The sequence below is a fragment of the Equus przewalskii genome, chromosome 1, assembly GCF_037783145.1.
Source record: "Equus przewalskii isolate Varuska chromosome 1, EquPr2, whole genome shotgun sequence".
Lineage (NCBI taxonomy): Eukaryota > Metazoa > Chordata > Mammalia > Perissodactyla > Equidae > Equus > Equus przewalskii.
Window position 1 is genome coordinate 140,168,163 of NC_091831.1, and position 143,458 is coordinate 140,311,620.

At 39.7% G+C, this 143,458-nt stretch overlaps 3 protein-coding genes, 1 long non-coding RNA gene and 1 pseudogene across 15 annotated transcripts; 4 read left to right on the forward strand and 1 right to left on the reverse strand.

Annotated features, from left to right (window-relative positions):
* Positions 1-7,889: 7,889 nt before the first annotated feature.
* Positions 7,890-11,253, forward strand: LOC103546944 (52 kDa repressor of the inhibitor of the protein kinase). Its single transcript, XM_008513861.2, has one exon. The coding sequence runs from the start codon at positions 7,998-8,000 to the stop codon at positions 10,284-10,286; it is 2,289 nt and encodes a 762-aa protein (XP_008512083.2). The 5' UTR covers positions 7,890-7,997; the 3' UTR covers positions 10,287-11,253.
* Positions 11,254-21,410: 10,157 nt separating this feature from the next.
* Positions 21,411-21,891, forward strand: LOC139076669 (peptidyl-prolyl cis-trans isomerase A pseudogene; annotated as a pseudogene).
* Positions 21,892-29,624: 7,733 nt separating this feature from the next.
* Positions 29,625-34,234, reverse strand: LOC139076671 (uncharacterized). Its single transcript, XR_011528511.1, has 2 exons — positions 33,804-34,234; positions 29,625-33,552 (listed from the first exon to the last, which is right to left on the reverse strand). It is a non-coding gene; the product is annotated as an uncharacterized lncRNA (long non-coding RNA).
* An 11-nt stretch (positions 34,235-34,245) lies between these two features.
* GABPB1 (GA binding protein transcription factor subunit beta 1) lies at positions 34,246-97,888 on the forward strand. 12 transcript variants are annotated; one of them, XM_008513855.2, is made up of 9 exons: positions 34,246-34,713; positions 70,043-70,150; positions 74,586-74,753; positions 75,940-76,134; positions 77,195-77,306; positions 77,692-77,805; positions 86,925-87,107; positions 89,974-90,089; positions 96,389-97,888. In XM_008513855.2, exons 2-9 carry the CDS (start codon positions 70,043-70,045, stop codon positions 96,539-96,541), a joined length of 1,149 nt encoding a protein of 382 aa, XP_008512077.1. In that variant the 5' UTR covers positions 34,246-34,713; the 3' UTR covers positions 96,542-97,888. The 12 variants fall into 12 exon arrangements, with proteins under 12 accessions (XP_008512077.1, XP_008512073.1, XP_008512078.1 ...); XM_008513851.2 differs by having other exon boundaries at positions 34,275-34,713; positions 77,195-77,342; positions 86,922-87,107; XM_008513856.2 differs by having other exon boundaries at positions 34,283-34,713; positions 77,195-77,342; positions 86,922-87,107; positions 89,974-90,108.
* A 19,141-nt stretch (positions 97,889-117,029) lies between these two features.
* Positions 117,030-138,536, forward strand: HDC (histidine decarboxylase). Its single transcript, XM_008513858.2, has 12 exons — positions 117,030-117,444; positions 119,523-119,695; positions 123,285-123,398; positions 124,322-124,444; positions 126,764-126,898; positions 127,152-127,295; positions 127,746-127,812; positions 128,628-128,790; positions 128,881-128,971; positions 132,704-132,802; positions 137,235-137,336; positions 137,472-138,536. The coding sequence occupies exons 1-12, from the start codon at positions 117,414-117,416 to the stop codon at positions 138,216-138,218; spliced, it is 1,989 nt and encodes a 662-aa protein (XP_008512080.1). The 5' UTR covers positions 117,030-117,413; the 3' UTR covers positions 138,219-138,536.
* Positions 138,537-143,458: the final 4,922 nt, after the last annotated feature.

Below are 143,458 nucleotides of genomic sequence, written 5' to 3' on the forward strand. Positions count from 1 at the left end.
ACGATGGGAGATGCTCTCAGAGGAGTGGGGAGGGAATGGAACCCAGATTATATAGGCCTTGTAGGTCAATAAAACATGATTATCCCAGAATAATGCAAGAAGTGAATCACATGCTAATATTTTATGGAAAAATTTAGCTTTCATAATATATGATAAAATTTATGACATTATGTACAAATGTTCATCCCAACTGCTTTTTAGCCATAGCACAAGTATCCTGTGGTTCTTTTATTAATCACTTATTCTTTTCTTTTCATCTGTTCTTTATTTCCTCAAATCATAATGATTACCACATTGGCCCAGTTGCATGGCCCTGCAAACTTTTTTTTGCGTGTGAGGAAGATTGGCCCAGAGCTAACACCTGTGCGAATCTTCCTCTATTTTGTATGTGGGATGCTGCCACAGCATGGCTGATGAGCCAGGTGTAGGTCTGCAGTGGGGACCCTAACCCACGAAACCCAGGCATGCACACTTAACCACTCCCCACCAACCACGCCTCAGACATTTTATTTATTGGATAAATAAATACATTTTTTTTTTTGATGCATCACCAGACAAGTCTTGGTGGCAAGTCTTGGCTACTCTCCTGGATATCAACTTCAAAGGTTGGGCACTCACCATGCTTTGCACTTCACTAAGACTCCATCAGCCATTGGTTTATCTTAAGTTGTAAAAAATCTACTAAATCTCCACTTAGGGTGATCTGAGTTCTATTTTCTATGTGAAGTTATACTTCTATCTAATTGGCCTAAACTTACTTCAATAAAATTTTAGAGATGCACCATCATTCTACAATTTCAGGATTTAGTGAACAACTATGCATACCTTTTTCATCCCTGCATGATTTTAGAGACAGATCTTTTCTCCTTTCTGACTTTGTTTTTCTACCTAAACTGAAGAGTTCTAATCTGGTTATTAGATTCTTCTTCAGTGGTTCCCTATTCCAATTGTTACTTTACCTTCTTCTGCATCTTCCCTGCTTTCATTAAATTTTCCTCACAGATGTAATATTCAGAATACAATATTACAAATGGTGATGTACATGGTTTTATCCCAACAAGAGAATGTTTTTAGTTTGTTGACCCTATTACAAAATTTTCACATACTTGACAGAGGTCATCAAGGAGTTATACTTCTTAAGAATTGTCTCTGCAATTTTGTCATGCTAACATTAGCTGGCAAAAAGACAATCCCATTCAATAGTCATAGGAACTGTTGAGCTCTAAGCATATTGAATTGAGATCATAGAATCAACACACATGTTTAAGCCTTTTCTACATAGTTACAAAAAAACCCTATTAAGTTTTAGCTATAATGACATTTTAAGGAAGCATCTAATTTAAAGAAGATATTTCTGTAAGTTAAAATTCCAAAAAATCTTTCTGTAACTTATTGCCATTTATATAACTCAACTATCTAAAATAATATAATGTCATCTATGGGAGCAAGGGTGCGATTTTTGATGGGATATTTACTTCTTCTAAATCATAGGTAAATATATTAAATAATACATGCCAAGTGGTTTCAAACTTTGGTATTATCAAGCAGTAAGTGGCTTGAATAAACACAACAACACATAGTGCAGACCCAAAACAAACATTTACAGATTCAGGGCTAGCAGAATTCACGGGATCCCCCAGCTGCTTGCCAACCAAAACGGAGAGTTGTGCCCGGGCCTGACACAGCTGGATGTACCTTGGGAAAGGTTCCAGAAGAGGGATCCTGACTCTCGGCCAACTCACGTATTTATGGAGGACTGGGGAGGGAGCGGGGGTCACCCAGGCAATTTGGAAAACTTTGAACTTTTCCATTGGGGTTATAATCTTATTGGTTTAAAAAACAAGCTTTTTGACACCAGTCACCTGGGGAGTTTTCTTTCTCAACCCCGGTTTCTGCCTGAGGCCTTCCAGCCTCCCTGCTGAGCCAGCTTGTTGCTAGGCTGCAGGAGGAGAACCAGAGTCTGGGTTATCTGGCAGACAGACTAGTGTCTTTCCTCAAGTGTGCACAAGAACCTCAGGTTTACATTCAGTAGGTGAGGAAATGGAGCCAAGGATTTGCTTTTGAAGATGTCCGTGATGACTCTGATGCTGGTGGTCATGGACCCCACCTGAAGAGACTACTTCACCCAGTTATGGGAAAACCTTCTCTTCAGTCTGAATTTATTCTTTAAATAGCTGTCTGTGAGAAATCTTGTGGAAGGTTTTTTGAAATTTTAACTAGATGATGAGATTTTTTATACAGTTACTGGGGAGATTTATAATCTTATCTCTGAAATATTTTAAAATTCTAAATCCATCAGTGTGTAATTCTATAAACTGACAAGTGCAGAGGTACAATGCCCAACCCATTTTTAAAATTAAAAAATTTTTTTTCTTTTGCTTCTCCCCAAAGCGCCCCAGTACATAGTTGTATATTCTAGTTACAGATCCTTCTAGTTCTGCTATGTGGGACGCCACCTCAGCATGGCCTGATGTGCGGTGCCATGTCCACACCCAGGATCTGAACCGGGGAAACCCTGGTCCAGCGAAACTGAGCTCACAAACTTAACCACTCAGCCACGGGGCCAGCCCCTGCCTAAGCCATTTTTAATGGCCCTTTTCATGGCAGAGATGCGTGAAAATGCGCTGCTATTCTGGCTGATGTTTCTCCCATGTCAGCTATTCTGTTACAGTTTTATTACAGAGGGGTGAGTATATTACACAAACAGATATGTAGAAAAAGTATGAATGTGCATCCTCTTAGTGGGTTGTATTAGTCTGCGAACTGGGTAAGTACCTCAGTGATTATGCAGTACCTCTATAGAGAGGTGAGCATATTTCAGAATGTAATAGAGTGAGTGTCTCTGTGTCTGTCTTTGTATAGTATATTCATGAGTAAAAATGGGATGACTGGATGAGCCTATTTACTTGTGCATGTCTAGGAGTGTGATGATTTGGGATAAGGAAAAAAGCATAAGTAGATTTTTTTTCACTGCCTCATGATTGGACTACATGGAAAAGATCAAGTGATTTATATTTTTCTCCTATTTAGGATAAATGTGCATAATATCATTAGCAGATTATATAGATGATTTCCACTGTCCCAACTGATGCTTCAATGTGGATAAACACAAGACTTTCATACGATCTTGTATATGAAAAAAATCCCATATTTATGTTACAAAAGGATTTAACTAATGTCTGGCACATACTTGGTGTTCAATAAACATGTGACCAGACTGTACAGGTGGCTGGCACCCAGGAGGGAACATTAAGGTATGGTTTAACACCCTTCAATAATCTCCTTCAGCAGCTCCCCATCCCCTCATTCTTTAATGGAGTCAGTTAACATTTTTATCAATTTTTTTGTAAATTGCTATGTAAAAGCAACTCCAAGTCTGCCCTTTCAACCCGATTGGGCTCTAGCACCCTTCCTATAGAAAAAGTGTGAAATTACCAATGGCTCTCTAACTCATCGACATGTGTTGCCTTTGAAATAATCTTGCTTTCTTTCCACAATTTACTTGTTTTCCACAATTAATTTGTTCTTCTATAGAGTAGCAAGATGAGGCATTTTTACTCCCTATGTCTCCAAATCTTTTCCTCTGACTTACCATGGTATCTGAAATGCCACCGTTAAAGAGTCATTCCTTCCTATGAAAATGTCCCATCTCTGAGAAAACCTTCTATCCTCGCATAAAACTATTCTCCAATCAGGCAGCCTCCTACTAATGAGAGAAAATGAACCCAGGACAGGTACATTTTGATAGGACTTGGAAAGTGAAGATGGGAACCAAGATTTCATAAAGAGGGTTTGGGCAGCTGAGAGGAAGCACAAAGGGATTTAACATAACTCCTCCCACCAAAGGAGCACACAGGGCTGCACGAGGGAAGGTACATATGCTGAAGCCTCCCCATTTCTTGTTGTTTATAAACAATTTATTCAGTTCCTTGTAATGGGCAAGTTCCCAGCTAAATGCACAGATACAAGCGAGATATTCCTGGGTTAATGCAGGAGCCAGTGGGTTACAGGAGACTGAACGTCAAGGCCAAGGAAACAGCACCAAGGTTTCAGAGTCAGACCTGGCCGGAGACCCTGAGTTGAGGCTAGGCTAATGCCCGACACTGACAGCTGCTTTCTTCTCACAGCTAGGCATACTGCAAGGCATGATTTCAGCATCACGTCATTTCAAGTTGTCAGGGGAAGAGATATTAAAGAAATGGAACCCTTGTCCTGGTGCACCTCAGCTATTGCTGCTTTGTAAGTCACATACTAGCAAGTGAGCAAGAATTTTATAATATTCCAGGAACAATGGGCCACAGAGGGGAAAACCTCTGCATTTCTCTCTCCGTGCCTCCTTGCCTGTTTTCATTCCCAACTCCCGTCCTTAAGCCACACACCCTGATGTTGAAAGTCTCGTGTACACAACAAAAGTCTCTCAGATGACAACAGCTATTTCCAAAGCAGAATCTTGTGCAGAAAAGTTTATGACTTCTCTTTTGAAAAGTTTTGAAGACAGAAAATGTCTCTAGTTAGTTATCCTCTGTGAAAAAGAGTCATCCACCCCTGACCAATGCCTAATTAAAAGCAGAATTTAGAAGACACATTTAGGATGTGGAATATGGATAAAAATAGGAAATAAACTTCAAAAAGCTATAGTCTATGAGGACTGGGCCACATAATGATCAATTCACAGATGGTCTCACTTGAAGTTTAGAAAATTGTTGCTTATGCAATTATTAGAAACCCATGAATCCACAGCTGATAATCTGCAGATTGCTGGGTAAAACTCTTTGTTGTTAGGTATGAGATGGTCAGAGTCTAGCTCAAATCTTCTCTAAGCCCCAAGAAAAATGCCGAATTGGAAGGGGAGTTGCACCAGCTAAATCTCAAAGGCAAGAAAGGCCTATCAGGAGGTAGAAGATGTGCACACAATATTACAGTTTTGATTCTGTAGGGCACCTTGAGTTCCATTTGTTACTTTTCTGAATTTATCTGTCAGGAACAGACTTAAGGACATTTTACTGGGATTTAACTTTTTGTCAAAATAGAAATTTTGGTCATAGCCCTGGTTCTACAAAAATGTTTTAAAGGGGTTATTATTTCTGATTAAAATAATATTTTTAGCTAGTGATACATAACAATAACAAGAAAGTAAACATCTTTGAATCTAATGTAAGAGCAAAAACTCTACCAGCATCTTATTTTGAATATAGCGAAAGAGTCAGTACTGCTTACAAACAGTGGTGGGGTTCTGAAGAATAGTAAAATAAGGCATAGCCTATGGTCACAGATTTGTGTTAGGCAGTAGTGTTCTTTCTGGAAGGCACAAGTTGGAAATCTTACTACCCAAAGGCTTAAAATGTGGTTCTGAAGATAATGTCATATGAATAGGTAGACTATGAACTTCTCTGGGCCACAGCCATCTTATTTATAAAGTGGAGACATGAATGTGCTACCTGACCAAAGCTAAAGACATTTTGAAGTCTGTTCCCACTCTAGGATTTATTACTCTACTACACAGGACCCTGTTTTCCTCTGAGAAATGTTATCTATTACCACTCATCTCTCTTTTAGTCCTAGGTGACTTGTGTTCTAGACCTCATCGCCTCGTGCCTCCTCAGGGACCCTGCTTTGTCAATTTGTCCTTTTTTCTTTTTGTAACTTCTCTCTCTCTCTCTCTCATTGCCCTTTCTTCTCTGGACATGAACATGTTCTCCTATCTTAAAAAACCACACATACACACACACAACCCAAACTTGTTCCATCCCATATGCCCCTTTACCATCACTCTCTCACTCTTCTTTCTTTCACAGCCAAGTTTCCTAAAAGAATGCCTAAATTCAGGATCTCTCTTTCCTCTTCTCTCTCAGGAGTAACTCTTCTTGTTGAGGTCACCAGGGACCTCCTAAATGCAAGCTCCAATGGAGACATTTCAGTCCTTATCTCCCTTGGCTTTTCTCTAGCATCTGTTGTAACTCTTTCCTCTCTCGATTTCTGCAACTTCACACTCTCTTGGTACCTCTCCATCTTCATGGACAGTTTCTTCTCAGTCTCCTTCAAAGACATTCCTTTCTTCACACACTTCATCCCTAAGATGTTGATGTCTTCCATGGTCCACCCTCAGCACTCTGTCCATCTCACACTATTATTCTTTGTAGGAATTTGGTTCGTCTCATGACTTCAACTACCACTTATTCACTTGGTTCTCAGGTTACTCAGCCTGGTCCTCCTTCCAGACCTCTAGATACAAAAATTGCCCACTAGTCTTCCATGCCTATATCTTTCCCCATTGTGATGTTTAATTTTATGTGTTACCTTGGCTACACTATGGGTATTTTTCACATGTGATTAACATTTTTTTATTCTTATTTTTTGAACCACTTTACTGAAGTATGATTGATATACAAAAAGTGGTACATATTTAATATATACAACTTGATGAGTTTGAAGATAAGTACATGCCTACGAAACTATCACCACAATCTATGCCATAAACATACCCATCACTTCCAAAAGTTTCCTCTCACCCTGTTTATTTGTTATTAATTTCGTATGTGTGATAAAAATACTTATAAGACCTACCCTCTTAGCAAAGTTTTAAATATACAATATTGTTAACTGTAGGCTCTATGCTGTACAATAGGTCTCTGGGACTTGTTCATCTTGCATAACTGAAACCTTGTACTCTTTGATTAATACCTCCTTGCTTCCTCTCCTCCCAAGCCTCTGGCAACCACCATTCTACTCTCTGCTTCTATGAATTTGACTAATTGCAGACTCTTCATATAAGTGGTATCACGGAGTATTTGTCCAGATGCGATTAACATTTACAATCAGCTGACTTTAAGTAAAGCAGATTACCCACCATAATGTGGATGGGCCTCATTCAAACAGTTGAAGGCTTTAAATGCAAAAGACTGAGGTTTCTCAAAGAAATTCAAAGGATTTCTGCCTCCAGAATGGAACATAGAAATCCCGCTTGAGTTTCCAGGCTTTAGACCTAAGACTGCAACATCAGCTCTTACCTGAATCTCCAGCTTGATGGCTTGTCCTATGGATTTTGGACTTGCAAGCCCCTACAATGGCATTATTCAATTCCTTAATATCTATGTATCTATGTATCTATCTATCTAAATATCTACCTACCTACCTATCTCCTTTTGGTCCTGTTTCTCTGGAAAACCCTGACTAATACCCCCATCATCTACACATCATGTCCAAATCCCTTAGCACACCTACAAGGATCTTCATGATCTGGCTGTCGTCAACTTATTCAGCCTCACCTGCCATTTTTATACATCCATCCTCCCCTCCTTTCCTACTGACTCTTCGGTCATTCCCAGAGCTTGTCACATTCTTTTGCATCTCTGTGCCTTTGCACTATCTGTCCACCTAAAAAAAACCTCTGTCCTCAGAACACAGCTCAAGCTGCACCCCGGGTTCCGTGAAGGAGGTAGGCAGAAAAAGCAGTTTCTTCTTCTATGTTCGGATTGCACTTTGGACTCACCTACTTCCTTTAAGCACTAGTCATATTTATGGAATTATTCCATATAAATCTCTCCCCTCTTAAAAATCTTGTTTGAATTTCTAGCATCTAGTGTAGTGTCTGGCACATGGTAGGCAACTGGCCATCAAGAAAGATTTGAGGGACCGGCTCCGTGGCCGAGTGGTTAAGTTCGCGCATTCCGCTGCGGTGGCCCAGGGTTCGGATCCTGGGCGCGGACATGGCACCGCTGGTCAGGCCACGTTGAGGCGGCGTCCCACATCCCACAACTAGAAGGACCTGCAACTAAGATATACAACTATGTACCAGGGGGGTTTGGGAAATAAAGTAGAAAAAAAAAAAAAGATTGGCAACAGCTGTTAGTACAGGTGCCAATCCTTAAAAAAAAAGGAAGATTGGGCCTGCCGAGCCGGCCGGCCGGCCTGGCTCCCCTCCCCGGCCCCGACGGGCGGGCGGGCTGCCCTGAGGAGGCGGGGAGGGGAGGGCTGGGCCGGCCGGCGGGCGGGCGACGATGCCGAACTTCTGCGCTGCCCCCAACTGCACGCGGAAGAGCACTCAGTCGGACCTGGCCTTCTTCAGGTTCCCGCGGGACCCGGCCAGATGCCAGAAGTGGGTGGAGAATTGTAGGAGAGCAGATTTAGAAGATAAAACACCTGATCAACTAAATAAACATTATCGATTATGTGCCAAACACTTTGAGACCTCTATGATCTGTCGAACTAGTCCTTATAGGACAGTTCTTCGAGATAATGCAATACCAACAATATTTGATCTTACCAGCCATTTGAACAATCCACATAGTAGACACAGAAAACGAATAAAAGAATTGAGTGAAGATGAAATCAGGACACTGAAACAGAAAAAAATTGATGAAACGTCTGAGCAGGAACAGAAACATAAAGAAATAAACAACAGCAGTGCTCAGAAGCCCAGTGCAGAAGAGGGAGGTGAAGAACAGGATGAAGACATTTTACCTTTAACCCTTGAAGAGAAGGAAAACAAAGAATACTTAAAATCTTTATTTGAAATTTTGATTCTTATGGGAAAACAAAACATACCTCTGGATGGACATGAAGCTGATGAAATCCCGGAAGGTCTCTTTACTCCTGATAACTTTCAAGCCCTGCTGGAGTGCCGGATAAATTCTGGTGAGGAGGTTCTGAGAAAGCGCTTTGAGACAACAGCAGTTAACACGTTGTTCTGTTCGAAAACACAGCAGAAGCAGATGTTGGAGATCTGTGAGAGCTGCATCCGGGAAGAAACCCTCAGGGAGGTGAGAGACTCTCACTTCTTTTCCATTATCACTGACGATGTCGTGGACATAGCAGGGGAAGAGCACCTGCCTGTGTTGGTGAGGTTTGTTGATGAATCTCATAACCTGAGAGAGGAATTCGTGGGCTTCCTGCCTTATGAAGCTGATGCAGAAATTTTGGCTGTGAAATTTCACACTACAATAACTGAGAAGTGGGGATTAAACATGGAGTATTGCCGTGGTCAGGCTTACATTGTGTCCAGTGGATTTTCTTCCAAAATGAAAGTTGTTGCTTCTAGACTTTTAGAGAAATATCCCCAAGCCATCTACACACTCTGCTCTTCCTGTGCCTTAAATATGTGGTTGGCAAAATCTGTGCCTGTTATGGGAGTGTCTGTTGCATTAGGAACAATTGAGGAAGTTTGTTCCTTTTTCCATCGATCACCACAACTGCTTTTAGAACTTGACAATGTAATCACTGTCCTCTTTCAGAACAATGAAGAACGGGGTAAAGAACTGAAGGAGATTTGCCATTCTCATTGGACAGGCAGGCATGATGCTTTCGAGATTTTAGTGGACCTCCTCCAGGCACTTGTTTTATGTTTAGATGGTATAAATAGTGACACAAGTATTAGATGGAATAACTGTATAGCTGGCCGAGCATTTGTCCTCTGTAGTGCAGTAACAGATTTTGATTTCATCGTTACCATTGTTGTTCTTAAAAATGTTCTATCTTTTACAAGAGCCTTTGGGAAAAATCTCCAGGGGCAAACCTCTGATGTCTTCTTTGCAGCCAGTAGCTTGACTGCAGTGCTGCATTCACTAAATGAAGTGATGGAAAATATTGAAGTTTATCATGAATTTTGGTTTGAGGAAGCCACAAATTTGGCAACCAAACTTGATATTCAAATGAAGCTCCCTGGGAAATTCCGCAGAGCACAGCAAGGTAACCTGGAATCTCAGCTAACCTCTGAGGGTTACTATAAAGAAACTCTGAGTGTCCCAACAGTGGAACACATTATTCAGGAACTGAAAGATATATTCTCAGAACAGCACCTCAAAGCTCTTAAATGCTTATCTCTGGTCCCGTCTGTCATGGGACAGCTCAAGTTCAACACGTCAGAGGAGCATCATGCTGACATGTACAGAAGCGACTTACCCAATCCTGACACGCTCTCGGCCGAGCTGCACTGTTGGAGAATCAAGTGGAAACACAGAGGGAAAGATATAGAGCTTCCATCCACCATTTATGAAGCCCTCCATCTGCCAGACATCAAGTTTTTTCCTAATGTTTATGCACTGCTGAAGGTCCTTTGTATCCTTCCTGTGATGAAGGTTGAGAATGAACGCTATGAAAACGGGCGGAAGCGTCTCAAAGCATACCTGAGGAACACTTTGACAGACCAAAGGTCGAGTAACTTGGCTTTGCTTAACATAAATTTTGATATAAAACATGATCTGGATTTAATGGTGGACACATATATCAAACTCTATACAGCTAAGTCGGAGCTTCCTACAGAGAATTCAGAAACCATTGAGAATACCTAAGAGACTTTTGAAGTAGGCTTTCTCTTATATTTGATATTTGAAAAAATCTGTAAGAAATTTGAAAACATCTTACAGAAAATCTGTAAGGTATGTGTAGGCCACTTAATCACTGAATATCTTGACCTATAGGCCTCCCATTGAGTACATTAGCCATTGATAATCTGCCTATTTAGATGGCTCCTGTTTCAACTCTCGTGCTTTGGAGACCTAACTGTTCTTCCAGAAGATAGCGTTGAAAGTGCTGTGTTACAGTTCTGCGTGATCTCTGCTAATGGCACTTGGGAATTGTTTTAGTTAAGTCATTTTAGACATCACATTTATTATCACTGTGGATCCAATTGTCAGGTATTGAGTTATCAGTTTTTTGAAGAAATAAATTTTGAGGAGGTGTGGGAGGAAGGAATACATTTTTTAAAATGTTACAATGAAGCTTACAATTGACCTTTGAATAGTAGGAGTTTTACGTACGTTGTTAAAAATCTGTAATGGACAGTTAAGGGAATTACCAGACAGTGAGAAAAACATGTGAACTCACCAAACAAGGATTTCAGTGTAGATTTTCTCTCTCTTAAATGAACTTAAAAGAACAGATTACAGTTAAAGTTTGGATGGAAGAGCCTGCCATTGTTGTTCCACGTCTGGTTGTTGCTGTTTACATTCCCTCCAGCTCCATAAGCTTTTCAGCAGGTCTCTGTTGAACACCTCTGCTTCATGGTCAGCACAGGATCAGAGGCCATGGATACCGACAACCGATGTCTCCGTCTTCTCTCTTTTTCCATGACTATATCTACTGCCTCGTCTTGATTTATGAGCAACACCTGGAAAACCTACAAAAATACACATTTTGTGGTTTATCTAGGAATAATACAGAAAATATTGCTGTTATTTTTGGTGAAGAAAATCAATTTTGTATAGTTTATTTCAACCTAAATAAAATGTGAATTTTGTTTAAAAAAAAAAAAAAAAAGGAAGATTGGCAACAGTTGTTAGCCTAGGTGCCAATATTTGAAAAAAAAAATTTGATTAATTGACAGTAAAAATTCTCTGCTTAAGATATTAAACGGCTGCCCGTCACTTTCAAGATAAAGCCTCCTCGGTGCAGCAAATAGGGTCCCCATCTTCCCCCCTGCAGCCTCATGTCCCAACAGGCCTCCACAGCACCCACATTTCTAGTCATGCTGAATTAGCTGCAGTTCTCTCAACAAGCTTAGCTTCCTTGGACTTACTTCTGCACCCTTTGTTCACCTAATAACATTCTCTCTCCCCTCAAACCATTTGGCTATTTCCATTGTCCTTTTAATCTTCACCTCAAGCTTTATCTCTCCTGTGAACCCTATTCTCATCCCCTCCTTGCTCTTTCCTGTGTTCCCTTAGCATTGTGCACTTATTCTACTGAGTGTGATTGTGGGCTTCTTAGCCTACCAGCTGCAGGATATAAGTCACAGTCTATCTGCCCTTCCTCTTCTGCAGCCCCTTGAGGACTGTGCAGAGCCCCACTGCTGCCACTATGTTGCATTTGAATTCAACAGAGGGGTGTGGAAGGCGGAGCAAAGTGGAAGGCTTCTGCTGAAGACAATCCCTTGACTACAGAGTTTGTCCAATGCCTGCCTTGTAGGCCGTTCCTCTGAAGATGCGACACTTGCCTTAAGAAATACTCAGCAATTGTCATTTTAAAACAATGTTGATTACCTTGCAATGGTCCATCAAGGTCTGGCAAGTTTCAGCATTTCAGAAACAATTCTCTACTGTAATCTAAGTAATCATATATAGAAAGATTTAAAAACCATAGGACGTCTTTGAAAGATTATAATTTCAAACTTCACTTGGGGGGAGCAATGAAGGGACTGAAATCATTCCTATTCCCTTCTAACCACAAGTCTCTCTGCAGCTCCTTCCTCCCAACAGGCACTTCTGCTTTCATGCTCCACCCTGACCATCATTGCCAGCTGACCCACTCTACCTTCCTACTCTCTACCCCCAGGGGCTTTCCTCTTCACAGACCTTTTGGAATCCATACTCTCCATCAAAATGAATCTCTGTATCTCAGTCTATCAGCCAGCTGATGGTGATGATCTTTGCAAAATATTAATGGATGATCTTCTCCTGAAAATCTTTAAAAACACTGCCTTTGAACCAGATCCTTCTGTAATAATGTCCATGTTTGGCCCCAAAGTACATGTTTCCCCTGCTGAGATATAGAAGTGCTCATAGCATGTAGATCATAACAACTACAGGAGTGTCATAACATTTACTAAAAACTTTTCCTCTTTTTTCCCTTTCCTGTCCTCTTTCAACAAGTGTATTTCGAGGTCTACAGTGAAGATTTATGTGTCACACTACCCAGACATTACTAAAAGTATAAGAAAGCAATTATTAAGAAGCAGTGCATATCATATTTAAAGATATGTAAGTTTTTGATTTATTCACACTGAATATTTTGAGGGAGAAGACGTATATTATATTGAACCATGTAAAATCGCCAACCCGATGTGGTAGTGGTTCTCAAATTGTGGTGTGGAGATCCCAGGACGTTCCCAATTCCATTTTGGGGGTCCACAACACTATTTTCATAATAACACTAAGACGTCATTTGCACTTTCACTTTTTTTTCCCTCTTACAGATGTACAGTGGAATTTTCCAGAGGCTGTATGATTTGTAATATTCTAACAAATTGAATGCAGAAGCAGATGAGAATCCATCTGTCTTCTATTAAGCCAGACATTGAAGAGATTTGCAAAAACGTAAAGCAAATATCACTCTTTTCGCTAATTTTTTTTTTGTTTGGCAAAATACAGCTTTTTTTCATAGAAATGTATAATTTATGTTAACATGTAATGGATTTATTATTTCTAAATGATTTAATAAATATTTAATTTTTTGTTTTAATTTAGATTACAATGAATATCAATAAATATATCCTACATTAAAAAAGCTCTTTAGACTCTCAATTTTTAAGAGTGTAAAGGGGTCTTGAGTTGAAAAATTTGCTTTAAGGTATTTGAAAATAGTGGCCTTTTGTTTCAAAGACAGAGCAAGAGATGTGAAGTGCTTCCCTAGGAACTAAACAAGATTAATCATGGGAGTGGTTGTTAAGGGTTTCATCTGATCCCGGGTGTCAGAGGCACTTCTGGGTTCTTTCATAATTTATTTTTTGTGGTTGTGATAATATGGGGCTGTCTACAGCATGGAGCCCATGGCAAAGACCCCGTTTCCTGGGCCTAATGGTGGTACTGTAGAAGAGCAATAATAATGAGAAAATTAGCTGATTAGAGATGACATAGTAAGATTTTCACTTCAACAACAAAAATGGTAAAACACAGCTGTGTGTTCCTCTTCTTTGCTCCAGTCAAAATAAAAAAATAGATTTATCCGAGGCCATATGAATAGGAAAAGTCTGAATTGTACTAAGAGATGCACAATTTAAAGAGGAAAAAGGATCCACTTTCTGCCCACTTAGGCTCCTTTGGGAGCACAGAGTCCCAGGAATCTCAAGTCATCACTTGTGTTTACTTAGAAGTTAATTTACCTAATAAGAAAGGGGCAGGGCCTAAAGGAGAAATCCTTAAAACTCTACATAAAAGAACAGGAGAATAAATGGAAAGATACAACATATTTCTGGATTAGGAAACGGAACATTGTTGAAAATGTCATTTCTCTCCAAATCACATTTTGGGTGAAATGCAATACCAATCAAAATTTGCATAAATACTCTCTGAACCAGCAATGTATTATATTAAAAATCAGAAATCCATGATATCAAGCTTATTTTCACTCTTTAAAACTTAGTTCATGTTTCATTTTTTTTCCTCCACTACTCAGATGTCCACAGTGGAGGTATTTTTGTATAGTTGTCTCTCTGGAATGGTGAATAACTTATAAACATGGACGCTGCCCCAAACAAGGAATTCCTGACTTTAATCCCCCCTGCACTATCATTATTTCTTCTTGAACTTGATGTTAATGTCCAAACGTCCTCAAGGAGACCAGAAACTAGAATTTGGCAACAAGAGGCACTAAGGTACTGACCAAACTGAGGACGCCCATAGGTGTAGCAGTGCTGGACTTTCTTTACGGTTATACACTCCAAACCCAATGGATGTTATTATCCATCTGGTTAATTTGAGCAACTTCATTAGCATCACGGATTTTAAGGAAATACTGGGTGCTCTATAACAGAAAAGCGCAGACCATAAAGCACAAAACTTGGTGTAATATTCTTTTGTGTGGAAATCATTAAAGACTTTCAAGATGTGGAGAACTGAGCAGTCAGAGATTTGGGAGGTAGAAACTAATGGGGAGCATGGATAATTTTAATAAATAGGTGAATCAGAGGGAAAATGATAAATTACCATCTTGATCTTATCTTAATTTAAACCTATTATGAGAACAAGGTTGACAGACTTGAAACCACTGACTTAAAAAAAAAATCCTGAAGTATAACAAGCATACAGAAAAGTGCACAATCGTGAATGTACATCTCAATGAATTTTCACAAATTGAATACACCTGTGTAACTAGTGTCAGATCAAGAAAGCTAACATTACCCCAGAAATTGTCTTGCTTCCCCTTCCAGTTGCTTCATTGCTCCCCCATCAGACACATACCAAGGGTAACTATTACTCTCTTTTCTATCAGAATAGATTATCTTCGCTTGTTTTTGAACTCTATATAAATGGAATCATACAGTATGAATTCTTTTGTCTCTGACTTCTTTTGCTCATCATTATGCTGTAGGATTCATCCATATTGTTGTATGTAGTTGTGGTTCATTCATTCTCATTGTAGAGTAGTATTACATTGTATGAATATACCACATTCATTCTACTGTAGGACATTTGGATTGAATCTAGTGTTTCCGTTGGGCATATACCTAGGATTGGAATTGCTGGGTCACAGAATATGTATCTGTTCAGGTTTAGCAGATATGCCCAAACAGTTTTCCAAGGTGGTTGTACCAATTTATACTCCCACCAGCTGTGTATAAAAGCTCTGGTTGCTCCAAATCCTTGTCAACACTTGATATTTTCTGTTCTTTTCATTTTAGCCATTTTGATAGCTAAAATGATGTCTTATTATGGTTTCACTGTGCATTTCTTTGATGATTAAAGAAGTTGAATACCTTTTAAAATATTTATTGGTCCTTTGGATAGTCTCTTTTATGAAATGTCTGTTCAAATTATTTGTCCATTTTGTGATGGGGCCATCTTTTTCTTATTGATTTATAGAAACTCTTTATATATTCTGAGTATGCTTCTCTTTTATTTACATATTGAGACTATCTTCTTTCACTCTGTGTTATGTCTTTTTACTGTATTATTGATGTCATTTGGTGAACAAAAATTTATAACTTTTTTTGTCCCAATTTATCACATTTTTCCTCCTTCATGGTTAGTGTTTTTGTGTCCTGTTTGAGAAATATTTGCCCATTCTAAGGTCATAAAGCTATTCTCTTGTTTTCTTGTAGAGTTTTTATTGTTTTACTCTTGACTTTTAAAATGTCTGAGTCGGGAAAGGTATGAAACATCCATCCAAATTGAAGTTATTTTAAAGATCCGGTCACAGAACACTGTGATATCCAATCTGAAGAAGTTGAACAAGTAGCTCTCTAAAGCAAGAGCACTAGGGAAAGCAATTACACAACTCCCACTCTACTTGAGCCAAATGTCTCTAAGTAGGCCACGTTGCAAGCCACTCAAATTGGTTTAATTACCAAGGAACTGGGGAAAAAAAATAAAGCAGGGTGAGGTTTTCCACATAGGAAAAAAAATGTAGATCATCTGAAGTAGAATCTGAGTTTTTTTAATCTCTTATGCCTGGAACTTCTTCTCACAGAAGTAGTTTATATCTTTCCCTCCACTAATACTTCTGATACTATGGCCTTGCTCCATCATTTATCCTCTCCTCTTTCACCTTCAGTCTTTGGTTGGCTCCTCATTTTCCCTTTCAGCCTACAAATAAGCTCAGTCTCCCCAGTTCATCACTCAATGGAAACCCTCAACCTCTTTCCTCACACACTCCTTTCCTCCATTGCCAAAGTCCACCAAAAGGTAGTCAAATTTGCTGCCTCTACTTTCTCACATCCCATTTCTCCTTAACCACTTGCCCTATCTTGTCTATTGCTTTTACCAGTCTATGGAAATTGCTCTCTTGAAGATTCTCAAGAGTAGTGTGTCCAAATTGAATTTTTTCACTTCCCCCAAGCCTTATCTTTTATGTTTCTTATTTCTGTTAATAGTGTACCATTCTCTCAAACACTCAGGTTGCCAATAACCATACATCCATGTCTGCAACACTTCTTCCGTTTGGCCTTTCTCTTCCATTCCTCCTGCCAATTTCTACACGATCTCATTACCTCTTACCTAGCTATTTTAATGGTCTTCTACTTGCCTTCCTTGCTCCTAGTGTGCTCTTATCCAACCTATCCTGTACAAAACTAAAAGATTAATCTTCTTAATTCAAAGTTCTACCCTTATCATGTCGTAGTTTGAAGACCTTTAGTAGTTTTTCTTATTGTCTTTAATCCCACCACAAACTAGATCAAACTCACTGTTTTTACTCACCCATAGTACAGTAAGAACTATTTCACTTCATGCTTTCTCCTGATTTTCCTACTTCTGTTCATGCAGTTCTAGATTCTCCCCACTTCCGAATGTCTAAATTCTTCCTGTTTTTCAACATAAAGTTCAACCCCTTAATGACTACTCTTTCCCATCTTCTCTATCAGGTAAATTCCTCTTTATCCTTCAAGAACCAGCTCAAACATCATTTCTTTCTATACTCTCTGTAACCTGAGTTAATTACTTTTTTTTTTAATGGTATGCTTTTTGGTGAGGAAGATTGGCCCTGAGCTAACATCTGTTGTGAATCCTCCTCTTTTTTCTCCTCAAAGCCCCAGTACATAGTTGTATACCCTAGTTCTAAGTCATTCTAGTTCTTCTCTGTGGGATGCCGCTACAGCATGGCTTAAAGAGTGGTGTTTAGGTCTGCGCCCAGGATCTGAACCGGCAAACCGCAGGCTGCCAAAGCCGAGCACATGAACTTAATCATTTGGCCGTGGGGGCCCAGCCTCTGAGCTGATTGCTCTTGATCTCTGCTTCCAAAGCACATTGAACATACCACTATAAAAAAGTCCCTGCCACATAGTACTGCAGTTATTTTCTTGTGACTTTTTCCACTAGTAAGCTCTCTGCTTTGCAAAAGCAAGTATAATACAATTTAAATATTTGCATCCCCAGTGTCTAGCCTGATATCTTACACAAACACTCTATGATAAATCTCTATCGACGGAATGAGTGAATCCGTTTTTGATCTTCTCCAGCTGGAAGTGATTTCTCTTTATTAAACTGACATAGCAATTTCTCTATACATTTCATGTCATGTCACCTTCTATCATGTGTAATTGTTACTTATGTAAACATCTTATATTCTCTGATAGATTTTTATTACCTAAAGTCTAGAGACTCTGCCTTGTCATATCCGAGGATCTCACAGAGCCTAGTAAGAGGGACCCTTATGTATCAACATCACTGGCACAACCACACTTGGCCTTTGATTAGGACAGACTATGACACACCTAAAGAGCACAATATTCCAAAGCCAAAGGCCTAGAGACAGGCCAAGGCAAGCTACTAAGAAACCTGGTTCACCCCTGTCTTCAGAAACTTGTAGTACAAGTTTCTATAAATAAGATAAGTATTGCTGCTTAGGAAAGCTGTTCACTTTTTAAAATTCATTAATTTGTAAACGACTTTGTGGAAAAAAGGGGGATGTGCTTAGAGGAGTTACTACAAGCCAGGGATTTTCACATGCCTTATCTCTAAATCACTGTAACATTATGAGATGAGCATTATTATTCTAAATTTGCAAATAAGGAAAACAAGGCTCAGAGTGCTTTAGTGACTTACTCAGTATCACGGAGCTGGTGAGTGACAGACCAGGTTTTGAAAGCAGGCATGCGAGACTCTCAAGAGCAAGCTCTTTTCCTCCTCCTCATGCAATATACTCAGGAGGTTCCTGGAGAAATGACTGGAGAAACCCCTGAACCTAGAGGAGCATAACCTGCCAGGACCAAGGGTCAAACTTGTTTCAAATTTTGTATTGAGGGAATCCTTGAGGAACACAAATAAACTTGCCAAGCTAAAGTCTTTTTTTAATCTTCTTTTGTTTTTTGCTGGGAAAGATTTGCCCTGAGCTAACATCTGTTGTCAATCTTCCTCTTTTTTTTCTTCTCCCCAATGCCCGAGTACCTAGTTGTATATTCTAGTTGTAAGTCTTTCTATGTGAGCTGCTGCCACAACATGGCTACGGACAGATGAGCAGTGTGGTTCTGTGCCCGGGAACTGAACCCGGGCCGCTGAAGTGGAGTGTGCTGAACTTTAACCACTAGGGCATCAGGGCTGGCTTTCTAAGTTTTATCTTGAGCACCAGGTGCTTCCTAGTAGGCTTAGGGAACATTTCCAGAAGACATGGAGGAAAGACGGTAGTTGTAGGAAAACGGAATGGAGGCTACAGGATTTATAGCTCAGAATCAGAAACATCAGAACAGTTTGGGAACCAAGCAAACACATTCTAGTAGGAAACACACTGGAGAGGACACATTTCAATCTTAAGTATAGTGTGTGCATGGCCCTAGACATGTTTGGTTCAGTTCAACTAACATTTAAAGTGTGCTGGGCACTACAACAGGTGCTAGGAATACAAAGAAACAAATGCTTCCTGCCTTCAAGACACTGACAGTCTGGCATGGGGCAGACTGTTGATAGAAACAAGGGACAGGGTCTCAGGAGAGAGTCTTTTCTAGACGTTTCCTGAAAAAAGCGTGATCCCATCTTCAGAAGTTGGATAGAAGGGGAATCTATGGGTTATCAACAACAGGTAGGCCAAAGGTTCTCTGTTTACTCAACACTGGGCTTGATGATCAGTCGCCTTGATGTCTTGTCCACCTAACACTTATATATGAGCTGCAGCATATGTGTCGCCCACTGCTTAGGCTCTACCCCAAGAATAATTAAGTAAATTTAAACATGGCTTCACATAGGTAGGTGAATGAATTAGAGGCTTTATTGTCTTTATGTTCAATGCTTAGAATAAGGATTAAAACTTCTACCTCCACTTCCAGTATTCCAATTGACAGCTATGCATTCATGAAACCTAGCAGTGTGCCTGGGATTTAGAACATTCAGTAAATTGTTGAATAAATGAACAAAGCTGTTATGGGCCAAACACAGTGTGAAGTACTATAGAAAATACAAAGGAATACTTCTGATGATGTAAACATTTATGAGGAGAAATTAAGACCCATGAAATAATCAGCAAATGATCAGTCAGTTAGTAAAAAGGGAGATCAGCATGGACTGGAGTACACAACACCTGTCAAGAGACTGAAGAGAAAAGTACTTATCAAGAGACCTGTACTCCAGTTCTCTAAAACTAGCTATGCTACCTCATGCAGAACACTTCCCCCTTCTATTCCTTCATTTTCTCACTTTTAAAATGAGGAAACTGTCTTCAGGTGATCTCTGAAGGCCTTTCCAACTCTTAATTTTTATGTTTCTATTTATAGATGGGGAAAGCCTTTAAATATAAGAAAGGAAACACATTTAATTGATATGGTTTAAAAAACAAAACAGGGCTAACCCACTGGCATAGTGCTTAAATTCATATGCTCCGCTTCAATGGCTCACGGTTAGTGGGTTTGGATCCTGGGCGGGCACCTACACACTCTTCATCAAACCATGGTGTGGCAGCATCCCGCATATAAAATAGAGGAAGATTGGCAACAGATGTTAGCTCACGGCCAATCTTCCTCACCAAACAAAACAAAAAAACCGCCAACAGCAAACGGTGTACATTGAAAAGTCCTGCTCCCATGGGCTTACATTTATGGGTAACCACTTTTATTAGTGTCTTGGGGATTCTTTGAGGGCTTCTTTATATGAATACAAGCATATACAATCATATACATATCTTCTCCCTTTACTAAAGGTAGCACACTAGAGACACTTTCTGTACTTTCCTTTTTAAACTTAATCATAATTCTTTATATAAAGCTGGAGATGTTTCCCTACCAGTACTTATAGATTCCTCTTCTTTTCTACAGCCCCTATAATAAATATTTGGTGCTCTAAACTGAATGTCTGTGTCCTCCCCAAATTCCTATGTTGAAACCTAATCCCTGCTGTGCTGGTATTTGGAGAGGGGCGCCTTTGGGAGGTGTTTAGGTCATGAGGGTGGATTAGTGCCCTTGGGGCTTTATAATCTGACTAATATCTAGCAGATGCTAGTCTCCCCTTAGTGTTCTTTGGCAGGGTTTTCTGTCCATTTGTGCTTATTTATTTTTTCCATATGAGCTTTAGAATCCACTTGGCTAGCTCCCCTCCTCCCATTTCCATGGATCCCCAAAAAATCTTGTATTTTTGACATATATTAAATAAAGACATAATATTTTTATGATGTTAAATTTCTTAACCAAGAACAAGGTTTAATTTTCCATTTGTTCTTACTGTTGTGACTTTCAAGATTGTTTTAAAATTTGAAGGTAGAATTTGAATTTGTTTATGTTTGATAGATTTAGAGAGGCAGAAAATTGGAGTGAATATGTTTCTCAGAGGGAGAATAATTTCTGAGTCAGATATGAACTCAAAGACTTGGTAGTCTTTGGGGCAGTAAAGAAACTAACTTGATAAAAAGAGGAAAAAGAAGCTAACATTGCCTGCTATGTGCCAGGAACTATGCTAAGTGTTCTCACATACTATCATCCTTGACTGCAGGTCTGCCCAAACCCAGGGCTGGAAAGGTCCAGATCTAGGATGAGCCTAGATGTCCACATAGGTACCCTGTAGGGTAATGCTCAGCGGAGTCTCAAGCTGAAAGCAATATCTGACGAAGACAACAGTGGTAGGCAGGCAGGATGGTCTGGGGGCAGGAAGGGAAGGTTAAATTCAAAGAGAACAAGACTCAATAATCTGAAAGAAAAGTGATAAAGTCTTATTTAGGGTAAAGTCCTTGCTTGTGGAGATAAAGGTATAAATAAAATAGATTTCTCTTCAGGGAGGACAAGCAATTTGGATTAAAGAATGAAGAATGTTTGGCTTTGCAGACACTGCTGTCAGTGCCACCGAGCTATGGTCAACCCCACTGTGTTCTTCCGACATTGATGTCCATGGCGAGCCCTCAGGCCATCTCTTTTGAGCTGTTTGCAGACACAGTTCCAAAGGCAGCAGAAAACTTTCATGCTCTTGAGCAGTGGGGAGAAAGGATTTAGTTATAGTTTCCTGCTGTCACAGACTTATTCCAGGGTTTATGTTCCAGAGTGGTGACTTCACATGCCATAATGGCACCGGCAGCAAGTCCACCTGCAGGGAGAAACTTGATGATGAGAGTTTCATCCCGAAGCATGTGGTCCCAGTTTCTTGTTCATTGCAAACGCTGGACCCAACACAAATGGTTCCCAGAACTGTTTTCATCTGCAGTGCCAAGACTGAGTAGTTGGATGGCAAACGTGGTCTTTGGCAGGGCAGAAGAGGAAGCCATGGAGTGCTTTAGTCCAGGAATGGCAGGACCATCAAGAGGCTAACTGTTGCTGACTATGGACAACTCCAGTAAATTTGACACGTTTTATCTTAACCTCTAGCTCATTCCTTCTGCAGCTCAGGAGAGCATCTACCACCCTCATCTGCTCACTATATCCTATAATCTTTGTACTCTCACTGCAGCTCTTTGGGTTCCATGTTCTTATTCCCTTCCAAATCCAGGTGCACTGCAGAGCTAAGTTTATGATTATGAAGTAAAAACTAAACAAAAAATGAAGAGTTTTGAGCCTGTACTAATGGAGAAAGATGGTACCTTGGAAGAAGAAAGCAAAATGAGTTTCATTTGAAGAGTTTAATGGGAAGAGGGATACCTAAGTACCTTCTTCTAGGTGCTGCATGAATGTTTGTACAGATGGCAGAAGGGCAGACAAATCAATTTTTAGTACAAGTGAAAAATTAAAAATCTAAATTTACACCAAGACTTTGGGCTTCAATGTTTTACTAATACATTACCTTGCCTACTGTTTGCCTGTTGCAGGGAGTGGTGGGTTAGCTGGTCGGGAAAAGCAGCTCTCAGCTTCCCATCCTACTGAAAGCCTTCTCAGGAGGTTGGGGTGGGGCGTTTTGGAATTTATGCCCTTAAATAATCTGTAAGTGTTCTCTTTCTCTAACTTGAAACTCAATTTCTCATTTCCTAGTTTTCCATCTCTTTGGGCTTGAGTACCAAATCTTTTTTCAGAATCAAACATAGTATAGCTTCTTCAATGATTCTGTGCTTTTGCCTGGTCAAAGGACATCTCTGTGGATAAAAGTGGAGTTTGTGCTCTTTAACTCTGTCGGGTTAACTTTCTCTGGCCTGGAGATGCAGAAATCCAGGGGCAGGGAAAGTGTACCATGGAGCTGCAAGTCTGTCTCACATGACTCACTCTGTGGGCTAATAAGCAAGGGATAGTTTTAAGCATAGTTGAGTCTAGATTTGCCTAAGGATGGTGCTTTTTAATTGAGTGGATGGGTGGGTGAGGCGAAATAAAGGGAGTGTAAATACCCAGATCCCACTTAAGGCCTCAATGGATGGACCCTTTCTTGGATTCAAGTCTTGCTTTAACTCCAAGTGCTTGTAGAATCTGGTCTCTTCCCTCCACACATTTCAGGGTTGGTCTTTTGTTAAACGCTGCCATACTATATATAAGTATTCTTAAAGCTCCATTGTTAGAACCAGCTTGGGAGTAGACGGTTGTCCCAAGCTCCCTTATATTGCAAACTTGGCATGTCCTTGGGAAGAGAAAGGAGAAAGCAAGCTCAGTTTTAGTTGGGGGATGTTTCTACCTTGCACATACTCCATTTCCTGAGCTGCACAGGCATGGCTTCTAATTGAGGGGGATGTAACTCAACAGGGTGGAGTCCGGATGCAGGAAGGAGGAGGATGGAAGTCAGTATGTTATGACTGAGATGCTTCTCCCGCCTCAGCTTTACTGAGATATCATTGACATAACATTGTGTAAGTTTAAGGTATACAACATGATAATTTGATATACATATATATTGTGAAATGATTACTACAATAAGGTTAGTTAACACAACATTATCTCACATAGTTACTTTGGATTTTTTTTGTGGTGAGAACATTTAAGAACTACTCCCTTAGCAACGTTCAAGTATACAATACAGTATTGTTAACCACAGTCATTATACTGCACATTAGATCCCCAGAACTTATTCATCTTATAACTGGAAGTTTGTATCCTTTGACCATCTTTACCCATTCCACCCTCTCCATCACACTCCCCCTCACCAACCCCTGGCAACCACCAATCTACTGTTTCTATGAGTTTTGTTTTTTGAGATTCTACATAGAAGTGAGATCATACAGTATTTGTCTTTTTGTCTGACTTATTTCACTTAGCATAATGCCTTCAAGGGTGAGTTCTTAATCTATGTTCTGAAAGTGAGATAAGAATATCAGCTCAGTTATCTGGAACAGTAACTGACACAAATACGTGTAATAATGGTCAAATGACTTGTTGGAGAACCAGAGCTTGGTGAGTTAGGTCTGGAATTGTATTGGTTCACTGTTCTATGGTTTCCTTAAGGTGCAGTATAGCTTCAACACCTGCCTTGGGACTCTGGCTGCCTTAACAGAAAAGCAGAGGACAAGACCTCTGAAATCTTCCACATGTGAGTCTGTGTACCTGTTGTGCGTGGCTTTCACTCCTAAAAGGAAATCAGCATGGAAGAAAGGGCAGTCAGGGGCTGGCCCGGTGGTGCAGTGGTTAAGTTCGCAAGTTCCGCTTGGCGGCCCGGGGTTCACCGATGCGGATCCTGGGTGCGGATATGGCACCACTTGGCAAAAGCCATGCTATGGTAGGCGTCTCACGTATAAAGTAGAGGAAGATGGGCATGGCTGTTAGCTCAGGGCCAGTCTTCCTCAGCAAAAAGAGGAGGATTGGCAGTAGTTAGCTCAGGGCTAATCTTCTTCTTCTTCAAAAAAGAAAGGGCAGTCAGTCATGTCTAAGAAGCAGCATGGTATAGTAAAAACAAAACATGAATTTTTGGAGGCAGACCAAATGAGAAAAAACCCCCCTAATTTTTCTATTTTCTACCTGTGTATTACTTACCTAGGGTCTACATTTTCTCATTTATAAAATGGGGATAACATCTACCTTTGCAGAGATTAAATATGACGGCATGTAGTAGCTGCTAAAAAATGCATGGTAAGTGAAGCCCAATATGTACTAATGCCCAGCATTTTAATTTCCATGCTTGGTAAGACATTTAAGTTGAAGATTCTTTGTAATTTCAGCAGGTGTCATAATTACTCAGAATAACAAAAGACAATGAAAGCATAATTGTAGTCATTAGTTATACACACTCAAATTATTTAAACAATCTTTCTAGTATAGAAAATTTCAACATATACAGAAGTAGAGAGAACGTGAAGAAGCCCCAAGAATCCATCATTCAGCTTCTACAATTATCATCCTGACTTCTCTTATTTCCTAGATACTGCCACAATCTATACCATGTTGTGATTCCAAATAACTCTGAAACAAATCCCAGATATATCATTTCCTCTTAAATATTTCAATGGCTTTCTAAAAGATTCTTGTTTAAAAAGCTTAACCAGGAGCTGGCCCCATGGCCCAGTGGTTAAGTTCAGCATGCTCTACTTCAATGGCCTGGGTTCGGTTCCCAGGTGCAGACCTACATCACCTGCTGGCGGCCAAGCTTTGGTGGCGACCCACACACAAAATAGAGGAAGACTGGCACAGATGTTAGCTCAGGGCAAATCTTCCTCAGCAAAAAAAAAAAAAAAAAAAAAAGGAAAAAGCTGAATTGACATTATTAACATAACAAAACATAACAGTTCAACAAAAGTAATATGATTTCCTGGAGCATTAAATATCCAATCAGGGCCAGCCCCGGTAGCCTAATGTTTAAGTTCAGTGTGCTCTGCTTCAGCAGCCAGGTTTGGTTCCCTGGCTTGCTTCCTGGGCAGGGACCTACACCACTCGCCTGTCACTGGCCATGCTGTGGCAGCAGCTCACATACAAAATAGAGGAAGACTGGCCATAAATGCTAGCTCAGGGTGAATCTTCACCAGCAAAAAAAGCCAAGCCAAAACAAAAAAATCCAATCAATCACCGGTGTGTAACACTAATTTACAGCCCATTAAGTGAACGAGTTTACACCAGCACCAATATACCACTTATTTCAATTCAGGAGACAGAAGGATTCCAAACTCCAAGCCGCGCCTGAAGTGCAAATTAAAATTTGGGAGTATTAAACAATTGAAGGATTTCCCAATAGTCACCTGCCATTCCTAAAGAGTTCGTGGTTTCCAAATTGCACAGGAACTGCACAGACAAAACGTTGGTTGCAGTTAATCTGAAGAAAGACAGGACATTATTAACAGTTAGGATAATTTTGTTGGATGGATCTTTATGAATCTGTGGAAAACTAGAGACACCCTGTCTTAGTCAACTCAGGCTGCCATACCAAACTACCACAGACTGTGGTTTAAACAACAGAAATTTATTCCTCACAGCTCCAGAGGCGGGGAAGTCCAAGATCAAGGTGCTGGCCGATCTGGTTCCCAGTGAAAGCTCTTGTCCTGGCTTGCAGACAGACTCCTCACTGTGTCCTCACATGGCCTTTCCTCTGTGTTCCAGCTGAAAGACCTCTCTCTCTCATAAGGCCACTAATCACATCAGGAGGAACCCACTCTCATGACCTAACTTAACCCTAATTACTTCCCACAGGTCCCATCTCCAAATACCATCACATTAGGGGTTAGAGGTTATGGACCGTAGGGATTCACATTCAGTCCACAGCAAACTGACAAATTTACAAAATGATTAAAAAATTTGAAAAGTCAGTAAACTAGCATGCCATATCTAACTCTTTTCCTTTCCCTGAGTTAATCTGACTCCAAGTAACTAAGATCATCAATCCTAGAAATCTTTCTTCACACTCCAATACAACCCCCAGTGCAGGTGGAACCCGCAGCCTAATACCCCCACTTTCCCCTCCCTGTGCCACCTTAGCACCAAAGCAAAAGTAAACAAAAATCATTTTCAGCTCCTATCATATTAGGAGAATTTTTAAGAAATGAATAATTTCCTCCCTCTTACCAGGTTGATTCTCTGCAATTCAAACAAAGGCTGAAGGATTTTTTTAGATCCTGCTAGGCTTGCAAATTTGCCAAAAAAAAAAGAAGTGTAGGTGGAGCAGTTTGTAGTCATTCTTGGCCCCTTTCCAGTACTGCTAGCTGCTTCGACTGCATAAGCAACCATGTTTTCACTAGTTGTGGGTGTGTAGCTGCAGGAGCTGCAGCAAAGAATTCCTGTATCCTGAACAAATTCTGAAAACTGAACCTCATTTCCCCCAATTTACCCAAATGATTTTGTTATTGATTCTGAAAATATTAGAAAGGACTCAAAATAATCTGCCATTCAAAAACTGGTAGGGAAAAATCCAAGAATTTGGTAGCATTCTAGTCTACCAGCAATGCTGTGGAGAAACATTTGGTACATGGAGGGCAATATGGCAGTAGCTATCAAAATTAAAAATTCATACATGCCCTTTGGCAGAGCAATTCCACTCTTGGAAGTGAGATGAGGCGTACTTAAATATAGAAGAAAAGAAGATGTGTGTACAAAGACATTCATCCAAGCACTAAATAGAATACAAAAGATTAGAAACTCAATGTCCCTCAATTGGATACTGATTGGTTAAATAATCTGCAGGGGTAAGAAAAATGATACTTTATATGGAAAAGCCCAAGATGTCAAGTACAAAGTGCAGAAGAGTGTATATGGCATCGTTTCATAAAAATGGGGAAAAAGAAGAACATTTATTCTTTCTTACATGTATAGGCATGAAAAGAACTCTGGAAAAATACAAAAGAAAATAAGAGTAGAGGTTACCTTGGGGGTGGGAACTGCGTGGATGGAAGACAGTAGATGACGTTTGAAAAGTTTTTTGCACCAGTGGATAGACTATCTACTCAAATAATTAAAAAAAATCTGGCTGGAAGCCACAACCAACCAACAATTATTAAATGTCCACTGCCTTAAAATAGAGTAAGAAAATAAGGTTGCCCAAATGCCACCTTATCTCTGGGGTATAAAATATAAGATTGAGCGAAGTGGCCGTGCCTAATTAATTCCTGGAAATCAAAGTTCTTGGTGCCTCTGGGGAACTCTGAGATCAGTGACTTTGCCAAAGAATTTCACTTGCTTCTGGCTGTCTTCTCTTGATCTCAGAGAAGGGAGCAGACAAAGACAGAAGACATCATACTCCTGCAACCAATTTAAAATTCTTCAGTGTTCTGCCTGCCAAAAATGGACACATTATTCATCTGTAAATCTGAAAACATGCAGGAGGAAACCAGTAATTGTGTTGTGGTGGAACATTTTTCTTTTACTTTTCAAAACTTCATGTAAAAAGCTATTCAAGTAGTAAATAAATAAACTGTTTTAATAAACCTACTAGGGAAAAGTCTTCCTCATCGATTACAGTGGATAACTTTAAATTTTGAGGAGATACTGCTGCTTTCCAAAAGGTGTGTTCACTAACAAGCAGAAACTATCTTTCATTCTAAGTTTTAATGACCTTGGCTGGCAAAGCCACCTTGGTCTTTTCCCTTAGAATTTCAGGTGACTGAAGCTGCACTGTAAACAGTGACCATTATTACACAACTCTCCAGTGTTTCCCAACATGAAGGACCCACACCACTGGCGATACTCACGGCGGTTCCAGGCAGTACATGAAACAAGCGGCCAAGAACAGCAAGTCACTGTGAATCACAGAGAGTTACTCCCATCTCTCTCTCAAGCCTTCAGATCCAAAGCACTTGGCTGGCAAGAGTATTTAGCCGGGTTTTAATAACTGACTTTGTTTTCATTATACTAATTTTTACAGTTACCATCTCGACTTTTTTCTTACTGCCAGAGGTCTAGAACACCAACGTGTCTGGATTACCCACACTCACAAAAACACAACAGGAGAGTGCACGCACTGCTGCCCATGTTCCAGGAACCCCTTGGTCACAAAAATCCAATGGTCTTTTCTCAGGGCTTATCTTTCCTTGACTCACAGTCTCCCCCTGGGCTTCTGCAAGAGACACTTGGTTCTCCAGGAATGGAGTAGGGCACTGCATAAACTGGAGCCAAGCTGGTTTCAAACACTGGTTTTTTGTCTTGCTGTGAGTCTAGAGTCTGCTACACGAGGTCAGAACAGCCACCCTGGAATTTGAGGGGAATAAATGAGGTAACGAACGTAGAGCAGCTGGCACACAGTTTAACAGGGGCTCAGTAAATGTTGATTTCCTTTCCTTCTCCCTTTCCTTCTCTCCTTCTCTGTCCTCAGTACTCAGTTTTCCTATGTTCTCTCTCAACGATCTCATTCACTCTCCCGGCTTTAGTTATTACCCTTATGTGGGTAACTTCTAATTTCCTATCACCATTTCTGACCTTTTTTTTCAGAGCACCAAATCTTCAGTTCTGTGTCTGTTTCATAATTCCATCTTGATGTTCTGGCATGATCTTAAACTCAACATGTATAAAATAGAATGTCATATTTCTCCAAATCTGCTTCTCCTCTTGGTTTTTTCATTTCGTTCATGCTACCACCATTACCTTCTCCACTCTGGCTCAAAATCTCAATCATCCTTAACTCCTTCCCCATCACACTGAATCAGACATCAATATAAATTTTATATGGCATTTCAATAGCTTACAAAAGGTTACAAACGAAAGATTGTCAGTTTTATCAACCCCACCCTCCAGGTGAGAAAAATGAAATTAAGGTAAGTTAGGAGATAGGCCAGGTCATATGCTTAGAGAGTGACTAGAGCCTGGACTAAAAACCAGTTAAGTCTTGAACTTGGGGCTCCTCACTCCAACTGCCATGCTCCTTCACCTTCCCATACTGCCTCAGGTTCTGCAGTATTTTGTGCATCTGTCTCTCCTCTCCTTCACCATTGCCACTCCTAGAATTCAAGCCTACCTTATCTTTCACATTTGTAATGCATATATAGAAAGATGGGCTCAGTTAGCAAGTAGTAGTTGGTAGTGTATATCCAGCATTGCCCAGGGACATATTTTCTAACTTGTTAACTCCAGCAAATTTTTTTAAACCATTAGATATACAACACATACTGAAAAGTACACCCACCACAAAACCTACAGCTCATTGAATCACAAAGTGAACTCATGTAATTCCTACTCAAGAAACAGACATGGACAGCATGCCAGAAGTCCCCTTGTACCTGTCTAAGCATTACTCCCTCACCCAAAGCTAGCCATTTCCTTTCTTTTCTTTATAGTTTTTACTACCTAAACATTATGTTCCTAAATCTAGTTTGGTTTGCCTGTTTTTTGAACTTCAAATTTTCCAAAGTGGCTATACCAATCTACATTCCCACCAGCAATGCAGAGTTTCAGTTGTTTCAACTCCTGCCCAATATGTGGCATTTTCTGTTTTCCATTTTTGCCATTATTGTGCACGTACAGAAGTATCTCATTGTGGGTTTCTTTTTTTTCCTGAGGAAGATTAGCCCTGAGCTAACATCTGTGCCAATCCTCCTCTATTTTATATGTGGGTCACCACCACAGCATGGCTGATGTAGGTCCATATCTGAGATCCGAACCTGCGAACCCGGGCCTCTGAAGTGGTGTACACTGAACCACTACGCTACGGGGCCAGATCCTTTATTTTTTATTGATTTGTGATCTATAAAGTCTAGAGAGGAGCAAAGCAGACATAGTTCTATTGCAGAAATGAATGCATTTGACTCATGCTGTTAGAATACCACTAACTCCCCTTACTCTGGTCTCAAATTCACTAATGAACCTTCTGGAAGTAATGCAGTCAACTTCATGTATTCTCTCTTCCATTTTTATATGGAGGGAGAAACTGAGCAGAGTCCATTCTTCTCTTAGTCACTATAGTGCTAACTATAAAGTGAGAAAAGGCCTTTGGATTTAGGTAAGTCTTCTGAGAATGTGGTCCCTCTGACTGCCTTCACCTGAGTGCCTCTAGAACAGTGCTTCAAAAATTATCTGTGGTGAAAGATCATAGACAATTTTATAAAATATGAAAATAAATTACTAGGAAAGGGAAATTAAAAAAAACATATACAACAAATGAGACCAAAATTTTTCTTAGATCCACAGACATAAAATTAATGTTAAATTGCTATAAAACTCTTAAAATTCTTACTCTCAATTTCTGTAAATACCTTGCCATGGACCAATAACAAAGGGCATGCAGACTGGCACTGGCCTGTGGACCATACTTTTTGTGGCACTGCTCTAGAGCATTGACAAAAATCAGACTTCTGATTCTGAAGGGCTGAGGTCAGAGCCTAAAATGTGTGGACTCAACTGAAGGGTTGCTCTTGTTCCTGAGTCACCAGTTGGCCACCTAGTGGCCTTTTTCTAGCCTCAAGCACAAAGTTGTGTCACTTCCTGCTTCAAAAACCATCCTCTGCTTCCCTTGCCTCTAGGGTAAAATCCCAATCCTTTACAGCCTGGTTTCACACAACTTTTTAAATCTAATTTTCCAGTACTCTATTCCACTAGAGTGTACTGTCCAATATAGGAGCAACCAGTCACATGTGGCTATTGACCACTTGAAATATGGCTAATTTAGCAAATGAAATTTTAATCTTAACTTTAATTTAAAATTAAATAGGGGCTGGCCCTGTGGCCGAGTGGTTAAGTTTGCGCGCTCTGCTTCGGTGGCCCAGGGTTTCGCCTGTTTCACCAGCCTGGGTGCAGACATGGCACAGCTCATCAAGCCATGCTGAGGTGGCGTCCCACATGCCACAACTAGAAGGACCCACAACTAAAAATACACAACTATGTACTGGGGGGCAGGGGGTTTTGGGAGAAAAAGGAAAAATAACATCTTAAAAAAAAATTAAATTAAATTAAAAATCTGATACATAACTCAATTACTGGAAAAACTTTTAACTATGTTTGGAAAGACCTGAGTATGTGAAATCTACTTTTTAATTGTAAATTTTATGAAATCAAGTATTGAGATATGCTCTAAGTGTAAAATACACACATTTCAAACACTTACTTAGTAATGAGAAAAAGAATGTAAAACATTTAAAAATGTTTAATACTTTTCAATCTATATATATTTTTTTTCTGAGGAAGATTCGCCCTGAGCTAACATCTGTTGCCAATCTTCCTCTTTTTTTTCTGTAATGTGAGCCGCCACAGCACGGCCACTGACAGACAGTGCTGTAGGTCCATGCCTGGGAACTGAACCCAGCCCACTGAAGCGGAGCACACTGAACTTAACCATTGGGCCACCAGGGCTAGCCCAATACTTTTAAATATTCATCACATTTGAAATGATACTATTTTGGATATACTGAGTTAAATAAAACACAGTATTAAAATTAATTTCAACTTTTGTTTTTTACTTTGTAAACGTTAGTACTATAAAATTACGTATGTGGCTCGTGTTATATTTACATTGGACACTGCTGGCCTAGACAACCATGCCCCAAACCTAGGAATCATTCTTGATTGCTCCCTTTCCCTCACTCATGTTTGATTCTTCAGCAATACAAGCTGGGCCTAATCACAACATAGATCTTCAATCCATCCATTTTACCTCTCCTGCTACTATTCATGTTACTCCATTCCTTAAAAGCTTTCAGGGGCTTCTAGAGCACTTAAACTTACCAAGGCTACAAGACTTCATCTTCTACCATTCCCTTCTTTGCTCTCTAGACTATCCACAACGCCCTCCTTGCTAAACAAAACAAACTCTCGCCTTAGGTGTTGCCCTGATAGTCCATCTGATCTTGAATACTGCTTTTAACTCATTCCCATTTAGGTCTTAGTGAATACCTTCTCAGTGAGGCCATCTCTGACCAACAACCAAAAATGTGCCTGTTCTCTTCCCCAAAGAAAGGCTTTATCCAAATACCCTTTTAGTTTCTTCACAGAACATATTATGTAATATTCTCATTTTTTTGGTAAAACTTGTTTAGTCTGTTCCCTCCACTAGAAACAGGAGCAGGAACCTTACTGCTCTTGTTGCTGTTTAATCTGTTCCAGTGTGCAGAACAGACCAGTGTTCTTAAAACAACTTAAATGAATGAATACCTAATTGCCTACTACACATATCTGCTTGGTTAGCTCACAAGCACTTCAAATACTACATGGTCAAAAGAGAACCTTCTTCCTTCCCTAACATGTATGCCTCTTCTCTTGTTTCTAATCTCAACGAAGACATTACCGCCCTCCCAGCTGCTCCCCCAACAAACTTGGGAGTCATCTTTGACATCTCCCTCTCAGTCATCCCTTATTCAGTCAACCAAATCACCAAGCTCTCAATAACCACTTTGGTCCTATTCTTCACTCCTATTTGCCACTCTCTCAGTCCAAGTCATTACTCTCTCACAGATTACTGTTTTCTCCAAACTGTTTTCCATGCCTCTGATTTCTGTATAATGGTGATCTGCCTAAAATGCAAATCCAATTCCATGCTGCTTCTACTTAAAATCTTTCAGTGGCTTCCTCTTAGCTTTCAAAAGCTAATTTCTGCACACGGCGTTCAAGGCCTTCAACTAGATCTCTTCAGGAACATCTCTAGGTTCTCCTAAATAGCATTATGGTCTTCACCCAACAACCTCTCTGGAGTTTGCCTTCTAACCTTTGCACTTACTGCTTCCTCTGTTTGGAAGGCCCTTCCCCAATTTCCTTATTAAAGCTAATTGCTTCTCCAGTCCCTTTCCATTCCTCCCAGGTGAGTAGGGGATTCCACCCGTACGAGACTTCACAGTATTCAGCAGTCTACCCTCATTATACTACTGATGATGCCTATTTACTTGTCTGCATTCTACAGCGTGAGATCAGTGAGGGCAAGGATTCTACAGCAATCAGCTGAATGTTGCCTCAATGTTAAAGAAAAGCATATGACATAAAACTTCAAATTTTTATCAACTGAAGCAATGAACCTTAGATCAAAAGAAAACACAGAATATGGCTCCTGTGCCATTCACTTTGCTTCTATTTTAGGCACAATGCTTTAAAAAGTTACACAAACACTTTGCAAATCTTTACTACATCAATACTACAAAAGGATAAGTGGAGACAGAAAGAGTACTTATCTGAGGCCACACAAAATCAGAGGGCAAGATGGATTTAAGCTTGTCAGCTCTCCTGGATTAAACTCTGGGCGCTGTCTCAGATTTTCTCAACTCCTATACATAGGATGCCAAAAGTCGCACGGTTAGCAGGCGGGGAAAGTCATTCCTAGGCTCTTCTGTTAAAACCGGATCAGTGTGTTGGGTACGTTAGCAAATCATCCCATGTAAATTAAATTCCTAAGGCTTTTACTTTGCAAAGCCCCATCTCCAAATAAACTTTTGCTACTTTCTAAAAGACAACAAAAATCTTGACATTCTAGTCATGAAAAAACAGTAATCCAAGGGAAGATACAACGAGCACCTACTGGGGTCTACGAAGCACGAGACAGCACGAGAAGGCTAAGGGAATAAAAATGCTACAGGACTATGTACATCTTCGTTATAAACCTGACTGCTCAGGTTATGGGACGTGGAGAACGACCATCCTTCTTCCCTTGTACTTCTACAGCGACTCCTGTCCCCGTCTGCCTAGTTGAACCTAGGGCCACTTTAGGTTAAATCCTAGCCTCCCGGCCGCCCTTCCGTCTCCCAGGACTCGGCTAGGCGGCTCAGCTTAGTCTCGAAGGAGTCCGGATTCCCGGTCTCTCGGCGGTCACGTCCGGGAGACACGGAGGTTAGCGCCCGCACTTTAGCGCCCCAACTCCTACGCCCGCAGAAAGAGGCGGGAAGGCTGGGCGGCCGCGGGTCCGCTCCGCCGCGCACATGGCCGGCCGCAGCCTCCACCCCCGTGCCGCGCAGGCGCCGGGCGAGCCGGGACTTGCGGTCGCCGAGAGCGGATCATTCCGCCGCTTTCTTTGTGTGGCTTAAGCTCTACAAATGGCATATTTCCCTCCCCTCCGTTAAAAAGGAAAATCAGCCCATCTCGTCCCCTTCTTCCACCGGCATGGGGTCCGGGAGTGGGTGGGAGAGGGGTCTGCTGACTAGGATAGGGGCGGAAAGGCTCAGGCGAGGGGCTGACGAGGGCCGGGTCCGGGAGGGATGCTGGGAGCTTTGACTCACTCGCACACCATGTGTCCCTCCGCGCGCAGCACGGGGGACTTTTCGGTGGGGATTTTGGGCGCCGACCAGACGCGGCATTTTCGGAAAATAGCGCCCTGTGCAGCTGAAGCGCTTTGTGTGTAGCGGGGCCGCGTCAGCCCGGCCGGGTACGAGGCGCCTCGGGTCCCCGCACCACCTCCTGCTGCTCCCCCGTCGCCGCTCCCGAAGCTTTTCCAGGTCAGTGCGGGTCTGTGTAGGGCCCTGTTACCACCGGATGTGGAAGTTGATCTCTTCGCTGGTAAAAAATAATTCCACTTCCCCCGGAACCCAGATCATCCCCGCGATTTCCTGTTTATTGCATTAAGGCGCCGGGTTTCCGGGGCTCCTGGCCCCGCTTATTCCGCGGGGGTCGGCGGGGTCGGCCTGGGCGACCGCTCCGCCCGCGCCGCCGCCGCGCTTTGTCCGCTGGGCACCCCGCTTCTGGGAGGGGCGGGCAGACATGGTGGCGGCCGCCGCCCCCTCCTCGGCCCCGGCGCGCCGCGGCCTCCCCGCCAGGCCGGTCCCGAGCGGCGGCCCCGGAGCGGGGATGGGGTCGGGCTCGGGGCGGCTGGGGCGCGGCGGGCAGGCGGCCGGAGAGAGGCAGGCGCGGTCGGGCCTCGGCGCCCGCCGCCCGGGGAGCCGCCGGGCTCTTTGTCTGGGCGGCCTGACGGCCCCGCCGGGGCGAGGAAGGAGCGGCGGGGGCGGCCGGCCCCGGGCGCGCCGTGCTGCGAGGCCCGCGGGCCCGGGAGGCGCTCGGGCCACGGCGGGAGCGGCCGGCCGGGACAGCGTTAACGGGAGAGCCCGGCCCGGCCCGCGCGGGGCCGCCGCGGCGACCGCCTGGGCCGCGGGGACTCGAGTCCTCTGAGGGGACGAAGCCCGCCGCCCTGGACGCTCGGGACTCCTGCTCTGGGGCCTTGGCCGCCGGGATCTGCGGGTGCACGGCTTCGGGGAAGAAGTTGAGCGTTTTGCCAGGTCATGTCTGCCTGGGCACAGCTCATCAGCGTGGACTCAGTGGGTTTCGGTGAAGTCTCCTGCCGCGTTGAATCAGAGTATCTGGCCTCAAGGGTGCATCGTGCAAACTGAAACCAGAGGAATGAGAGAGGCCTGCTTTGTGTGTTTTCCCACTTTAAGCCTGTTTTCCGTACACATACTCTTGCTTTAAACCTGATTGGACTGTGGCGAGCAGACATCTGTTCCAAGGAGGGGCAGAGACCACAGTCCTTCTGCAGGGAGCTCGGTAATGTGGAAATATTTTAAGTGCTCTCTCCGGACACTGATTTGCCGTCTCGATTCAGGCAAGTTACTTTCTGAAGTACGATTTTTATCTGGAAAATGGTTTGATGTAGTCAGTAAATGATCCTCGTGAAAGTAGTTTGCCATCCCAGAATAAAAAGAGGCACTGTAACTTACTCTGCAGAAGTTGGTGGTCAAAAATTCTTTTTGCAAGTAGTTTACTTGAGGTCGCATATAGACCCACCCAGCTAGGTTTAAATTTCTTCTCGCTAACGTGTAACCATCAGCCTTGACACTTCCACTTTCAGGTTCAGACTTTGAATTTAAGGGAACTAAAGACGGCTTTATGTTTTTTTCTTAAATTTTCTCTTTTTAAATAGTTCTCCAAAAATAAATCCGTTACTTGTTAACGTAAGTCACATTTTAGGTAAGAGTGACATCGTTTTGCATTTTTACAAGTCTTAAAAGTCTGGTTTAATGGAAAACAGATTCTTAAATCTACTTATTTATTCAGTCTGTGTTGGTGTCACACCATGTAACCTCTGGAAAACGTTGTATACTCATGCCTTTTTTTTTTTTTTTAACTGAGAAATGTGTCATTTCTATCCTTTCACCATACAAGTCAAATCAGGGTATTATGCAAGACACATTTAAAAAATATGGATAAGAATGTTGACTCCTGTACTTTTTTCTTGGGTTCTAACTTTTTTTTAACTTGGGATTTAGAAGCATGAGCAATATCACGAATGAAGATTGTGTAATCTGCATATGATCCTGGAGATTCAGGAACATTTGAAAATATTCTACAACTTATTTTTAGTGATGTACACAAGTTTGAATTTCGTATTAGATGTGCTTGTGAAAACTTGTATGTAAATATAACTTTTGAAGATAGGACACTTTCAAAGCACTGTTGGAGCTCCAGATTTAAAAGGAGTCCTGTAAGGAAACATTTGGTGAAACAATACTTTTGTAATGCCGATAGGTACCCTTATTGTTAACTTTCCTAACTTAGAGTTCAAGTTCTCTGTCACTTTGAATCTGGGTTTTCTAGGTTCGGGAACGGTTAAACTGTAAATGTGTGAAAATTTCAGGCCATACTTAGTTTGGTGTAATGGTTTTGAAAAGCAAAATTCATTTCCAGTTGTTTCTGTGAACTCTAGTCTGATTCTGTCAGTCTGTAGTTCTCTACTGTTCCATCAACAGGAAGCATCTGGTCATTCTTCATGTAATTGTTAGAAAATGCCAGGTATATTTTTGATGTTTGCTATTCAAATGCAAATAAATATCAGATTGGATCTTGATTAATTTTACTTGATTTTGGTTTGTCAGTCTCACCCCCAACCCCCCACATCTCTGAGATATAGTTATAATGAGCCTCATCACCTGTAGAATGGACTTTTTTGTTTTTTTCCCCTTGAGTACCTCATCAGTTACTCAATGGTAACAGGTAAAGCAAACGAGTCATAAGGAATTCAGAAGTTAATTACATGAAATTTTGAATCCTGAATTCATTTTGCGGTGCAATGTCCCTTTGCAAATAGCCAGAGTATAAAGGAACTCGCTGATTGACTCCATCTCTTCTCTATCTCTTTGCAAACATTAAAAAACAGACCCAAACAAAACCTTAAAGTTGAGGACAACTTAGTGTTCTAATGAGTCATTACTTTGGCCTGAGAGCTTTCCAACCAGTAATCATATGTTTCTATAGCATTAATGTGTCTATCTTGGGACACTATAATTAGCGTTATACTTTTGTAAAGATGTTTGTACCATCATGCTCTTTAGAAGGTAAATCTATTAGTTATTAGTATTAAGGCTGTGTGTTTCCTCACAGTCTTGACAACAGTGCTCTGCACAGAGAAGATGCTTTGGTGCAATCAGCTGTCGGTTCAGTTGTTGGTGGGCCGGTGCACCTTTATTTGGGCTAAGCGTGTCCATGACATAAATGGGGAGGCTTAAGCATGAAGTGATTTCTCCACTGAGGGTAACTCCATATGTAGGGCCATTGATACATTTGGAAATAGAAATCTAAAACTCTTGGTTTTAATTCTCTTACTTTTTAATGGGAATAATTGTAAAGGCTGGCAGTTAGGGCCCAAGGTGCGAAAGTGCAAATAGAGAATGTGGAAAAGACTTGATCATTTTAGCTGATTGTACAGTTAGTATGAATCAACACTAGGGCATAATTTAAAATACCATTTTGAAGTTGGTAGAACAGCATGTAGAAAGAGCAAGGTGTTAGCCCCACTTTACTTTGTACTGACTGTATTATACCTGGGGTATCATGTCAGCTTTTTAGGTAGCATACTATCACATAATGAGTGGGACCTTACATCAGTTCTCAAACTTTATATCAGAATCACCTGCAGAGCAAAAATACGGATGCCCAGGCTTAAGTAGGATAGGACCTGGGCCACTGTATTTTTCTCAAGTTCCCCAGGAGATAGACACTCAAGTTTAAAAATCACTAACTATAGAGCACATCCAGAGTATGTTGGTCATTGGAGGAAATGGAAAGGAGGAAAGGTTGAGAAATGTGATGTTTGGCCCAAAGAAGAGCAGCTTGTTTAAGAAATGATAGCTGTCTTTAAATATTTGGAGGTGTGTCACAGAAAATCAGGTTTGATCTGACCAGAAGGAACTAGGATCAGTGGGTAGAAGTTAGAGGAGGCAAATTTACAACATTCTTCCAAGAAAAATTGCCTCAAAATGGAAAAAATATAATGGGTTGTTTTGGGTGGTAGGCTGTCTGCTCTCACTGACCGTGTTCAAGGTCAGGACTCTAGGGTAGAGGAATTGATGTGCTGAATGAGGATTTAGGCCGGGTGTCCTTAAGTTCTCTACCAACTGAGATTTTATGAAATGTGTCTAGATTTGCAGGTACAAAAGCAGAAGAGCAAAAGCTAATTGAGTGAAGCAAGCTGGTTAGCTTAACTGGATCATAGTGTTCACCTTGGATAAAGGGAAGTGAGAGAGCTACTTGATGAGGGCTTTAAACCAAGCAGTAATTGGGCAGACTCAAAAGCCTTAAAAAATGAGCCTGCTTGCTCTTTTGGAAATTCCCATTTAAGGGAATTTATCTTGATGTAATAAGGATGCGTGCAAAGACTTAGTTGTGAGGATACCAGTTGCAGCATTGTTGATAATAAAAGCAACATTTGACTCCCCCGTTAGTCATTGAAGTGGCTAATGTTATCCCCATTTTTCAGAAGGGAAAACAGGCCTAGGGACCTGAGCGAGCTTGCCCAAAGCAGGCTTAGTAAGTGGTAGAGCCAAGCCGTGGATCCAAGCAGTCTGACTCCAGAGCCAGTGACTCTTGATCACCATGCTGTAAAATTATACCCAATCTAAAATGTTTCACAGTGATTGTTAGGATACATGCCTGCAGTGACACTGCCTAGCCATTAAAGTGGTGTTAGAAGAATGTAAAGAGGTGAAAAGTGGACTTTTCATGTATATGCTAAGTGAAAAAATAGATTTAAAAACAAATATATTGACATCTGGAAGGATATGTGCCAAATTGTTAAGTGGTTATTTCTGAGGCTAGTTTTATAGGTGATTATTTTCTTCTTTGCTTATCCAAATTTTCCAACTTCTACAACAAATTTTATTGTGTATTATTTGTAATTAAAAAGATATTAGAATGTTATATTTCAATAAAAAAATTAAAGATACAAGCATAGGCTGAGGAGTTTGGATTTTATACCCTGCAGTTTTTACAAGCCGACTTAGGAATTTCACATAAATGAGAATTTGTAAGTGCATGAAGTGTTTTGTATTTTTTAAAGTTTGATTTCTTGTCATTCTAGAAGTAATGTATTAATTAAATAGAGAAAAATATCATTAACTCCTATCATCCTACCATAATCAGTTATCTATTTTGTTGTGTTTTCTTCTTCTTACATGTAATATTTTAAATGTTGTATCCATCCCAGCTTAGTCACTCTCTAGATGTGTGACTTTAGGCAACTTTCTTAGTCTCTCTGTGCCTCAGTTTCCTGCTTTGTAAAATGGGGATAATTATAACACCTACCTCATAGTGGTTGGGAGGATTAAATGAGTTACTGCATATAAAGTGATCAGAACAGTTTCTGACATAGTTAATAGCTCAGTGTTAGCAATTATTATTATAAAATCATAGTCCACTAAAAGCCTTGGGGTTTTGGAATTAAGAATATTTGGGATATAGGCAAGGTAATAATGTTATGTAACCTTTCAACAGAGTCCAGTGGAGCATCCCTCTTCAAACAGGTTACTATTTCCGCAGCAAAATGTATGAACGTTTACACTAAATGGAATAAATAGAGAGTATAAATAACTTCCTGTTTAGTTCAGGTAAGGTTTTACTGCCAAAAGAGTTATTTTGGGTTTCAGAGGTTTTTGTATTTTGGAATTGCACTTAAGGAACCTGTAGGATATTTACTCAATTTTGAGTCCTATTTTATTTTAATATTAAATTATACACCTTTCATGTTATGTAGTTTTATAATCCATGGTAATTTAAAAAATAAAAAACAGGAAATGTTCACTTCTGTTTCCTTTGATTAAAAAATATGCTAGACCACCAGTACTGCTGATTTTATTCCATAGTGTATAATCTTTTCTAAAAGAGGCTTGAGGGCCACCCCTGGTGGTTTAGTAGTTAAGTTGAGTGTGTTCCACTTTGGCAGCTGAGTTCGGTTCCCAGGCAGGGACCTATACCCCTCGTCTCTCGGTGGCCATGCTGTGGTGGTGGCTCATGTCCAAAAAAAGAGGATGATTGGCAGCGGATGTTCGCTCATGGCAAATCTTCCTCAAAAAAATAAATGAATAAAAAATAAGAGGCTTGAGAGTTTCTCTAACCCGGTTAGCTTTTTTCTGCCTCATTAACTTGAGGGATAAGACATTTCGACTGTGCTGGTTTACTGCAGCAGTGATTCTTTGAAGGAGATGAGTGAGAGCCACCATGGTATCTCTCTTTAATGTACCTTTCCCTGTTGTAGATGTGGATACTGAGGTGGATGTTTACCCGAGGTCCCAGTATTAATTCTAGAACTGCACAATGGAATTAGGTCGCTTCCTCTCATAGTGAAGTTATTGGATGTCAGCCCCTTTTGACTCCTGTACTCCTTTGTGTCTACAGCACTTACCATGTATCCAAACAGGAAAAAAATTTAAAGTGCTTTAGTTTGTTCCAGTTGCTGTAACAAAATACCAGAGACAGGGCAGCTTATAAATCACAGAAACTTATTTCTCACAGTTCTAGAGACTGGGTGATCCAAGATCAAGATGCCAGCATGGCTGGGTTCTGGTGAGGACCCTCTTCCAGGTTGCAGTCTTCTCTGTTGTATGTTCATACCGTGGAAGGGGCAAGGGAGCTCTCTCGGAGCTCTCCTAATAAGACCATTAATCTGATTCATGATCTGCCCTCATGACCTAATCACCTCCCAAACGCCCCGCCTCCTAATACCATCATTTTGGGCATTAGGAAGAGTTCATCATACAAATTTGGGGGCGGAGGGAGACACACAAACATTCAGACCATAGCAAACAGTATGGTGTATAAGTGAATGATCTAAAAAATTTCCCTGACAGCCTAACTGGCTAGTGTGAACTCTTTTCTCTTTGCCCATGGGATTACTCCACCTTTGTTCTTTTATCCGTTCTTTTCGTAGGGACCCTCAGTTTCTCTCCCTTAGCTTATTCCTGTATGCATTAGGTATAGTGGGAACTTGACATCAGTCACTGCTTTCATGTTTTACTGGGCTCCTGTTGTCAAATCTTTCTACCTCTGTTTCCTCTGCTGTTGCTCACAGGTTGCTGCATATTTGTGGAGGAAGGTCGGTAATTGTGGACATTTTTTGGCCGCTATAAATTTATGCTGAACAATTCAAATGGGCCCTTGATAGTTCTTGGTGATCATTTTATTAATCTCATATTTTTCTCTTGTCTCATACATCTTTCTCTCTCTCAGAAGATGCCATTGACTTCTACTTAATTGAAAAAGAAAATAGAGTACAAGCTTGCACATTTTCTTCATTGTCACCATGACAAAATCTCTTCTTTCCTCTTATTTTGTAAAGTGAAAGGAAGAGGAATCTTTTGCTGTTCCAGGAATCTTGCTGCCACACTTAACCTTTTCTCTCTGATCACTTTGGTCATTATCTGCAATGGTTTTTCCTCTCTACCTTTGAGTATGTACAGATTTTTCTTTTTGGGGAGAAAAAAAATCAACTTGATTATTGCTACAGTTCTTTCTAGCTGTCTCATTTCTTTTATTTCAGAAATTTTAAGACCGTAGTTAAAATTGCTGCCCTCAGCTCTTTTACTACTTCTTCCCTAACTTACTGCAATTCTGTAATGTATTCTGATCATTGCTTCAGGGGACATCCTTCTCACCAATGGTATTGGCTTCATCCTGATTTTATTCAGGCAGAATGTGTGTATTACTGTTGATTTCTACCCATGCTTCCTAACATTTCTTTCCTTGCCCTTCATAGTATGCCATCCTGCTTTTCCCTTTCTGACTACTACTTTTCTATTTTCTTTGTTGTTACATGATCTTCTTACTACTATCATTATTCCCCTCAGTACTTGGCCCTCTGCTCCTCTCTGTCTTTTTTCAGATGGATGTTTTGTATGCTGATGACTCTTAAATGTGTACTCTCCAGGTTTGTATCTCCAATAATTTACCTAATATTTCCATTGGGAGACTCCATTTCCATCACTTTTAGATTTATTATTACCCAGCTTTCAACCAACTGCATTTTTCTTTGTTAGTTTTATCATCTTCATGCTTACAACTTAAAGTTGTCTGTGATGCATGTTTCTCCTTATTTTTTTTCCTTTTTTTGTTGCGGTATAATATAACATTATATTAGTTTGAGGGATACAACATAGTGATGTGACATTTGTATACACTGTGAAATGATCACCACAATAAGTCTGGTTACCATCTGTCACCATATAAAGTTACAAAAAAATTTCTTTTCTTTCCTTTATTTCTTATATCCGTCCGTCAGCATGGTTCTTTAGATTACTCTTCACTGCATCTCAGTTTGCCCTGAGATTCTGCATTGTCAATTATTTGCCCTTTCTAACTTTAGAGTCTCCTTCCTCCTCCAGTCCGTCCTGCATATGGCTGCCAGAATAATTTTCCTGAAACTTTTTGAACCCATTGCTACTAAACCTAAGCAGCCAGAGGAGAGAACATGTGCTGTTGACCTTTGCGCTCTCTATGTGCCAAGCACAGTGAAGTGAACTTGTGCTGAATAAATGTTTGAATGGATCACCATTTGCTCAAAACATTGAGTGACTCCCAATTGTCTGTAGGATAAAGTCCAAGCTCTACTTTCTGGCTTTCAAACCTTTTCATTATTATATCTTCTGCTGCTTCAGCCATATTCCTTACTCCTTAACATTATCAAGTCAGTGTTTCCTCTATAATATACCATGTTCAGGCACAGCTCTGTGTGTTTTTCCTTTTCCTTGCCTGTCAAAGCCTATTCAGAAATGTTTGCCCTGTGCCAGGCACTGTTCTAATCTCTGCTGTTAGAGTAATGAACAAAACAGAAGACAAAGTCTCTGTTTTCTTGGAGCTGACATTCGGAGGGCGGGGGAGAAGGGGCACAGTAAACAGATATCAGGTGGTAATGAGTTCAATGAAAAGAAATAAAACTGGATAAGGGGATAGAATGGTGGGAGGTGGTTGTTAGTTTAGGTGGTCTGGGAAAGCTTTCTCTTTGGGTGTCTTGGAATGAAGGAGTAAACCATGCAGTTATTTAACTGAAGAGCTTTCTAGGCAGAGGAAACATGTTCAAGACCCTACGTGGGGACATGTTTGGCTTGTTTGAATAATGGCTAAGACTTGTGTGGCTAGAGCAGAATGAATAGAGTGACAGATGAGATTAGGGAGATAGTGGGGAGCCAGATTATGCTTCAAATGTTAAGTCTCTCATTGAAGAAGACTTTCTTGACTATATCATTTTGTTTAACTTAAAGCTTCTCTAAACCCATATAGCAACTATGAAAGTAGCTTTCAAATTATTTTTTATTGTGACCCACAGTAAGAAATGTATTTTACTGTATCATTTAGCATATATACATTGTTAGGTGTGTGTGCCTGAGTGTGCATGTGTATAACTGGAACAAAGGTTTCATGAAACATGATTTACCTTTACTACTTTTGATATATGCTGATATTTTTTAAAATGTTGGCTTTAACCCGCTAACATGATTTCACAGTCGGCTAATGGATCATGACCCACAGTTTGAAAAACACTGACCTATGGTATATATCTACTTAAAAAAAACCAAACCAAACAAACAAAATAAACTGCCGACTGCTTTTTTTTTTATAATCCACATATTCTTTCAGGTTGTAAAGTATCTTCGGTTAAAGATCATGACTTCAATTTTTTATGTGTATAGATTTTTAACATTTACTAAGTGCTGAATAGAGAGGATTTGTTTAATTCAGCAAATAGCCATTGAGTGGCATGGTAGAAACTCCTAGATACTAAAATACACATAAGCGTAAGATAAATCCTGCCTGACTTCCTGAAGTTTATGGGAGAGGAAAGCTTATAAAAAAAATAGTTCATAATATGGTGGAATCCTTATATTAATGGAAGTAGGTTCCAAGTACGAGAGAATGGAGAATTCTTTTTGCTGAGACGGTCAAGGGTTGATTGTTAGAGGAGGTAATGTCTAAACTGAGGAAGAATATGAATACTTGGTCAGGTAAATTGGGGTAAGGAGAAGGCATCTCAGGCAGAATAACATAAAGGAATGGTATCATAAGACAAAATAGTACGTAGGGGTAATTATAGGTAGCTCTGTATTGTTGGAGTATAAATCCAAGGGGGAATTGTTGAGTTGATGAGGCTGTAGTGAGGCGTGGGCCAGATCCTTAAGCTTTGAAATGCGCTGGAGTCATCACTTATTCAGTGATTATGCAGTTAGATGAAAATTATGTATAGACAGAACTACTTGTAGGAAGTTGCCACATGGGAAGTTAGAGATATCATCTCTCAATAAGTCTAATACAGCCAGTTTTTCCTCTCATGGTGAAACATATCACTGTTTACTCAATTGTGCCCCAGAGGAGTTGGCCCATGTTTATGGGCTATGTTGTACTGAAAAGTCTTTTTAAACATTAAACTTTCACCCATTGCAATGTGAAATTCACTCTCTAAGAAGCACTTGAGAACTGAGACATGTTGAGGAAATGGGAGATACACATTTCAGGCTAATTTTGGGATTTATGTTTACGAAGTAGAATGGTAGATGGCCAACTATTTAAGTTATTTTTCACTTCAAGTTAAATATACATACGGTTAAATTCTGTATTCTCTAGGGGATTGGAATACATGATTATATCTATGTTTTAGAAAGATATTTTGATAAATTTGACCATACCACAGTTTATGGCAACGTTCAAAATACAGAAACTTGAGACAGACTGGAAGGAATATTTGTATCATATAATAAACCGGAAATTTACATAATGCACTCCTACAAAGAAACAGTGACATAGAAAAATAAGTAAAGAATACGAACAAGCAGCTTCCGAAGAGGAAGCATGAGTGGCCAACAAACATTTGATATGATATGCAGTCTCATTAGTAATTTGAGAGATATGTATTAAAACAGATAATATTTTGTTACCTATCATACAGGCAAAAATTTAAAAAGCATGGTAATATTGATCAGCTCTATTATGAGGAAATAATAAATACTATAAACTACTGTTGGGAGTATAAGTTGTTATAACCAGTTTTGGGGGGTAAACTGGTGTGGGCAGTTTGGTAGTATCTGTTAATTTAAAGTGCTATTCCCAACAAATCTGTCCATTTTCTGCACTAGAGGAACACTTGCATATATGCCTAAAGAGACATTTACAAGTATGTTCATTGCAGCATTGTTTTTATTAGTAAAAAACTGGAAAAATAAACAGAGCTGGTCATAAATACGAAAATGACCAAGTAAGTTGGTGTATTCATGCTATGAAATAACACGTAACAATTTAAAAAAGTGAACAAAGTACATATACTTTTTTTTTTTTTTTTTTTTGAGGAAGATTAGCCCTGAGCTAACTGCTGCCAATACTCCTCTTTTTGCTGAGGAAGACTGGCCCTGAGCTAACATCCATGCCCATCTTCCTCTCTTTATATGTGGGACGCCTACCAGAGCATGGTGTGCCAAGTGGTGCCATGTCCGCACCCGGGATCTGAACCGGTGAACTCTGGGCTGCCGAAGCAGAACGCGCGAACTTAACCGCTGCACCATGGGGCTGGCCCCTACATATACTATTGAGTGATAGGTTGCAGAACAGTTTATACAGTATGATAGCATTTATATAAATAAGGAAAAAATGCAGAACAGTACTATATTTTGGAGGGGGGAATATATATACATGCAAATGCAAAGAATATGGTCTGGTAAGATAAATACTAAACTGATAATAGTGCTTAACTCTTGGGAAGGGGATAGAGGATTGAGTTTTGGGAGTAGAGATAGAGAAGGATGATCAGAGGGAACCCTAGCTTTTGCAGTAATCTTTAAAATTTTAAAATCAGAGTATTATAGTGTATTTAAAAATTCATTAAAAATAATGATCAGTTTGACAATAGGATGGACAATGGTTGAGGAAGGAGGGAAACCAATGAAGGGGGCTCCTTCATTAATGTAGGCATGAGAACGTAGTGGCAGAGAGAATGGTGAGAGAAGGACTGATTTAAAAATGACATGAGGGCAATTTGGCAATATCTATCAAAATTACAATTGTGTTTACCTTTGTCTCAGTGATCCTACTTCAGAGATTTTTCCTACAGTTATATGAAATGAAATAATACATCTACAAAGTTATTAATGGCAGTGTTGTTTATAATAGCAATAGTCCATCTATAATAAACTAAGGCATATACACACAATAGAGCATACTAAGCAGCTGTACAAAAAATGAAGAAGGTCTCTGTCAACTAATTGGAAAAATCTCCAGAATGTGTTAAGTTAGAAAAGCAAGTACAGACCAGTCTATGTAGTAAGGCTATCTCTTGTTAATTATAAAAATATTGAAAGGATACCCATGAAACTAGTAAAGGCGATTACTCGTTATGGCCGGGAGGGTAAATGCTTCCATTGAGACTTTTCAAGGTCTACATATCTGTGTTTGGGTTTTTAAGTTGTGTGAAGGTATTGCCTATTGAAAAAATAAGAGAAAAAGAGATGCAAAGTAGACCTTTTAGGGCTTGGTGACCAAGTGTATGTAGAGACATGAGGGAGAGGGCGGAGTTGAAGATAGCTCCCAGATTTCTAGTTTGGGAGGTAAAGAGGGTGGTACCATCATCAGGGAGTACAGAAGGAAGATTAGGTTTTGGCATGTGCATGGGAATTTCTGGACATGCTAATTGATGATTCCTTACTTCTCTTTTTTAGGGATGTGTGTGTATAATTTATGTGCTTTAGATATGGAACTCGAGTGTATCTTAAACATGAATATTAAATAGTCATCAATAAATACTTTTTATCCTTTGATTGCAGACATTTATATTCTAGGTTTTATGGAGAGCAGCTTTGTAATGATGTCGTAATTTTAGAGTCAAATAGGGACATTGGTATGCATAGATAGAATGTAGATAGAGGAACAGAGAATATGTATCTGATAAATACATAGCTTATGTGGGAAGTAGGAACTTAATTTATTAGCATGGTTCCAATTTAATTACATCTTTTGGTATCTGAAATTCAAAGAAATAAAAATAGCTTTGAATAACGAAGTGATCTTTAGGGTAGATGAGATTATACTGTAACATTTAAAACAATGTTAAACTGGTTTAGGGAATTTTATGGTAGAGTATAAAAATATTTTTTATATAGTACATTTGGGAGTAACTGTATATAAGACAGAGAGGTTTAACCTAATGGAGAAGAGGGGTCACTACGTGCTGGGTGCTGCCTAAAACAATTTCTTGCTGCATAATTTGGAGTTTAGAATTTATTTGAATGAGTTATATTTCAGAATCTGATTGTTGAGGACCTAATTTATCCAAATGATTTTTACCTGATTTCTATTTGACTAGAGTCAAAAAAAATAAAAGGGAAGCACAGATAAAGGACGTACATGCCAGGACTTGCAAATGAATTTAGTTCTTTTCCGGGTTTATGTTAATAAGGATTTGGGTGTGGACTAGCAATAAAAAAGAGCTGCTAAGTAATTCTTTCTTGAGATTTAAAATTTTAACCATTTTATATTTGAAGAGAAGATGTTTTACTAGTGATAGTTTTACTTTAAAAATGCTTTAAGGGGCTGGCCCCGTGGCCGAGTGGTTAAGTTCGCATGCTCCGCTGCAGGTGGCCCAGTGTTTCGTTGGTTCAAATCCTGGGTGTGGACATGGCACTGCTCATCAGACCATGCTGAGGCAGCGTCCCACATGCCACAACTAGAAGTACCCGCAACGAAGAATATACAACCGTGTACGGGGAGGGGGTTTGGGGAGAAAAAAGAAAAAAATAAAATCTTTAAAAAAAAAATGCTTTAAAAATAACAAATAGTAGTTATATGTAGAATCCTGTAACAGTTGGAGGTGGTCTTGCTTAAGTGAGGGTGAAACTGTTCTGTCACCTCCAACCTGTGCTTACCCCTATACACACTGCCTTTCTCAGTACTGCAGTCATCTGGAGTTATGGGGAACAAAATTTGAGAAATGCTGGATTGGGCTGGCTAGTTTGGGCTTGGATGGACTCTTACATATCTTTGAATGTGTCCAGTAGAGTGAAAGGGTGGTAATAGCACAGGGTATAGAAATTAATGTAATTCAAGAAGCATTTAATTAGTGGGTCTTAATCAGGGATGATTTTGCCCCCAGGAGACATTTGACAATACTGGAGACTTTTTTTTTTTGAGGAAGATTAGTCCTGAGCTAACATCTGTGCCCATCTTCCTCTGCTTTATATGTGGGATGCCTGCCACAGCATGGCTTGATAAGCTGTGTATAGGTCTGTGCCTGGGATCTGAACCAGTGAACCTTGGGCTGCCGAAGTGGAATGTGTACACTTAACCACTATGCCATTGGGCTGGCCCCTAGAGACCTTTTTTGACGTCATAAAATGAGGGAGAGGGGAGTGCTACTGATATCTAATGGGTTGAGACCAGGGATACTGCTAAACATCCTACAATGCACTGGACAATCTCCAACAACAAAGAACTATCAGGCCCAAATTGTTGTTATTTCTGAGGTAATAAAAACCCTTGGTTAGTTGAATACCAGTAATGTGTGCAGCACTGTTCTAAAGTACTTAAGGGTGCAAATGGCACTTGTGTCTACCCATAAGAAACTTATCACCTAGCTAAAGCATCTCAAACTTAGCAAGTCTATGGCTATTCTCTTAAGACCTGACCCATCCTATTCCACTTTGCCATCTTTATTTCAGTAAATAGTTTCACTTTTCACCAAGTTGTTCAGGCGAAAAAACGTAGATGTCATCTTTGACTCCTTTTTCTTGTTCACTGACATCTAATACATCAGGAAGACTTGTTAGCTCTACTTCGAAATTTATCTTGCATCTGGGTAATCGTGGGCTAGATTATTTAGACCAGTCCTTTTTTTGAAATCAACTGAAAATGCTGGATAAGATATATAAAACACCACCTTAAGTGCTGTGAAGAACTAAGAAGATAGGGGAATGTGGTAAGTCAAATTCTGGAAGAAAGCCTATACCAAGAGAGGTTAGCAGAATACCTGGAGAACTGAAGCCACTTTTGCCCTGAGTATGTTTGCTGATATCAAGAAATTTAGGTTTCTATTCATTAGCCTTGTGGAGGGAGGTGGACAGAAATCAAGACTCAGAGCCTACCCAACCTGTGGACATGTAAAGTCTTATAAGAGATCCTTCCCTAATTAGGCTTGGGCTCCACATGTCTACACCTGAGGGGAAAGGATGAATGAGAACTAACCCCTGCCCCCCTTTCATTGCCTGCCTCCCAGCTGAATATCAAGGGACTTCAAGGCACGTTGTCTTGGCACTGAGCAGAGCAGTTGAAAAAAGAGAAAGGAAATAAAAGTCTCTGCAAAGTTGTGGCCATAGCCTAGCAAGGTAAAGGAACCTTAAGCCATGACTTAATTTAGGTTGGTCCCTGACTGGTAGTGTCTCTCAGGTGCTTGGCAGAAGCAAACACTCCCTGGAGGCATGCTCCTTCATCTTAGGCCTCCTCACAAATAATTTTTCAAGGACACTGACCAGCATGTAGTCAAAGATAAGCAGACATCCAAGGAGATGAGGAGACAGGGAAACATGGGCAAGAACCAGCAGAAATAACAGCAGAACACTATTTACTTTTCTCTCTCTCTCTTTTTTTTTTTTTTTGGTGAGAAAGATTGTCTCTGAGCTAACATCTGTGCCAGTCTTCCTCTATTTTGTATTTGGGATGCTGCCACAGCATCGCTTCATGAGCGGCATATAGATCCGCACCCAGGATCTGAACCTGTGAACCCTGGGCTGCAAAAGCACAGTGTGGGCACTTAACTACTATGCTGCCAGGATGGCTCCTGAACAAGATTTTCCTAGGCATCATATATTGGAATTAGCAGATGCATGATAAAACAACCATGCTTACTATGTCTACAGAAATAAATGACAAACTTGAAGACAGGAAAGTATAAAAAAGTCCCGTTGTAGATTTGAAAAAGACAAATATAACTGCTGGAAATAAAAAATGCAGTAACTGAATTAAAAACTTAATGATGCTATTTGTAGCAGATTGAACATATCAGAAGAATTATTGAACTGGAGTATAGATCAGACAAAATTATCCAGGATGTAGCTTAGAGGTAAAAGAAAAAAAGGGAAAATATAGAAGACAGGCTAAGTGATATGGAGGATAGAGTAAGAAGGTCTTAACTGAAATTCCAGAGGAAGAGACAAGAAAAGATGGGGCATTTAAAGAGATGATGGCTGATATTTTCCAGAACCAATGAAACATACCAAACCAAGATTCAAGAGTCCCAACAAATCCTAATTAGGACAAAAACAAATCCACATCTGGATACATAATGAACTTACAGAAAACCAATGATATAGAGAAAAATCTTAAAGGTAGCTGGAGAAAAAGAAGATAACCATCAAAAGAGCAAGAATTAGATTAACAGGTGACTTCTCATCAGCAACAATGGAAGTCAGAAAATAATGAAATGATGTCCTGAAAAAACCTGCCAACCTAGAATTTTATACCCATTAAAATATCTTTAAAGAATTGTGGTGAAATAAAGATATTTTAGACAAAAACAGATTGTCGTAGCATCTCACCCATTCCAGATAACTTAATGTTCAATAGAACTGTACAATAGAAGTTTCTGTGATGATGGAATTATTCTTTATCTGTGTTGTCCAATATTGTAGTCATAAGCTACATAGGGCTATTAAGCACTTGAAATATGGCTAGTGTGATTGAGGAGCTGAATTTCTTTTTTTCCTGAAGAAGATTAGCTCTGAGCTAACACTGTGCCAATCTTCCTGTTTTTTGACTTGAGGAAGATTAGCACTAAGCTAACATCTGTGCCAGTCTTCCTCCACTTTATATGTGGGTTGCCACCACAGCATGGCTGATAAGTAGTGTGGGTCTGTGCCTGGGATCCGAAACTGTGAAACTGGGCAGCTGAAGCAGAGTGTTTAAGTTTAAATAGTCACATGCACCATATTAGACAGTGAAGTTCTAAAGGATATACTTTAGGCAGAATGATATTGATCCATGTGGCAGGAATGAAATGTATAAAGGGCTGAAAATTAAGGAAAGTGATATATATTTGGAGAATGAAAATGAGTATCAACTATATAGAACAGTAGAAATAGCTAATGGGTTAAAAAACAAGACAGTAACAGAAAGGAGATAAGTAAAAGGGTTCTAGGTTCTGAGGTCCTTGTATTATCTAGATGGAGGCTACATTTAAAAAAACTTTTTGTATGGAAACCTTTAAATATATAAAAGGAAAGAAAAGAGTATACTGAACCCTCATGTATTCCTTACCCAGGCTCAACAGTGATCAACTCATGACTAATTTGGTTTCATATATATCCTCCATTACTTTAAAACAAATCCCGAGTATCCCATTATTTAATCCATAAATATATTGTTTTTATCTCTAAAAATATATAAACTTAAACTATAACACCATTATATCTCAGGAAAAAATCAACATAATTCCTTAATATCATCACATATTAGGCATATGTGTTCATGTTTCCCCAATTATCTCCAAATGATTTTTTTAAGACTTAATTTTTTTAGGGCAGTTTTAAGTTCACAGCAAAATTGAGGGGAAAGTATAGAGATTTCCCGTATACCATCTGCCTCCGTATATACCTAACCTCTCCCATGTCACTGTTTCCCACCAGAGTGGTACCTTTGTTACAACTGGTGAACTTACATTGACACATCACAGTCACCCAAAGTCCATATTTTCCATTATGATTCATTCTTGGTATTGTACATTCTGTGGGTTTGGACAAATGTGTGATGACAAGTACCCATCATTATGGTATCATTCAGAGTATTTTCATTGCCCTAAAAAAATGATTTAAAGAAATTTACATTTTACTTCTTCAAATTGGAATCTGAACAGGGTTCACACATTGCATTTGGTTGACGTGTTACTTAGATCTTTTAAAATCTATACGTTCTTTAGGGAATGAGGAGTAAAGATTTTGATTAACTTTAGACTTTACTACATGGTGTGATTTCTAGCACACCACTAAAAGGACAGAAACAGAGGATAAAACTTCCAAATAAGTAGAAGAAATAGAATGTTAGAAAAAGAATCAACCCAAAAGAAGGCAAGAAAGAAAAACAATTGGACAGGGAAAAAATGGAGAGCACAAAAGAAGATTTAAACCTAGATAGACAGTAATTAAAGGTTAAAAGTCTAAATGATCAAACAGATATCATCCTAGCCTGAGGCACTATCAGCTCTTGCCTGGAATAATTTCCTAACTAGTATTCCTGCCTCAATCCTTGCCTCCCTCTGTGTGTTGCCCGTATAATAACCAGAGTAGCTTTTTAAAAATATAAGTCGCATGACAACACTCTCCTGTTTAAAACATTCCGACAGCTTCCTAGTAAGCTTAGTAAAATAACTCCTTACTAGTGCCTGTAAGGCCCTACGTGATGTGGCCCGTTCATATCTCTAGGATTGCAAATCCTGCTGTCCTCCTTCACTCTACAACAGGGCCCTTATGCTTGCTGTTCCATCTCCCTGGATCACTAGAAATAGTCGGAATTCTTGTTCTGAGCACCAGAAACCACCTCTGGTTAATTTAACAGAAAAGGAATTTATCTCAGGAAGAAACTGCTACCACTACTGTCAGGGGAATCTGCTGCCACACTTGCCATTCTGGATTCTGTGTACTTACTGCTTTTTTATGCACTGTCTTCTAAGTTAAAGTCCAGCATAGATGCGTCTCTGTTGGAGTGGAGGATATATGACTGTACCCTAGCTGCATGGGAAGCTGGGGAAGCAAATACTCAGCTTCAGTGGTAGGCAGAGGGTTCTGCCTTCTTTCAGGACTCATCTGAGGAGAATTCCCTAGATGTGTGAAGGTGTTTTGACACTGAGCAGCCAAAAAGAGTGACATGTCTATCGTGATGCTTTTCCCTAGAATTCTTCCTTGCTTTGCTTCCTCCCTTCATTCCTGTTTCTACTCAAATGTCACCTCCTCAAGGAGGCCTTTCCTTAGACTTTGTCTAAAATGGCAATTCCCTATCTCTGATCCTTTACTCTCTATTTTATTACCCTGCCTTACATTTTCTTTGTGGCACTTATTACTACCACCACTACTATCATTGATTGATTGATTGCAGGCTCTCCTCCCAGAATACAAGCTGCACGAGGGTGGGGACTGTCTGTCTTTGTTTACCTTTCTCTTGGCAGGTAACATATGCTCAGTAAATGTTTGTTTAATGAATGAAGGGGAAACATGTAGATTGTGGTATAAATTGCTGAGAACATTTAAAGGGAAGGATTAATGAGGAATTACTTCATTTAAGGAAGGCTTATCGGAGAAGAGGAGTTTTTGAAATGGACTTTGATTGAAGTAAAGATTGGGAGAGTATGGATGTACCATTTTAAACTCAGAAAAGAGCAGGAAGGGAGGCACTGGGTCTGGAACAAGATGATCGTGTGGGATGGGGAAGAATTGTTTAGAATCTGATGGCCTTCAGGGCCCTTTGTGAAGTGGGAATTGAGAAAAATGGATGAGGTGAATCTGTGAGCAGTTGATAGTGGGCCTTGAATTATAAGGTGAAGTCTTTTGACTTGACTACCAGAAAGTAAGAAATAATTAGTTGTTGTTGTTTTTTTTTGAATTAAAAATAAACTATGGTATTTCCACATAGCTGAGTACTATGCAGGTGTAAAACAGAATGAGGTAAATCTCTATGGAGAATTTTCCAGGATATATTTAAAGTGGAAAAAGAGCAAAGTGCAGAACAGTGTATGTAGTATGCTCTTTGGTATAAGAAGTGTGTGTGTGAGGAAATAAGAGTATATATTTTTGCAGTACTAATTTGTTTATATTGCAAAAAGAAAAACTGAAAAGACAAATCAGAAACTAATTAAATTGTTACCCTATGGTAGGGGCATAGGAAGAATGGCATGAAGGAGACAGGGATGGAAGTAAGATGTCTGAGTTTACCTTTTTATTTAGTTTTAACTTTTGAATTATGTAAATATTTTATATATTCAAAAATTACAATAAAAATCCCTAAAATTGAGAACAAACTTGGACAAATGAACCTATGTATATACCAAAATAGTTTAAATACATGGAGAAAAACACTATCTCAAGTGACTTTTGAACTAAACACTAAATGGCATATATGCTAAGGACAAAATCAACTGCAAAAAATCTTAAACTTCATTCATTTGTTTTATTGCTAGTTGTAATATTGATATTTCTTATTTTGACACCATTTGATGTATATTATAGGATAAAGGCAAGAGGTTTTTCTGCTTGTATATTAGGAGCCAATAGATATACAAGGATAAAATCAAAGAAGCTGAGCAAACAACCTGATAATGTTGAACTTAAATTATAAATGTCAATATGAATTCATGATTTAAAGAATATATTTCTTAATTCTATACAATTTGTTAGAAATATAGAATTTGTATACAAATATATATTTCTTTCTTAGCTCTATCCACTGAGAGGACCTACAAACAGTATGTCATTTTGGTAGATATGAGTACTTCTGTAACCCCAGTTTTGGTCTTTAAATACTTCTACTTAGGGGCCAGCCCCGTGTCTGAATGGTTAGGTTCGTGTGCTCTGCTTTGGTGGCCCAGGGTTTCACCAGTTTGGATCCTGGACGGGGACCTAGCACCGCTCATCAAGCAAAGCTGAGGCAGCATCCCACATAGCAGAACTTGAAAGACCTACAACTAGAATATACAACTATGTACTAGGGGGCTTTGGGGAGAAGAAGAAAAAGAAAAAAAAGAAAGAAGATTGGCAGTAGATGTGAGCTCAGGGCCAATCTTTAAAAAAATAAATACTTAGAATCCAGGGCTCCTTTAAGAAATAACTGATTCCAGGAATGGGGCAGGGAACATACATAGTGAACCTGGAACATCTTGTGCCAAAAGCAAGAAAGCTTTCAAAAACACAAATGCTGACCTGAAGAGGCCCTTCTTGGCGAAAACTGGCATGGTTTGAACAGAAAAATAATGAGAATAATTTATTGAAACAATGTAATAAATAATAAATGAAGGTGGCTATTATACCCATTCTTTACTCTGAAAATTGGTAATTAAACATTTGAACTTTTTTAGTAGAAACTGTTACAGTTAATGAGGAATACCAGATCATAAATATAGAAGGAATTATAGAATTAGAAAGTCATAGTTTGTTACAACCTGTTATGAAATAATTGACTTAGGCCAGGATCATTAGTGGCTGCTAAACCTGCCAGGCAAACAGTTCATTGGGAATTGGATATTCACATGGTGCCAAAGTAACTCCACAGAGTAGTCCTTGGTCTCAAAGTAAAACAACGTAACTTTATGTTGGAAAGATCAGGCTGTCACCAACCTAGTTATTAATCTTAGTATACTAAAAATGGGCCAGAAAATATGTCCTTCCTGATGTGATTCAATATCAAGTATACAGCATCAACTATGAAATATTTTTGTCCAAAATTTAAAATCTGAATTTAGCCAAACTTTTAAGACTAACTTTCAGTTTATAAGAAATATGGGAGATGAAAGAATTAAGTACTACGTTGAGGAAGCAATCAGAAAAACCCAGAATATGAGATACAGATGAACTGGCCATTCAGTGTCATGGGAGAGAAAAACAGGGGTGGAGTAGATGGGGGAAAGGAAAATTGTCCTAGAATAAAATTGATTGAGAGATACTACCACCAAATGCAGTGTGTCAGTGGTAAAGTACATTTTTTTAGAAAGGAGTAAGATGAAGCAAGATGGCTGACTTTTAATTTAGAATATGGGTGATGGGCATATGGGTTTGTGTGTTTGTGTACACACACACGTATACATATAAATGCATATGCATACACCTTTTTATATTTGAAAAATTTTATAATAGAAACCTAAAAATATTTTTCTGTTGATGGATGCTTAGGTTGTTTGTAATTTCTTTTTCTCTATTGCAAATGATGTTTTCTATAAACATTCTCACACATGTTTCTTCTCCTTGCGTACGTGTTTTAGAGTACACGAAGAGATAGGGTAGCTTCCCAGCAGTGGAATCCTTGGACCATTTAGGGAGATTGCCTGGCTGGAGGATGGAGAAACTAGAGTAGTGGAAAGGAAGGGATGAATATGAGAAATCTCAGAAAATATCAAAGTGTACGCATTTTATTGTTGGGCAGGGTGTCGATGGTTCACTGTTGTGACTTATAACATCCAGCAGTGTGTTGGCTTCACTTTTCAGTAGGCAGGTAAGTTATGCTTCCCTGATTAATAAAAACCATCTCCTGGCCTAGTTCCAGTAGAGTTCTAGCCTTATCTTCATCCTCTGCTTGTACTCTTTTCAACCCTCAGTCTCATATCTTAAACATCATATAGAGTTAGGTCATCTGTTTGTTTTTTCTTTTTCATGTGGCTAGTAGAAACTTTAAATTAAATATGTGGCTCACATTATATTTCTATTGGATAGAGCTGTTCTAGAATCGTTAGTTAAAACTTTCTTGAAGGCGCCAACTTTAGAATTTGCAAAAAGTTGGCAACATTTTAAAATAAGATATAGGGCATTCTTTTAGAAAAACTACATCCTATGTATTATCCCTGCTACGACACGGATGGACTCTCCCTCTAGAAACTACAGGAGGAAATGGCTTTTGTCCTTACAAGACTTCACAAACTCATTTGGGGATGAAGGCACCCAAAGATTCTACTAAATTCTCCTCATCTTTGCAACTCACTGTCCCTTTACCCCACTCAACTACTAGTCTCTTTAAATCACATGTATTTATCCCAGGAAGAGAGTTTGATTTTATCTGAGTTAATTGAGGAGGGACATGATTTCTATTTAAGAATGATTAAGAGTTTGGTAACAGAGTGGAGAATAAATTAGAGGAAGCAAGAGTGAGGCACAGACACTAGTTTAGATATGCTCTAAGAGAGACAGGATGGAGGCTTGACCGAAGATTGTGGCTGAGAAGAAAAGGCCGGTCAACAAATATTTGTTGAAGGCCTACTCTGTATCAGTGGAAAGAGGTAGATTTGAGAGATGTTTAGGAGGTCAAAGTGACAGGTCTTGATGATTGATTGGAATTGAAGGGAGTGAGGGAAACGAAGGAGGAGTCAAGGACGACTCCAAGATTTCTTATCTAGGGAACAAGCCAGTACTTGGACAGTGAATTTTGAAGTGCAATGGTATCTACAGGTGAAAGTGTCTGCAATTGAATATTTGGGTCCAGTACTCTGGAGAGAGGCTTGGACTGAAGATAGCTTTGGAAGTCATCAGGCAGTCATGGCTAAGAAAGATAAAATCTGCGAGAGGAGAGAATGTGGAGAAAAAGAGGGCTGAAAAATGAAACACTGAGGAACTGCCAATATTTAAGGGGAGAAGAAAAGGAATCCGGTTGAAGGACACATAAGCTCCATCCTTGCCTCCAAGATTTTTATAATTTAGATAAGACATATAAACATGAACCATTTGGTGACCAATGCAAATCAGAGTATATTTTGGTGGCAAGTCCTGTTGGACCATCTTTGTGTTTTATGTGGAATGAAGTTAGGGGGGTAGAGATAGTGGTTAGTGTTTAGGCCAGGGAGTAGCATTGGTAGTGCATACATTCAGATCCCCACTAGCCATATGACCTTGGGCAGTGTGATTTTCTGTGCCTCAGTTTCTCATCTATAAAATGATGAAAATAGTAATTTCTGCTTTATAGTATTGTGAGATTGAGTGAGTTAATATGTGTAACATTAGACTGTGTCTGGCAGTCTCTCTCTCCTTCTCTCTGTATGCTGTGCTATACCCTACTATGCTGTGCCCACTATGTGTGTGTATATGTAGTGTTATATGAATGTTAGGAGTTATCATCTTTTAATAATTGGTGAGTTGGTGAGTTAAATAAGCACTCATGTTTTGGACAGAATAGGAAGGTACTAGTGAAGGAAAAGGTTTCCTGAGAAGGAATGTTCCCTCTATGGAACTTAATGTGAACACACATGGTTGTGAGCAGGCTTTCTCTGGTAAAGTGGGTGAAAAACGACTTGAGAGAATCCAAGAAGGGTGATTCCGCCCTGATTCCCAGCTAGGGGCAAAGATTCCCTTTTAATAGAGGCTTTAAAGATGGTAAAGAGTTGTGTCTTGTACTTCTTAAGTCTTGCTCTCCTGGTGTGGTAGTGGTATTTCCTCAGGTCATGATTCCTGAAAGATAGTTATTCCAGAAGGAAGTTTTTCATCACCTTTGTGAGGATGATTGCACTGACTCCTTGGCTTTGACTTTAGGAAGATCTACATCTGGGATCAAGGTTCTTAGAGGAGTGGGGACCTTGAGGAGAAGCAGTCGTTCTTGCACAATGATAGTGGGAGTGTCAATTGGTATAATCTTTCTGTAGATAAATTGACAGTGTCTATCACAAATAAAATGTGATTCAAAAAAATCTAGCATATATACTTCTCAGAATAATTTCCATAAAAGTGCTAACCCAAGTATGTGTGTGATGTAGCACTATTTGTAAAAATGAAAAACCACAACAGGGGATTGAGTAATTAATATACTCAGTGTGTTTGTTTCCTATATCTATAGTGTAAGAGTTTCCTATTAGCTGTAACAAATTACCTTAAACTTAGTGCCTTAAAACAAGATAAATTTATTATTTTATAGTTCTGGAGGTAAGACAGACCTAAAGTTAAGGTTTCGACAGGACTGTGTTCCTTCTGGAGACCCTAGGGGAGAATCTGTTTTCTTTCCTTTTCTAGTTTTTAAAGACTGCCCGCATTTCTTGGCTGGTGACCACTCCCTCCATCTTCGAGGCTAGCAGGGGTAGCATCTTCAAATCTTTTTCTCTCTCTGATCTCTGCTTTCTTCTTTCTGACTCTGACCTTCTACCTTCCTTTTATAAAGACCCTTGTGATTCCATTAGGCCTGCCTGGATAATCCAGGATAATCTTCCTCTCTCAAAATGCTTGACTTAATCACATCTGCAGACTCCCTTTTGCTACAGAAGCTAACAGATTCACATTATGGGAATTAAGATCAAGACACCTTTGGGGGACCATTATTCAGCCTACCATACTCTGTGATACCATGCAGCCAGTAAAAAGAATGTTTAGATCTGTGTGTACTGACGTAGAAAGATGTCGCTGATAAAACAAGGGGATCACTCTTAAGTGAAAAAAAGGAAATTGCAAAACAATATACTATGATCCTTTTTGTGTTTAAAAAGAAATAAACATTGTGCGTATGTGTGTTTCTACATGCGTAGAAAGGACCTGGAAGGGTATAGGAAACATTTAAATAATGATTCCTTCTGGGGAGTAAGACTACAGTGAAGTGTGGGGATGACTTTGAATTATGTACATATTATATTACAGTGAATGTGTATTTATTCTAATTTTATTTTTATGAAAGTGCACATGTACATAGTTGAAAAAGTAAAAAATACAAGGTTTATGGTAAAAAAAACAAAAACCCACAGTCCCTTTGTGCCATCCCTTCCCACTCCAGAACTCTGTTTCCCAGAGGTCTCCATTTTATAAGTCTCCTTTATAAGTCTCTATAAGTTTTTTCCTAGTACTTCCCTCCATGTTTCTAAATAACAAGTTTATGCTTTTCTTGATTTTTCTATTTCAGGTATCTTTGATTTCCTACTTAGGAAGATTAAGCTCTAGTTCTCTTAAATCAAACCACCCCTATGCATGTTTTTCCTCCCCTTTCGTCATTTCAATAGAATTACAGTGAAAGTTTTCCTTGGATTAGTATTCACTGGTTATTATGACCCTGGAACTATTATTCTTTGCTAAACCATGTTATATATATATTGGGATTACATTTCCTTTCTTGTGTGGTTCCCCCCCCACCCCGCAAAAGAAGTTGTCTAGTTTTTTCTTTTGCTTAGTTTTCTTGTATCCATTGTTAACCCATCTCACACTCTCCACTGGAAGTTTCGCTCTTCTCTTAGGAGATTTACCAACCAGCCTGTCTTACTTTAGGGACCGCCTTCCTGGAACCTCTTCACTCTAACTCCAATCTAGATTAGTTTTCCAGGTCTGCGCCACAGCTGTTATCTTGGGGTCTTCCTTTACCATCATTCTGGGGAACCCTCTTCCACTCTATGTGTGTGAGATCCCTATTTCTTGAAGCGCTTGATTCTTCTTGCTGGTTTACTGCTAGTTTTGGTAGAGCACATCTTCTAGTCGTTTTCTGAAGAAAAGAGTATATGGGAGGCAATTTTTTAAAATGATATTTTATATTTGAAAATGTCGTTTTATTTTTAAGTTACAAAAAAGGGAAAAAAACCCCACTGGATAAAATGGAATGAGAAAAATTGAAATATACCAGAGTTCATTTGATTTTACCCCTCAAAGGAATTACACAGGGAGAGACTAAGCGTAAACCCTTGGAAGACGTCTCTTTTATATCCCAGCAAGTTTCCAGTGTTGTCTAGTTTAGAACACAAGAAAAAGAATTAAGAATATGGGTCTTATCTTTAGACCAAAAGTAGTGCTCTTTGGTAAGTGTTTTAATTTTTGCTTGCCTCCTTTGCAAAATGGAGACAATAACTGTCTTGGTAAGATTGTTCAGATTAAATGAGACAGTGTAGATAAAGACTTAATTAGCAAGATGTCGGGCACTGTTTTGTTATTATTGAAGTTCTTTTCTTATGAGAACATAGACAACTAAAATCTGATGCCCAAGAATATTTTCATACATACACAGTTAATAATATCCTTAATTTTACTTGGGGTCACATTTTACATTCTTTTGCTATTAAAAAAAATGCTCGTTCGTTATCTAATTTTCTTTTTTTTTTTTTACTTTTTCCCCCCAGTTTTATTGAGAAATAGTTGGCATATATTGCTGTATAAATTTAAGGTGTGCAACATGATGGTTTGATTTACATGTATTGTGAGTATATGTTTAGTTAACATCCATCAATAGTTAACATCCATCATCTCATATAGATACATAAAAAAAGAAAAATTTCTCCTTGTGGTAAGAACTCTTGGGATCTACTTTCTTAACAACTTTCCTATATATCATACAGCAGTGTTAGCTGTAGTCATCATGCTGTACATTACATTTATCTTATTTATCTTTTAACAGAAAGTTTGTACCTTTTGATCACCTTCCTCCAATTCCCCCCTTCCCCCACCGTTTGCCTCTGGTAACCACAAATCTGATGTCTTTTCTGTGAGTTTGGTGGGGGTTTTTCCCCCTTAGATTCCATATATAAGTGAGATCATACAGTGTTTGACTATTTGTCTTTCTCTGATTTGTTTCACTTAGCATAATGTCTTCAAGATCCTTCCATGTTGTCAGAAATGGTAGGATTTTCTCTTTTTATGGCTGAATAATATTCCATTGTATATATAGATAGCACAACTTCTTTATCCATTGATGGACACATAGGTTGTTTCCATGCCTTGGTTATTGTAAATAATGCTGCCATGAACATGGAGGTACAGATATATTTTCGAGTTAGTGTTTTCAGTTTCCTTTGGATATATTCCCAGAAATGGAATTGCTGGATCATATGGTAGTTCTATTTTTATTTTTTTCCTTTTTCTCCCCAACGCCCCCCGGTACATAGTTGTGTATTCTTCGTTGTGGGTTCTTCTAGTTGTGGCATGTGGGACGCTGCCTCAGCGTGGTCTGATGAGCAGTGCCATGTCCGCGCCCAGGATTCGAACCAACGAAACACTGGGCTGCCTGCAGCGGAGCGTGCGAACTTAACCACTCGGCCACGGGGCCAGCCCCGTGTGGTAGTTCTATTTTTAAAATTTTGAGGAAACTTTGTACTGCTTCCCATAGTGGCTGTAGCAATTTACAATCCCACCAACAGTGGACAAGAATTTCCTTTTTTCCACATCCATACCAGCATTTGTTCTCTGGTGTTTTTGATGATGGCTATTTTAACAGGCATGAGGTGATATCTCTTTGTGATTTTAATTTGCATTTCCCTAATGACTAGTGATGTTGAGCATCTTTTCATGTACCTTTTGGGGATTCATATATCTTTGGAAAAATGTCTATTCAAGTCCTTTGCCCATTTTTTAATTGGATTATTTGGGGTTTTTTTGCTATTGAGTTGTATGAATTCTTTATGTATTTTGGATATTAGCCCCTTATCGGATATATGGTTTGTAAATATATTTTCCCATTCCATAGGGTGTCTTTTTGCTTTATTGATGGTCTCTTTTGCTGTGCAGAAGATTTTTAGTTTGATATAGTCCCACTTCTTTATTTCTTTTTTTCTTTTCTTTTTTCATTGAGGTTATGATAGTCTACAACATTGTGAAATTTCAGTTGTACATTGTTATTTGTCAGTCACCATATAGGTGCACCCCTTCACCCTTTGTGCCCACTCCCATCCCCCTTCCCCCTGGTAACTGCCAAATAGTTCTCTTTGTCCATCTGTTTGTTTATCTTCCATATATGAGTGAAATCATGTAGTGTTTGTCTTTCTCTGTCTGGCTTATTTCGCTTAACATAATACCCTCAAGGTCCATCCATGTTGTAAATGGGATGATTGTGTCTTATTTTTTTTATGGCTGAGTAGTATTCCATTGTATATGTATACACCACATCTTCTTTATCCAATCATCAGTCAATAGGCACTTGGGTTGCTTCCTTGGCTGTTGTGAATAATGCTGCAATGAACATAGGCATCCATAAGTCTCTTTAATTGTTGATTTCATGTTCTTTGGATAAATACCCAGTAGTGGAGTAGCTGGGTCATATGGTATTTCTATTTTTAATTTTTTGAGAAATCTCTATACTGTTTTCCATAGTGGCTGTACCAGTTTGCATTCTCACCAGCAGTATATGAGGGTTCCCTTTTCTCCACAACTTCCCCAACATTTGTTATTTTTTGTCTTGGTTATTATAGCTGTTCTAACAGGTGTAAGATGATATCTAAGTGTAGTTCTGATTTGCATTTCCCTCGTGATTGATGATGTTGAACATCTTTTCATGTTCCTGTTGGCCATCTGTATATCTTCTTTGGAGAAATGTCTGTTCATATCCTCTGCCTATTTTTTGATTGGGTTGTTTGTTTTTTTTGTTGTTGAGTTCTATGAGTTCTTTATGTATTATGGAGATTAACCCCTTGTTGGATATATGATTTGCAAATATTTTCTCCCATTTGGTGGGTTGTCTTTTTATTTTGATCCTAGTTCCCCTTGCCTTGTAGAAGCTCTTTAGTCTGATGAAGTCTCACTTGTTGATTTTTTTTGTTTGTTTCCCTTGTCCGAGTAGACATGGTATTTGAAAAGATCCTTTTAAGACTGATGTCAAAGAGCATACTGCCTGTATTTTCTTGTAGAAGTTTTATAGTTTCAGGTCTTACCTTCAAGCCTTTGATCCATTTTGGGTTTATTTTTGTGTATGGCATAAGATAAGGGTCTACTTTCATTCCCACTTGTTTATTTTTGATTTTGTCACAGCATCTAATTTTCTACATTATAGACTTACTAAGCTTAGCTGTAATCTAATTTTGATGAAAAGCTTTTTAATAAAAAATTTTAATTACATGAGTAAAACGTGTGCATTATAGAAAACTTACAAAATAGAGAAGAGTAGAAGAAAAAGGAAAAATCTGTAATTTTCATTATGGTTTATTGTTTCTAGGTATTTTTCTATGCATTTTTTACATTGTTAAGATTATGGTGTATATTCAGTTTAGAGCCTTGATTCTTATACTGTTATATACTATTTGTAAATAAAATTTTAAATGACTACAATATTGTATTTAAAAGATATCTTTATCTTTTAGAGATAAATACGGAAATATTTACAGATAAAATGATATAATGTCTAATATTTGCTTCCAAATAATATGTGTGGGTGGGAAATGTACTGGTCATAAATTGATATTTAAGCTAGGTGTTGGCTAGGTAGAAGTTCATTATACTATTCTGTCTATTCTTGTATATGCTCATATTTTCCATAATAAATAAAAGACTATAACATTCCATATCATCTGTCTTTATTTAATTTTTGTTTGTAGTAGAGAATTTCAGTTTCTCCATATTTTAAATAACATCACTGTTAATATATTTATGTTTCAAATAGCTTCCTCACAGTAGATTTATATGAGTGGAACTACTAGGTCAAAGAGTATGAACATTTTAAAGGCTTTTGAAGCATACATAGTGCTAAATTGCTTGATGAAATCTTTAGAACACTTTTATTGGATTTATAATTGTACTTATTGAGCATAGGAGTGATAGTGCAAATTTTATTCTAAAATTTTTAGTGAGACAGTCAAGGTTTATTATTAAGTATATTGTAATAGGCTTACATTTTCTAAGCATTTCTATTCCTGCTCTTTTTTGAGCGCTAGTAACAATTCACATGGATCTAGTACTTTACAGTTTTACAGAGAGTTTTCATGTCCAGTAGCAGCTATAATCCTCACAACAGCTCCATGAGCTATGAATTACAGAAATTCAAAACAAAGTAACTTGAAGCTTTAAAAATATAATTGTTGGTAGTATTTCCTGTTACCACTAGATGGCCCTGTCAGCATATACTTTTGAGCAGAAGTAGCTAGTTTGTAGATATTTTGAAGTTCCCTTATAGATCTTACTAAAGTCTTTTTGCCTTATCCTACGTCTAATAGGAAATTATTCTTGCATATTCTTTGCCTATTGAATAGGATGTTAGTTTTTACTGTCCAACTGGTACATATTCCCTAGGAAAAATCCTTCTTTAGAGATTTTAAATGGAGATTAAAAAAAAATAATGGTTTGTATCAGATTGTGATAAGCTTTTTTACAATTAGTAAAGAAATTCAATTGAATTTATTGCAGTAGGCTTTTTGATTTTCTTCTCAAGAAGAAAGGAATATTAAACTAGTATTTAACGTTTGTTAAAATTTATTGAATTAAATTATCCTTCCTTCGATTGGGGAAAAGTTATTTGCCTCACTAAAAAAGCAACATTTATTGCTGAGTCTTTAAATAGTTTTATTTAAATCTGACACTTTATCGCTGGGGCTTTAATATATAGATAACCAGCTAAGTAATTTCAGGGCTGGACCTGGAGCTGTGGTCCCCTTGGTCAGTTGTGTTGTCCTCAAGCAATCAAGTTCATCTCAGGGTCAGAATTGTTCTGTGATGTGTGTGGTTCCTGTCAGGTGAGAATCAGAAATGAGAATGCTGCGTTTTGGTGTTTTCAGTCTTCTAACTTTTACTAATTATCTTGACAAGAAAATTAGAGCACCTTTGATTTTGGTCTTACTTGATCTCATGTGTAGTTTGTTCCACTGGTTTTCAGTCATATTATATCCATTGCTGCCTTTTTATAACAAGTATTTCGTATAGCCCCTTCTGCTAACTTAAAGTGAAAACCATAGTTATTACCTATCTCCATAATTTAAAAAAATCATTATAATGCCCTAATTATAATATAGGAGAAATAGAAGGAAAGAAATTTATAATAAAATGTGTGCTTAAATATGTAAATACTGGAGCAGACTATACTAGATGACACAAGAGGTAGTCAGACACTTGCGCCTGTACGTAGAATCACTGTGAAAGTGAAAGCTGTGGAAGGTGATTGATACAGTGTTATACTGGTGATTCAGATACCCAAGTGGCATTGACATTAGTGATATGCTTTTCCAAAGTGGTGAGCAACTCTTAGTAAAGTTCTGAACAGAACAAATAGATTTATAATATGGTCACATTCTAGGACATTTGGAATACGTTCTAGCCTTATTCAATGGAACTTTTGAAAGTTATCCAGACATGTGACAGTTCTTTGCAATACGTATTGTTCCCTGCATTGCTGGACCTCTGGTATCCCTGGCATTTGCTCTTTAAATGCTGGTAGTAAAACCTTTATCCTACCCCTCCTCCTGTCAAGCCCCCAAATGCCTCCATATATATCCAAAGGGCCCTCTAGGGGGCAGTGCTGCTACTATTGAGAACCACTGGTTTAAAAGTATCCGGCTATATTAATCTACTACACACCTGTATCGCTCAAGGAATTTTAAAACCACAGTACTTAAATATTGTAGGTCCTTAAATATAATATGTTTTGAATAATTAAGACAATTACAGAATTAGAGAAGTTGATTTGTTGAAATGAATCATTGTTTTGTCACAATTCTTCTAAGCAAATCAATGTTTGCTATTTTAAGTCCCTAGTATCCTGCATTTTCTGTATTTTTTCCTACCCTTCCTGTTTAGTAAGTCATTAGTATATAACTTTCCTTAATGTCGGCATTTACTTACTTGACAGTCACACAGTTTTAATTTGTTGCTTTAAAAAATCCACTTTTTAAATTAGGAAGATAATATAGACACATTAGAGAAATTTTGTAAACTTTCCCATAATTATACCACTCAAGCAATTGTTAATGTTTTTCTGTATTTTGTTCTCTGTGTATTTTGACATTCAAAAGTTAGTTTTGTATCTTTTCACTTGGCATAACTTTTGTGTGCTATAACTTCAAAACTGCTATTTTAAATTACTGCATCTTATTCTGTTAGATTCCACAATTTAACCATTTTCCTGTCTTTGGATTGTTCACATTATAAAAAGGATTATATATAATATATATGTATTATATACGTAATAATATATAATCTTTATTGATAGATGTATTTCAGTATATTTTCATTTTTTCTTTAAGATAGATCCTCAGAAGTGGGATCATTTCTTGGGTCATTAGGCTTGGACATTTTTGTAACTTCTGTTAAATATTGCCAAATATATTTAAATATATATTAAATATAATAAAAAATAAAGCTGATCCATTTATATTGCTATCAACATGTATAAGATGTCAATATATGAAAGCATCAATTTCACCTCACCTTTATCTGCATCAGGAATTACTTTAAAATTATTTACTTTACGTTTATCTGACTATCTGTGATGCTGAACATTTTGTACGGTTGTGAATTATTTCTGTTTTTTCTTTTGGAAAACGTTTGGTCATGTCCTTTGACTGTTGATCTCTTGGGTTCTTGGTGTTTATTTCCGTTTTCATTTTGAGTCAGACCTTTTAGGGAACTAAAATAGTAACGTTTCTTACATTCATTTTTGAGGCAGACGTTCCTTTGTCTTTGATTTTAGTTTGATTATTTTATTTCTATTTTTTTTAATACATAGAAGTTTCATATTTTTATGAGATTTGTGTGTTATCTACCTGTAGACGATGGTTTGTGATATCAAATAAAGAACACAGGATGGAAAGTCAGGAAATCAGGCTTCTGAAAGGAAATATTTTTAATATATATTATATCTGACAAAGGACTCATGTCCAGAATGTATGTAAGAACACTTACAAATCATTAAGAAAAAGGCAGACAACCCAATTTCTAAAAATGAGGAACAGCCACAAACTGCCACTTCATAAAAGAAATCCGGATGTCTAAACCAGCTGGCACTATGCTCAGTGAGTGCACACTGATTTTATATTACCTGAGTAAGACATATTTAAAAATGTATATTTCTTGGAAAGATTTATTTTATTGTAAAACTAAATTAATATTAAGTTTTGGTCATCCAGAGTATGGACACTGTTTTTGTTAGTGTGGCCGGTTTGGATTTTACTGTACTTCTGCAGAATAGAGGTCAGTTTCTTTTCGCCTTATCCTGCCTTTAGGAGGAGGTTATTATTGCAGGTTCTTTCCCTGTTGAATAGGGTGTTAATTTTTACTATCCAGCTGGTACAATTCCCTGGGGAAAAGTCCTTCATTAGAGATCAGTAATCTCTTTTGATCTTAGTGCCTTTAGCGTGATTAAGGAGTTCCAGTGACTCCCCCGAAGTATGAGAAAATAAGAGGAAAAAGAAAAAGAAATCAGGAATTCAAAAGTGAAGATGTTGCAAGTGTCACAAAAAAGCATGTAAAAAACCCCACATAACACCTGCACGTGCACATGGTTGTTTTCCTTATTCTTCACCATAGGATATATTGTGAATTATTTGTATCCTTACAAATGGAACAACTATCAGAAATTCTTTCCTGCCTGGTGACAAATGCCTGTTTGGACACGTACATTATACTTAGTCATTGTGCAAACCTCCCAGTATTAGCATCTGTTCCTGGTTACTCCTTCTATGTTTGGTTGTAAGGCAGTAATTTAAGCATAAATCTGTGTTCTTTCAGAGACATCTTTTCTTTTAATCAACCCTTTTAGGTTCTCTAACATCTTTTCTGGTTGTGTAATCATTCTTTTCCTTCCTGGCATAAATAGCCTCTCTGAGCTCTGTCTGTCAGCTTCCGTCTCACACACATGCTCCTCTGCCCTCCTCGAGTAAGACCTCTTTATACAAGATTGGGATACTCGAATCAACCTGGCGTTACCCTCTTATGACTTATTTCCCCTTGGCTACTTACCCAGCTCTCAAACAGTATTCACTTTTTGAGACATATTCACACCCCAGACACATTTTTTTCTTGTGTGATTTCAGAGATTTCACATCTTCCCTTCCCCACTGGCTTCAAATTCTACTGTTTGCCTTTCCTCAGGATACTATATAGTATCGTTGAATAGTCTTCCAGCTGAGTAGTCTTTCTGGATTTGGGAACTTTCTACTCCTCAAAACTGTCATCCCTTGATTTGAATGTTTCTGATACATTCAAATCTTTCTTCACCTGTGTACTCCTGTCATGATCTTTTCCTAACACCTATTTCATTATTTTTTATTCAAGAAGATGCACACACACACACACACACACACACACACACACGTGCCCACACACTCCTTTAGGCTGTGGCATTAGTCTTTTCAGATACCTTGAATTCAAGATATGAGGTAGACTTACTTTCCAGCTTCTTTTTTTTTTTAAGATTTTATTTTTTTCCTTTTTCTCCCCAAAGCCCCCCAGTACACAGTTGTATATTCTTCATTGTGGGTCCTTCTAGTTGTGGCATGTGGGACGCTGCCTCAGCATGGTTTGATGAGCAGTGCCATGTCCATGCCCAGGATTCAAACCAACGGAACACTGGGCCGCCTGCAGTGGAGCGCACAAGCTTAACCACTTGGCCACAGGGCCAGCCCCACTTTCTAGCTTCTTAATGAGACATATACTCTATTGATAATATTGTTAGACTCTCCGTTCAGTATTTTCACTGAATGTGAATTGTGCCGTTTTCTGGAAGAACTTACATGTGCATTGACTGTACGAGGGTTGAAAATACTTCTTTTCGAATTGTGAACACGTTTACTGTTGCAAAAAAAGTTATGGTAGATTTATTCTAATTTGCACCTGTCACAAAGGACAATATCTTGTGCTTTATTTCTGTTTACTTTTGTGAAAGACTTCATTGCTGCAACTCCTCTGTGAAAACATATCGTTGCCAGTTTTAAATTTTAGACAAGCTTTCTCTGCCACTTACCCCTTCTATCTTTTACCAGCTGTATTTGGAGAATTCAAACTAATTTTATTATCCTGGGTAAAAACTTAATGAGAAAGAAAAGTCTGTTCCCAAAATCCAAATATAAATTGCTTTTGTGTGATCTGTGGTTTCATATTAACTATATCACAACCTTTTGAAGGGATGATTGAGAATTGACTTAGTAATAAAGACAGAAGGGAAAAGAATCATGTCATGATATATAAATGGAGATGTTAAATTCATCTATGTTTTGTTTAGATGTCCCTGGTAGACTTGGGAAAGAAGCTTTTAGAAGCGGCACGAGCAGGTCAAGATGATGAAGTTCGTATTTTGATGGCAAATGGAGCTCCTTTTACTACAGACTGGGTAAAAAAGGATTTGAATGTTATGGTGTTTCTTCTTCCTCCCTGTCTTCCCCCTCCCCATCCTCCTCCTCTATTTTTGAATTTTTCCAGATAAAAATTTAGTCAGTATTGTGTGTATAAATGGTAAAAAATTAAGGTTATTTTGGAAATTTGTTTGCAATTTTAGAATCATAGCTATATTTTAAAGAGAATGGTTTGTATCTTTTTTTTTTTTTTTATATCGGACATCCTGATCCAAATATTCTGCCTGTAAAAGGGTTTTTCTTTTAAGCTATGGAGTTCAGTAATGCAGGATGAATGTAAAATGTAGCTGGTTGAGATTTAATTTAAAGGTCTTATAAATAGCACAGGTAGAATTTATAATTCAGAAACAGATAAAGATTGGAGTTAATGTTACAGTAGCTTCTAAAAAGAAAAAGAATGTTTGCATTTTAATTGATACTTGTAAAACTATTGCAGACATGACCAAAGAGGAAGAAAGGAATGGGAACGAGTTCTTAGTAACTATAGAAGGCAATTGTGAGGAAAACAAAACAAAACACATAACTCCATTTAATTCTGGGGGTAAATCAAAATGGATGATCTTGGGAGTATGGAGGGTTAGGAATTTGGATTAACTTTCCCACTGGTAACAACTAAAATTCCAGATTTTTTCCTCTTTTTAAAAAATTTTTTTAAAGATTGGCACCTGATCTAATGTCTGTTCCCAAATTTTTTTTTTTCTTCTTCTCCCCAAAGTCCCCCAGTACATAGTTGTATATTCTAGTTGTAGGTCCCTCTGGTTGTGCTGTGTGGGATGCCGCTTCATCGTGGCCTGGTGAGCGGCGCCATGTCTGTTCATGGCTCAGGATCCGAACCTGCGAAACCCTGGGCTGCCGAAGTGGAGCGCACAAACTTAACCACTCCGCCATGGGGCTGGTCCCCCAGATTTTTGATTTTGTTGTTTTTGGCTTACTTGGCCTGTGTTCTTTTTTATTTTTCATTCAAAACAAAACAAATTTTTTTATTATGGAAAACTTCAAACATATATCAACCCTTGCATATCCTTCACCTGACTTCAAAAATTATCTGATCATGGTGAGTCTTGTTTCCTTTACAATCCCATCCACCTTCTTTGGTCTGTATTATTCTAAAGTGAATTCCAGGAACCGTTTTATTTCATCCATAAGTATTTCAGCATCTAGCTTTAGAAGATAAAGATTTTTTGATTAAATATTTAAAAACAATCTTCTTAAGTGCACTGATGAATTACAAAGAAAATAAGGGATTATCAACCTGAAAAACTAAGTGAAAGCCAGAACCCAGAGAAATTTCACCCTAAGAACATTTGCTAAACTCAGTTTGCCTGTTGATTTTCCTACCTTACTGGCATGGGTTACTGAAAACAAAGATCTGAGACTGCTCATAGAGAGAAGTCTCCTAGGACATCCTCTTCCCATAATTCTGGAATCCCAAAGAATGGCGTCTTCATTGTAAGGGTAAACAAGAAATACCCCATCCTTCCTCCTACCCACTCCTGCCCATGTTGCTAGGGTACTGCAAGGAAAGTGAACTGACTTGAACCAAGGAACCGAATGGAGAGAGGAAAAAATTGTTGATTAGAATTTACAGTCATAAGCCATCCCTTGCACACATTTGTGGCCTGAACTCATATAAATACATGTGTATTCTGCAAAACCGTAAACTGAACAGTGAATTTAAAATGATCTTTGGACTAGTGTTACCTAGTTTCCTGGCTGAAGCAAATGAACATCCTTTCTGGAGGAAGCTACCTTCATTCTAGACTTCATGGCTACAAAGGAAATTCCAGGGAAAATGACTAGTCAAAAATAACTAAACACACAAGGACACAAAGCACCTTGGACAATAACCCACTGAAACAGCTGACAACAGAAGTAGACCTACAGACTTAGATAAGACTTTAATAGCAGATTAGGAACAACTGAAGAGAAAACTAATAAACTGAAGGATATGAAAAAAAAATCATCTGGAATATAACAGAAAAATAGAAAATATGAAAGATGTCAGGAGTCATGAAGGCTAGTGTGAGAAAGTCTAACGTATATCTAATCATAAACTCATAAGGAGGGAGAGAATAGGGATGAAATAATTTGAGATAATGGCTGAGATTTTTCCAGGACTTATGGAAGATGGCAGCTCACGGATTCAAGTAGCCCTACAGAACTCCAGCAGGATCAATAAAAAAATCCATATCTAGACACATTATAGTGATACTGTAGTACATCAAGATAAAAGGATCTTGAGAAGGATTAGTATCCATAATACATAAGGAATTCCCATGGCAGTAATAAAAAGACAAAAAAGACTGGGCAAATGACTTGATATGGTACTTTACCAAAGACAAAGTTCAAATGAATTTACATTAATAATTGGGCAAATGCAAAGTAAAATCATGAAATACTATTGCATATCCACCAGATTAGCAAAAAGAAGCCTAATGGTACCAAGCATTGGTGAGGAGATGTGTGAATTGGTATAAACATTTTGGAGGGCAGTTTGGCAGTACCTAGTAAATTTGAACATGTGTGTACATACCCTGTGATGTAGCCATTGAACTTCTAAGAATATTTCCAAGGTAAACTCTTGTTTGTGTACTTGAGACTGTTTTTAGCAGCAGCATTATTCAGAATAACACAAAACTGGAAACAACCCAAATGTTCATCAGGAAATTGCTTGAATTAGTTGTGGTTTATTCATGCAGTAGAATATTATGGAACAGAAAAAATTAGTGGATTACACTTGACCTTCACCAACATGGGTGAATCTCAAGAGCATAATGTTAATCAAAAAAAAGGCAAGTCACAGAGAAATACATGCAGTATGATTCTATTTAAATAAAGTTCAAAATAGGCAAAACCAAAGTATATTATTTAGGGATACATAAGTGAAAAAAAAAAACCAAAACAAAGTAAAGCAATGTTTATTACAAAATTCAAAATAGTAATTGCCTCTGGGGCTGAGGGAGGAGTTTGTGATTAGGCAGTAGCACATGGGAAGATTTTAAATTGCTGGCAATGTTGTATTTCTAGACTATAATGGTTGTTTCGCTAATGTTTGCCTTTTTTCTGTATACTGAAAATATGTATGTATATAACTATTTTGTATCATCAACCAAAAAGGTAAAGTCTCAAGAAAAAAAATACAAAGTAAACCCTAATCTTGCACTGAGCAGAACTCTTGGTTGCTAAATGGGCTGTTGAGATACTTCATTAGTTATTAGATTTTAAGCGTATAGGAAGGGCTAGTTATAGAAAAATATGCCAAAGCATGGGGAAAGAAAGGATTGCTCAAGAATCTTCACTGATCTGCTAGAATGACCTTCCCTTAAAAATACAAAGTTTTTAATAGTAATAAACTCATTATTCCCAGGATAAATGATTTTTGTTTTTGCCGTCTGTTGGGAGTACATGCCTAGCTTTGTATTATGACTGTTACCTGTTGTTTGACTTCAGGCAAATTAGTGACCTCATTGTGCCTAGGTTCTTTTCCTGCCAAATGAGGATAGTAATAGTACTTATGAGGAGATTAAATGAGATAATATTTGTAAAGGTCTTAGAATAGTGTTTGCCATGGAAAGTGCTTAGACAAAAACCTTAGTTGCTGTTATCACAGTAGTGGTCTTAGCAAATTTCATGTTCTAGTGAACTATCTTGGTTCTTTGGAACGTGAGAGCCTTGGTAATCAGCTGTAGGGACTTTCTATGCCTCTAAATACATGTGATATAACTTAATTCTGACTTTCACCTATTAAAAATTATGCCTCTAAGGCTCTTCTTTGCTCACATTTTAGTACCTCCCCTGTATTTTGTGAGCATAGTGCTAATACAGTGGCTAGATGACGTACAACCAATTTTAGGAGAACTGGGCTCTGTTTTGGTTCTGTCCTGCCTCACCTTTGGCTTGTGCACCTCAGATCAGATTTTTCCCTTGAAGAATGACTGTACAAACTCCTTTAAGAAGATCACCAACATACTTTAAATAACTTATGTTTTAAGTCCTACAAAGCAGTTTAATGTAAAAATGTACACTGTTACATTTCTTTGATATGAATTTCATAGATGAAAAGAAGTTTTGTGTGATTGGTATGAGGAAAACATTCCAGTACTCAGAAAAATTTCTCAAACCCTAATTATCTCTAATTCCTGATGAAATTAATTTTGTTTAGGCTATTTATCTGGTAAAAAAAATGAAGAAAGTAAGTTTGAATTCAATGAAATATCGACTTTTCTTCCTCACTGAGAAGTGTGCAGGGCCTCTGTGTAGAGAATGTGATACGCATAAATTCTTTTGAGTTTTGAGTTACTGTGTAAACATAATATAATGCTTGCTATATAAAGAGAAAATACAAACTAGAAGATAGTAATAGAAGTGCATTAAAAATGACTATAAAAGTGGATTTTTTTTCTTGTGAAATAGCTGGGAACTTCTCCACTTCATCTGGCAGCACAGTACGGGCATTATTCCACCACAGAAGTGCTACTCCGAGCGGGTGTAAGTAGGGATGCCAGAACCAAAGTGGACCGAACGCCATTACACATGGCAGCTTCTGAGGGCCATGCCAGCATAGTAGAGGTTTTGCTTAAGGTATGTGTTGTCCTTTTGCACTTTGCTTTTGAAAGTTCGTGCCCAAAAGCTTTCTGACTTTATAAGAGGGAGAAGGGACCTAGTTTTACTGAAGGCCTACTTTTCCCCCTCTTTGTTTTCTTACTTTTTCTGTTTAAGCACATTAAATGAAAATTACCTTAAAGTTTTCCTTTGTGGGGAGAAAAAAAGACTTCCTTTAGGTTTGTTCTTAGGCCAAACAATTTCTTAAACCTTGGTCTCCATATGGTGAGAGACTACAGCTTTGTCTTACTCAACACAGTTAAAATGCTCATGGAAGAGAACATGAGGCTTGGATGACTAACAAACAAATAAGCAAATAATACAAACGGGGATTTTTCTTTACTTATCTAAATGTCAAAGAAGGATGTAGAAAATTCTGAAATAGAGGGTGATAGATTTAGATGTTTTTAATTGTTTTCGTTCTAGCCTCTAGATCAGCCTATCCAAAAGAAACACAGTGTAAGCCACAAATGCAAATCTCATGTAATTCTAGGTTTTCTTTTAGCTACATTAAAAAAGTAAAAATTAATTTTAATATTATATATTGTTTAATCCAAGATACAAAATATTATCCTTTCAATGTGAAATCGGTATAAAAATTATTGAGATATTTACATCTTTTTTTGGTGTTAGGTCTTTGAATTCCTGTGTGTATTTACACATACAGATTAGCCATATTTCACGTACTTAATAGCCACATGTGTCTAGTGGCTACCATATTGGAGAGTGTACCTCTAGATAGCTCCCTTTTAATTCTCTGTTACACTGGTTTTGAAAGCAAAGGGTAGTTTTGTGTAAATAAGAAACTAGGGGACCAGCTCCCACGTGGAATTAAAGAGAGTTTTGGAAGAATGCTTATAGTTTTCCTTCACTTCTTATATATGCCATTCTAGCCCTTCATGCTCATAGCTGGGTGACTGAAAAAATAATTACTGCACTCCTAAGAAATCAGAAGGAAACCAATTAGGAAAGTCAGCATGATAGAAAACTAAGTGACAGATATATGGTGATTCCTGGACATATTGATTATTCAACACAAAAAACTAAAGAGTTGATTATGTTAGTAGCAGATTCTTGCTTTAAAGCATGGTGGTTACTATTTTCATATTAAGAATTCTTTATATTTCATAGTTTAGAAATCTCTTATTTTGAAATATTTTTATAGCATGGTGCTGATGTCAATGCAAAGGACATGTTAAAGATGACAGCTCTACACTGGGCCACAGAACACAATCATCAAGAGGTGGTGGAACTTTTAATCAAATATGGTGCTGATGTACACACGCAAAGTAAATTTTGTAAAACTGCGTTTGATATTTCAATAGACAATGGGAATGAAGATTTAGCAGAGATATTACAGGTAACTTTTGACTTTTAATTTAAGAAAATAAAAGCATCTCTGTCTTTTGGGTGATTTGAACTATTTAGCTTATAGCTTTTCATTTTTGACTTGGTTGTCCAAGACAGGCCTTTTCCTCTTTCACTTCTTTGTTCATTACTGTTTGTTTTCCTGATTGTAAGACCATAGTCTTTGTATGTAACATTAGAAGATTAGATAAGGTGATTACTTTCTGTGTTGTTAAGTTCCTGAATTCCCCTTCTAGACATTCTATTAAATTTTTTGTTATGCATATTTGAATACCATGTGGTTTTTCAAAGTCTTTTAAACGTCCACTGAAAAAATTTTTTAGCAACCATAATAACGTCCCCTGAGTGATGCAGTCTGTCATTTGATTGGTTTCTTTTATTTTTCACCATGCTGAAAAGAATCTGTTTGCAAGCATAGTTATTTATGGCTTTGGGCAGGTTTTTCTAATAACCAATATTCTCCTCAGCTAAACAACATTGGTGTAAATTCTCTTCTTCACTTGCTGCCTCTTCTCGCCTGTCTTCTTGTTCTCCTTCCCAGTAGAACTCTTCTTCTCTTAGACCATCTGACGCTATCAGACTTCAGCCAGTCACCTAAAAGGTGTTATATGTTCAGGAAAATGAATTTTGCCATGCCTCTTCCAATTCTTTTACTCCTAGGAGTGCAGTTTAGGGGCTGGAGTTGAAGATGGAGAATAGTTCATTGGGAAGGAGGTGCTTTACATATGTTGGGTTATATATTGCTGAATATAGAAGTAGTAGTTTAATTTAATTTCTGTAGTTATAGAGCAGCAGCATATCTTTCAGCTGTGTTCTGTAAAAGCCTTTCAGGCACCTGTTTCTCCTCTCACAGGATTTTGCTGCTTTACCTAAAAGGGGAACTTAGGATATAAATTCATACCTGTGATTTCCCCTCTGTACTCTCAGTAGACCATAAAGATGATTCTCCTTAAATTAGAGGATGCTTCTTTATATTTGTGTTTGTACTACATTGAGAGTCTGTGCTGTATGTTCTGGTTATAATTCTGAAAGCTTTGTGATTTGTCCCCTAGATCGCTATGCAGAACCAAATCAACACAAACCCAGAGAGTCCCGACACTGTGACGATACATGCTGCCACCCCGCAGTTTATCATTGGACCTGGCGGGGTGGTGAACCTAACAGGTCTGGTATCTTCAGAACATTCATCCAAGGCAACAGGTATTGAGATGCATATAGGATAGCTGTTGGGATTTTATGCTCTAGTAGGTATTCCTCCTTTTAAGAAAGGACTGTTGGAGAATGAGGGTAAGATTATATCAGCCACATTGGTTTTCTTTGGTATAATTGGCAGAAAAAAATTCTGAGACAAAATAATTTAAAGAAAGCTGATATTGCAAAACATATTGCAATATTATGTTTCAGTAACTAATGGTATCCAAGCTTGTTTTTCACAAAACTAATATTATCCGAGCTTTATTTAATGGTTGGATAAGGTAAAATAGAATAACAGAAAATGCATTAGATTAAGCTTCTTAAAAATTCAAGTCTATTTTCTCTTTTCTCATAGATGAAACGGGTGTATCTGCTGTTCAGTTTGGAAACTCCTCTACATCAGTATTAGCTACATTAGCTGCCTTAGCTGAAGCATCTGCTCCATTGTCCAATTCTTCAGAAACTCCAGGTTAGAAAAACAAGTCAGATGTGTACATTAAAAGTTGGGGATAGAAATAGTTACGAAGGCCAGGAAGTAATCTAAAGCCTCAGCGGGCAGGGTCGAGATTACGGCCATCTGCGGGGAGTGGGGCAGGGCAGGGCGTCTGCTGCTCAGCTTGGGCTGAGTAAAGTCACATGCTCAATGTTGCCAGATTCTGTTTTTTCATGGGAAGCACAAAATCTGGATCTTAAAAGAATATTAAATCTTGGCTATCAATTAAAATTAAGTTTAATTAAAATAAAAAACAGACTGTGTGGTTCACAGAAAACATGTCTGTGTACCCAGTTTGGCATTTGTTTTACTTGTCTGTGACTTTCTGTATAAAGTAGATAAATATATGAACTTGCTGTCTTTTTCATAACACTTAATTTTTGTCAGTTCTATTAGAATGACATAAAATCTTAATGACTGACATAACTAAGAAATAGCATACCAACACCACCATTAAAGGATGACCTGATGTTAAATGATGACAAACAGTATCAATAGCTGGTTAGATAAGGTTACCTGTATATACTTAACCAAAATAGTTCTTGCTGTAATTATTCTGTAAGTAAATATTTTTTCAGTTAGGAAATTAAAGTCCATAAAAATATTCTTCTAACAGTAGTTTAAGCCATTAAATTTGGACCAATGCTAATAAAAGTAAAAATTCGATCATTCATTATTTAAATGTGATTTTTCAAAGTGTGATCGATAATAATAACCACAACAATTCATTGAATGCTTGCTGTTTGTGCTATGCACTGTGGTAAAAGTTTTACTTATGATGTCATTTAATCCTCACCAAAAAGTTTGAAGGTAGATGTTACTGGATACGACTGTTTAAGGTACTGCTGATTGAAAGACCTGCCTCTCTCTTTCTCTCTCTCTCTCTTTCCCTTTCTTTACTAACTACTGGTAATAAAGATTTATCCATTCTCCAGCTTCTTCAGCATCATAATCAGTGTTTGAATCTAAGCCTTTATATTTGGGAGTCTTAAGATTTTTCTGAATCACTTTTGGCCGTTAGCAGTAATGTGCATCGTCATTTTGACTTGCTGCTTTTATAACCTATGCCTGGATCTCTTTAGCGACTTTGTAATTGCATTAGCATATCAAAGAATATTAATTTTATTGGTGGTTTCTATTTGGTTACATTTATAAATTTTTTGTCTTTAAAGTACACATCTCTGAAAATTAAAGAACTTTTCTTGAAATCAGATGCATCTTTTGACATTAGATGTTTGGGTCTATGAATTGGTCATGAAAACTTCTCTAACTTCTACCTTTGAAAATGTTATGCACAGTCTAGTCTGAGAGAATTAGTAATTTCAATTGACTTTTATTGCGTGTGACTTACAGTCTTCTGTGAGCACAATTTTTCACTTCATTGCTACATCATAGTTGGAATCTTTTAGAAGATATTTGAAGAGCTTGAATTAAGTTAAAGTTCAGGTGAGTACATTGCCTCCAGTGTAAACAACTCAGCCGAGGTGTGTAATCAAATAAAGAAATATCTTCTCACATGCTTTGCACGTGCTCAGGCAAATTATTTCTCTGCCTCTTGATTGTCCAGTTTCTTTTAACATCAGTTGTCAGACTCATCCTGATTTTAGAAATGTTTATATATATTTGTTCAGGGACGTCTTAGGATCTGGGAAATAAAGTAGTACTCCTATTTTATATATGATGAAACTGGGATTTGTGGAGGTTAAATAATTTTGCCCAAAGTAGCATGGCTGTTAAGAGGTGAAGGGAGGTTCGTGCTCAAGGTCTGACTGATTTCCCAGTTGTGTGTTTGTGACCATATGATATACTAGCTCTTCTATGCAGTTTCTTTAGGTGATCAGTGTACTGGTCTCTTCTAGAATGTTTATAATTTGATTTGTGATAGGAATAAATATTTGTGTAGTTATAATTTTGTCTCATATCAAACAAAAGCATCACTATTCCTACTCTTACTCCTGAGGTGCATCTGTTGAAGCTATTTGTTAAAATAAATGTTGTGCTCATATTTTGCCCTTTTTGAAATGATTGAGAACCAAAATATAAGAACTATCGGTACACTAATTGGTACTGCTCATTTTCTTTTCTTTTACTAGCTGGGTAGTACAATAAACACATCTTTTGGATACCAAATAGCCAGAATGTAGCAGCAGATGGACCGCATGTGAGATGGAGTCTGGCTGGCCGACATGGTCCTATAGATAGAGGGAAGGTGCTGCTGATGGTCTAGGTTACCATGCCATTTCACTTGGGAGCCATGGCTTTAAATAGCGCCTTCATAATTACATTAGGGCTGTCTTTGACATAGAAAAGAAATCCTAGTGTTAGTCCAATGAGAACCTCATAAAGGAAATCAGTCTATTACAATGCTTTCACTGTGAAACCAAGTGATACCTCTGTCTTTTCTTGATGTTACGAGCAAGAATAACTGCAGATTATCAATGTTTGAGGATTCCAATGTCTCACTGAATTGCTTCTTTACTAGTATTTTTCATGTAAATATTTCCAGTTTTATTATTTCCTCCTAAACCTTTATTTTTCCAAGTATTTAACTTGTTTGATTACATTTTAAAAATCTCTATGCATAATTTTCGTGATTCTTTATCTCTTTAGTAGAAGTATAGAAAAATAATTTGATATCTTACTATACCCTGAAGAGTTTGTTGCTCATGTTCATTTTTATTAAATGACTGGTTTTGTTGAGAATTATTGATTTCCCTTCCTGAGCCCATAGGCCTATGCTAATGTGCATAGCTGTATTAAATAATCATTAGCTCTATCGGGGTCCAGGCCAGGCCAAAAAAAGATGGTGAAACAATTGATATTAGCCATAAATTGAATTTGGCATAATGAATTATAGAAAAATAATGGTCAGTATTTATTGGGTTCTTGCCCTGTCCTTGTTACCATGCTGAGTGCTTTCCGTGCATTATCTCATTTTGTTCTCCAAGAAGTCATCTGAGTTAAGAGACAGAGACTGTCATTGACCATTGACCATGATTTGCTTTTCAGCTTTGAGGTTTCAGAAATATTTTATTAGTATATCCTGAGTTGATGTAAGAGACTGACTCACACTCAGCAAACTCATAAGAAGGTGATACATAAATCAAAATGCCAATTACTTATTTTTAAGGGAGGATACAACTGTCTTTCTTTTTTTTTTAAAGATTGGCACCTGAGCTAACAACTGTTGCCAATCTTTTTTTCTTTTTTTTCTGCTTTTCCTCCCCAAATCCCCCCAGTACATAGTTGTATATTTTAGTTGTGGGTCCGGTCTAGTTGTCGCATGTGGGACACCACCTCAACATGGCCTGATGAGCGGTGCCGTGTCCGCACCCAGGATCCAAACTGGTGAAACCCTGGGCCTCTGAAGCGGAGAGTGAGAACTTAACCACTCTGCCACGGTGCTGGCCCTATTTTTTTTTTTTTCTTTTTCCCACAACTGTCTTTTGATACATGAAATTAACTTACTCATTTTGGAAATAAATCAGTGAAAAAATTTACAGCTTCTGAAAGTATGCATACGCAATTTTCAAAATACTTGTTTAAAACTGTTCAGAATTTTGGAGTGGAATAATTCAGGGGAAATAACAGGCAGCTCAAACATTAATACAATAATTGTCATTCTCTTTTACATTATTACAACAAACTAGTAGAACTGCTTGAAAATAGTTGGGAATTATCTTGTTAATTTATGTACCCAATGATTAGAAGGCTGTGTTCCTTTAAATTTTCTGTAATTCAAGTTTTCTACTAATTTGAACTCCTCTCAATTGATTTGAACTAATACAATGGCAACAAGAACAGAGTTTTTACACTTCGTGTGAATCAGAATCACCTTCTTGACAATACCTTTGCCCTAGTTCTACCCCAGTAGGTTCTGATTCAGTAGGTTTGGGACCCTGAAATCTTTATTTTTAACCTGCTCCCAAAGACGATTCTGATGGCACACTGAAGTTTTAGAATTTGACTAAATTTTAAAAGGTCTGTTTCTCACTATTACTAAGTTGGGTATAGTAAATACCTAAAGATTATAAGTATACTACAGAAAGGTTTGCTTGAATAAAATATATTTCTTAATTATTTCATTTTTATGTGTAATGGAATATTTATTCAACTCTTTATGGAGTGCATAGGTGAATCTCTAATGAGGGAAAGGTGGGAGAGAGGAATGCCTTTCTTAGTAGCTTTAGTAGTTAAATATATCTGGATGCCTGCTACTTAATCTTTTCAAGAGTTGAATAATTAAGGAGCAGGCTTCAGGTAATTAGGATATAATTAAAACAACAATGTGACACTGACTATCAAGGCGAGATTTCTCATATTGAGATGAGAAGAATGTTAATCATGTTGAGTACTTTAAAAATAAGACAAAGCTGACAAATTATTCACTGCCAACAGTCTATAGACCTAGTAAGGTTTACTTACCTCTAATTTATGTGCCTCTTTAAGTTTTTGTAGATTATAGGAGTTTCTGTGAAATTGTATCTCTAACAGGTGCTGAATATTGAGCATTGATAAAATTGTGATTTAAAGAAGGTATTACTGATCTCTATTTCTAAAAAAAAAAGAAAAAAGAAAAAATGAATTGTTTCAGGGAACTAAGTGTGGTTACCTAGTTAAACTAAGGGAATATGTATCTTCATCTTTTAACTTACCTCTAAGTGAAGTAAGTAACTACTGTATTTGCTGAAAGTTGCCATCATTACGCTTGATAATTTTAGAAACTTTTTTCTTTTAACTTTTTTTTGACGTTTTGACTTTTTTCTTTTGCCCTTTCTTTTGACTGATATTTTGTCTTCTTGTACCAAATTAGTCTAATTTGCAGTCTAGTTTTGGCCCCTTTTTTCTCATTGGTCTCTGGGTTCTTTTGCTTTAGTTCATTTGTCACAGTAGTTACCTAGCCAGGTAGGAGATTGGACATCAGACAATAATGTACAAGTTCTATGTGTTTAGGCACAATTGAACATTTCATTTGATTGTCAAGATTTGTAGAGGTTCCATTAAAATATACTTGATTATTTTTTTCTTATGCTCTCATTTCACTAATTTTGGAAAAAAACAAGCATCTTCCTGAAACATCCGTATTTGAAGTGTTCTCGTAGTATGTTTTCCTGTGCATGAAACTAAACGCTGTTTTATGGCTCTAGCTTGCAGTCATATATTGGTTTTGCTTTGCTTAGCCTTATTCTTCGTTGTGGCCCAGCTATATAATTCCTTGATTAAGTAGACATCTATGACCACCCTTCTTTTTGTCTTTAGAGCAACTTCTGCCAATTGTTAATAAGGTAGGTTTCACAAAGGTGTAATGTGAGTGATGGCTGTCTCCCTCCTTTTTCCTAATAATGAAATTTGAAGCAGATCCCCTTTGCACATTGTTTTTCCCATCTTTTCTTAAAATAGAGCAGTGCAAGTGAATTAGCTTTAAGGGGTAAGTTACTGGGCTTCATAAGATTGTTTTGTTTTTGCTTTTGTGTTTTTAATTTCAGGTTCAATTGCAGGCATAATACCTTTGAAATGTTATTTTTTCTTCAATAAGCATAGTTTCTATTTTATTGTTGAAATATTTATATATAGAATTTTAATCTTTTAGAACATGTTAAAGAGAGTTTTTTTCTTGTCTTATTTGAATTTTGGGGCATTATAATTCAGAAGTCATGCTGAACAAGACATCTCATATTTTCAAAGATGCTGTGGATTATCTAGGCTGTTTGTATATTACAACTTGACTTAAATTAGATCAGTGAATGTTTATTACAGTTATTTTTTTATCCAGGGGTTTTACATTTGGAGATATGTGTGGGTGTGTGTGTGTTGTATGTGTGTGTGTGCATGTGAGTATATTTTTTAAATAACACTCTTTTTAAAGTTTTTAGGCTTTCTGTTTTATTCTTACGTGTTTCAACATTTCACTCTTGGGTTGTTCTTAGGATTTCTGTGAGGCACTTTGTCTTCTTACATAATTGATTTCCTTATAATTTTTTCTTAAATTCCTTACGAAAGCACACTTAGAAAGAAAGCTTTTTAGATGAAAGGCAAGAACTCTATTATTTTAATGACAGTCATTGCAAATAGTGCAAAGATGAAAGTTCTTGAGTTATGCCTTGATTCTGTGTGATCTCAGAAATTTCTTTCATATGATTATGCTTTAAAATACTTACTACTTGTTGTTAGCATTCAACCAGAGTGAACATTTCTTTTTCATATGGATATTTTTAAAAACATCAAAGGAATAGTTAATGTGTTTGAAAACCTTAGTAGTTCTGTTGAATATATTACTATCTAATGCCTTACATTTCATTTTATAATTATCATCCTGAAATTTTCTTAAGTGCTTGGTGATATAACCTAATTATAGTTTAAGACAAACAAAAATGAGAGAACTCAAAACATAAAGGTTGTTTGCATTTCGAGTATCATCTCCTGTGATTTGTATTGTGACCCTTGATTACCAAATAACACAGTAACAGTTACAGCCAGGCCTGTTGCCATGAGTACATCCTTGAAAACTAGGGTCTCAGTACTTATCTTGCCTTTTTTAAAAAAGGAGTTCATATGTTTAGGGCCTCTCCGTCTTTAGTAAATCCTGTGGTCGTTGATGTCCCTGGTGTTTCTGGGAGTTGGGAGCAACTTAGCATGTTTCAGAGGAACTATGTGTCTGAATTGTAGCATGACTTTAGGAGATAATGGTTTTATTTCTTTAAACTTTCTGTAAAGTGTTGTGTCAAATAATACCTTAAAAAACCATATCATTTATAAATAGTTTTTATGCCATTTCTTTTCTCAGACCTGGTTATATTAAAACATTTTTTGTGACAGTTTTCTTTTTTTTAATTTTTTAATTAAAAAAAAATTTTTTTTTTGAGGAAGATTAGCCCTGAGCTAACATCCACCACCAGTCCTTCTCTTTTTGCTGAGGAAAATTGGCCCTGAGCTAACATTTGTGCCCATCTTCCTCCATTTTTTTATATGTGGGACGCCTGCCACAGCATGGCTTGATAAGCGGTGCATAGGTCTACACCTGGGATCCGAACTGGTGAACCCCAGGCTGCTGAAGTGGGGTGTGTGAAATTAACCACTGTGCCACCAGGCCAGCCTCCATGACAGTTTTCAAACCCATAGAAAAATTAGAGGATGAACTTTATACCTTAACTTTCATCTGTATTCACCAGCTGTTAACATCTTGCCACACCTGCATGTTCACACACACACATACACACACACACACACTTTTATTTTGCCAAGTTATCTGAAAGTAGGCTGCAGACATCATGACATTTCATCCTTACATACTTTAGCATGTATCACCCAAGAACAAGGGTAGCCTCCTACATATTCCCAGTTCTGTTTCCTAAAAACATCAACGTTAATTTAGTAACATTATCTGACTTATGGTCCTTCTTCAAGTTTCCTCAGTTATCCCAAAATGTCCTTTATAAATGTTTGTTTTTCATCCAGGATCCAATCAAAATTCACACATTGTATATTATATTTCTTTAGTCTTCCCCAATCTAGGACAGTCCTACTGCCTCCCTTGTTCTTTATGACATTGAAATCTTTGTAGAGTCTAAGCCAGTTGTTTGCAGAATCACCCACATTCGTTTCTTAATAATTAGATTAAGGTCAAACATTTCCAGGAAAAACACAAGTGACATTTGTCATCTCCCATTACATCACATCAGGAGGCGCATAATATCATGCCATCCTGATGAAGACCGCTTGGCGACAGTGGAAACTGCCAGTTCTTTATAGGCACATATTGCCCTTTGTAACTAATACTAATCTTTGGTGTGATACTTTGAAAACATTTGAATATCTTGTTTCCCTTAAACATTTCCCCAGTGGTTTTAACATCCATTAGCGATCTTTGCTTGAATCAATTATTACATTGGAAGTTACAATGGTAATTTTTCTTATTTTGTTAATTAAATGTCTTTCTTCTATAAAGAAGATCCTTCCTCTTTCCTTCTTTCTCTCCTTTGTCATGAAGTATTATTTTGAATAATGGATTTTTAAAATTTAGTTTGTTATAATCCATTACTATTGTTATTCCTTTTGATGCTTTTTTATTGAAGTGTAGCATACACACAGAAAATTGTGTAGATCGTAAGTATACAGTTTAACGAATAATCACAAAGTGATCACTCTTATATGATCATTGCTCAGTATATATTTTGTGTCAGATTTGCATCGCTCAGCATGGTGTTTGTCAGATTCATCCATGTTTTGCATTTAGTCACTTCAATTGCTGTGTAGTATTCCAGTGTATGAATCTACCATAGTTTATTTATCCATTCTACTTTTGATAGATATCTGGTTTGTTTCAAGTTTTTGACTGTTAGGAGTAAAGTTGCTGTGAACGTTCCTGTGTATGTCTTTTGGGATCAGTATTTTGGCATAGAATTGCCTGTGGGAAAGGATTTTGGCAGTATTAACCTGTGATTTCCTCACCCAGGCAAGGCCAGGGATGCTGTTTTCAAATGCTAGAATCCTCTGTGAGCCTCTCATAAAATATTAAGAGCACAGTTTTGGATTTTATTTATGTAACTGTTAATATATTGGATTATTCACTGTCATACAGTACCAGATCTGTGTGTCACTTATTATCAAGGCAACCCTTGCTCATACGATCCAAAAAGGGTATACTGTTTATTCTGTATACTTGAAAAATATAAATTTCCATGTTTCATTGGATATAGAAATGTATATTGACTTATATGTAAATGTAAAATAAACACATACAAAATTCTCTTTGGGATTGTGGAATTTTATTAAGCAAGTGTAACTTTTGTCATATCTGTGACCTTGGGAGATTTTATAAATTTTGTACCTCATGTAACTAAATGAAGAGAAATTGTTTGTTTAAACACACACATGCCTAGATAGTTGGAACACACATTGTAAGTTGTGGGACTTACACTCAACTACTTACATAGATATGAATAGCACTGCTGGAGACTGAATTTAAAAACCATGTAAAAGCTTTTCTGTGTAAGAAAGAAGCAGGGAAAGCAAAGGTAGCAAAGCAAAAATAAACTTCTGTTCATACTTTTATATATGTTCACTGATTTTTACATATGTATTTTTTTTTCCAGTAGTGGCTACGGAGGAAGTAGTTACTGCGGAATCTGTGGATGGTGCAATTCAGCAAGTAGTTAGTTCAGGGGGTCAGCAAGTCATCACAATAGTTACAGATGGAATTCAGCTTGGAAATTTGCACTCCATTCCAACCAGTGGAATAGGTCAGCCTATCATTGTGACCATGCCAGATGGACAACAAGGTTGGTAGTAGACATTTACATAAAGTTTGTGTTTATTCTCAATTCTTTGGAAATTGTGATATGTTTTTCAAAGCATTTATTTTTGCCTTAAATTATGTTTTTGTAACTTTTTACAATAGACTTAATTACCTTATTTTGGTTAGAAAAGGAACTTAAGTAAATAATTCAAAATCAGCATTGGACAATAATTTTGTAGGCCACTTAGTGCAATTCAGGTATCATATGGGCTTTTAAAAAATACCATGTAAGAAGAGGCTACTTAAAAAGAAGTTGAACTTAGGACTTATAACAGGAACATGGTTACGACTTTTAGCAGTTTTTGTTGATAATTTCCTCATTTTTTCCCTCTTGAAAATCCAGAGAGTAATAAAATAAGATGCCTGAAACAAAAGCCCCAACTGTGTTTTTGGTGAAACTAAAAGGCTGAAAAAACCCCAAAATTCCATGTTTTAAGTGCTCTAAAACGTCTAAGACCATTACAGCCAGGGCAAGAGAACCTTCATGGAAAGCTACAGTGGTGCATCAAGAAGAGAAATGGGGTTGAGCTCAGAAATCAGCAATAAATATACCCTCCCAGCAAGGCAGGGCCCAGTCTGAGTAGGAAGTGCTGCAGGTAGGGCTGAGATAGAGTAGTGTATGAGTACTGGGGGAAGAAGAAAGAGAAGGTGCAGAAAGTTCCCATCTGAGCAAGCATCCCTCTGCACCCAGTCCCCCCCCCCCAAAAAAAAAAATTGTGCACATACATAACCTATTAGAAAATGAGTAGGATTACAGAGATCATACCTCTTCACGGCCAGTGAAGGAATTGGGGAAGGGAAGGGCTAGAGGGAGAAGTTCTCCTAAACCGGGTTTAGTTTAGAGTGATGGAGGTGGTATGGCAGTGCAGAGAGCAGGTCTCAAGGAAGGAGTCTCGTCGTAGCAGTAGAGGAGGAAACCCTTGGCCTCTGAAGCCTGGGAGGGCTTTCTCTCCTGTTCTGTGGAAATCTTCTGTGGATAGCTGGTCCAAGGTTTGGATCAGGCCCAGCTGCTTTCACAAAGCTTTGAAGAACTAATTCTAATTATATAGAAAAGAAGGAAACTTTCAAAGTATTTGTATCAAGCAGCTATAACATTGTTTCCAAAACTTGACAACATACAGACAAACTGACCTCTTGATGAACAAACGGAAGGAAACTCATGTTTTTGGATGGGAAGACTCACTGTCATAAAGCTCTCAGTTCTTCCTGAGTTCATTTATAACCATAATGTGGTGTGAAAAAAAGGCTGTATTCGTTTGCTATGGCTGCCATAACAAAAGACCACAGACTGGGTGACGGAAACAACAAAAATATGACTTCTCACAGTGCTGGAGGTTTGAAGTCCAAGATCAAGGGGTCAGCAGGTTTGATTTCTTCTGAGCCCTCTCTCCTTGGCTGGCAGATGCTGCCTTCTTGCTGTGTCCACACATGGTTGTCCCTCAGTCTGTGTGTGTTATCTGTGTCCTAATCTCCTCTTCTTAGAAGGACACCAGTCATACTGATTAGGGCCCACTCGAATGACCTCATTTTACCTTTTACCTATTTAAAAGCTCTATCTCCAAATACAGTCACATTCTGAGGTACCAGGGGTTAGGACTTAAACATTTGAATCTTGAGGGGGACACAATTCAGCCTGTAACAAAGACCAACAGTTCTGTTTCTGGAATTAGCCAAACACATTCTGAAGTTTATATTGATGAGAGGAGGAGGGAAGAAGAAGAAGAATAAGGAAAACTCTGGAAAAGAAGAGCAATGAGAGGAACCTACTGGATATTAAAATAAACTTTGAAAGCCTCCATAATTTAAAAATGTGTAACTGACATGAATATATAGACTATGGAGACAGTCCAGTGAAACAGATAGAAGGTTCTCAGTTCTTCTTGAGTTAATTTATAAGTGTAACATAATAAGATATGAATGAGAAGAAGTAAACCACTTTAATTCTCAATATTTCTACTGGTTTAAATTACATCGTACTAAGTAAATATTAATTTTACTATTTTTTCATTTCTGTTTATATTTATAAATGCTAGTGATAGAGTTTTTAATGTTTTGACAGAAAACTTTAAAGGCCATGGAACAGTTGTAATGTCTCCCATTGATTATTCAGATTGCTTTGCATTGTTTCAGCTGACAGTCGTTTTCATGGTCCTGTACTGTTGTGCAGAGCAAGGACAGTCTCCATCTATAGAAAATATTTACATTTCTATGAAGAGATAGTAAAAATGGAGACAAAGTCCAGCAACTGAGTAGAACAACACAGTTTATAAACAACATTCATAACGGTGTGTCCACACAGTGGAGCATTATGCAGCTAAACAAAAGGAAGCTGTCTACTTACTGATGAAAGATGCCCCAGATATACGGAGTGAAAAAAGCAGATGCAGAACAATGTAGCTATTATATGTATGTTTGAATGTATGTTTTGTGAAGTATACCACCTTTTGCGTAAGAAGGAGAAAAATGAGAATGTATATTCATGTTTTTACATAAAGTGACACAAAAACAATACACAAAAAACCAGCAAAAGTGATAATCTGTGTTAGCGGGAATGGGGTGGAACCTCTCAAAATATGCTTATTGTTTCAGTTTTGAGCCATATGGATGAACATCTATCTATAAAACTTTTAAAAATAAGTAGGTACTTTAAACAACAAGTAGTTTTCACTAAAAAAGCATGAAGGTGAAGACAAGTATGGACATCCTCATAAAAAGCAAATCAATGTTTTGAAATTATTGTTTTAGAATATATTTATTTTAGATGAGTTGCATCAACAGTGTCAAGATATAGTTTTATTTCTACTAAACCTATCTGATAATGAAGTAATGTGTACATTTTTTTATTTTAGTATTAACAGTACCAGCAACAGACATTGCTGAAGAAACTGTTATAAGTGAAGAACCACCAGCTAAGAGACAATGTATCGAAATAATTGAAAACCGGGTGGAATCTGCAGAAATAGAAGTAAGGAGTCTTTTACCCGGTGTGTTTTGCTGCAGTCATCCAAAATAAATTCATTTCGCTTTTCTTTTTTTTTTTTGTCTTTTATATTTATTACTGACAGTGTTGTTTTGATACAGAATGAAAGTATATAGTATTATTTTGTCTAATTTTTTGCCTTATACATATAGCAAGCCCTCAATAAATAAATATTGAATGAATGAATGAATGAGTGAAGAATTTGTTTTTAACAAAGTCTGTCATCATGGTAACACTGGAATGTCTTTGATTCTTGCATTCCATCCTTTATTTTCTGTTAAACTTACATACATCATTCTCACAAGTCACTACAAGAAATGTCATTATATAATGACTAAAAAAAATTTTTTCTTTCAAAAGTGAAGTGCAAATGTCTGTTTGGCCTGTAGGATCCTCTTCAAGAAGGTTGTTGTTTGTTGACTGTTATTTTTTAAAAAGCTGTAGATATCTGCTTATTTCACTGTTAAGTCCTATAAGGAAATTAAATTAATTTAGACTAGCTGTTGATAGGATTCTACTTTTTTTTCCTCTCCCAAACTAGTTTGTAAGTGTAATCAAACCATAGTTATCTCACAGGTTTTTTCTTACATGACTGTAAATAAAATTGTCTCCTGAATTTGATATTAACTTAATCAAATGAAAATAAAGTTATTCTGGAATAACTTTGAAAGAGCAATTGCATTGTGAAGAACATTGGACTTGAAATTAAATGAGCTGGATGTGAATTGCACCTCTTGCCCCTGTTAGCTTTGAGGCAAATTATCTTACCTTTCTGAGTTCAGTTCTATTTTCTCCCAAATCGGAATTTAGGATAACAATGTCCACATGTTGAGGTTTTTATGAGAACTGAAAAAGTCAGCATACTCATATACACGTATTTATAGTATCTGATATATGTGAATAGTAAATGTTGGTGAATATTTAGGAATTCTTTGTTAAGGTTTTTGTTATCATAGAAAAGAGAGGATTTAAAAAAAGTCAGTGAAAGACAGCATAATTCTGACTAAGGACAGTTAGAAAATATCTTTTCCCAAATTCATTTAAATGTAAGACTGGTACATCTTTGGCCACAATCACAAAGAATACATTATTAAATTTAAAAAATCTGACTCACGGTTTAACCTGAATGTTTGGTAAAATTGTGACTTTAATTATTGAAGGTGAGTTGTTTTATTTCTTCAGAATTTAAAGTGATCTTTGATACATTGACATTCTTGCCCACAAACTGACAGTGTATTCTATTGAACAGTTATCAGTATACTTATTATTTAATAATCTTCTTAATACTGTTTTCTATGTCAGACAGTCTTTTTTTTTGGCATATAAAATGAAAAAAATTGTCATGTATGTACTTTGCTTTAACTATTTAATAAAACATTATTTTTAAATTACTTGAATTTTTATTAAACATAAACTTACTCAACAAGTTATATTTTTAAAACAATGAATGTACAGCCTGTACCTTTATTTACCTAACAACCAGTGAGAGTTGCTGTTTTCCTCAAAGTTCAGCCTGATTCCTGTCTTAAGTCTTTCAGAGACCAGGGAGAATAATTGCAAATAACAGGAAAGTATGAATTGAGGAATATAAATTACCTAGAACCAAAGAGATGGAACTTCAGGGAGATGGAGTTTTAGCTTGGTATAAAGAAGAGTAGTTTTTGTTTGTTTTGTTTTTAGTAATTAGAGCTTTCTGGTAATGGAAATCTTATTCTCTGTCACCGGAAATGTTCAAGTCAGGGTTGCATGACCTCTTAGAGCTTTTATAGAAAGACTGTGAAGCATTCAGTGAATATAAACGGTAGAGATGGGCTGGGGATGTAGAATGAAGAGAGACCTCCACTGTTTTCATCAAACCAGGTAATCAGTTCCTTGTATAGTATGTAAAGTGGTTCTTTTGAACTTATTTTCTTAGATGACCAATAGAATTGTCTTGGGAGCAGACTTTTATACTCTTTTGTAAGTGACAGCTATGACATTAACCGAAAAAGTTTGTCTGCAGCAGTGCTGCTCAACTGGAGTGATTTTGACCCCAAGGGATATTTGGCAATGTCTGGAGACATTTTGGGTTGTCATAACTAGGAGAATGCCACTGACGTTTAGTGGGTAGAGGCTGGGGATGCTGCTAAACATCCTATAATGCACAGAACAGCTCCCCAGTGAAGAATTATCTGGCCCAAAAACATTAATGCTGAGTTGGAGAAATTGTGCTCTAAAGGAATTAAAAAATTAAGTCATTATACAGAATCTAAGATGTTTGGGTTTTCTCTGTGTATGTGTCCCCACAATACTAGAGTGACCTCTATAAAGTGCTAAGAATTGTATTTATAGTTTTCCAACTAACGTTGGAGCGGTTTATCAGTAATCTCTGGAAAAGTTAGTTTAAATTGTAGAAAATTTATTGTAAATGTTGTGGCTTTTACATCTGCATTATAGCAATATAGGAAATGAAAGAAGTTTGTTTTTTGGAGGGAAGGTATAAATAAGACACCAAATTGCAATACTGTGCATCATTTTGTTATCATTCCTTAATATTGCTGCATTGAAGATATTTTTGGAAGAAGTGTGTAATTCATGGATTTATTCCGTAAATAAACAACATTAGCCTATTCTGAATTGAAATTAAAACTGTTCTTTGTACATGTGGTAGGGAGGAAATGTAATTAGTGCATTAAGAGTTACAGATTTTCTCTATTACTTACTTAGTTGTGTGAATTCAGGAAATACTTTTATGTTTTTGTTTTTGCCATAGAGGTTAGAGATGAATATATTTATTAGCAAGTTTTGTTTATTTTTAGTAAAGTATTTGTATCTTCTATTCAGTGATAGATTGGGATCCTTAATGTTGTTTTAAAAATTGGTTTCTGTAAACTTTATACAGTATTTGATTTGATGCAAATTTTTTCTGTTTTCCTTTTATTAATGGATATCCTTTTGATCTATCAGAGTTTTAAAATTTTCTATAGTCATATCTCTTTTTGATTAAATTTTTTCTCTAGGGCTGGAGTAGGCAAAGTTTTTCTGTAAAGGGACAGATAGCAAATATCTTTGGCTTTATGGGCTGTATAGTCTGTGTTTTGCTACTCAGTTCTGCTGTTACAGTGGGAAAGCAGCCATAGACAATTTGGAAATGAGTGGGTATGGCTGTATTTCAATAAAATTTTATGTATAGCAATGGGATCATATTTGGCCCATGGTAGTTAGAAAATTGATATTTACACACAAACAGCTCACACACACTGCCCAGTTTCTTTTTAAAAAAACATTTAATGGTTAAAAATATGGGTCTGGAATCAGATTTAGGTTTGAATTATGTTTTTAAAATTTCTGATTGTGTGATTTTGGTCAATTTATTTAACCTTTCAAGGCTTGTCTTCCCCATCAATAAAAAGGGGAAAATAATAGCACTTACGTTATCAGATTGTTTGTAAGGTTTAAATGAGAATGTATTTGAAGGACAGTACAGTGTTGACCATATGGTAAATGTTCAGGAGATGTTAGTTACTATTATCATTATCTTCTAAAATTTATATTGAGGTATGGTAGAAGATAAATCACTATAATGATTGTTTGCTTTATAATAGCTAAAATAAAATAAATTTGAATATTAGAAAATGATATGTTAAAAATGATACTTCAGTTAAGAGAGAGTTGCAACTAGCTGAAGCAGAATTCAGGAATCTTGTTTGAAAATAAAAAAGCAAACTCAAGTCTTTCCTTGCTCTGTTATTCCATTGCCTAATGTAATAGTAATATATTGCTGGGTTTGGTGTTTAGTATAAGATAAACATATCTTCTTTATTGCTACCAAATCTTATCATCAGAATTTCTTTTTCTTGGAATTCTTCAGTGTTAGACTGTTAAAGGAAAAAATGCTTCAATACTATGTATTACATATTAGTAGTTTAAAGTATGTTTATTTAAAAATGTCAGACTTTTTTATTGCAGAAGGTCAAAGCCATAGGATTGACATTTTATATTTAAATATAAATTTTAACTGTCAGTCTGCACTATTCATGTGTGAAACAGCCAAATTATCGTTTGCATTAAGAAAGTGTCTTGCCTGTAATATATGTTCAGTAAACATTTGACAAATAAATTTGGAAACAAAGGACCTTGTTGAATAAAATAAGTGATACTTTCCACTTTTTAGAGATTTTCATTTGCTTTGAAAAGTGAGATGGCAAAAAGATTCTGTCCCCAAATACTTACATTCCTGAGAAGTAAAAAATGAAAACACTTTAAAAAACTTTAATAGTGTTAACTATGTTTTCACTCTTGAGAATTAAATGTATTCAAAGAGTAGTGCTAATGATCTTTGTCTTTCAGATTTTACAGATTCACTCAAGAAATGTGATGTAAAATGAATCTTGTACTTGGCCTACTAGGCAGAAGAGAGCTATCTTTTCATTTATATTAAGATATATTCTACTAATTGAAATCAAACTATGCAATAAGGAAAATCGGATTTGACTGTGTTCGCTGTTAGACCGTTTACCTCACTCAGTTTGCTTTCATCTTCTGAAATGATTGTGAATCCCTGGCTGTTTCTACATTTTAATAAATAGCTAATACTTAAAGATACCTTAGAGTTAATCTGTTCCAATATTTCCTACCAAATCAGGGGAAGTTTTTATCTATATTCAAAACTTTGGCTATCAAAGGATCTTATTTCTTAGCCCATGTAAAATTTTACAACACTTGCACATGGCTCGGAGCGCTCCTGCCAGAGGGGGGATCTAGCTCCTGGGGAAGCAGCACCTGTCTACCACCCTTGCCCTTTGTGTACTCAAAGTCCTGCAGAGCTCACTGCCAGGGCACTGCGTTGATTGCTTACATGAGGCTCGTCTGTTGGATGTCCTTTCTGACTTGTTCCTACTCTCTCATCTTGCCTAGATTACGGGTAAGAAGGGGCTAAGATAAGGATCACAGGGTAGGACTCGGGCATTTCTTAAATTGGAGATGGCACATTTCTTCTACTTGAACATTTTGTGTAACTGGAACACTTGGAGACTACTTGTGTAATCAATCACTCCCACATATAGTGGACCTAGGGGAAAAATAAATTTGTATCCAGCTTCATTCCCAGTGTGGAGAAGGGAGCAGGGTCACAGGAAGGCAGGGGTATTGTGTATGCTCCTCGTTGTGGACCCTGTGCATAGTGAACGGGAGAGCATCTTTTGGTGTTCACAATGGACGAGGGTCAAGGAGGCAGTGAGAGAGACCCTCATATTGCCCTCTTCCCCAGCGAGCTGCTGACTCCTCACCTTGGCTTCCCTCTGGTCGAGTGTCTTATCCAGTGTCAATCTGGCCTTTCTTGTGATTAATAGTCTTACACTCAGCCCACACCCTACTGAGAGGTCCTGGGCCTCTGTAATGAGGTTGAGGTTTTGTCCATGAGCTTACTGAGGTATGGGAAAGGAATCTTTGAAATGTTTTCCCTTGTTGTTTTTCCTGAGGCAACTGAATAGGGGCGGAGTAAGGAGGAAGAGAAAGAAGACCATTTTCGTTGGACCAGATCTGTGTTTCAGCTCTCAGTTTTTTGAGGAATTTAATACATATTATTTTGTACCTGTATAATGAATCACACTAGGGAAATTAGTATTTTATTGGTTTGTAAAATGGTATAATTTAGGAAATACTAACCTGGATCAGCACTCTTCATTTTAGGGATGAGGAATCTTGCTTGCTCTTATAGAGGAAGGGTGGTTTTAGAAGCAGTAATATTAGGATCTCATAAACCCTACTCCTTACGGTGTTACCATGGGAAAGCAACGTCATCACTGAGCATCATTTTCCTCATTTATAAAATGGGCATAATGTCTATCTTAGAGGCTTGTTATTGGAAATCACCTTGTTTAATCATATAATGAGTACTCAATAAGTATTGTTTTATAATTGTTATATCTTTAGATAAAAACATCACAGATAGAGATATGAAGAGGGTATAGTTGTATATTTCCTTCTTGGAGCTTTTCACTAGTTTCTGCAGTACGTATAAAAGTGCAGGTACCAAATTTGGATTCATTATGTTAGTCTTATTTCTAATTAGGAAGTAATTTCCTTGAGATCAGAAACTGTAATCTATATCTCAGTGTAGAGCCCAAAATTAGGGGCTTTAATTCTTAGTGAATTGGTTGAAAAGGCAATATGTCTAGGAAATGTTAATAGGTGGCGACTTTTAGCTACTACAGATTTTTTTATTTGCAGGATGCATGCTTGTATGTGTTAATGATGTATTTGTGCAAAAATTGAAAACAACCCCCCTTTTTTTTTTAAATTAGGAGAGAGAAGCTCTTCAGAAACAGCTGGATGAAGCAAATCGAGAAGCACAAAAATATCGACAGCAGCTTCTAAAGAAAGAACAGGAAGCAGAGGCCTACAGACAGAAATTAGAAGCTATGACTCGTCTTCAGACTAATAAAGAGGCTGTTTAATTGCAATGAACACATGGTTTGAATTCACTTTTGGTCAAGAAAGAATACAGTCTTGAACTGTACACAACCAGGTGCAGTCGCGAGAAGACGGTGGTAGAAGAGACTGCAGATGGAGAACTGGACTTCAGCCCTGAGCTCGGAATTCCTGTAACATAAAACTTTAAAAGTTGTGAAATGTATTTAAAACTGAATTCTGTAAATAGTTTTTGTTTTTTTTTACAGTTCCAAATGAGTTGATAAAGATTGTTGAAGAGATCCAAAAACACAATAAGCCACTGTTTTTGTGAATTCTTTTTGATTTTAGTAAGAACCTTAATTTCTCAGAAACAGAACAGTTTTAAGGGTGATCATTGATTAGACCAAATGTGTCATAATTATGTGGTGGACTGATGCTGGAATTACTCCTGTAGGTGTAAACTTCTATATGAAGAGAAAGATTTCTTCCAGGAAATCTTTGTACAGCTTTAAGTTGTCTCAGATTCTCTGAAAACATTTTTTAGAAAGCAAATTTTTATATTTGTTCAATTTCAGCTATATCCAAGTAGATTTACATGTATATGAAGCAAATATTTTTTAAACTTTCTGTTTGTACATATTCTGCATGTTTTATAATTTCAAAATGCATCACTTGCATAGGTATTTTTCCCACAAAGATGATGAAAGTTCTAGGAAAAAAAATACGCTTTTATTCTGTAGGTCATCGAAACTAAGTAAGCTAGCAGGTGGTCTTATTGGAATGACAATGTTCTTGGAAGGAGCAGCTTACAAGATAACTTGAATTGCAAATAGCAAAATCTATGCTTTTTTGAAAATTTCATAGTGGGGACGTGAAACTGTATTCTGTGCCTTCCATCATGATTTCCACATGAAAGCACTTTAAGGCACTGGATTTTAAGATAATGTTTTCGGAAAACTCAAAGCATATGGGTTTCTGAAATATTTCATGGACTCATTTCCCCCCCCAGGATATTATTCTTATGGAAAAAAAATGGCTTTTGTATGTAGAACAAGAACTTTTTGTACTACAGTGATGCTATAGATAGTCTAACGTAACTTTTGCTTTTCTCTGTGAAGCTGTGTGTGTGTGCTATGACTTATTCTCATCGCAATATTGTTGAATTCCACAATGTATGGACATTAAACTCTGACATACTGTTCATTCTTTTTTTGTAAAACATAACTTCAAGCCCTTTATTCTTGCTTTATTTTTTAATGTTTTGTTGCTTTATGGAGATGTTTAACCCCAAGACCCTTCTAGATTACCTATACTGTATAAAGAAGCAATTACCCTTAAAACTGTACTCTGGCCTACTTTTCTATTTTACAATTAAATATCTTTTCCACATATGTTCAGTGTAGACCTATATTTTGACCACATTTTCACACATTAAAATTTTTGTTCTGTGTATTAGAGCCATATTCCACCATGTGAAAATATTATATGTTCTTCACACCGTGTCTTAAAAGTCCTTGAAGTAACGCCTTGGGAATTTGTTCTCTCCCTGGAGTTATCAGTATAGTTGTTAATGTAATAAAAGGATCGGTGAACTATCAGCCTGATAGTTGCTGTTTGGGAGCTCTTAGAAAGGTTTTATGGCAAATTTAAGAACTCTATAAGGAAGAGAAAAAACCTTTTATCAATTTCCCATTTAATTTGACATACTTTAAATTATCTAAAACTGTGGAATTTACAAATGCCAGGTGGTGTTTTCGGTAGCATGAAGGTGCTTTTTCTCTGTGCTTTGTTGCTTTAGTGCATTTATAGGATTTGTTGTGTTGGGCAGGCTGCTCTCACGTAGGCAATGGTGGAACAGAGAAGGGCCAGTGTGTTCACCCCAGAGTGCAACTTCTGTACAATGTTGCTTGCAGCCCAGGCTGGCCCTGAAGAGCCTTGAGACAGCGTTGGAAAGAAGCTTCTGAAAGCTAATTTAATGCCGTCTTTGATTTCTGGTCTCCTTTTCTGCTAGACACGTTACCTGTTGCAAGACAGAATTCAATATATAGTAACAACATTTGGCATAGACAGGAGAAAATAATTGGTGCTTAAAATGAGTAAGTCTATAACAGCATTAGGTAGATATTCAGATGTTTTTGAGGGAAGTTCACTTTTTTTCAGAGTCTGCTTTGTTGGACTTGTGTCACTCAATCATCTACATCTGATTCACTGTACTACGAAATCAATACTTAGATAAGAATTTATGACTAAAACTTAAAATGGGTTTCCTTTTTCTTTTTAGCTTCTGTTTTCAGGTGGGCTGGAAAAGCTCTGCATCCTAATCATTCTCACTGGTGTTCTGAGCAGAGGATTAAAAGAACTGATGGAATGAAATTAAAAGTTTTCAGAAATTCACACTTACGGTGTTTTCACTGCATAATGATGGCTTTGTAATTCAAGGTCATCAGGTTGCCACATCGATGGTTAATTGTTTCCATCTACCTGCGAACAAATACCTTCTAGAGCTGCCTTTCTTAACTAGGGTTCTGCAAGAGAATCAATCCCTGACACCCTAAGTGTTAGGGCCTAATGAGTTAATTTCTTGTAATGAATTGCTTTCTTTCCTATGCATCTGAAATAGTACTGGTTATGTACAATCTAGACACTGAGCTCGTTAGATATCTTGATTGCCTAATTCATTCAGATTTAACGCTTCCCGTGCGTACAGTAACTGGAGCTTGAGGGTCACAGATTCTGGGTTGAGCCTGTGATGATTTCAGAAAGCCTCGACTAATGAGTGACGAATCTGCAGGAACTGTACTTCTCAGCTAATTTTCATTTTTTGTTATTCATATCTTAATTACATCCCCAAATGGCTTGTGATGCCATTTGTTTTCATTGGCTTTTAAGAATTCTTTTCTTATGTCAATCTTTCATGATATGAATGGCAGAGTAGTTAATCTCTTCTTTTACTCCGCCACTGGATTGCACTATTTGTTTATGTGGTGGAGGGTTGGGAGTTGGGGACTTTCTGTGACATTCAAGAGAACAGAGTTAAAGGGAAAAGCGAATAAATGTGAAATCCATGTAAGTTGGTCTATACCTGTTTATAACAAGAAGATCTGTATACAAATATCCCAAACATATTGCTAATGAAAATCTATGCCAGTATGTGTTTCTTCGACATGATCATTTATAATATTGTTTATTGAAGATTAGAAGAAACTCTTGCCCATAAGAGGAAGTGATGAGTTGGTAGACATATTCATGGATGATTTATGCTGATATGACTGATTTTTTCTGTATTCTTTACAAAGTTTCTTCCAGGTAAAAGCTATAAAGTTCCTTTGTGCTTTAATCCTGGAAGACCTTGAGAACTGACTGAACGTGTATCAAGAAGAAAAACCTGTTCAGACACAAAACAATTGTAGTAACCTTTATGTCCATATGGATGGGTTCCCAAGGCATTAGCGCTCAGGCCTGTATAACAAATAGAAAAAAAATCCTTTCTATTCACCTCGCTTCTATTGAATAAATAACTCCTTCCATCATGTCAGGTCAACTTAGGAATGAACTAACTAATACATTTGTTATTTCATTAAGTAATATTTACTCTACTTGGATTTCATTATAGATAGCTAGTCTCTTGTAGTTTTGAATGATGTTTGCTATTTGCTTTCTCTCTCTTAGAAGAGAACATCTCAATGCGCATGGATTCAGTTTGACGTAAGCTCTGTGAGTTCATTCTCAGATTACTCTTGTAACCTGTGGTGGAAAACACAGTATCATCACTGGAAATATGCTTCTGTTTCATGTTGAAATTTTGATATCAATATTTTTGTGAGTTATTAAAACTATTTTCCAAATAGGTATACAGATGGTCTTCTAATTTTTGATCATTTTCATACCCTGAGCTCATTTAAAAATTTCACTTTGATAATCAAACATTGAATATAATTTGGATACAGCTCCTGGGGCTCTTCAGTTTTAGATGAGTATTGTAACTGCCACAAAACTACCATTTGCTTCCTGGAAAAATTTTGACCTAATCTCTCTGATTTTGTCTACTATTCTTTATTAATTGCTCAGTTTTTTATTTGAATAGCTTAGACCTTATGTGCACAGTTGGTATGTAATATGTTTTCTACATAAATAAATATGTAGTACTATATAATACAATTCCAGTCTTGCTACTGGTTGACTACATGGATTATAAGTGTGAATTTTGTGGATTATTCAAATGTCTTGATTTTTCTGTAAGAAAATAATTTTTGTATACCAGATAAAAGTCAGTAAAGCATTCATTTTTGTATTATTTTTCATAATTATTCTAAACTTACCATCCTTATAACTCTCAAGAATTATTTCAAGTTTAAATTGCATTCACTTATTTTGCTGTAGAAAAATATCATATATTAGGAATGCTGACACTTGAGTGAACTTGTAGTCTCTTTAAAAATAATTCTCCCTCTGCCAGTGAACTGACTACTTCCAAACATTTGTGCCCGGTATCATGGAGACTCTTGGCATCAAACACAAGCCAATTATTAAGAATGTTACTACCTTTGTTAAGTACAATTCAATGCTTGGTTTTCTTGTGGTTGTTTTAGTGAACACTTCAAAATATATAGAAGGGCACAGAGAATAATGTAACCAACATCCATGTACCTACCACCCAAATTTAGTAAACCTTAAATGTATCTTCTTTGCTTCAAATCTTTTCTCTTAAGAAAAAGAACGTTACAGATGTAAAGTCCCTTTGTTCTCCTTCCCCATCCCGTTTCCCTCCCTCTCCTAAAAGACAGCCACTATCCTGAGGTTGAAATGTTTCGTTCTATCTACATTTTCATGCTTTTACTACATACCAAATTTCATAAATATATGATAGAGTTTTGTGTAGTTCTTAAACTTTATTGAAACTGTCATTCTATACGTGTGTCATTCTGCATATTAATTTTTTGAATTCATCAATATTTTAGACGTTTATTCATGTCAATATCTAATTCATTTTGACTATTATATAAAATCAAATAAGAATATACCATATTTATTTATCCTTTGTTCTATACACAGATATGTCACTTCCAATTTTTCATATTGCAAATAGTACTGTAATGAACATTGTTGTATGTTGTTATCTTCTTATGTGCACACATGTGCTATGTTTCCCCAGAAAATGGGATTGTTAGGTCGAGGGTAGTCAATTTTACCAGCCGTTGTCAAATTGCTTTCTAAAGTGTCTGTGAATAGTGAATGGTGATGAGAATTCTCATTTCCCTGTATCTCACCAACACCTGATATTGTCACACTAATATTTTTGCCAACCCTACATTGATATGAAATTGTTCTCATTATTTGCACTTCCCATTACTAGTAAGGTTGAACATTTTTTCCTTGTTGTTTCTTGTCCATTAACAGTTATTCTTCTGTGAATTGCTAGTTCTTGGCTGTTTTTTTGAGGGGGTTGTAATTTTTCTTACTGATTTATTCAAGATCAATATTTTTCTGGAAACCAATCTTTTACTGGTTGTATGAGTTGTAAATATCTTCTCCCAGTGTCTGATTTAAAAAAAAAAAGGTTTGTTTATATTGTCTCATTAGTACATATTTCCTAAATGTCTACTACATGCAACTCAAGGTCAGGCTGGGGGAGAATTCCAAGTTTTATGTGAGTTTAACACTCAAGAAGCCTATATTTAAAGGTGGAATGAAATTTTCATTTACAACTTGATTCTGTTTCTCTTTTAGCTAAATACTATTTCCTTTTTTGCAGTCAATGCTTCTCCAGATAATTAGTGAAAGATTTAATTTTCACGTTTACCATTTTTAGAAGATGTAACATAGTACTTCATTTATTTTTTTCAATTCTTGCTCTAAATTTTTCTCTTGATGTTTTATAGTTGTGTATTTTGGATTATATTTGAAAGGACAATGAATGTTTGGACTGTTGCACATGAGGTATAGCAAAGCATTTGGGAGCATTTAGCGGAGCCTCCAAAAATTAAAATTTCACTAGCCCCCTGATCCTAGAGGTGTGGTGTTGTCGATGACAAAGTTGAGAGAGGCAGCTTGGTGTGATGGAAAGAACATGGTATATTGGATCAGATAGCCCTGGGTTCAAATCCTGGCACCTTCAATTATTATCTTGTGTAATTTTAGCCAAGTGTTTTAATTTCCTTGAGACTCAGTTTCTCAAAGATGAGGTAGAAGATGACTTTCACTAGGTTGTCGTGAAGATGGAATCAAATAATGTGTTTGAAAAGTGCAAAACCTGGTGGTCAGTGCCTAGTAAACATTTGTCAAGTTTGTTTTGAGGAAATATGTAGGAGAGGCAGAGCTCTCTTGAAGGTGTATGTAAAGGGCAGTCATCCCAGCCTCGCCCTCTCCCTTTGGACAAAAAGGTGTGATTTTCTGCTGTTCGAAGGCAGTATCTGTCTGTCAACTCTAGCCTCATGCTACCTTCCCAAGGGAGCAACTAAGCCTGATTGCTCCTTGTACAGCTGGTTCTTTCCTGGATGAAGCTGGCCTTCCTTTTCCCTCCGATCATGTAGCCTCTTGTAGACTGACCTTAGCTCTGGGTCACATCTGTACCCAGTGCTTTTTCAAGGGGCAAAATACCATTACTATGGGCACAAAAATCCCCTTTCAATACCTGGTTGAAAATGAAACCACTTCCTCAGTTCTAAGCAATCCCTTGGATGGCGTAGCTTCCTGTCTTAAGTCCCAGTAAATCCCTCTGTTTCCAGCAGATCTCTTGTTTGCTTGGTGACAATAGCACCACTTCATTTCCAGTTCACACTTCCCCCATTAATCAGGCAAGCAGAATACTTTGTGGAGTTTCTCAGTGACGTTGGAGTTCCAGGCTTTTATTTGTTGTTGCCTGGCTAATTTCTTTCCTGAATTCAGTTATAAGCAGGAAGGATGGACCAGAAGTGGAAGCCTTCACATCTCAGCTCTTCCAAGGAGAACTTAATAAAACATTCCAAACAGCTAATTGTACAAAAATAAAGAGTTGTTACTAGAACTTTTATTTTTATTTTATTTATTCTGTTCACATCTCCTAAAAGAAGGAGGGAACAGAACTCCTTGTCCCCATGTTCAGAGAGATAGGGAAACACTGATCTCCACACTTAATCTTTCTGGAGGGCCTTTTATAAAATGGATCAAAACTCTTTGACCCAGCAATTCTACTTTTAGGAATATATTTTAAAGAAATATCTAAGGGTGCAAAATTGGTCTATCTCATTCTTACTAATACAAAACCAAACCAAACCAAACCAAACAGACACCCCCGCCCCAAAAAAACTTAATTGTCCAAATATAGGGTTGGTTTAAGGTTTCAGAATATTCCTATGATAGACTATTACACAACCATTAAAATGTTCAACAGATTCTTTTCCTGGAGTACAGTATGATTGATTTTTTAAAAGTTTGTGTCTATGTATGAGTGTGAGGCGTGTGTTTGATGTGTCTGTAGAGAGGGAGTTGCGAGGGGGCACACAGTAGGAGTGTGGAAAGTGAGATGAGGTGGGGAGTAAAGTGTGAGAACTCTAAATAGAAAAGTTTGGAAGATTACCTGATATAACATCCTTGTACTTTTATCTCACTATTCACTTCTTTGGTGATCCCATCCAGTTTCAAGGCTTTAAATATCATCTGTAGGCTGACAACTGCCAAAGTGACGTCTTTGCCCAGGCTTTCCCCACAAACTGCAGACTCATCTAAGTCCCCACTTGATAGCTCCACCCACACATCCAAGACGTGTCTCAGACTTGACACGCTCAAAACTGAACTCCTCTCAAATCCTTCCTGTTCCTTGGGCCCCAAACTTTGAAGTCATCCTTGACTCTTTTCTTTCTTTCGTATTCCACGTCTGCTAAACCATTAGCAAATCTTACTTGTTTTACTTTCAAAATATACCCAAATCTGATCACTTTTTCACTGGTCCATTAGTACCACCATCATTTCTTATCTAGATAATTATAATAACTTCCTATCTGGTCTCCCTGATTCCTTGCTGCCTCAAGTCCACTCCCAACACAACAGGCAGAGTGACTCTCAGAGTTGGACCGTGTCTCTCCTCTGCTCAAATACCTTCATGGTTTTTGATCTTGCTTAAAGTAAATGTGAAGGTACTTGTCATGACTTGAGAGGCACTCCCTGATCTGACCCACTCCATCCCATTACGTTTCTGACCCCATTCTCTCCTGTCTCCTGCTCCATTACTGAACTCCAGGTCGTGCATTCTCCTAGCTGTTCCTCAAACTCACAAAGACCAGTCTCATCTCACTGCCTTGCCCATCCTGTTCCCTCTTTCTCCAGATATGCCGAAGGCCCCCTTTCTCCTCTCTTTCAGATTTTTTCTCAAGTGTTGCCTTTTCTGTGAGGTCTTTTCTGACTTATCCTGTCTTGCACCATTTTTACCCCTTCTCTGCCTCTCTTTTATCTTTCTCACTGCACTATGACTTCTGACATAATAATTATATGTTTCCTCTGTTATTTTCTATCAGTCCCACCAGAATGTAAGCTCTGGGGGGAGTTCGCTGTGACTTCCTCAGCATTTACAGCCGTGCCCGGCACAGGGAAAGTCCCTGACAAATGTTTGTTGAATGAATGAATGAGTGTCAGCTCTGGTTCTCCGGATGGCGGGATTCTTCACATTCTCCTCTGTATGTATCAGAGTTCCTAATTTTTCTTGATGAAATTTGTTTTTAAAAGCATGAAAAGATGTTAATTATGCCTAAATTACAGATAGGGAGATGAGAGAGAGAACTTCCTTAAGTAATGATTGTCAGAAATAAACTGTAGCTCTTTTTACTCTTTTTTCCAAAGAGAATCGGATTTTTCAGTCTTGGCACTATTGACATTTTGTGCTGAATAGTTCTTTGTTGTGGGGCTGTCCTGTGCATTGTAGGATGTCTAGTAGCATCCTTGACCTTCACCCACTAGATGCCGGTAGCTCCCCCCACCCGCAGTTTTGAAAACAAAAATTGTCCCCAAATTTTACCAAATGTCCTCTGAACAAGCTACCAGGAATATCTTGTTACCCAGGCCCTTCATCCACTCAGGAAAGGAATCCACAGGGGATCCACAGAGCTGAGCCTGGTGCCCAGGCTCATTGTTAGAGCCTCCATGGATGAGCCAACTCCAGTGGGGAGCTGACCCAGGAATATGCAGGTGGAGAGTTGGAGAGATGGACGCTGATGCACACTAGAATAGAAAAGACGTGGGTGTCATGGTTGTGTGTGAGTTGTGTGTGTATTGGCAATAACTCAGCATAGGGAAAAAAGGAACCTGACGTTAGAATATCATAAACACGAAACCTACGGGAAAACCCTGCTGCGGCTCTGCTGTGGTCAGTTCAGCAACTAGGAAATGGCGAAGTTAGATGAGATTGTCTGCTTATCAGAAGCGCAGGAACCACGCTGAGGAATCACGAAAGGAGGCAGGAGGGATGAAGTCTGATGTTTACTGAAAGCTTAAATCCCCAGGTGAAGAATCTAAGTTTGATAAACAGTATTTCCGGGTAGCACTGGTTGTGTGAGAGAATGTGATGGGGATAACATGGTGCAAGAGTGAGAAAAAGCTTTCCGGTCATTCTATATAAAACAAAAGGAATTAGAAGGAAGGGCGACCTGCTATTGGACTTTAGGCATAGAATGATGAAAGTATTTGGTGGCTGTGTCGTCGTATGTCTTATACCATCTGGATGACTGGCTCCTCACTGGTTTTTCATTCTAGATTTCCCCTAATTCAATTCTCTGCCTTGAAGCTAAAGAGGAGTAAAAATGCAAATCTGATCATGTCACTCTTTTGCTTAAAACCAAAAACGTTTCAATTATTTCCCATTGCCCTTTGGGCAAATCTAAATCCTTGGTAGCCCTTCACAGTTTTGCCCCTTCCTAATTCTCCAGTTTCACCTGGTACCTGGCTCTCTACTACTCTCTATTCCAACCTTACTAGAGTCTGTCTAACCTCGGGGCCTTTGCACATGCTGTTCCCTCTGATCATCTTTTCACACCCTTCTTCATCTACCTTTAATTCAACTTTTTGTCTTAGAATCAATGACATTTCCTCATCAAAATTTCCCTGTCTGACCCCCAAATTAGGTGAGGCTTCCCCAACCTTTGTATGCCTACTTGTCACCCTGTAATGCCATTTTCAAAAATCCTTTGTGGCTTTTGTCCTTCTAGACTATAAGTTCTATATGGCTTGGGTTGGTGTCTGTCTTGCTCTCCACTGTATCAACAACTAGATAACATAGGAGGGGCACAATAAATATTTGTTGAGTAAGTGAGCAAGTAGCCAGCCCTGATGATCTAGTGGTTAAGATTCGGCACTCTCACTGCTGTGGCCCAGCTTCATTTCCCTGTCAAGGAACCACTCCACCCGACTGTACTGTTGGTTGTCATACTGTGGTGGCTGCGTGTTGCTGTGATGCTGAAAGCTGTGCCACTAGTATTTCAAATACCAGCAGGGTCACCCACGTGGGTAGGTTTTGGTGGAACCTACAGACTAGGAATAAGGGGGTGGCCACCCACTTCTGAAAAAAATTGGTCATGAAAACTCTATGAAATAGTGGTGGAACATTGTCTCATACAGCACCGGAAGGTGAGAGGATGGCAGAAAAAGACCAGGCAGGGATCTGCTCTGCTGCACAAAGGGTCGCCAGAAGTCAGAATCGACTCGAAGGCACTGACAACAGTAAGTGAGCAATTAGGGGAAAATGATGAAGAAAAAGCAACAATTTAGTTATGAGTGTGATCTTGTGGAAAAAGAAATTAGAACAATTATAAGAAATCTCCTTGACTTGGAGGCCTGAGTAAGGGGAAGTCACGTTAGACATATATGAGCTGATACCTAGAAAGGGCTCAGAATAGTGCCTGGCACAAGGCAAGTGTGATGTAACTGTTAGCTATCGTTATTGTTGTTGGTAACAAACAGAGGCAACTATCTTAGTTTTATTATTATTTCAGCCTGTGTCACTTTTTCTCCCCCAGCTTTATTGAGATATAATTGACATACAACATTCTGTAAGTTTAAGGTGTGTGACGTGATGATTTGATACATGTATATGTTGCAAAATGGTTACCACAACAAGGTTAGTTAACACATCCTTCACCTCACATCATTGCCATTTTGTTGTTGTGGTGGTGAGAACCTTAAAGCTCACTGTCTCATAGAAACTTTCAAGTATACAATGTACATCCAGTATTATCAGCCATAGCAACCATGCTGTACACTAGATGCCTAGAACTTATTCATCTTATAACTGAAACTTTGTACCCTTTGACCATCTCCCCATTTCCTCCACCGCCCAACCCCTGTCAACCATCCTTCTACTCTTGGTGTCTATGAGTCTGATGTTTTTAAATTCCACAGATAAGTGAGATCATACAGTATTTGTCTTTCTCTAACTAATTTCACTTAGCATAATGTTCTCAAGTTTCATCCATGTTGTCACAAATGGCAGGATTTCCTTCTTTTTATGGTTGAATAATATTCCATTGTGTGTTTATATACATTACGTCTTTCTCCATTCATCTGCTGATGGACATTTAGGTCATTTCCATGTTTTGACTATTGTGAATGACACTGCAGTGAACGTGGGAGTGCAGATATCTCTTCAAGATACTGCTTTCATCTCCTTCAGATATATATCCAGAAGTTCCCTATCACCTCTTTGAAGTCAGTTCTTGCGTGGCATATAGGAGAGAGTCAGTGGATGTTTGCTGAACTGATGAGCAAGATAAAGGCGGAGCCCAGGAGCCCCAAGTCTGCAGATCATCCCAAAGTTCAGGCAGCTTTGAAGGGTTTTCTGCAGCCTCACGCTTTAGAATTCTCAGGTGCCTCATCTCCTCAAACACCAGGCTAGGGGCCGGCCTGTGGCCGAGCGGTTAAGTTCGCACACTTTGCTTTGGTGGCCCAGGGTTTTGCTGGTTCGGATCCTGGCTGTGGACATGACACCACTCATCAGGCCACGCTGAGGTGGCGTCCCACATGCCACAACTAGAAGGACCTACAACTAAAATATACAACTATGTACCCGGGGGGATTTGAGGAGAAGAAGAAAAAGAAAAAAAAGAAAGAAGATTGGCAACAGGTGTGAGCTCAGGTGCCAATCTACTAAAAAAGAAAAACACCAGGCTGACTTATTTCCATTAGTTTTTTGGGGAAAGATATATGTGAAAATTAAACTACGTGGATATCCACTACAGCATAACTTACAGCAGTGAAATACTAGGAACAATCTTAATGCTCAAAATACAGATTGGCTAAATAATTCATGGCGATTGAAAGAAGATGCGGTAGAAGAATGTCATTGATAGAAAAGATGTTCAACATACATAGTTAAGTAAAAACTTTAGGTTTATAAAACATGATACATTTGTTTTGTCCAGGTTGGTATACCAGTTTATGGGTACAAAACAAGCCAGATTAATGTTTTTTTTAAAAGCTGTGTACATATATGTATAGGTTAAGAAATGAGTGCCCAACCTTCCAGAAGCAACGCCCCTGTGCACCCTAACCACGTGCTTCTCTGAGTTTTCTGATTTTGTGATAATTATTTCCTTGCTTTTCTTTAAGTTTTACCATCTCTATGTCACCTCTAAGCGATAGTTTTATCTATTTTCAAACTTTATTTAAATGAACTATCCTCTGATAACTTGCTTGTTGTACTCAGCATCATCTTTGAGATTTACCTGTGTTGTGGCTGAAGCCTCTGGCTCAGCGTCAATGCTGTGTAGTATTGTCCTGTGTGATACCCGCAATGTATCCATTCTACTGTGGGTGGAGTTTAAGTTATTTCCAACTTTTGGCTATTACAAACGATGCTACTATAAATGTTCTCATGCTTATTACCGCACATATAAATTTTATTGCCCACATTAAAATGGTTTATGTCCCCATCCATCTTAATCACACAACACCTGCCACCCCCCCCCAAAATTCGGTCTGTCACCTGACTCCCTCCTCCCACTCCCTGCGAGGGTTTTGGGAAATCCTGCAGAGTGTGCTATAGGTTTTTTCTTTCTTTTTTTTTTTTTTAGGAAGATTAGCCCTGAGCTAACATCTGCTGCCAATCCTCCTGTTTTTGCTGAGAAAGACTGGCCCTGAGCTAACATCTGTGCCCATCTTCCTCTACTTTTTATATGTGGGACACCTGCTGCAGCATGGCTTGCCAGGCGGTGCCATGTCTGCACCCGGGATCCAAATTGGCGAACCCTGGGCCGCTGAAGTGGAAGGTGCGCACACAACTGCTGCACCACCGGGCCAGCCCCTTGCGCTATAGTTTTGTATTTCACAAATCTGTGCTGGTCGTCACTTACCACCTGCTGGCCCCAAACTGCTGGCCCCCGCTTACGTGGGATCTTCTGCTTTAGATAATATCCTGTGGTCAGTTTGGGGGCCACATCTTCTTGCAGGCTGTTTGTTCTCCTTCTCCTGTTCTCAGCAGGCACGTCCCTGCTTCACACAGCACAGCTAAAATCAAGCTGTAACTTGAAAACTTGTAACAAGATTCTCCTGGAGGCTCCAGGTTTCAGAAGAAAAGCACAATACAGGGAGAGGGAGGGAGAGACAGAGAGAGACACACACACACAGAGAACTCTTAACTTACCAGGGAGTCCCATGACTGTGTCCCACCCCTCCATCCCCAGCCAGGGCCAAGTCACCTCCCCACATTGAGAGCATAGTCCCATTGAGAACATTGTCTCATTGAGAGCATTGTCCCTTGAGCAAGCCAACAACCTCTGCAGACTGTGTTCACCCTCCTCTAGTCTAAAGCCTAGACTACCTCCCAAAATTTTAATTTCCTTTCTTTTCCTTTTCTTTTCTTTTCTTTTTTTGTTTTTTTTGGTGAGGAAGATTGGCCCTGAGCTAATATCTGTGCCAATCTTCCTCTGCTTTGTATATGGGACACCACCACAGCATGGCTTGATGAGCAGTGTGTGGGTCCACGCCTGGGATCCAAACACACAAACTGTAGGCCAGTGAAACAGAGCATACAAACTTAACCACTACGCCACGGCCCTTTAATTCCCTTTGTTGAGGAGAATTTCCACTGCGTTCAGGGATAACCTCACTCTCTACCCCCAGGGGTGGGCTTGCCTCCTCCAGGACAATTTCATCCAGAATCTTTAGATTTCTCAATGTCTGGTTGCCCGGTCTCGAAAACTCCAGAGGGTGGCATCGCCAGGGTCATCTTGAAGTGAGCTGGACTCAGGCTAGTCCAGGTTCTTTCCCATCTTTCCCTCCAGCGAGAGGTGGAATGGAGCCTGCTCTGGCTCCCTCTTTCCTGTGGTCCCCGGGGGCCTCCACTCTAACTTTTCCTGTGGACAGTGGGCGACTCCTTGAATGTAAAGAGTAAATCACCTATGCCTGGGCATTTGGAGTCTAAATCCAGACACAGGCAGGATTTATTCCTCTGAGACAAACTGCAGACTTCTTCCATCGGAGGCTGACTTTCGCAAGCTCTCCCACTTGCCCCCATTTCTGGGGGCTGGCCTGGTGGCGCAGTGGTTAAGTGCGTACGTTCTACTTTGGTGGCAGGGGGTTCGCCGGTTTGGATCCCACATGTGGACATGGCACTGCTTGGTAAGCCATGCTGTGGTAGGCATCCCACGTATAAAGGAGAGGAAGATAGGCACAGATGTTAGCTCAGGGCCAGTCTTCCTCGGCAAAAAGAGGAGGATTGGCAGCAGTTAGCTCAGGGCTTATCTTCCTCAAAAAAAAAAAAAAAAATCATTTCTGAAGGTCTTTGTTGTTTTGTGAAACTCAATGGCACATTTGAGGAATCATGTAACGAGGAGTGGCCTAGGGGAGGCCAATTCGACCTCCACCTTCTAGAAATGACCATTCTTGCCTTTGTCCCTACCCTCCTCCCATTCGCTAACCCGCCCACCAAGGTTTTTAAAATCTTCCATTCAACTAATGTTTATTGAGCACCTACCTTGTGCAAGTTAATCGGCGCCAGAGTGGTGAGCAAAACCCCCAGGGGCCTCACTCTTAGGGAATTTGCAGCTCGAAAATGTGGAGATAGGCATTAAACAAACAAATCCTTAATTACAAATTGTAGGAAGTGCTATAAAGGGGCAAAAAAAAAGCATGGCAACTGCAGGAGGTGATGGTGCAAAATTTAGATTGAGGAAGTCAAGAAAAAACTGTCTGAGGAGAGCTTTCTAAGCTAAATTTTGAGTTGCACCTATTAGACAAGGCACTCCCTGAGGTAGGAAATAAGCTGACCTGTTTGAGAAGGTGAAAGGAGACCCCTTTCGGGAGGCTGTGGCAAAGTGAGCAGGGAGTATGAGCTAGGTGGGGGAAGAGGCAGGCAGGGGTCAGATCATGCAAGGCCTTGAAGGCCATTTTAAGAAGGTTAAATTTTATTGTAATAACGATACTAAAACATATTTGATTTAATTTTTAATAGACAGTAAATGTTCATTAAATAAACAAGTAAATCATTAAATACAGCAAAAAATAGTTATAAAAGGCATCTGTGAAAAGTCCTCCTCCTACCTCTGGGCCCCATCTGCTCAATTCCTCTTCCAGATGGCTACAAATATTAATTGCTGACTAATAATTCCAGTGGGGTTTTTCTGGGCACATAAAAGCAAATCTATTCTGTATTCTCATTTTCCCTTTGTTTCTTTACACAAAAGGTACACGCTATTCTGGACCTTGCTGTTTTCCTTAATGTCCCTTGGAGCTGTTAAAAAATGAAATTCACGGGCCAGCCCCATGGCTGAGTGCTTAAGCTCATGCGCTCTGCTTTGGTGGTCCAGGGTTTTGCTGGTTTGGATCCTGGGCGCGGATGTGGCATCACTCATCAGGCCACACTGAGGAAGCGTCCCACATGCCACAACTAGAAAGACCCACAACTAGAACATGCAACTATGTACTGGGGGGCTGTGGGGAGAAGAAGAAGAGAAAACAAAGGAAGATTAACAACAAATGTTAGCTCAGGTGCCAATCGTTAAAAAAAATTCAACCGGGTAAATTTTAAAGGTCTTATTGGCTTTATTCAATCATTCATGAATTGGACAGCATCTCCTCTAGGAGACAGAAAGGAGCTCCAAGGAGCTGTACAAAATGGAAGACTTTAATAGGCAGAAGGGCGTGGGACAAGGAATTACACTAGCAAAAAGCGGATTGGTTGTGGGAAAGTCACCTTCCTTCAGGGGACAGTACAGACCTATCAGGCAGGTTATCTCCCTAGCTGACCAGGTGATTCCTGATTGACTGGCTTAAGAGTCCACTCCTGGGAGAGGCAGAAACTGTAATTAAGTTAGGTCTTGAGTCTCGACTTGGTGATGGTTGGGGTTTAGCATAAGTGACTCCATTTTGGTCTTGCTGTCTCTTTTCTAACAGAGCGTACTCATTCTTTTGCAGAGTTGCATTGTATGCATATGCCATAGTTTAATTAGTCTCCTACTCATGGACATTCAGGTTGTTTCCAATCTTTTGCTATTACAAACCGTGCTGCAAAGAATAACCTTGCAGCCTTGTCATTTCACGAGGATATCCTGAAGTGGAATTGCTGGGTCAAAAGGCAGGTACATTTGCAGTTTTGGTAGATCCTTCCAGAATGCTCTGCACCATGACCTTGCACACAGAATGTATTTTCAAGCTGGGATTTTGCTATTCTGATAAGTAAAAAATGGTAGTTCAGTGTAGAATTAAGTTGATTTTCTCAGTTAGGGGCTTTTAATTTGCCTTTCTGCTAACATCTCCTCCTATTCTTTGTCCGTTGTTCTGTTAGGGTGCTGGTCTTTCTCTTCTTGCTCTTGTGTTATGAGTTGCAAATATTTTTGTTCTCAGTTTGTTATTATCTTTTGACTTTTCTTGTGTGTGTGGTTTTTTTTGTAAATATAGCTGAATTTATGGTTTCTGGTTTTTGGGCTATAGTTAGAATGATATTCTTCACTCTGAGGTGGTCAGCAAAGCTCTTAAATTTTCTTCATGGAATTTTAACTTTTATTTTTTTAACAGCTTTATTGAAGTATATTGATATACAAAAAATTGCACATTTAATATACATAATTTGATGAGTTTGGACATATGCATATGTCTGTGAAACTATTACCTTGATTATGATGATGGTTTCATGTAATTTTATGCCTATTTAAAAAATTTACGTCTTCAATTTTTAAAAATAATTTATCCAGGAACATATTGTGAGGAATGGATTCAACTTATTATTTTTTTTCCAGGTGGCTGCTCCTTGTTCCGGCACAATTTATTAAATAGGTCATCTTCTTCCCTCTTATCTGAGATGCCACTTTAGTAAATGCTAAATTCCTATAGGTATTTAAATTTGTCTCTTCATACATCAGTATCTCATTGTTTTAATTATTGAGGCTTCTTAATATATTTTAGTACCTTCTTGGTAGGAACATAATCTTCTCGTTACTCTTCTTTCACAAAATTTTCCTCATTATTTTAGTTTATTTTTTTCTTATGAACTGTTAAAGTAGCTACTGAATTCCAAAACAGAACACCCAAAAAGCTTGTTGGTGTTTTCACTGGGATTGTGTTAAATTTATAAATTAATTTAGGGAAAATTGATATCTTTGTGATGCCGAGTCTTACTCTCCAAGAATATGGCATCCTTCCATTTACACAGGTCTTCTTGCATTTCATTCAGTAACAGTTAAAAGAAAAACATGTTTACCATGTTCAAGGAAATAATATTCAAGATTTAAGAATTTGGCAAGAAATTGAAGACTATAAACAAAGAACCGAATGGAAACTCTGCAACTGAAAAAAATACAATAACTGATGATAGGAAACCAATAGACAAGTTTACTATCATATTAAATGCATCTGAAGAGAGAACTCAAAGATAAGTCAGAAAAAAATTTCCAAACTGAAACTCAGAGAGATAAGAAGATGGACAATAAAGAAAAAAATATAATATATATAACATACCGTTTATATAACAATAATACATAATATATGCATATATAAATATATATTCTATATATGAGATAAGGTAAAAAAGTTTAACATAGGCATAATTGGAGTTGCAGAAGAATAGAAGAGACGTAATGAAGCAGAAGCAACACGTGAAGAGAAAATAACTGATATTTTCCCATTTAAAGTGCCTAACTTGGTGCTTGGTACTTTCTATGTGCTCAGTGCACGTCAGCAGCTATCACTGTCAATCTTCTTATTTTTCCCACCCCTGATCCTATGAAAGATTGTACTATTGGCAATATCGCTGGAGTCCAACTCCACTAGGCCATTTTTTTCACCGAAGATCTATGTTCTTGGGGCATTCTTCTTCTTTTTCTTCTTTTTTTTGCCTCACCAGCTTTATTGAGGTGTGATCCCCATACTGTAAAATCCTCCCGATTAAAGTGTACAAATCAGCGCTTTTAATATATTCAGAGGGTTGTGCAACCACTGCAACAATCAATTTTAAAACATTTTATTCACCCCTTCCTTCAAAAAATCCTGTTCCACTTAGCTGTCAACCTCTGACTCCCCACGCCCTAGCCCCTGCTAACCAGTAATTTACTTTCTGTCTCGATAGATTTGACTATTCTGGACATTTCATATAAAGAGAATCATACAATATGTGGTCCTTTGTGACTGACTGCTTTCACTTAGCATAATGTTTTCAAAGTTTATCCATGATGTAGCACAAATCAGTACTTTATTCCTTTTTTTTTTTTTTTGAGGAAGATTAGCCCTGAGCTAATATCTGCCACCAATCCTCCTCTTTTTGCTGAGGAAGACTGGCCCTGAGCTAACATCCATGCCCATCTTCCTCTACTTTGTATGTGGGACCCCTGCCACAGCATGGCTTGATGAGTGGTGCATAGGTCCACACCGCGGATCTGAACCGGTGAATCCCGGTCACGAAAGCGGAACATGTGAACTTAACTGCTGCGCCACCGGACTGGCCCCAGTACTTCATTCCTTTTTATTGTGGAATAATATTTTGTTATGTGGATACACAGTACCACATTTTATTTATCCATTCATCTGTTGAGGGACATTTGGGTTGTTTCCACTTTTTGACTGTTATGAATAATACTGCCACGAACATTCATGTGTAAGTTTTCGTGTGGACGTGAATTTTATTTCCTTGGGTGTATAGCTAGGAGTGGAATTGCTGACTCATAAAGGAGCTCTCTGTTTAGCCTTTCAAAGAACTGTCAGACCATTTTCCAAAATGGCTGCACCATTTTACATTCTCACCAGTAATATATGAAGGTTCCAATTTCTCCACATGCTGACTGACGTTTCTTATTATCTGTCTTTTTGATTCTGGTCATACCCATGGGTGTGAAGTGGTATCTCACTGTAGTTTTTTCAGGGGCAATTTAAAAAAAAATTTATTTCAAAATAATTATAAATTCAGAAGAAGTTGCACAAGCAGCATGGAGTCCATGAACCATTCACCCAGCTTCTCCCAATGGTAACATCTTACATAACTACAATACAATATCAAAACCGGGAAATTGACATTGGTGTAATACTGTTGATTAGGTTCAATTCAGATCTCACCAGTTTTAAGATGCACTCTGCTATGGACTGAATATTTGTGTCTCTTCCCTCCTCCCAAATCCATATGTTGCAGCCTAACCCCCAGCGTGATTGTATTAGGAAGTGGGGCCTTTAGGAGATAGTTAGGTTTAGATAGATTCTTGAGAGCGGAGCACTGTAATGGGAGTAGTGCTCTTATAAGAAGAGGAAGAGACTGACACTCTCCACCATGTGAGGACGCAGAAAGAACATGGCCATGTGCAAACCAGGAAGAGAGTTCTCAGCAGACACTGAATCTGCCGACACCATGGAAAGGGGTTTGCCAGGTAGGCAGTTGGATATGAGGTTTTGCAGCTGGGAACACTGGGAGGGGCTCATGGATATCACACAGGTAACATTTAAAGCCATGGAAATGGATGAGGCCATCTAGGAAGAAAGACGAGAGGAAGGCTGTACCCCTGAAGCATGCCGACATTCAAGGGCTGGCTGGAGGAGACAGACAGCCAGAGAAGTGAAAGGAAGAGCAAGAGAGGCCATGTTATGGGAGCTCAGAGAGACTGTTTGCCTCAACGACAAGGAGTAGAAACTATCAAATACCAGAGAGGGCAGGAAAGATGAAGACTGGAAACAAACAAAAACGTCTATTCAGTTTGGCAACTTGAAAGCATTCAATCACTTTTTACTCAGAAATCAAGCTCCAGGAGTAGTGATTCCCTCCCCACGGTACTTTCTGCATGTCCCTGCACACACACACACACACACACACACACACACACACACACACTCTTTTAAGTGTTCAAAGCGATTAAGTCAGGGTGATGTTCGAGTTTTTATTCTTTTTGCTTACCTGCGTCTTCTCATCTCTCTACAACGAGAAGTATTATGTAGTAATAAGAGTATAATCCGTTGTGTGGGTGATAATATCTCCCTGTTCTGAGCGCGTGTGGCCAGCCAGGCAGAGTCTCTGTAAGCGCTGTTCCTCCCTCCCTGCCTCTGACAGGGAAGCGCTGGCAAGTATAATACTAATGATTTGTGCCATTTATTCTGCATACTGTTGGCTTTGTTCTGGGCTACCCACCTGGGAGCATTGTGGAGGCTGGGGCTCTCCTGTCTGCAGCCAGGGGCAGAAAGCAGGGAGGGCTCTCTACCGTAGCACCCGGAGGCTGCCTGCAGCTTTGGGTTGCTAAGCTCACTGTTTAATTTAGAAGCGCCTTTTATCCTGGATCTCTTGACCAGCCAAAATTGTGGTCACTGTTCCCAACAAGGGCTGGGGGAGGAAGGGGTGGGATTCATTAAGCCTAGAGCAAAAGCCTTTGAAGGGCGGAGCTAAGGTGGAAGAAAGGCGAACCCTTTAAATAAAGGGCCCACACTTGCTGCCCAGGAGTGGCCTTCCGCATCCTCCAGGTCTGTCTGTTGAGAAGGAGTAGGAGCCCGAGTGAGATGATGGAACCGGAGGAGTACAGAGAGAGAGGTGAGCGATGGGCATCCCTGGCCCTCTTCCTTGCTGCCACCCCACCACTGCTGCTTGTGGTCAGCCCTGAGATTTGGGGTGTCATTTGACTGGAGTATTAGAATTGCCTTCTGAGCATTGGCTTCCGCAAAATTTTTACTGAGAAAGGAATGTGGGATCAGAATTTAAAACTTTTCTCAACCTCTCTTTCATTCTCCCTCTCATATTCCCACTCATATAGGTCCCCACTACTATGGCACGCGTTTCCTTTATACTTTCCCACAAAATAGAGGATTTGAAGTCCTGAGCCACTAAATGGAAAAATGGGATTATTCATGTTCCAAAATAGAAAAAAAATTTCCCTGAGTATTCTGTAGTCACTGCAAAATCTTTTCTTTCCTAATATTCATTTCTCTAGGTGTGAATCTATCAGGAGTGTTCTTTCATTTAGTCATTCATTCCATAAATATTTAGCGAGCAGCTACTCTCTGTCAAGGCTTGTGTGACGAGCAAAATCAAATGGTTAACCTGTTTTCAGTATGGCTGTCCTACGCGGGAAAGAGGTAGTTGCTTATAATTTCTCTCCCTGTGACTTTTTATATCCTTGTCCCCACTAGTAGGTCGCAGTGCCTGAAGTTCTTATCCAACTTTTCCTCCCTCTCCTCCTCCCAGACATAACTCACCAGGTGGTAGCAGCCTTTACACTTACATGTGCATTAGCTCCTTCCATTTCTTTCCAAAGCCACATTTAGCTGACAGCAGGTTCTCGTGGACATTTATCCTGGGCATGGAACACAAATGCATTTCGTCCTGCCTCTGGACAAGGGGAGGGCTCGGGGCAGAGCTCTCAGAGCTCTGGGGGTTTCCGCTGCAGTCACGAGAGGCATCAGGATGTGCGAAGGCTGAAGGAGAGCAAAACGAAGAGAGCAGGGTGCTGTAATCTCTGTCTCCATCACGGTTTTGTCTGGGGGCTGGTCCTGCTCATAAGAATTTTGCACCAGCTGGTGCAGAGGGAAGAAATCAGCTTCCCTCTCCTTTTCTCAATTTTGTTATTTTTTCATGGGTGGAAAAGGAGCATGGGGAGTACTAAGGAGGGATTATAGATATCAAGAGAGACAGAGAGATGAACACAGACACAGGAAGGGAGAGAAGCAGAGAGAGAGACTCAAAGAGAAAGAGAGGCACTGAATATGGAGACCCTCTCCTGAAGGAATGAAAGGGGAGAAAGAATAAATAATTTGTAGTGGCTTCCGAGTATTTGACTTGGCTATTTTTCTTCCTTATTCATTTGATAAATTTTTGGGAGCATCTAAAAAATATCCTAGGCACTGAGGTGTTGGTGGGGGCAGGAGGTCGAAGATAAAGTGATTAAGACGTGGTTCCACATCTCCCTAAGATTTCAGGCTAGCGCAGGGTTCTTAGTCTGGGCCTATGGTGGTACTTTAGGGATTTCGTGAACCTCAGAATTTATACACAAAATTGTGTGTGTGTGTGTGTAAGCCTACAGTTTTAATCAGATTCTTAAAGAAATCCATGGGTCTGAAAAAGGGCAGGAATTACTGGTCCAATGGGAATGATGAACAAGTAGGTTTTTCTCCTTAAATCAGAACCTGGCAGGGAGCTTGCCATCTGCTAACAAAGAGTATAGGGTGTGTGCGTGCGTGTGTAAGAGTATGAGTGTGTAACACTTTTTGGATATAAAGAGCCACGGCATTTCTGCTGAACTTGTAAGGTAATGAATTAATAGATGTCCTGTTTTTGACAGGAAAAGAAAGTTTGGAGAAGTGGTCAAGATTGGTAATGGATAAGGAAAGGGGGAGAAAAAAGAAATATTTTACTCGGGCGCTAGAGTTTTATGCTTTGGAGACGTTCCCTCTTGTTTGTTTGTTCATTCACACACTCCCTCCATGATTCATTCCCTCCCTCACTCATTTTTTTATTTTGAAGACAAGGCCTGTGCTGGGGCTCAGACCCCCTTCCCCACCCATGAATCCATCTTCTTCTTCACCAAGTCTCCCGGCCCTGACCGGAGGGGGCAGGCACGAATTGGCCAGGCCCAGTCAGGGGACGTGAGGCTGGTTTCCTTGCCTCCCTTGTAGGCAAACAGATGGTGGATTACATCTGCCAGTACCTGAGCACTGTGCGGGAGCGGCGGGTGACCCCAGATGTGCGGCCTGGCTACCTGCGAGCCCAGCTGCCTGAGAGCGCTCCGGAGGAACCTGACAGCTGGGACAGCATCTTTGGGGACATTGAGCGAATCATCATGCCTGGGGTGAGATACAGTCACAAGGGTGATTCTAGATTTCGGGGCATAGGATGATGAAGAAAGACCTGGGATGACCATTCACCCACTTGGCCAACACCCAAGCCCAGCTTCCGGACGTGCGGAGGGCCAGAACTTTGAAATTAGGTTTCTGAGGCCAGGTGACCTATAGTGTTGGGTGGGAATAAAGACTACATTCCAGGACCTAGTCTGACAGAAGTGTGGAAATCTAATGGGATGAGATGAGAAGTGAAAAGTGTGTCTGAGGGGAAAGGACATTGTGGATAGCAAGAAGGAGAGAGGAGGCTGGAGATAGTCCCTGAAGGCAGAGCCAGGGCCTCCCCTGCAGAATTCGGAGACACTCCAAAGGCAAGAAGGGAAGCTGAGAACACAACCCGCAAGGGCCCCCTGATTGTCGGGTGTGGTGGTCGGCTCCCTCCTTTCTCCTCCGTGAGTTGGGAACCATGTCTTTACTCACCAAGGGGAGGTCTTACAATCGAACAGCTTTTCAGGAGTAGGAAGGGGCTTTCCCTGAATCGTCTATGCTCTGTGACAAAAGGCACAACCTGGTGATAGCCAGGGGCCAGGGAACAGACAGAAGCTGACTGATGCACGGGGCTTGAGCTACAGCCTGCCGCCACGCAGTGTGACAATATCCCTGGCCACTGGAGTGAGGAGTTGTGCCAAGGTGCTCATTCCAAAAGTGCACCAGTTTTCCTCCCACAGAAGGGCTCCCTTTTGTTGGACTCCATGCCATGTGCCAGGCACTGTAGCTAGCCACATTACAGGCTGGCTTGTTTTATCCTACAGTGACCCTACGACCCCTGTTTTACAGATGAGTAAACTGAGGCTCAGAGAAGTTAATCGTCCTCCCCTAATCACAGAAGTGTGCCTGGCAGAGCCAAGATTTTAACCTAGACCAGTCTCACTCCAAGGGCTCTGCTCTTTCTCCTATGCTGGTATCTCCATCAGTGAGTGACTCAGTGCCCTAGACTGAGCCTGTGCGCCCAGGCACTGCCCTTCGCTTGTGCCCCAACACACAGGCTGCTCTCATTCTCCCTGCTGGGGCGCTGGTGTCCTGAACCGCATGTGTCCAGCAGCTCTTCCTAAAGCTGACTTGAGATTTGCTTCCACCATTTCCTAAGAGCTTTGAACTTAGATGTGACAGAAATATGCCTGGAAGTGGGGATGAAAAATTATTCAAACTCAGAAAGTGATGGCAAGTTTGTACAAAACCACATGCTCCTCTCTCTCTGACCATTCAGGCTATGTCGTAAGCATCTTTTGAAAACTTCCATATCAGCAAACCTCTGCCAAGGAGGCTAGTCCCCGCTAAGATTATCTCACGGATTTCATTCTGTAAAATGTAATCTGCTGAGGGGCTAACTGTAACTGGGTAGTGAGACTGAAGCAACTGTCAGAAGAGGCGGAAATAAGCTGATTTCATTTGGTAGACAGGAATTCCAGCAGTTGCTGAGGGTGTGGTCAAAGAGGCTCATTTCTGGACCCAGAGGTCTGTCTGTTTTGATAAGCGTTTCTCTAGCTTATCTTATCTTATTTATCTTACAAGAACAGACAATTGCCTCTTGATAGGGTCAGGGGGTGGAAGCCCTTCTCTGGGGTTTCCAAAATACTGTCGCTAAACACATCGATAATGAGGGCCCAATCGTTCATCTCATCTCGCAGGCTGCACTGGCCTCTGAGAGTCAGACTGCAAACAGTTGGCCTTTTGCTTTCTCATTTTGGCCGGCACCACACTGAAAGCTGGATGAATTTTCCCTCCCTACCACCTCTAGACACAAAGAGAAGAAAAACTGTCCTTCTGCTTTAATTCCAACCCTGGTTAGAAAAACGGCATGAACTCTTGGTGAGGGAGAGAGAGCGGCGCAGGGGAGAAGGCAGGCCACCATCCCGCTTAGGAGCTTGCACCGTGGAATCAGACAGCCCTGGGTTTCTGTCTGGGCACTGCCATCTGTCTCAATGAAGTGTGTGTGATCACGAGGGTGCTGCCTCTCTCTGCCAGCCCCAATGCTTATCTGTAAAACAGGGGTGATGGTAGAACATACCTCACTGGGCTGCTGTGAGAATTAAATAAGTTAATGCTTGGAAAGTGGAAGATCCTGTAATTACCTACACTGCCTCCTGTCTGGTGACAATCGGAGGAACAGGTTTGACTATCTAAGTGTCCAGTCAGGATATGTGACGTGTCTGTCACCATGTGATAAGTTTACTGTTAACATTAGCGCTTTACATTTTACAAGTTTCCTCCCACGCCAATCCACAGAACAACCCCAAGAGACAGGATTTATTTTATGGTGAGAAACTGAAGCGTGAGGGGAGGATCCTGGTTTTGTGGGATCTGAATTGAATACAAATTTTGGGACCCCCTTTAAGAAAAAAAGCTAAGACTGGATGGCGAAAGAGACCCATGAAAAGATGGGACTTCGGAGTTTAAGTTCATTAGTTTTGCAATAAATCAACAAGGTCACACAGCTGGTTAGAGGCAGAGGCAACCCTGGAACTTGTGGCCTTGGGCTCGAATCTTATGCTCCTTCTGCTGTGCACGCTGTCCAGGACACTGTCCTTGCACTTGAAGGGTTAAAGAAATTTGTGCATGGTAAAACATTCAGTGGAACACTAAGGTGTTGTCCCATGAATTCTCAGTAGGGTGAAACATCGAGAATGAGAGTGTTCCATGGGTTCAGGGAAAGGATCAAAGGGGGCTGGGGAGTTGGGGAAAGGTTTGTGGAGGAATTGAATATTTAATAGCTTTCTAAGAATTAACTGGTTTTGGAGGGTCATGTTTGTATGAAAAGTGCCTTCTTGTCAGAGGACACAGCACTGCTCAAAGACACGAATGCAGAAATGAACAGGGTGTGTTTGCAGAACAGTAAGAGGAAGCCAGATTAGATGATCAATGAGGCCGAGGAGCCACTGAAGATGCTTCTGAGACCCATTATAGAGGGCCCTCCCTGTCTACCTGGCTCCTCCTTACATCAGGTTTAATCTGATCATGGGCTCAGGTGTTCACTTGGAGGCAGGGGTCCCAGGCCCTTGGGCTGGCCCTTCTCCTACCCTCTCCTCGCCTCTCTCCATCCCTACTGGGAAGCTAAGGACAGCTTTGAACCCATTGACCCTGACCCTCAGCTGTGTACCCAGACAGCTCAGCGATCCATAAGACAAGACGCTTTTTGCAAAAAACTGGGTGAGACAAGCACCTGCCCTTCTGTAGTTCGGTCTCCCCTTCCTGTTATTACAAGGCAGGGGCAGTGTTGGGGATAAGCACTGGAGACTAATGCAAACACTACCATAAGCCACAACTCTGATTACTGTAGCAATTTTCGTTTTGCATATTCCTTTCTGGTCTTTGTGTATGTACAAATGCTCCACTGATGAACTATCTTAGTATGTGAGAAATGTGGATGGCAAGAACACCGTGCACATGTCATATTTTTATGGCGTTGTGTCACTTCAAAGTCTTAAAAGTGTCGGCCCATCTCTAGAGTGGGTGCTTCCGCTGGCCAGGGAGGGTCTCTGGAGGAGGGAAGCCTCCTGGACATGCCTCCCGGTGCTGCCTGTGTACCTGCTCTGCTTCTAGGTGGTACACTGGCAGAGCCCCCACATGCACGCCTACTACCCGGCTCTCACCTCTTGGCCATCACTGCTGGGAGACATGCTGGCTGATGCCATCAACTGCTTAGGATTCACCTGGGTGAGTAGCAATGGCTGTAGCTGTAACCAGTGACAATGCGGGACAGAGCAGGACGTGATATCCTGGGGCAGACATTTTTTGTCCTGGTCTCTGAACAGGATTCCAAGTTAAATATTAACAGTGACTACATTCTTTGAGCTTAAACTTTACATTAATTATCTCATTTTGTCCTTTAACCCTATGGAATCATGAGTATTGGCCTCATTTTGTAGGTGAAGAAATTGAGGCGTAACTTATCTCCCCAAGATCACACGGTTCACAGAGACAGAGATGAGATTTGGACTGAGATCTGCTTATTGCTACAGTTTGTGACCCTAATTAAGCACTTTGGTGCCTGTGGGTACAACTTCCTCTGTACTCTTGTCTTTGAGGGGTTAGGGATATGCCCTAAGACTTCCTTTAATAACCCCTTAAGCACAAATCAGCTTTAAATGTGCCAGCAATCTCCTAGAACAGCTTTATATTTTAAGCCTGAATTATTATGAGGTGTGTGCAGTGGGTGGGGAGAGTCGCTGTCTTTTCCAGGAAGGAGTGCTTTCTTCCTTAGTCCTGACACTTCCCCCTTGCCTTCAGAATGCTTCTCAGCTGGGTGTTTTAGGGGTTTGGGGAGCCAAATGGAAGCAATCATTTCTAGCGCTGTTTCTCCATAGAGCCTTGGAGTCATAGGAGAATCTACCTCACTGAGAGTAACATGAATCCAAAGCCCCACATTCTTTTCCGTTTTTGGTTTGGCAGAGGATGGGGTAGGGGTGGGGCAGAGGGCCTGACATTGATCCTACCTCCAGGGAGAAGATAAGTTAGGTTCTCATTGATAACATCAGGGCCCCGAGGAGGACCAGAGCAGAGACAGATGTGTTTCTGGGGCTGGTGGGGCATCTTGGTGTCCTGAGGCTATCTGGATAAAGTAGCTTTCCCTCTTTCAGGCTTCCAGCCCTGCGTGCACGGAGCTGGAGATGAACGTCATGGACTGGCTGGCAAAAATGCTGGGACTCCCAGAGCATTTCCTGCACCACCACCCTGGCAGCCAAGGAGGAGGCGTCTTGCAGGTGCCTCCATTGGCAAAGCTCCCCCTAGCATGGGCGCTAAGTAGTGAAAGATAAGCCGAACCCTAGCCCGGGCAATTCTCCTCTTCTCCATGTCACTCACACCACCACTATCACTGCGACCCCCATCATCATTGCCATCATCACTGTCATGATTGACACCATCATCACCGACTCCACCACTGTCATAGCACCCACCTCTGCCACGGTCACCTTTCCCACCATTGCTGCCACTCCCATCTCAACTGCCACTTTGTCTATACTGCTGTCACTACCGTCTCTACTCTTCCTTTCTTTTTTCTTTGAAAAAGATTAAAACGTCAACACATTATCACATTTCCTATATTACTTGATTCAGGTTTCTTAGTTTATAATCTGACAACTCCCTTTCCTTGTCCCATTTTACACCTTATGGTAAGTGGAAAAGAGAAGGCAAGTAGAAACTTCTTTCTTTCCCCCCATCCTACATCCAGGAGATCCTTGGCAGTGAGAGAAATTAACAACATCAATCAATTGATCTTAAATTAACAACATCAATCAATTGATCTTATCCTATAACCCTATCTTTTGGATATCTGTCAAATGATGCTTCTTCAGATATGTTTTTTTTTGTCAAGAGTAATGTAGCATAGTGAGGCTTTCTGGGTGGATCCTGTAGACCATGTACATTGCTAGGTACTTTTGCATCTGTAAACCTTGACATCCATATATGAGGGCTTGGTTCTGAGAATTTTGAGAAGCCCCAAGTTCTCGAATTCTACTCTAATGTGTAATTTTCCTGGTTTTATAATCTATAAGATAGAGATAATAATAATAATATTAATATTTCCCTCAAAGAGTGGATGTGAGGATTAAATGAATTCTTCTGTCAAATGAAAATAGCTACGCTGCCCTGAAATGAGAACTGGAAAGTTTGCTGGGCCCATTTGCTAGCTAAGTGGCTCCCTCTCTTACCCCAGTCTTGCAGCAAGATTAAAATCTGAACCTCACAAGAAAGACAAATTACTGCATGTTGTGGCCCTTTGGGTTGTTAGCGGATAGTTCTAAGTTCAGATACTATACCTTGGAGGGCATGCTAAATGTCTGCTGTACATGATTTTGCTTTTCATCTAATTATCTCGAGAATCCTGTAGGTAAATAGCATCATCCCCAATTTTTGGGATAAAAGCACTGATGCTCAGAGAGGTTGAAAACTTGCCCCAGGTCGTGCAGCCGGTAAGTGAAAGAATGATTCCAAATCAGGCCTAAATCCAAACCGTGCTTTCTCCTGTATTCATCAGCCATGTGAACATGTTTTAGTGCTGTAACCTCTCTGAGCACCAGTATCCTCATCTGTAGAAAGAAATGACAGGTATCTGTGAGAGGTTTTATGAGGAGCAAATGGGGTGACAGAAAGTGTTTTGTGAACTATGAATTGCTACACAGATGGAAGGTAGTATTATTGTTCTTACTATTCTGCTGGCTTCCTTTTTGTGGAGTAATTTCCAGCCACTGAATATCTTGTGGGATCTGATCTGTACCACTCCCTGTGACACTGTCTGCCAGGCTTTTTAGCAGGGAGCTATCAGCTGTAGGTCACCTGAAGATTTCAAGAAGCAAAGACACCAAAGCCCGACTGACTGATGAGAAAGCATTGAGATTCCCATGAGGTTGTTGAGGTGGCCCTTAGGACTCTCACAGTAATGGCCAGAGCAAAATCTTATCTAACCCTCCTTTGGAGAATCGATACTCCCACTCTGGGAGGCAGCTAAAGGGATGCTCTCCATTTTATACGTGGAAAAGTGTCTTCTGGAGGGGCAATATTAGCCAAAGGTCATGAGAGCCACTGTTAACAAAACTGAGACCAAAGTCATCAGCCTCTCACATAGGCCAGAACCTTCTCTTTTTGGCATATCCCTGGGGAAACAAACTCCATTTCTGTAACTAATAAATTGAAAGTTCTTTCTTTTAAGCAAATTTTACATGGAAGCAAACATAGCTATAAGCAGACTAGTCTCCAGCAGGGGCTGAAGTTCTCTTTTTGGTCTCTGTGGCCTCTTTCACAAAGATGTTGACATTCGGTGAAAATTTGCTTTCATTACTTCCTTGGAAAATTAGAGGAGAGAGACGTGTCCCAGGAATGCGTGGGGTGTTGTGAATAGAGAATGCAGAGTTGGGGAGGAAGGACAGCCCCTTAGGCAGGAGCTGTATACTTCCTTTGGAATAGCTGTTAAACACACACACACACACACACACACACACACACACAACCATGAAACCTGGGGGCATTTGCCAAGAGCACACAGGGAGAGGCTGCCACTGGTAATCCTTCTTCCACTACAGAGCACGGTCAGTGAGTCCACCTTGATCGCCTTGCTGGCAGCAAGGAAGAGCAAAATCCTGGAAATGAAAGCATCTGAGCCTGGGGTGGACGAATCCTCCTTAAACGCCCGGCTCATTGCCTACGCCTCTGACCAGGTGAGTTGCCCGACATGGGCCAGACCTTCAGGTTAGTGCTTGGCTTCTGGAGAGTTAGTCACTGAGCAATTTTCTCCTAGACATGAGCATGCTGGAGGTTAGGGCAGCTCAGGCCTCGGAGGTTGTCCCCAGGAGCTGCAGGGGAAGATGAACCTCAGATGTTATCTTTGATTCCCTTCGTGTGGCTTCAGCAGTTTCTGGGGCGTGCTTATCCCGGGATGACTCTGCTAACAGGTTTCTTCCGTTGTTCTAGGCTCACTCCTCAGTGGAAAAGGCTGGTTTGATTTCTCTTGTGAAGATGAAATTCCTGCCTGTGGATGACAACTTCTCGCTCCGAGGGGCTGTTCTTCGGAAAGCCATCAAGGAGGACAAGGAGCAGGGCTTGGTGCCTGTCTTTGTAAGTCAGAACATTGTTCTGAGCTTAGAACGATAGAACTGGGAGGTGAGGAAGGAATTTTGGCAGAATTCAGGTAAGTTACATGCTGCAAACAAAAGCAGAAAGGTCCTCAAATACATTGTATTTCATTGATGTGTTAGGAGATAAATTTTGTGGGTCATCATCAGCATTAAAAAAAAAGAGATATAATAGAAAATCTCAGAGTGCATTCCTGTAGCCAGACTATGTATTGTTTGATGAAATTTTTATTTCAAATACACATGTATATATGTATTAGGTTGCTATATAGAATGTATTTCTCACTGTAGGACATGGTAAAATATAGTGTGAAATACACACTGCACTGGTAGGATGAGTGGGGTAGGTAATATCTGTGATTAAATCCTTTTTCAGGCCAGATGTGTCCCACGAGCCCACCTTCTCGTGATAACTTCCTTTATCTTCCTCCAGGTCTGTGCAACACTAGGGACCACCGGGGTCTGTGCGTTTGACTGCCTGTCAGAGCTGGGCCCCATCTGTGAGTGTCTGCCCTGTCTGGCTAGGAAGATGAATAATGAATTTTAGAATGCTCCCTACAGCAAGAACATGAAACCAGCTCTATGGAATTATCTTGCCCCTCCTCAGTCAGTGCAGAGAGCGGGGAAGAGCCATCAAAGGTCACAAGTGCCTCCTCCCAGGCAGCCAGGTCACTGCTTTTCCCAGCCGTGTGACCCAGGGTTAGAGCTGCCCTCCTTTGCATCCTGTCCCAGGAGGCAACAGTGGGAGAGCTGTGGGGTTCTCACCCTCTCGCTGGTACGGGGAAATCGACTCAAAGCAGGCTCTGTCCCAAAACACAGGGCGAATGAGGCATAGTGAAATATTTTCTAGTGTAGGCTAAGAAAATGAAAAGGGCAGGGCAGGGGAAACCATGGGGGGAGATAAAGGCAGAAAAGAAACTCCAAGGTGATTGTTTAAAATCCCCAGGCAAGAAACCCACTAGGAAAGAGACATCCTCTCTCTAATGTGGGCATTAGATGCATTCACATTGCTCTCTGGGCCAGTAGGAAGTGGATTTCCGTGCCAGGTGAGAGAAGAAGGCCAGGGTGAGGTTCTGTAGGCTTTCTCTTTAGGAGGTGATGGCGTCTTATTCAGTCCCACTCCTCACACTGACTGCCCTCGGTCCCTCTATTTCCACGTGCCTTGACGTCTCATTTAGCCGGAGCAGGCCATCTTTTCCCAGCTCTTCTCTTGTAGTCCGCCAGTGAGCTGGCCCAGGCAAGAGATGCCTTTTAGCTGACTGGTGGCAACCTCCACTCGGCCCACCTCCTCACCAGGTGATGTTTGCCTCCTCAGGTGCCAGCGAGGGGCTGTGGCTCCACATTGATGCAGCGTATGCTGGCACTGCCTTCCTGTGTCCAGAGTTCCGGGGGTTTCTGAAGGGCATTGAGTATGCCGATTCCTTCACCTTCAATCCTTCCAAGTGGATGATGGTGCACTTTGACTGTACCGGGTTCTGGTGAGTGTGGCGGCCGAGCTCCCAGCCCTTGGGAAGGCCTTGCTTCCTCTGAGAGCCTGCAGCCTCTAACGCCCACTTGGAAACCCACAGGGTCAAGGACAAGTACAAGCTGCAGCACACCTTCAGCGTGAGCCCCGTCTACCTCAGGCATGCCAACTCGGGCGTGGCCACCGACTTCATGGTGAGTGGCCAGCTGGGCAGCCTCTGAGATGGAAACTGGCTGCATCTGACCCCTAAGGCTCTCCTGTTTGTTGGCTTCCGTCAGAGAGCGGCCCTCTGTGCACTCACTCCATAATATTGCCTCTGTATACCTTTGGTTTTAAGCTGTGCCTAAGTAGATAGCATGAAACCCAGGAAACTTTAAAAACTCTGGAAAATGAAATCAACCTTTGAGGCAGTATACACGTTTCTGGAATATTTGCGGTATTTTTTTTTATTCCCAGAAATGTCCTTCCTGCCACGAGTGTCCTTCCTGCCTTCTTCCTCCATTCTGGATAATCTTTCCTGCTTCCTACCCAGCAGCAGGGTAGGGTGGAGGATTTCCTTGGGTGTGGAAAGAGGCTCCTTGTCTAAACCACTTTCATCTCTTTGACCCCAGTGGAGGCCCTGTGGGAGGCTCCGTGGTGGGAGTGGGCCACGGGTACTGGATGCCTCGAAAAATTCCTGGCCTTCTCACTCGCTGCACCTCAATCTCTTGAAAGCGCCCACGTTCTCAGCCTGTCTTATCTCTTGGGGAGAATAAGTTCTTCAGATTTACTCCTCAGTTTGAAGATGAGCCCTTCCTTTAATTGTAGCGGAGACAGGGATGTAAACAAACAAGTTACATGTAAACACGACCAAGGAGAGAGAGCGGAGCAGAGTGAGACGAGCTTGGTTTGGAATGCCACACCAGCAGTGAGCTTTGGGAAACTTAGTGGACCTCTCTGACTCTTGGTTTCCTCATCTGTAGAATGGGCATAGAGGCACTGATTTCAAAGGGTATCATGAGGCTGAAATGGGAACGTACATGTAGATCACTTAGCACAATACTGAGAATGTGGCAAATGCTCAATAAATGGTAGACATGATATTCTTAAAAGCTCTTTTAGGTATTTGTTACATAGCAAAGTGGGTCAGTGTTTAAGTACTAAAGCCAGATGGCCTGAGTTTGAATCTTAGCTCCTCCATTTATGAACTTGCATGGCCTTGGGCAAATGACTTAAACTCTGTGTCTAGGTTTCCTCATCTGTAGCATGAGGGTGGTAACGATGGTGCTGGCTTCTTAGGCTTGCTGTGAGGATGAAATGAATAAGACAGTGAGGCACAGGGAGCAATGCCTGACATCAGTGAGGGTCATACTTTGTGAAGAGAGGGTTCTGTCTTTTCTCCTTGGGCAACAGAAGTGTCTTGCCCTTTTAGCCCTAAAATAGCTCCAGCATCTCCACCTCTTGATTCTGTTTGTTATTCTCCCTCGGACCAGCTCACACTTCCTTTAGATTTTGAAGCTTTTTGATTGGAATTGCAGGCAGTAAGTTTGCAGTGGTGGGGTAAGGCCCTCTTGATAAAATAGAAGGATAGTGGTTATCTCATCTCCACTGCCCCAAGGGGCAGATATTGTTGGATAACTCTAGGTTATTTTCCTGAGTGTAAAATGATGCCCATTCTCCTGTAAGTGAACTTGGACCATCATAACTTAAAAGCATTATCTTTCCCTTGCCCATTTTGAATTTCATGTTAATTTTTGTTTGTTTGTTTGTTTACAACCATAATCTCAAGATCTTCCTGTGGTCCCTTCCTCTCAGTCTGGAGATTTTACAGTGTGTTCTGTATTCTAGATAACTTATAAAAATATTAAACTTCTCCCAGCACTGGTCTGGGGGAATCTTACTATTTATATTTCTGCATCCAGAAGATGCTGCTTTATGCTTTTCCTTCCTCCACCTCTAATCTTATGGATTTAATTTTCGAGTCTCCTAACAGAAAATCCTGAAGCTGCTGTCTGATGTGGTGCTGGGGGTCTTCATTGCTGCTCTCCCCGATGCCCCAGCCTCGGGGCACCCAGATAGCTGCAGCTTTAAATAGAAGCCCAGCCATATTTGGGACGAGCCAGAATTAGAGCAGCATTCTGGGAAAGAAGACTTAAGGTCTTCATCCGTGGGGCCCCAGAGCCATCTGAAATCAGGGCTAGATTCTCTTACATCAGGAAAGTGCCCTCTCCTCTCCTGACTAGTGAGTGGGACATTGTCTTGCCGTTGGTGGCAGAGACCTGCAAAACTTGAAAGGACCAGAGCAGGCTTGGGAATGCATTGAGTTAAAGAAGAGCCATAGCGCCATTTACAAGTCCAAATTTCCTTTTCCAACAGAAAGTACTGGCCAGAACCCACCCTGCTGGGTCAGCATGTGTTGGTTTTGGAACAGTGACAAGAGGAATAACTAGGGGTACAGAAAGAGTGTGAAGAAATCAAAATTAAAATCATCTCTGCCTTTCCTTTTAATTTCCTCGTGAAATTAAGTAGCTAATTGGCTGTAATCGAATGTTTTTAGAGATGGCCCCTATAATCCATTCACTCTGCTCCCAGAGTGTCCGTCTAGTAAGTAGCGGGGTTGAAGCTTTCCCTCTTACAGAGATTTTGTCCCGTTTCCGGGTTTTGACGCCCTCTGCTGGTGAACCGAAGTCCCCAAGCTGATTCTCAGCACTAGAGTGTTTGGCTTGGAAATCAAAGGCTTAGCCCTTGATGTGAGAGACACATTGTCCATCAATAACGGGGCAATGTGCCAACTGTGTCTGGGTCAGGAAATGGGTGAAGGATGAAGGTGAGCACATTTTTGAGGATTTGGCAATCCTGTCGATGAGTAGATAAGTATTTGATGGAACAAAAATTTATTTTTAGTGAACAGAAATTGTGGTAGAAGCTTCCTGACATTTGAGGAAAAGGTCATTAAAAACCACATTACTCATCAGAATAACTGCAGATGTTTTCCAAACCCTTTGTTCTGTTTTCAGATCTGAGAAATTGATTTGAAATTGGTTTGAAATTTTTCAGGTGCCTGCAACCGTGGACTTTAAGCTCTGTTGAATTTGGTCACCAGGAGCAAAGGGTCAATTTTAGTTTAACAGAGGCTGAGAGGCGGATGCTCATTTGAAATCTGAAAGCTGGAGGGATGCCTCCTGAGGGCACAGGAATGTCACAGGAAAAATCAGGACAGGGCAGTGAGATGAAATAATGATCATCTTGGTTCTAGACAGAAATACTACTGTGATCTGTAGCTCAAATTTTTATCATCTCCTTAGCCAACACTTGCTGACAACTTCCTCTGAGGCTCTGTGAATCTCTTCACATGCTGCCCTGGGGGTTGCTGTTGGTTCTCTGTCTCACAAGGAGCCAGTGAGGAGGCAATGCCCAAGGTCACGGCTGGTGACTGGCAGAGCTGGAGGAGAGACCCAGGTCTGTGGGCTCCAGCATCTGAGCTCTTGACTACTATACTTTACATTTTGGGGGAGGATAGAAATATATTTATTTTATAGAAATAAAATAGAATAGAAAATAAATTTATTTTCTGCTATTCAAAGAACTTAGACTCTTCTAGAGAAAAAAAAAATGTATTGACCTTATCCTGAATTTCAGCCTGGGTTGAAATGTTTAAAGCAGCATTTAAAGCAAGGCATCTTGTCTTTGGTTCAGGGTCATGGACTCGATTTCCACTTGTCCTGCTCTTAGACAAGGGTGTGTTGGCCAGCTTCACCAGGATTTGGTCACATGATGGGGTAGGCTTTGGATAATTTGCCTTAGCTTCTCCTTAGCAACATCTTCGGGAGTCACGGTGACATCGTCCATCCCTGGAGGGCTGGGCAGACTACGGATGATAAAACCCAGGAGTGCATGAGGGAGCAGGTGCCCTTGTCTAACGCTGGGCACTGTGTTCTCTGTTCTAGCACTGGCAGATCCCCCTAAGCCGACGGTTTCGCTCTATTAAACTCTGGTTTGTGATTCGGTCCTTCGGGGTGAAGAATCTTCAAGCCCACGTCAGACACGTATGTAGTGCACAGACTATGGGCTGAGCCCGGGTTTGCTTTGTGTCCTAGTGGGGAGGAAGGCTGGCCTCTGCTTTGCAGACCTGCCCAGGGAACCTGCATTGTATGCGCAGGTGTCTGGGTCTGTTCCCGGGCTCCTGGGACTCCATCATTTAGGCGCCATCTCTTTTTTAGCTAGAGGATCAGTGAGCAGGACATGACACCGAGGGCTGCCTGGCACCTGTCCCTCTTGCCTGAGTGTCTCACTGTTCCTTTTGCTATCACTGAGCCTGGGGAATGATAGCCTGAGAGCCTGGTTCGCAGAGAGAGAAAGAGAAAGTAAATCAAAGGGCAGCATGTGTGGCCAGGCTAGGAGCATATCTTGTCTAGAATTACCCCGATTGTCACGGCTGTCTGAAAATTTTAGTCGCTATTATGGTTATGCCTGAAACCTGGCTCTCCTGGCTTGGCCAGGTAGACCTACTAAGTCTGGAACAAACACCCCTGCATTGTGTCAAGAGGTATTTATTGAAGGACTATTTGGTACAATTTATTTAAACTCAATTCAACAACAGCCACAAAATTATTGTGCTAGGAAAGCGGCCCAGAGGTAAATGAGACAAACATAGTCCCACTGTCATATTCTTCATGGAAAGGGTAGGACCTAACCAAGAACTTGCCTAGCAGCGTTTTTCTTTCATTTGTACAAGCACCTATGCAAAAGATAATGTCATCGGTGAAAGCAGCCGGGTACATCCAAAGACACTGTCCTTTATTACTGCGTGTCTTTCCCCTTCCACCTTGCCCCTAGGGAAAGAAACACAATACAAAATGAAACGGTGGAAGCAGGAGCTGTGATAACTATGACTGGTTTACTCTTGGCAATTTTACATTGTAATCAACGTCAAGGTGTTTGCGAACTGGATGTTTATCAGTGAGTGGCTGTACCCAGCATATTGAGGGACGTTGGGCACATTGTGCTTTCCCTAGATCCTCAGACTCAAGACTGGAGGGTTGTGCTGGGGAATGAGGCAATGGAGGTTACAAGTAACCAGGAAAACTCTTTCCCTGACAACTTAGGACTGGATATCACCGTGCAGGTGCTGGCCAACTTCCCGAAATGCTGCCTTTTGCAAGTCAAACACCTGACCTCCCATCAGTTCCCCCATTGCCTACACTAGGCCCGCTCTCCTGGGCCTGGCCTTCAAGGAGCTGATTATCAGCCTCTATTTGAGCTCAAGCTTCTCACTGACCCTTTCCAACTCCATCCTCAGTCTGCCTCCGCACCTTCGCCTGTGTGTTGCTCTCCCTTCTCCAAATGTGCTAGTGGATTAGGTTCTGCTTCTGCCACAAGCTTCCCTGACTATTCCCTCTGCCCTAGTCTCAGCTTCCTTGGCATTCCTAGGATCACCTACTCAAGCACACTTACAAAACTGACCTCAAAAGACTACCAGTGTCCCATAATAGTAAGGGGTGGAACTAAAACAAAGTTGTTGGATATGAATTAGTTTTATCTCTTCAACTTGACTGCGATCAAAATTGTTATTACTTGAATAGTGCCTTAAATTAAAACAAAGAACTTAAAGTGTTTCATGAGATTCTTACAGCAAGGCTTGGGGTGGTCACCCTGATCAGCCCCAGTTTATAGGTGAGACTCAGGAGATGGCGATTGCCCTGCTCAAGAGTGGAGGGCATCCTTTCTTCACAGTTCTGGGCTATCTTCTACTATGTGAGCCCTTGAAGGTTATAGAAAACCAAGTCGTGTACCTCTCTGTTATACAGCTTTAGAGAATGGGATCTGGGTTTGAGTTTTTAGTTCTACCCTTTACTATTTGGTGACCTTAGGCAAATTACTTAATCTTTCTATGTTTCTTTTCCTAATTTATAAAGTGGGAAAATGATAATACCTCACTCAAAGGCTTAGTGTAATGATTAAATGAGATAAAACATATAAAGTCCCTACTTAGCACAGGACCTAATACTTGACTAAGTACTCAGTGAATATTTCCTCTTCTCCTTTCTCTTCCTCCTCCTCCTCCTTTTCTTCTGCTTCTTTCTCCTCCTTTTCCTCCTCCATTTTTTCCTTCTTCTAATCATAATAAGTCATCATCATCATCATCAACATCATCATCATCATCTCCTATCACCTACGCTAGGGACTGGTAACCTTTCAATGTAAAAGGCAGGTAGTAAATATTTTTAGCTTATTTCTAAAGAACTTTATTTACAAAAATAGGTAGGGGTGCTGTACTTGGCCTGCGTGCTGTAGTTTGCCCAGCCCTGACCTAGAGTGGGACCGGGTACTGGTAGCAGTGCTGCTTTCATCACCCACGAAGGTGGTTTCTGGTGGCGGGGATGTCACCTGTGCTGTCTCCCTCTCCCCTGGCTCTGCTTTTATCTCGTTGCAAACACCCTGTGTTGTAGGAGGCAGCAGAGCATGGTGGGAGGAGAATGTGCTTGACGACCAGGAGACCTGCATTCTGTCACTTGTACCTTGGGGAAGTCACTTTCCCTTGGCTCTTCCTAGAAAATGAAGAGGTCGAACCAAGATGACTTCTGGGTCTCTTTCCTTGCTCAAAAGCATCAGTTTCGTGGTCCTTAGCTAGCCTGATTCTGGGTCTGTACCTGAGATGTCTTAATGGTACTCAGGTAGCTTTAAGAAAAATTTACTCAGAAAGATACAGAATTGGCAGGGCAGGTGGGTGGAAATGGACTGGAGGGAAGGAGATACAGGGGAGAATCATGACAAAATTAGAAAAGGAATTGCAGACATAGAAAACAGCTAGGAAACAGTTAGCAGGGTGCTTTCCTTGAGAGAGAGCCTTAGGACTTGAAAATGGAAAGTTCTTTGGCAGGGACTGGAGACTATTTTAAACAGACCGGGCAGTGAAGAGAGGAAGAAGGGGTTCTGGACGAGCATTGTAGCCACTTGTTGCATCATGATGGAAGACATGATTAGCCAAATCCCTGGGCTTTCCCTGAAAGAGAGCAGCAGGTGTGAGAAGAAGGTGATAGCAATTACTCAGCAAATCTTTCATGGAGATCCTTCTGGATGCTTGGAGAAATTTTAAAAAAATGAAAGAAAAGGCAAATCTTGTCCTGTTTGGTTAATATTCCTAGATAAAAACAAACAGGAAATTTAAAAAATGACAAACTTCAGTGAAAGATTAATATGGTACAAAGCTTTAAAATTATTTTTTGATTGTAATGTAATATACGTAATACAAAATTTAATTTTAACTTTTTTTTTCTGAGGAAGATTCAGCCTGAGCTAACATCCATGCCAATCTTCCTCTATTTTCTTTCAGTGTGTGGGCCACCACCACAGCATGGCTGCTAACAGAGTGGCGTAGGTCCACACCCAGGAACAGAACCTGGGCTGCCAAAGTGGAGTGCGCTGAACTTAACCACTAGGCCACTGGGTCTGGCCCTCTAATTTTAACTATTTTTTTTTTAAAGATTGGCACCTGAGCTAACACCTGTTGCCAATCTTCTTTTTCTTTTTTTCTCTCCTTTTTCTCCCTAAAGCCATCCAGTACATAGTAGTATATTCTAGTTGTGAGTGCTTCTGGTTGTGCTATGTGGGACGCCATCTCAGCGTGGCCTGATGAGTGGTTCCATGTCTGTGCCCAGGATCTGAACTGGTGAAACCCTGGGCCTCCGAAGCAGAGCATGCAAACTTAACTATTTGGCCACTGGGCTGTCCCTCGAATTTTAACCATTTTTAAGTGTACAGTGCAGTGGCATTAAGTACACTAGTAAGGTGTGCAACCATCACTACGATCTATTTCCAAAACTTTTTCCACCATTTCAAGCAGAAACTCTGTACCCATTAAACAGGTGCAAAGCCTTCTCCACGGTGTAAGTGGGGATGATATGTAAAAACATGTACTTTGTGGAATGTTAGAAAAAAGGAGATGAAAGGGCATTTGAGGTGATAAGGTTTGAGAGGAAGGGAAAGATGTAGGCTTAGGATGGGGGCAAGGCTGTCCAGAGCCCACATGGTGCCCTATGTGTAGTAGAAACAAGCATCTCTTCCTCTGGGCACACGCAGCCCGGGTGAGGCACCCAGCTGGGAATGCAGGGCATGGGCTGGGTTTCGGCTCTCACTTGCCCCCTCTGCCAGTCAAGAAGCTGTGAAGCCGGGACATGAGGACAGATTGCCTTGATTGCAAAGCACATGCCTTCTGGTTCTGGGGGTGAGTTGAAAGAGGGCTCTGAGACATGAATTCTCAAGGTGGATCTGATACGACAAGACACAGGGAGCCATTGGAGGTTCTCCAGCTTGGAATACGAGCAAAGCCAAGCGGAGAAGAAAACCAGGCAGAAGCTATTCAGGTCTCTATGGTTCAAAGGTGATCTGGTTTAAACCCATTTAGCAGTGTGAAAGTTTATGCATAGTTGTCCCTTGCCTGATTATTGATCTCAGTTCTCTCTCTATTTACAATTCTAGGGCACTGAAATGGCTAAATATTTTGAATCTCTGGTCAGAAAGGACCCTTTCTTTGAAATTCCTGCCAAGAGGCACCTTGGCCTGGTGGTTTTTCGTCTAAAGGTAATGCCATCTTCCACAGTCTGTGATGATGTTATTTGGTGATCATTTGGCATCTTGGAAACATAAATGCTGGGCTTCTGGGGATGCTTCTAGAGGATGTGATACAGACTTCACTTCTCTTTATCCTTCAAACAGGGTCCTAATTGTCTCACAGAAAGTGTGTTAAAGGAAATAGCGAAAGCTGGCCGTCTCTTCCTCATCCCGGCCACTATCCAGGACAAGTTGATCATCCGTTTCACTGTGACATCCCAGTTCACCACCAGGGATGATATCCTGAGAGACTGGAATCTCATTCGAGATGCCGCCACTCTCATTCTGAGGCAGCATTGTACTTCCCAACCTAGCCCTCAGGGCGAGAAACTCATCCCCCAAACCAGGAGCCCCAGAGCCTTGGCCGATGAAATGTGCCTTCCATCTGTCAATGGGGCAGGAGATGACTCAGCCCAGACCAGGAAGATCATCAAACAGCCTCAGCGTGTGGGAGCCAGTCCTGTGAGAAGGGAAGACAGCCGCCATCTTGAAACCCTGCCGGACCCACTTGATGACTGCTTTTCAGAAGAGGCTCCAGATGTTACCAAGCACAAGCTGTCCTCCTTCCTGTTCAATTATTTGTCCGTACAGAATAAGAAGAAGGCAGTGCGCTCCCTCAGTTGCAATAGTGTGCCTGTGAGTGCTCAGAAGCCACTGCCCTCAGATGGCTCTGTGAAGAATGGGGGCTCCTCCCGGGTCAGAATCTTCTCTAGGTTTCCGGAAGAGATGATGATGCTAAAGAAGAGTGCCTTCAAAAAACTAATCAAGTTCTACAGCGTCCCCAGCTTTCCTGAATGCAGCTTTCAATGTGGGCTCCAGCTGCCCTGCTGCCCTCTGCAGGCCATGGTTTAGAACAGGGGCTTCAGCCAGAGTCCACGGATGTGTTTCAAGGAGTCTCTGAACCCCTCAAAATTGTATGCTGAATTCGTGTGCTTATGTGTATGTGCATTTTTCTTGAAAGAAAGCCTATAATTTTGATCAGATTCTCATAGGGGTTCATGACTCAGGATAGGATACTGATGGAGAATTTAAGCCAGCACAGTCCAGAAGGTTCCAGTAGGCTGGCCAAAAAGAAAGGGTCCAGGGTAGTATACTGGCAGGTAGTGTCCATGGCTCAGCTTGTGACATGAAATATAATGTAGAAATAAATTGTGCTTTTCCCTGAAAAAAGCATATGCTGTGTCACTTAATTATGTCACCGAAACATTGATTAATTAACTAGGGCATGTCCTGGAGACTTAATGCATATACTTATGGATTCTGCTTTTTAGGATGCTGAAGATTTGAATTTAACTGTGAAAAAAAGAGTTTGGAGGAACCCTTGGTATGAAGAAGGCAGGCAGCTTGAGTCAGGCACTGTGGCTTACAGTTTATCAATGAGGAAACCGAGGCCCCAGGTCACACAGCTTGTGAGTAGGCAAACCCAGATCTCTGTCTTTGATAAAGTTCAGGCTATTACACCACATTGTGTTGTTCAAGGCTGTACTTGATTAGAAGCTCACGTAGGCCCCTCCAGTCCTTTGGTGCATTTAAATGTTCCCTCTCTAGGTTTGGAATTCTTGCATGTCCCCCTTTTTTTTTGGACCCTGTAGTCAAATAAAATATGTGCTCACAGGCAGCTTGCCCATGGTTGGTTTATAAGCCAAAAAATCATTTTCTTCCCATTTCAGACGGTACTTTTACAGGGAGTGGTTCTGAAATTGGTTATATTAACAGGGTCAAAGGTAAAGCCAGATATTAGTAAAGAGGTAAGGACAAGTTTTAATCAGTAATAACTATTGCAGAAGGGAAAAGAGTCCAGCAAGAACTGGACTCAACTTCGACTTATGCAGAAGTCACTGGGCATTTTTTAAATTAAAAATTTTTTTTTTTTTGGTAAGGAAGATTGTCCCTGAGCTAACATCTATTGCCAATCTTCCTTGTTTTGCTTGAGGAAGATTGTCCCTGAGCTAACATCTGTGCCAGCCTTCCTCTGTTTTGTATGTGGGATGCCTCCACAGCATGGCCTGATGAGAAGTGTGTAGGTCTGCACCCAGGATCTGAACCTGTGAACCCCAAAGCAGAGCCAAAGCAGAGCATGCAAACTTAACCACTATGCCACCAGACTGGTCCCGAGGTCACTGGGCATTTTAAAAGGAGAATGAGGGATCAGCGAGGGGTGCGAGCAGGGGCTCAGCAGAGTCAGGGAATTGAAAAAATTACAAAAAGCAGGAAGAGAGGGTTGGTCCACGTGAAACCCATCTGGGGTTGCTAACTGACACTAATCAAAGTTCGACTCCTACCCTCCCACAGAGACTGGAGACAGAGGCCCCAAATTCAGGTGTTTGCTGGAACAAGCAATAAATTCTTTTGGCAGCCTTGAGTTTTTGCAGACAGGCACTTTAAGGGGAACTATGGTCATCCTGGTGTTGTGGCCTTGAGCTGTTAGAAACTATGTCAGTGTTTGTTCAAGTCTTTATAGGCCAAGGTTGAGGACTAGCAGGGAAGAGGGCTCCGAGGAGCCTGGCTAGAGTCTGGTTAAGGAGAGAATCTTTCCTAAGAGCTTAAAGCTTCATGTTGCCCCTTGTTCTCTATCAGTGGTCCCTGAAATTTGCTGCAGCCTAGAATCGTCTGGGAGTCTTTTAAAACCATACTGATGCCTGGCTCCCACTCCCAGAAATCTTGATCTAATTGGTATGGGTGGGCCTGGGCTTTGGGATATTTGACAGCTCCCCAAGTGATTCCAGCATGTAGCAATGTTTGGGAAGCCCTGCTCTAGAGTCACTTGCTATTCCAAGAAGCCTTGGCATCTCCAGCTGCTTCTCATGCATGTTCAAACTTGAGAAGCATGACTCTAAGCTGGTGGTTCTCAAACTGAGCCTGCATCAGAATCACCAGGACGGCTTGTTGAAACAAGATTGCTGGACCTTTGCCCAGTAGTTCTGATTCAGTAGGTCTGGAGCGAGGCCCGAGAATTTGCATGTCTGACAAGCTCCCAGGTGATGCTGATGCTGCTGGTCCAGCCCACACTGTGAGAACCACTAGTCTATGAAGATGTTGTGTCTTCCTGTAAGGGCTGGATGGGAGCTTAGCCATGTCAATGAGCTGTGTGACTTTTGGCATGTACTTAACCTCCCAGGCTTCAGTTTTTTCTTTTACCAGATAAAGAGGTTTGACTAGACACTCTCCAGGATTTCTTTTAGCTTTGCTGTAGCAAATAATATGTACATGTGTATCTAGTAAATAGATATGCACTGTTAACATGGATTTTCAAGCTTTGTGCTGGGTATTTCCTGGGGCCAGCACTTTGAGTCACTCCAGGTCTAAGATCCGAGCCTCAGTTAATAAAGATAATCCAGTTCTGAGGAACTGAATTACACTAAGCACACACTATATGTAACTCAGGATGCATTTTCTTTATGTCAGTGGTTCCCGGAATGTGGCCCCTGAACAACAGCATCAGCACCACTCGGGAATTTGTTAGACAAGCAAATTCCAATTCCAATTCCAACTCTGGTGAATGGGTCCCAGCGGTCTGTGTTTGACCGAGATTTCCAGGTGATTCTCAATGCTCAAGTTGGAGAATCACTGCTGTGCGTGAACTAGAAGACTCAGATCATCTCTGTAGCTAATCTTCTCTGCCTCCTCCCGCCCACCCCCCAGCCCTTAGAAAAGCTTGCATGGGGAACCAGATGTTTATCAGGGTTGCTGGATGCAAAAGCAACAAATAACTATGGCCTACTATGTGCCAGGCACCGTGGATAGAACGATGAGCAAGATAGACAGAATCTCTGCCCTCATGGATCTTACAGCTTCATAGAAGCATGACATCTGTGCAAAGGAAAATTGATGATCATAATGGAATGTACCATCAGCTATATATGACGCCCTGTGCACTCTGGGGAGATAGCAACCACGCTGACTAGAAGACCTGTGTTGGCCAGCCAGCCCACCTCCCCTCGAACAGTGGGGCGCTGATGCTAAGCTCCACCTTCTTTCTTGTTAGCTGCCTCTTTGCAGACTTCATGCAGCCCCACCAACTGTAATGACAAAATAATTATTGTTGACAAGTTAAAACACAAGCAGAAGACTCTGGCCTTCCTTCTAGGCGTCTTTCCAGTCAGCTTTCCTTGAAGTTCTGACCTGACTTCCTAGATAGAGGCTTGGAAAACTCCATCACACTAGTGATGAGCTCACATCTGGGTCTACGGCAGGCACCCACTAAATGACTGTAGAGTGGATGTAAGAGTGAGAAACACATTTAACAAATCTTCTCTTAGGGTGGCTGACTGCACCTGGTTCATCATATCCATTTTTATCCTGATTCCTATTATCTTCCATTTCAGATGCTGACATTTCCTAGTTTTACCCCCAAATTATTTTGATGCCTGTAGCATCCTATCTATGCGCTGATTCTATGTTTCCAAACAATACACTTGAAATCAGAGAACTATTGAATGATTTACATGGAGATAGCATATGTTTTAAAAAATATATTCATTTGTACTTTCAAATGAAGATGACTTGTACAGGTATTTCTATGGGCACAATTTCTCACCCTTTAAAAAGAGAAGAGTCTTTAAAAAGTTGATTGTCTGTCACAGGTAATGGGTTATGCTGTTTACACATATGCAAACCCAGGTATTGGGATTCTGTGCTGGAACCTCTATCCCTCACAGTGGAGCTGTGGTACCTCAGTCACAGAGGGCTGGGGACGGGGGAGGCTGAGGAGGCCCTCAGGCTGGGACGGAGAGTTTCTAACTGGAAAGTCTAAAATGTGGCTCAAAGGTGATCAGGCCTCAGCAGGTTTTGGCTACTGGAAAACTAATGTTCTGGCTAAGGGTGTCAGTCCTGACCTCTCTTCTGAAAAATGGCCCTGTCGGGGCCGGCCCAGTGGCACTGCAGTTAAGTTCGCACGTTCTGCTTCGGTGGCCTGGGGTTCGCTGATTCAGATCCCGGGTGCGGACATGGCAGTGCTTGGCAAGCCATGCTGTGGTAGGCGTCCCACATATAAGGTAGAGGAAGATGGGCACGGATGTTAGCTCAGGGCCAGTCTTCCTCAAAAAAAAAAAAAGAAAAAGAAAAGAAAAGAAGAGGTTTAGCAGCAAATGTTAGCTCAGGGCTAATCTTCCTCAAAAAAAAAAAAGAAAAAGAAAAAAAGCCCTACGACATAGAACGATGTCACTGCTTTAACAGAACCTCTGCTGACAACCGGGTTCACTTTCACAAGATTCCAGTAACACCACTGCACAATGTGATATTCTCAAAAACTAAGGTTGTGCTATCCCCCATCACTCAGGTTGAAATTCTCCCTGGGAGATCAATAAAGCAAAGGCAGAAATACTCAGAATTTTGTGAAAATTCCCAAGCAATAATCATTCTAAATTACTGGCAAAATTCCCAAAGATGCAGTGACATCCAGAGTTTTCCTGACGCCCTCCTTAAGTCATTCATGCATGATAAGTGCTCAGGAAACGTTTATTGTTGGGCATCACGAGCGGGGGCAGGGATTCTGGTCATGACTCCTTAGGAGGCACCTAAAAGAGTGGAGAGAGTTTAAAAACTGTTTCTAGTATTGTGTTGGGTGGGGGGGTGGTGACCTCTCTTGTCATATATTATTGAGGATCCCTGCATATGTGTGCCTGGGGTCTTGGGTCTAAGCTGGGGGAGAATTGGGGCTCCTTGCCAGCTCCCGGTCATCTGAGGATGTCCTCTAGGAAAAGAAACTCCACCTCTTTTAGGGAGGCCGGGGCGAACGTGGGTCACACTTTCTGGATGTGGACTTTGTGACCATGATGCTCCTGGGGCCCTGGACAAGCTCTAGTTAGGAACATGTTGTCCTGAGTGCCGCCACCAAAGACCTGCTCCTGGAAGGCTGTGTGTGCACATGCAGGGGTTAAGGAGTTCTACTCAGGAAAGGAGGCAGCTGAGTGTGAGGAGAAAGAGCCAGTCTGGAAGAGCTCCTCAAAATTCACAAACCTTCCTGTGTCACGGGAGGGCCTGGCGTCCTTGACCAGGCTCTCTGGCAGGAGACTGGCGGTGGAGTGGAACCAGCTCAGGTCTGAGGAGCATGCGGGACTATGGGTGCTAACTGGAGATCTGGGACTTCTCCG

Bases quoted from the DNA above. Each gene is read 5' to 3' on its own strand.
- HDC (XM_008513858.2), top strand. From the start codon at position 117,414: ATGATGGAACCGGAGGAGTACAGAGAGAGAG. The intron at 124,445-126,763 runs GTGCCTCCATTG...CTTCCACTACAG, and splicing joins AAGGAGGAGGCGTCTTGCAG to AGCACGGTCAGTGAGTCCAC. The intron at 128,972-132,703 runs GTGAGTGGCCAG...TCTCTGTTCTAG, and splicing joins GCGTGGCCACCGACTTCATG to CACTGGCAGATCCCCCTAAG.
- LOC103546944 (XM_008513861.2), top strand. From the start codon at position 7,998: ATGCCGAACTTCTGCGCTGCCCCCAACTGCACGCGGAAGAGCACTCAG.
- GABPB1 (XM_008513851.2), top strand. From the start codon at position 70,043: ATGTCCCTGGTAGACTTGGGAAAGAAGCTTTTAGAAGCGGCACGAGCA. The intron at 74,754-75,939 runs GTATGTGTTGTC...ATATTTTTATAG, and splicing joins TAGTAGAGGTTTTGCTTAAG to CATGGTGCTGATGTCAATGC. The intron at 87,108-89,973 runs GTTGGTAGTAGA...TTTTTATTTTAG, and splicing joins CATGCCAGATGGACAACAAG to TATTAACAGTACCAGCAACA.